General features: G+C 51.0%; 6 protein-coding genes and 2 long non-coding RNA genes across 16 annotated transcripts in view; 3 read left to right on the top strand and 5 right to left on the bottom strand.

Moving 5' to 3' along the window:
- LOC308573630 (uncharacterized protein) overlaps positions 1-14,446 on the bottom strand; it is a 23,308-nt gene extending 8,862 nt beyond the window's left edge. For both annotated transcript variants that reach the window (XM_081170757.1, XM_081170758.1), the window contains exons 1-4: positions 14,050-14,446; positions 4,369-4,416; positions 2,102-2,254; positions 1-87 (exon numbers count right to left, since the gene is read on the bottom strand). The exon at positions 1-87 is cut by the window's left edge and continues 25 nt beyond it. In XM_081170757.1, the coding sequence (XP_081026883.1) occupies positions 1-87; positions 2,102-2,254; positions 4,369-4,416; positions 14,050-14,431 (670 nt within the window). In that variant the 5' untranslated portion in view covers positions 14,432-14,446. The remainder of the gene's footprint in view (positions 88-2,101; positions 2,255-4,368; positions 4,417-14,049) is intronic.
- Positions 14,447-18,787: 4,341 nt separating this feature from the next.
- On the bottom strand, positions 18,788-20,071 carry LOC308573644 (hemoglobin subunit alpha-1-like). Its single transcript, XM_081170789.1, has 4 exons — positions 19,942-20,071; positions 19,628-19,676; positions 19,099-19,254; positions 18,788-19,006 (listed from the first exon to the last, which is right to left on the bottom strand). Exons 1-4 carry the CDS (start codon positions 20,034-20,036, stop codon positions 18,878-18,880), a joined length of 429 nt encoding a protein of 142 aa, XP_081026915.1. The 5' UTR covers positions 20,037-20,071; the 3' UTR covers positions 18,788-18,877.
- Positions 20,072-22,875: 2,804 nt separating this feature from the next.
- On the top strand, positions 22,876-23,709 carry LOC308573641 (hemoglobin subunit alpha-like). The gene is made up of 3 exons (XM_081170786.1): positions 22,876-23,090; positions 23,187-23,391; positions 23,504-23,709. The coding sequence occupies exons 1-3, from the start codon at positions 22,996-22,998 to the stop codon at positions 23,630-23,632; spliced, it is 429 nt and encodes a 142-aa protein (XP_081026912.1). The 5' UTR covers positions 22,876-22,995; the 3' UTR covers positions 23,633-23,709.
- A 3,504-nt stretch (positions 23,710-27,213) lies between these two features.
- Positions 27,214-34,160, top strand: LOC308573645. Its single transcript, XR_014002149.1, has 2 exons — positions 27,214-28,350; positions 28,732-34,160. It is a non-coding gene; the product is annotated as an uncharacterized lncRNA (long non-coding RNA).
- Positions 29,492-59,503, bottom strand: ADCY9 (adenylate cyclase 9). Of its 2 annotated transcripts, none has more exons than XM_081170743.1 (12): positions 57,610-59,503; positions 54,813-54,985; positions 49,650-49,754; positions 48,548-48,765; positions 46,569-46,671; positions 44,373-44,581; positions 43,683-43,842; positions 42,738-42,886; positions 42,275-42,316; positions 39,640-39,681; positions 38,095-38,136; positions 29,492-36,504 (listed from the first exon to the last, which is right to left on the bottom strand). In XM_081170743.1, exons 1-12 carry the CDS (start codon positions 59,486-59,488, stop codon positions 35,313-35,315), a joined length of 4,314 nt encoding a protein of 1,437 aa, XP_081026869.1. In that variant the 5' UTR covers positions 59,489-59,503; the 3' UTR covers positions 29,492-35,312. The 2 variants fall into 2 exon arrangements, with proteins under 2 accessions (XP_081026869.1, XP_081026870.1); XM_081170744.1 differs by having other exon boundaries at positions 48,548-48,663.
- Positions 59,504-60,228: 725 nt separating this feature from the next.
- LOC308573646 lies at positions 60,229-91,594 on the top strand. Its single transcript, XR_014002150.1, has 3 exons — positions 60,229-61,059; positions 62,927-63,173; positions 83,137-91,594. It is a non-coding gene; the product is annotated as an uncharacterized lncRNA (long non-coding RNA).
- On the bottom strand, positions 67,169-93,036 carry SRL (sarcalumenin). 3 transcript variants are annotated; one of them, XM_081170745.1, is made up of 8 exons: positions 92,823-93,036; positions 79,935-81,374; positions 76,147-76,245; positions 73,045-73,140; positions 71,943-71,978; positions 70,587-70,703; positions 68,710-68,943; positions 67,169-68,182 (listed from the first exon to the last, which is right to left on the bottom strand). In XM_081170745.1, the coding sequence occupies exons 1-8, from the start codon at positions 92,884-92,886 to the stop codon at positions 67,371-67,373; spliced, it is 2,898 nt and encodes a 965-aa protein (XP_081026871.1). In that variant the 5' UTR covers positions 92,887-93,036; the 3' UTR covers positions 67,169-67,370. The 3 variants fall into 3 exon arrangements, with proteins under 3 accessions (XP_081026871.1, XP_081026872.1, XP_081026873.1); XM_081170746.1 differs by lacking the exon at positions 71,943-71,978; XM_081170747.1 differs by lacking the exon at positions 79,935-81,374 and having other exon boundaries at positions 92,823-93,029.
- A 4,461-nt stretch (positions 93,037-97,497) lies between these two features.
- TFAP4 (transcription factor AP-4) lies at positions 97,498-109,757 on the bottom strand. 5 transcript variants are annotated; one of them, XM_081170768.1, is made up of 7 exons: positions 109,503-109,757; positions 104,461-104,626; positions 102,306-102,404; positions 101,838-102,008; positions 101,335-101,478; positions 100,008-100,169; positions 97,498-98,869 (listed from the first exon to the last, which is right to left on the bottom strand). In XM_081170768.1, the coding sequence occupies exons 2-7, from the start codon at positions 104,533-104,535 to the stop codon at positions 98,681-98,683; spliced, it is 840 nt and encodes a 279-aa protein (XP_081026894.1). In that variant the 5' UTR covers positions 104,536-104,626; positions 109,503-109,757; the 3' UTR covers positions 97,498-98,680. The 5 variants fall into 5 exon arrangements, with proteins under 5 accessions (XP_081026894.1, XP_081026896.1, XP_081026892.1 ...); XM_081170770.1 differs by lacking the exon at positions 109,503-109,757 and adding an exon at positions 107,189-107,351; XM_081170766.1 differs by lacking the exon at positions 109,503-109,757 and adding an exon at positions 107,189-107,349 and having other exon boundaries at positions 101,389-101,478.
- Between the last annotated feature and the right edge of the window lie 6,460 nt (positions 109,758-116,217).

Genomic DNA, 116,217 nt, shown 5'->3' with positions numbered 1-116,217 from the left:
AGTGCGGCCTCCAGTCTTCCGGGCCGAGGCTGACCGTCACCTGGAACACCTGGGTGTACATCATGTGAGCCACCATTCCCAAGAGCCCTGCGAGAGACACATGCGGGGTGCGAAACACAAGAGCAGTCAAGCGCAACATTCCTAGAGGGAACATGTTTACACATGAGGAGGAGTGTTTGTCCAGCCAGCAGGTCAACTTCCTGTTTCCTTCTGGGCTGGGACAGACTTCTTCTGCATGGGACTAGAGGTGGGCGTGGCCTCACCTGTGCAGGTAACTAGAAAAGCAGAGGGCAGGGCAGCCATCTCTCCCTTTGACTACATGCATGGAAGAAGCAACATCTGCTTAGCCAAAGATGCTCTCCTGGCCTCCAGCCAAGAGAGGACAAAGGGACTGTCTCCTTATTGGATAGTTTCCAGGTGTATGTTACTTTTCAAAGCTAAGTCTGCCTTCTGGGATCCGATTGTGAGCAGAATGTGAGTAAACTCTTTTTATACTTTTATAGAAGACTGTGTCGTGTCTTATCTTTTATGAGGGAATAAGGGGGGAAATACCAAAACAGTTATTATAGAGGCTTTAGTGAGCCTGAGCAAACGCATCCGCTGTGAGTTTAAAAAGGGGAATGTTACTCTGCTAAATTGTGAACTTGTTAACACAAGTTGGAAAGGCTATAATCAAACAATATATCCTCTCCTGCATCCCTGAACATTCCCACAACACAGACCCAAAGGTTTGCCTCGCTGGGACAGGGGAGACCCTGAGGCTGTCTTGGAGCCAGGCCACCATCGAGCCCAGCAACTGTGGGGCAAGCTCCCCATCCCCGGAGACCCACTGGAGATGCTGCCAGGGACCAGCCCTGGGACCTTCTGCAAGCCAAGCAGGTGTCCTGTCGCTTGAAGGGGGGGACGGACGACTGTAGCTCAGAAGTACAGGGAACCAGGCAGAGGGCCTTCTCGGTAGTGGCACCCGCCCTGTGGAATTCCCTCCCATCGGATGTCAAGGAGACAAGCAACTATCTGGCTTTTAGAAGACATCTGAAGGCAGCCCTGTTTAGGGAAGCTTTGTAAGGCTTAAGGTTTTATGCTTTTATATATGTTGGGAGCCGCCCAGAGTGGCTGGGGCAACCAGTCAGATGGGCAGGGTACAAATAATAAATTATTATCATCACTATTATTTGTGAGCGAAAAGTTCTGGGTTCAACGCCCCGTGTGGCCAGGCAGTGAAAGTGTCCTCTGCCGAAGGTCGGCATGGAATGCAGTGGCCCAAGGTGGCTCCAGCTCAGAGCAAGGCAGCCTCAGATCTGGGAGAGGAAAGAAATGGTCTTCACTGATGACCCCAGCCTCAAAAACAAACCATTCCAGCTCAACCAAGTGGCTGTTTTCTTTTGTCTTTTTTAATTTAATTTTATTTTTTTGTCATTGTGTGTCAATTTTATTAGTATTTTCCACACAACAACAACACAGAACATATCAAAAAATAACAAAACAAAACACAAAAACCAACATTAAAAAACAAATCCATATCTAGCAAGTTAATAATATAAACACTAAAAAGAAAAACAAACATTGACTTCCACCAACCCCACAGCACCTCCTTTATCTCTCATTGTGTCTGCCTGTTTTCGTTATCATCTCTATCCTAACATCTAAATATAAATCCCTCTTTCTTATCCTTGCACTTCACAAGGTTATTCCAGACTCAGCCAGATTTCTGTCCTCAAACCTTGGCTTTTGAGGTATTCATTTAGGCACTCCCATTCTTTTTTTTACTTCACTTTTTGGTTTTTGTCTTATTATGTCTGTCAATTTGGCTAATTCTAAGTATTCTGAAAGCTTGCATAACCACTCTCCCCTAGTGGGTAACTGATTCCCTTTCCAATACTTAGCCACCAGGATTCTTGCTGCAGATGTTGCGTATAAGAAAAATTTAGTTTTGTCTTTTGGAATATCATCATTTAAAAATCCTAAAAGGAATGCCTCTGCCTTTTACTATATGATATTCTTAGTATTTTCTTTATTTCTTCCATGACCAAGTAGCTGTTTTCACCTTGCAAGGAGTGCAGTTACTTCCCGGAATATTTCCTGGGCTTGCGCAGGGACCTACCTGAGAGGACGGTGAAGACGGCGGCGAAAGCGTTGAGTTTGAGCCCGTCTATCACGTTGTTGGAGTGGATGAGCTCAAGGCACATGAGGCTGAAACCGATGACCAACAAAGCGATGTAGAGCACTTCTGACACCACGGACAGCCACAAGACTCCTGCAAGCACACAAGGGAGCTCTCTCAGGTCAGAGAGGCTGGGGCAGGGCAAGCTTGAGCTGCGACTCCTGCACTGCAAGGGGTTGGGCTAGATGACCTTTGGGGGGTCCCTTCTGACTTGACAATTCTATGATCCTAAGCTGAGCAAGGGAGTTTCCAGCTGAGCTGCTGCTGGGTTGATTCCAAGCTCAATTGGAAAACAGCCCTGCTCCCAGAACCATGGATCTGTCCTCAGCCGCCTTTCGAGGCAAAGAGAAGCAAGCATTTTCTGGGAAGGGGCCACCAGGATGGGGTGGGGGTTCATTTCATAGCCCACTGGCAGCTAGGATTGATCCTATTCCTTCATTTGGCCCCAGCCCTCCCTCCCTCCCTCCCTCCATGGCCATGACAAGCCCACTAGTCCTCAGAGTTCACTGCCTGCCTTGGGAAATGCAAAGTGTTATTTGTTTAGGAAATTTATGTCCTGCCTTCCCCCTGAATAATCCTCATGCGGACTTACCCCCCAAAAAAGAAAAAAGCAACAAAAGAAATACCCTCTAAAATCAGCATCCAAAAAATAAATACAAAGAAAGCAGCACGATTAAAAACCACAGCACTACTAATGAGAAGGAATGCGTAATTAAGAGGTAAAGATGGATGATTGTCAGAGAAGCTGAAGGAAGTCTAAAAAGAAAGAATTTGTTGGTTAAAAACTAGAAAAAAAATTGTATATTTGTGTTGTAAATCAATAAAAATTATTTTAAAAAATAAAAAATTCCTTCCAGTAGCACCTTAAAGACCAACTAAGTTAGTTCTTGGTATGAGCTTTCGTGTGCATGTGTGTATCTGAAGAAGTGTGCATGCACACGAAAGCTCATACCAAGAACTAACTTAGTTGGTCTTTAAGGTGCTACTGGAAGGAATTTTTTATTTTGACTATGGCAGACCAACACGACTACCTATCTGTTTAAAAAATAAAAAAAATAAAAACCACAGCACAAGCGGAGAGGGCAGATTTCACCAAGTGCCTAAAATCACCCTTTTTATTTAGAGAGCACCATCAGTGTTGGTGATGCTGAAACGAGGACAAGGTCTCAGCCCCAGGAAGCTTACAATCCAAAATTCAGCCCAATGGCAGTGGAAAGGGAAGGAGATGGGCAGGGAAGCAACGTGCGGCCGGTGGTCTCCATGACAGGTGCCGAGGCTTGAGCAATGCCAAGTGGAAGTCGGCCGTAAGGATGCACTGCACACCTTTGCCAGGGGAAAAAACCCCACAAGCGGGTGGGGGGGTGTTGCCACCTGCAGTCACCCATCTAAACCTGGGAGGGGGGCACAAAGAGGATGGGGGGCACAAAGACAGGCTCACAGGAGAAAAGGCAGCAGCAGCCCTTCGGGGACTCAGGCCAGCCCCAAACCGCCTGGTCCCCTCGATGTTTACCCAGTGCCATCAGCTGCCCTGTGCCACCCCCAATCTTTGGGGAGATCTGGAAAGGCAATGGAGAGGGCCAATCAAGTAGGCTCTTTGCCACAAAGGAGGTGGGCTAGGAAGCCCCTGGCCCCTTTTGCAGCGCTGGAGGAAGGCAAGAGCACCAAATGTGCGGCCTGGCAGGTGGAGTGGCAGCCAGGTGGCATCCCTGCAGGATCCGGGAGGAAGGAAGGGGGCCCCAAAGCAGAAGGAGGTACCAGGGCAAAGCCCAGGTGGGGCAAGACCCCCCCCAGCACGGGACCCTGAGTCAACAGGTCAACCCTCATGGCTTTTAGAGGTCTGCAAAGCAGGGCTCTCGCGTTGCTCTGACCTTGCCACTTCCAGCACAGGCACAAAAGGGGCAAAAGAGTCGCCAGGGAACAGCCGTTCTGCCCCCCCCCCCAGTTATGAACAGGCTCCCTCCCAGCGAAGGAAGCAAGGATACGCCTGTTGCTTACAGGCAAACTGAGGCAGGACAGCAGCCTTGGCTCTCCTCTGCAAAAGGACAGGATTTCTCGGTTCAGCGGTGCTGATCTCACCATCAAAACACGGGGGGGGGGGAATAAGAGACAGAGGCAGACAGACACGCTCCCTCCCTCCCTCCCTCCCTCCCCTGGCGCTGCCAATGTCACCTGCGCAAAGGTGACCCTGGCTGATGCGCATCTCTTACCTTTCTCGGAAGCTGGAGCAAGGTCAATGAAACTCCGGCATTTCTCACCTTGAAGAGAAGAGGAAAGGTTGGACAGGCAGACAGAGGCAGAGTGGGCATTGCCACATCCCCAGCAAGGCTCCTCTCGCTCCTGCCCTCTCCCACAGCCCCCCAAACGGCTGCCCCTGGGAGGCCCCGTTCGGGCAGGAAGAGAGGCAGCTGGCCTTGGAAGCAGAGTCAGGCCCCTGGGCTCCCTCTGGCTCTGCCCTGTCTACACTGGTGGGCAACGGGGGCACCCCAGGCTTCCAGGCAGCCCGACCTGGAAATGCCGTTGGGGACTGCGCCTGGGGGCTTCTACATGCAGGGCAACTGCTCTGCCCCAGAGCCGCACGGGCCCTTTCTCCCAGCAGAGACCATTCTCCCAGGAAGGGGCAGCCGGGCCTGTCCTGCCCCTTCTGCCTGTCCACAGGGCCTCAGCCAGTGCTGCCCCACCTGAGAAATGGGTGGGTCCCCTGTTTTGCATGCAGAAGGTCCCCAGTCCAGTCGCCACCTCTGCATACAGGACAAGGGAAGGAGAGAGAGGGGAGGCTGGGAAGGGATTCATCCTGCACATGGGGGCTCTGGAGCTTCAGCTAAGAGGCTGCAGGGGGGTGGCTTTTCCTGCCTGGGGCTGTGGCAAGTCCCTGGCGGCTCATCTTCAGCAAGATCTGACTCAGAAGCCCATGAGAGGAGGAAGTTCCGGGGCTCTGTGCCAGCCTTTCTCAAGCTAGAGCGCTCCAGATTTGTTTGTTCATTTATACAGTTGCACACTCTGCCGGATTTACGTATAAGCTAAACAAGCTCTAGCTTAGGGCCCCACTCTCTTGGGGGCCCCCAAAAAAATTTAAAGGGAAAAAACCTGGATGTACATTTCCAAAATAAAAAAGATACCAACATACTGCAAGAGTGTTTTGTGTTATGTAAGCTCCTGTGATGTAAGTCATGGGCCCCGCCTGCTAGCCTGCTCCCTCAAATATCACTGGTTTGCTCCTTTCTATATATAGGGTACCTACATTCTGCATGGACTGGTTGCATGGCAACATGGGCAAATGGCTTGAGGTCCATAAATTATCATATAATTCTATATTCAACATGAAAAACAGCATCAATTTGTTGTTGACAAAGGACAGCTGGAGATATAAAGGGCCCCATTACCTAAATCTGGCCCTGGTTGCACACCCCACTTATCATTAAACAAACAAATAACAACACAGTCTTAAAATACGACAAAGCAAGAGAATTATAAGCTCAAGATCAATGGCACAGGGTTGGGTCATATCTCAGGGAAAGCCTGATAAGGGGGCTTTGAAAGCTCTGCACTGTTTTGGATCACAGCTCCCTTCTTTCCTTTCCAACAGGGCCCTGTAGGATGACAGGAAGAGCCGTTCAACAATGGGACAGTCTCCCATGGAAGGTGGCAGACTCTCCATCCTTGGAGGGTTTTAAGCGGAGTTTGTATGGCCCTCTGTCAGGGATGCTTTAGCTGAGATTCCTGCGATGCAGGGGGTTGGACTGAATGACCCCGGGGGTCCCTTCCAATCCTATGACTCTGTGATTCTATGATGCTGAGGCTTCTGGGAGTCCAAAACACCTGGAGGAAGCAGGTTGGGCAAAGCTGGCCAATGCCCTCGCCTCCTTCCGAACCCTGGCACCAGCCCCCCTGAGGATTACGAGGATCGTGGCATGGCAAGGGGGAAGGGACTCCCAAGGGTCATGTAGTGGATGTAGTGATCAGATGGGATTACTATGAGGAGTTATAAAATATGCATCAAGCCATTGTGTCCGCGATGAAAGCGTTGCGTTGACTGGGTTTGATTCATTGACAATAGTTTCTGATCAAATCCCACAGGCCTCTCCACCTCTGCCATTTGCTTTCTCTACGCCTGACAGGCACGTATAAGCATTCTGAAACACAGGCCAGTTGCTTCATCAGGCATCCTGGGTCATAGAGATAGTAGGGAGCTTCTTTGATGAAGCTATTGTTAGTTTTGTTAATCTTAGGGCCAGGAAGAGGGTTCAGGAAGAGAGTTCACAAAGAGACAGTCAATACTACCCTTCCTTCCTTCCTTCCTTTCCTGCCTATTTATGACCTCCGGGTTTGCTGAATGCATTCCTCCTCTAGTCCTGTTTTATTTACTCTCAGATATGTATGCATGCTCTGAGTAGTCTTTGTAGTTAACAGGATTTCTTCTGATCTGACGTTGTCCCATGTTTTTTGAAATGCTCAGAGGAAATCTGATTGGTTCTTACGAACACTGCGCAAAAAGTTCTTTTGTGCATAAAACGACCTGGGCCGAGGGGTGGACAGGAATTATTATTGGCACCTCCTCCCAGAGTCTTGCTGGTCAAGCCTTGTGTGTATTCTATTAATCAGAGTCCAATCCTCCCTTGTTTTGGGAACGCTACAATGTTGGGAAGCCAGAGCCCTCCCCTCCATGCCAGGCTGCCCCACCTGAGCCAGCAAGTGAGCCCTGGCACCAAAGGTCCCAGCGGGCAGGCTTTGCCACTCCTCCTGGCAGCCCCTCGCCAAGGGGGTCTTTCTGCTCCAGCCCCAAACACTCCCCCCCCCCCCGGGATTCAGCTTCTTAATCACCAACACGGCACACAATGCAAGGTTGCATAACCATGAATAATTTTACATTGCTGAGTTATGTAACAATGGTATTTATGCAGCTATTAATAGTTTATACTATTCATAGCGTGCTAATAACAGTAATGTGTAGTGGATCTCTCTCTCTCTCTCTCCATCCACTTCCCCTAAAAATAAAAATGAAACCCTAGGAGGGGCATCATGTGTGCACATGAAAGGGTAGGGAAGAGCAGCCTATCCCCAAGTCCAAATCCTGTTGTGTTTTGCTGCTATAGCCCTATCCATCAGCTGGCAGAGAGGCAGGCAAAAGCTGAACCGCTAATGAAGGGTACCTATGCCAGTAATTAAGATCCATCCCCCCCCCTTGCCTGAGCCACATCGCCACCCCACACACAACTGCTTCAACCATCTGGCAGAAGAAAGGCCAGGGGCGTTTTGAGAGGCCTCAGCAATACAGTCGTACCTTGGATCCCGAACGCCTTGCGAGTCGAACGTTTTGGCTCCCGAACGTCACAAACCCAGAAGTGAGTGTTCTGGTTTGCAAACGTTCTTTGGAACCTGAACGTCCGACGGGGCTTATGCGGATTCCAATTGGCGGCAGGAACTTCCTGCAGCCAATCGGAAGCTGCGCCTTGGTTTCTGAACGTTTTGGAAGTCAAACGGACTTCCGGAACAGATTCCGTTCGACTTCCAAGGTACCACAAATGGTTAAATGGCAGTCTCATTACAGCCCACGGAATCAGCTTCAGTTGCTGAAACAGCTGGAGGACACAGCTGGGCACCTGCAGGAGGGGTGGCAGGCCAGGTGCCCTCTAAATCCCTGCCCATCACGGCTGGCACAACCCGGGAGGCAGAGGCCAGCCAGGTGGGTCCAGAGAGTAGTTCATGCATGTGGGAGTTAAGCCCGCTGCCTTGATCAAAGGGGGAAATGGTGCGGCCTCTCTTGAAGAGCCCCTCTCTGTTTCCAGAGGATTTGGAAAACTGTCACCTGGTCTTGAATACTCCATTCTGGAGCAAAGTGACAGAGAGGGTGGTGGCGCGACAGCTCCAAAGGCGCCCAGACCCAGATATGTCTAGACCCATGGCTTGCTGGGCCAGCATGACTAAACCACTTCTGGTGCAACCGGATCCTGTGACGGAAGCCAGAGCACACGGAAACGGCATTTACTTTCTTGCCGCAGTGGTACCTATTTATCTACTTGCACTGCTAGGTTGGCAGAAGCTGGGACAGAGCAATGGGAGCTCACCCCGTCGCAAGGATTCGAACTGCCAACCTTCTGATCAGCAAGCCCAAGGGGCTCAGTGGTTTAGACCATAGCGCTACCTGCATCCCCAACCAGAAAGTAGTCCCAGGGGACTAAGCACAGCCTGCCAGATCAGACCAAGGGACATTCGGTCTGGCATCCTGTTCTCACAGTGGGCAACGAAATGCTCATTAAGGGAAGCCTGCAAGTTGAACATTCTCCCCTCCTGCGGTTTCCATGCTCTCCCGACCATAGCTGTCAACTTTTCCCTTTTCTTGCGAGGAATCCTATTCAGAATAAGGGAATTTCCCTTTAAAAAAGGGAAACGTTGACAGCCATGCTCCCGACTGAGCTCCTCTCACTCACAAGGAACCTGAAAGCAAGCGGCTGGAACTGAACTTGGACTCAGCCCCCAAGTCTCATCGACCCGGCAAGACTCCAGCTCCTTCGTTAAAAGCTGCAGTGCTAATTCCCAGCTCAGTGGCCGCAGCAAAGGCTCAGCTCCACGCACAAGGGAACGAATCACCCTGGAATGCCATGGGCCCTGATATTTCTTGGCACCTTTTAAAGTGCCCCTTTGGCAAAAGGAAACCCACAGACTGCCATTCGGCTCACAGGAGTCGACCCCTAATAGCCCAAGAGACACAGAGAGAGAGGGGAGTCCAGGGCTGGGAATTAGCAGGGAAGGGATGGAGAGCAAGAACTCCCCGCCTCTTTCTAACAGCAAAAGCGTCAAGTTATTTCTGGACTTTCTTCACAACTGCTACAGATGCTACAGTCGTGAAGGCTGCTCCCTGCAAGGCCCTTTCCTCCTGGCCTAGGGGGCGAGACCCACACGCACCAGCTCTACTAAAGAGGCTCCAGGGAGACCAGAGGGACATCGCTATGCCTGGCAACAAATCCTAATTATTGGATTATTCTGCCTCATCTTTTTGTGCCTGCCAAACAGCTGTGCCATGCTTGTAATATTTTATTCTCTTGTTAATTATTCTGTATTAAATGTGCATTTTATATTTGACTTCACTTGGCAATGTTTTCTTTTGAAATGTTGAAGATTTTGACCTCCTTTGTAATGTTTTATTTTGAAATCTTTGAGATGGTATTTTGGTTTCCTGTTAATTGTGTTGCTTTGTCTATGTGCTTTATATTTGACTTTCTTCAGAAACATTTGATTCTGCATTGTTTTGTTGATGTTTAATATGCTGTAAACTGCTTTAAGATTCTTAAAAATATAAAGCAGTATAGAAATGAAATAATAATAATAATAAATATGCAAATGAGAGCATTTCGCAGCAGGCATGATGCATGTTTCAAAGCACTTCTCTCAAAAAAACTTTCATTTCCACAGCTCTTTGAATGCACCCCCCCCCCCCTTGTAGCCTTGCCCCATTGTTATTGCTTTAATCCGAAAGCAGCTGAGCCCCCCACAGCCCCCACGCTTTTTAAAAGTGAAGTGTGTCAACAGAAACAGCACACCATGTCGATTTATTTGGGACCTTTGCAGGAGAACTGCCTCCTTTCCCTCTGACTGGGCCGCAATGCCTGCTGGCTCCCTGCTGATTCCGTTTACTGGCTCCCCAGACGATGACCAATTGAAGAGCCTTTCTTGGAGCTTCATCACATGCAGGTTTTCTGAAGGGCACTTGAGAAGCAGATCATCTTCCATCTTTCCCCCGCTGCCATGACCTCAGGCATCTGTGTTTCAGTGGCCCCTGCACCCCCAACCAGGCTTCCTCACCAAAAACTGTCCCACTGTGGCGGACTGGGGGGGGTGAGACTTGACCTTTGACTTTAACCAGCAGCCCGTGAAGGTGACTTCCATGCCCCCCCTCCACACAACAAAGTGCCATCACTCCCTCTTTGCTGCTGAGGATTTATTCCTGCTATTTTTGAGCATATTGTATAACTGATCTTCTTCTAAGCTTTTTAGATTTAATTTCAGACTTGGCAGGGTAGCTGGGCAGACGCACTGCCTTTTCCCAGTCACCAGAATTTGGAAAGAGTCGGTACTCCCCACCCTGGCAGGACTTCATGCTCTGCGTCCCCCCCCCCCAACAGCAACCACTGCTCCCCTTGGCCCACGGTTGCAAGAGGGGGGGGGAGGAGAGTTGTGAGGTCCAGAGGGGCTGCAGCTCTTCTTCTGCTTACTTCCAGCACCTGCTTCTGGCTATGGCAGTGAAAACATCTTTGCAAAACAGACGCAGATGGAGCGAGCAGGGCTGTTTTGGCACAAACAACAGGCACAGGCAAAACCAAGCCCTTTCCCCACCAGGAGCCCACACACCCAGGGAGAAGCTGCGCAGTCGATGCGCTGAGCTGCAGGCCTCCCTCAAAGGTCTCCTCCGAGTCAAATTTAGACAAATGCATGGAGGAGAGGGCTATCGAGGGTGACTGAGGCAGCGATGCTTCTGAATGCCTGTTGCTAGAAGCCACGGGAGGAAAGAGTTGCTCCTGTGTTCGAATCCTGCTTGCTGGTTTTCCACAGGCACCTAGTTAGCCACTGTGAGAAGAGGATGCCGGACTAGAGGCAGATGAAAGTGATGGACTATATGACACTGGCTGAGATGACTGGCAGAATCCGTGATCAGAGGAGAGAGACGGCGGAAGAGGACTGGAAGAAATTTAAAATCTACCTTAAGAACTATTATAAAATTGATGAATGTTAAAATGCCGAGGTGTTTGAGAGAAAAAGGGATACAGTGACATAAGATTAGGCTAAAGAAAGGACTAAGAGGACATATATTTGATAAAATTGCTTAGAAGCTGCTGAAATAATTTAGTAAATTGGGATGCAGAAAGGGGAGGTATGGGGGAGTCCCAGAAATGAGGGTTATGGAAGAAAGGTTATGAAACTATACATGTTTGTTTGTCTGTTTATTTGTTTGTATTGTTTAAAAAATGTTGTAAAACCAATAAAAAAAATTATAAAAAAGGATGCCGGACTAGAGGGGCCATGGGCCTGATCCTGCAGGCACTTCTTACGAGTGCATTTATGACCAACACTCCAGACTTCAGCAGGAAAAGCTCATAGCAACTCTTGAGACTGACAGTGGCTTTTAGAGTTTCAGAAATTTAAGTGGCTCAAATAAAGAGACTACCTGAGAGCCGCTGCTCAGAGTAAGCTCCAGCATCTGCAGGAGGCCCTGGGTCCCAATCCTTATGTTATAAGAACTCTAAGGTCCCAAACATAAAATAAATGTTCGTAAATGTACAAGGCAAACACATACCTAAGTACCGGTATATAAACCACATACAGTATCTGAAATAGTACCGGAGAGTAATCCTGAAGCCACCCTTCAGTGACCTCAAATGTTCCTCTGCAGTAAGGGAGGCAACTCCCACCTTAAGAGTATATGTGTGTATGGATATGGTGAGCCTGTGACCTGGATTCAGGAATTAAAATATTGACCATCACAAAAGAATGGCCAGGCTGCCCAGGTAAAGCAATCAGTGACCATTAACAGATATTCTGGCCAACAGGATTTCTGCTGCAGATGCCCCCTTCTGTGATGGATGTATGATGTTCTTTGGGGGGGGGGGGTATTGGGCTACAGGGTGAGCAATTTCAAAAGTCTATATAAGGGCTTGCGCACCATTGTTCGGGGTTCCTCCCCCCTCCTGCGTGGGGTGAGTGAGGACCCTATTGCAACAGTTTATTAAAGATCAGGCTTACTAGCTGCTTTGCTTCTCAGTGTTCTCCCTCCCGATAGTGAACCCTCTTAAGGACTCTAGTCAGGCTCTTGGATACCCCATAAGGGAAAAGGAGCAGGTTTTTTCTGTGGCACTTAGTACCCTGAGTAGCAGCAAAAAGTGCTGGAAGAGGCCCTCCTCCCCCTGCTGGAGACCCCAGAGAGCTGCTGCCCCTCTGAGGAGACAAGGCTGGACCGCCTGCTTCTAGATGGAGGAAGCTAGGGAGCTTTGCCCTGCTCAGGAACTGGGGGAATTATTCCCTCCCTGATGGCTGATGAATCAAAGCATTAACGCTGCTTATCTCGACTACGGTACAAGGTTTCCCCAGATACACACAGCTGATTATAAGAGAGCCACAGTTGAACACAGAGCTCAGCGCTCCAAGATGCCTGGGTCGCTTGGCAGCCCCACACCGCCTGCGTCTGCAGGGAGAGGCTTCAGTCCCCTCAAGCTGAGCAACTTCCAGACCTTGGAGAAGCTGCGCAGCTCCCTGCAAGCTCGGCCCCGGTTGCGCCTTTGCTGGAAGGCTTGCGCAGCCCAGGGGAAGGGCCCTGGCAGCTGAGTGGCAGAACAGGTGGGGCTGGGAGGGACTCCGGCCAGAATCCCTGGAGAGCAGCTGCCGGTCAGTGCAGACAGTGCTGAGCTGGGTGGGCCAATGTTCTGGCTTCATAAGGCAGCTTCATATGTTCCATGTATGTTCTCTATAAAAAGGGGGGTGCACGCAGCCATGGCTTGCCCTGGTGAAGTTGTGGGGTGGTTTGAAGGAGGTGGGGGGAGATCCAAGCAAGAGCTTTGCTTGAGATGCAAAGAGCAGCTGGCGGGGGTGTCGACTACTGTCTCAACCACGGCAGGCTTAAACTCTCCCACCTTCCCACTCCCACCCCCCCCCTCCCAAGCTGCCCAGGCTGCTTTTTAACTTCTTTTTCAAAAAACTACCACGCTGGCTTATTTCACCCACACAACTAGTTTGACACTGATGTAACTTGCGGGGTTTTGGGGATGTTTCTCGTGTAGAATCAAAAACAAAGTTGGGACTCCAGGACTTAATTGCCCAGCATGTTTTAAAGGTGGGGGGGGGGGACCCTCAGACACACTTCTAAGTGAGCAGGTGAACTGCGCCATGCTTTGCTAGGAGACAGGAGGGCAGCCGCAGCTGGTTGGGGGGGGCACGAAGCCGGGGTGTCCCAGGGGACCAGGAGAGCCTCCGGCTGCTCCATCCGTGGCTGGCAGCAAAGACGGGAGCACAGCCCCTGGCAGGACTCAGCAAGCCCCATGAAGAGGCCGAGGGCTCATCCGTACTGCCATCTCATACGGACAGGAAACTCCCCGGACCTCCGTTGATTCTCTGCCGTCTTTCGGCTCCTTCAACCTGGCTTTTCTCATACCAGGGATACTCTGAGGCTACGAGAAAATCCGGGCCGCGGCAGAGGAAAGTGTGCGAAGGCAGGGATTTGGAGGAGAGCAGCCTGAGAGTCAGCGGAGAAGACATGGAGGCCAGGGGTGCTTCTTCCCGGAGCCTCGAAGCACTTTGCCCTCGACCCAGAGCGCTGGAACGACCCTCCTGCGCGGCGCAAGGAAGAGGGAGCCAAGGAAGGGGAAGGGGCGGAAGAGAACCCGCCGCCCTCGAGGGGGGCATGGGGCTGGGCTCCTCGGGAGCCCCCATCCCTGTGCTTGAGGCCGGTCCCCCTCCTCGCAGCCGGGGTTGGCCGGGGCCGCGGAGCGGGCAGAGGCCGCCTTGCCTGCTGCCTGCGACGCTGCCCGTGCCAACGCGCCATCCGCCGTCGCCACAGCAACGCCAGCAGATGCTGCAAGGCCGGGCAGACTTACCTGCGCGTAAGCGCCACTCAGCTACGGTGGGATTACTTCCGAGGAGGCCTCTGCTGCAGCAGCCCAAGCCTCCCTCCGGGTCCCAGGCAGACGGGCAGGGGGACAGGCGCCCTCCCGCCCGGCCAGAAGTCCGACTCAGCCGGGCCCTGGCGAGCCCCCCTCCCCACCGCGAACGGCGTCCCCTGCCGGCGGGGCACGAAGCCCGGGGCCTTGGAGAGGTTGCTGCGCGCGGTGCCTTTGTCCCGCCGCAGGCTTCTCCGCCGGGCAGGGACGAGGCGGTGCCCCCCGGCCCCCCGCCCCGCAGGGACTCACCGGGCGTGTTGATGTTCTCCTCGCACGAGTACCAGATGCCGGCGTGGAAGTACCTGAAGAGGAAGCGGTCGTCGCCCGTCTCCCAGCTGTAGTGCACCACGTTGGAGGCGGGCGGCGAGGAGCCGTTGCGCGCCGTCTCGTTGGCGGCGGCTTCGTAGCCGTAGTCGAGGCAGTTGGTGCGCTTGTGGGGCCCGCAGGTGGGCTTGGGCACCCGCTGCGTCCCTTCGCACCAGTGCGTCGTGCCGAAGGCCGTGGCCGAAAAGAGCAGCGCCAGCAGGTTGAGCCCCACGGCCAGCAGCGCCCGCGCCCGACGGCCCCCGACGGCCCCGCCGCGCCCCGACGGGGCCCCGCTCCCGCCCGCCGCCGCCGCTGCCGCCTTCATGCTCGCCCGCGCCACGCACCAGGCAGGCAGCGGCGCCGGCGGCGGAGGAGGCCTGCCATGGCTAGGAGGGGGCGCGCGCCTCGGGCTCAGCCGGCGCGCCACTGGCCAGCCAACGCCGCCGCCGCCAGGGCCAGGGAGGCCCGCCCGCCCGGCGAGAGGGAGCCGCCCCGGAGGGAGGGCCTGGCGCCGCCCCTCCATCGCCAGCGAGGGACGCAAGGAGCGGGCTCCGCGGGGAAGGGAGGCCGGAGAGGAGGCGGCGGGAGGCGGCTGCTAGGAACCGCGTGGCGGCGCGCGGTTCACTTAGGGAACTCGCTGCCGCAGGAGAGGCCAGCAATTTGAGTGGCTTTAGAAGAGGATGGCGTGGGACCAAGTCATGGAGGAGGAAAGGGCGACTGATGGCTAATAGCAAGGATGGCTCGGCTCTGCCCTCGTGGCTGGAGGGAGCAGTGCTCGGTTGCTAGACTCGGCTAGTATCCCCCATCTTTTGTTCGTGCAGCTGCTTCTTCCTGCCTAAGTGCGGGACCTTACAGTTGTCCCCATGGAAACTCCTTTGTGTTCGTCGGGGCCCAGTTCTCCAGTCTGTGGTGGTCGGTCTTCCCGCGGCATTAGGTACCCCTCCCAGTTTGGTGTCATCTGCACATTTGCAGCCTCTCAATTCCTTCGTCCAAGTCATTGACAGAGATGCTGAACAACAAGGGGCCCAGGACAGAACCCTACGCCCCCCGCCCCGCCCCGCCTTCTCACTTCCCCCCAGGATGATGAGGAACCATTAGGGAGCAGTCTTTGGATTCCAGCTACAAATAAATCCACCTAACAATTACCTCATCCAGCCCAAATTATATTACTTGTTAACAACAAGTGGTTGTTTTTTTTAAAAAAAGTATGCATTTTTACAGCATTAGGAGATAAAATGTATAGCAACTTATAGCATTATAATTTTAAAGCTGGTATCACTGGATCAAGTTAATCAGTTTTATTGAATGAATTAAATTGTTTTAATTGGGTCTCAAATGAATGTGCAATTAATTGTTGCTGTTTTGAATTTTATTTCATTGTGTATTATTTCACTGTGTCCTATTTTCCTTAGTAGGTCGTACAAACCGCCGTTCTGAGTCATGCTTTATATAGGGTTTGGTATGGGGCGCTGGGGAGTTTATGGAACCGAGCAGGGATGGCCTGAAACAAAACCGGGTCCCGTGGGACAGGGCCACAGCAAAAGGGAAACTGAGGCATCTCTCTCCTACGCAGCTTGACCTCCTGCATCGCCCTTCCACAGCTGAGTGACTCCTTTGCAGCAAGATGCTCCGGAGGGAGGCTGGAGGGCGCGCAACTGAGACCAGGATCGACTGAGGCGCCGCTGAGAAAACCCTGCATCTCCTTGGGGGTGGGCAGGAGGGATTTAGGGGCTGCAGGGGAGGGTGCCTGGGAAAGAGAGGAGGGGGCGATGGAGAAGCCCAGGCAGTCAAACGCTTGACGGGCTAAGAGCCTCAGTGGCGCCCTCTGGAGGCTTCGCTCAGGGCAAAATTCCTGGCTAAGCGCCCTTCGTTTCACCACTGCAGGCAGAAGCTCCGAGGGGGCCCCTGCCAGCTCAATGGGCCCCCTCTTCTCCCTGTTGGGCAGCCCTTTGCCACCAGCGCTGGGCAGCCAGGCTCCTGACCGGGGGTGCGGGGTGGGCTTGCAACGGGATGAGGGCAGGGGGGTTGGGAGAAAACCCAGATGGCAAAGCGAAGTGACCACTTTTGGGCAGCAAGATCCACCGGGGCAGTAGATCCAGCCTCCGTGGGCTGCATCCCCCCCCCGCCCACTGCTGTTGCCATGGTGGCAGCAAATACAGTGGCACAGCTTCGTGGAGGCCAGATCCTGCACCGCCCCTGCATCACACGCCCCGCGTCGCCTCTACAGCTGTCTCTCGATGAAGAGTGTTGATGGATTTAAGATGCGTAGGAGCGTATATTTTATTCATTAATTATCCTTCTTTCCCCCCCCTCCCGTTGTGTGAGAAGGCAAATGCCTTTTTCAGCGGAGTCATACCGCCATCCGCGTGCAGCTTATCTGGAGACGCTTTTAGGACTAGGTAGCATAACCTTCCAGAACAACATCAACAATAAGACATTTTATTTATATCCCGCCCTCCCCAGCCAAACCGGGCTCAGAGCGGCTAACAACATACTGATATCCAAAGATGCCCAGGCAGACTCGGGTCACTTTTCTCCTTTATATGCTTCCCTCTTAACAAAAAAAATCATGCAAGGGGGTTGAGGTGTTTTAATTAGCGTTCATGTGTGAAGACTGTGTGTCAGACTTTGATAATATAACCAAGATCCGTGTGTATTGGAATGTGTGTACCTGCTTCTGAGCATCAGCAATTAGCATGCGAAGAGTTAATTACGCCTATGTGAATGTCCTAGTTGTGTGTATCAGCCTCTAATCCTAGTCAAGCAACAAGTGTTGACGAAGTCAGGGGAACTCCTTTGTTAGGTGACACCTGGGGGGGGGGTTTAATTATTAGTACTTCAAAGGATCGAAAGAACTAGCCGTGAGGATGCAACCGAATAACGGAATTATTATTTAGGGGAGCTGCCTTGGACTCGCCGGCTGCACTGCTGCTGCCAGGAACAAACCCCACGCTGCAAGATCTGGAGTCCCTCCATGCAGACGGAAAGTGTGAATAAGTGGATAGACCGCTTATCTTGAAGCTGCGACGGTCCGCACCGCGCGCCATTTCCCCAAAGGAGCGCAAGCCCTGGACCCCCCTGGACACTTGCCCCCGCTCGGCAGAGAGAAGAAAAGGCCCCCGGCATTTGCAACAATATTGGCACACAGCTGACGCCAGGAAGGGGTGACTCATTCCTCCTCTGCCGCCCCCCCCCCCCGCCCACCTCAAGCCCAAGCCTTTGCTGCTTGCTTGCAATATAAATTCTTCTTTTTGGTGCTAGAGGAATAAAGGAACGCGGCAATCACAATTACTAGTAAGTTTGGGCCGATTGGAGCAAAATGGATGCTATAGGCGCCCCCGCGCAAACCACCTCCCTCGATGGGTCTCCGGGCCCTGCCAGAGAGAGGAGTCTGGCCGGAGCAGCCTTGGAAGAGGCCCCCGGCTAAAGAAGGGGTCCCGCCTCTGCTCCCACAGCCAGATTCCTCTCCTGGGAAGAAGCTCGCTTGCAGGACCTGGAAGCCAGAGCAATGCCCTCCCCAGGGGGGCTGCGCAGCAACTGCTCTTCAGAGGCGCCCTGCCCCGGGGGTTGGACTAGATGACCCTTGGGGTCTCTTAATGGTTCTATAACACCCGAGCTTGGACACAGCTGCTGCTGCTGCTGCTGCTAGTGGCTTTGGATAGTCTTATCAGCCTCCGTGAACGTGTCTACTCTCTCAACGCCCCCCCCCCGTGTCCGCCGCTACCTCTGGTGGAAAATGCGTGGAAAATCCCGCGGCTCCCTTAGTAGGAGGCCGCACTACATGGAGCGAGAGGGGAGTCACAGCCCAGGTAGAGATAGCAGAGGCCTAATCCCCCCCCCCGCAGGCCTCCTGGAGTTGGGGTAGATGTTGGCACCCTGGGTGTCTGCTTATCTGCTCCCCAGACCTCCCGACCCGCCCTGGGCGCGGCTCCTTCTCCTGGCTGTGTGAGCAGATAGGGTGGGGGAAGGAGAGAGGGCGCCCCCCCCCCCGCGCCATGGGTCCTTCCCCAATGCTCTGGTGGTTTCTCGGGATCTCAGGAACTCATGGTGGTTTCAGAGCCCGAGTCGCCCCCTCCCAGGCCAGGCAGGGTTCCTGCTTGCGGGCCTCTTCCCGCGCCCTCTCAGTGCGGGTGTGGAGGGGACCCCTGGCACTGCCCCCCCCCCGCCTTGGCTGTGGGGAGGGGGCTGCCCCTGCCCTCGAGCGCAGGATCCTAGGAAGCTGCCTTCTATTGCATCCAACCCGGGCCGTATTGCCTACACGGGCTGGCAGCTGTGGCTCGCGGGGCTTTCGGGCTGGACGGAGCCCTTCTGCGAGCACAACCCCACGCCGAGACCGGCCCTTCCGAACAGTTCGTCTGCTTCATCCCAGTCAGTCCAGCCAGGGGCGCAAAGGCCTGGGGAGCCCCACCCCGCAAGTCCCCCGAGGGGAACTGGAAGGAAGACCCCCAAGGAGAGGGAGGGAGCCCTTCTGGGGCTGACTGCGCCCCTGTCCCGCAAAGGCCACGCGTGCCTGCGGCTCTTTCAGGTCCCCCACCGAGCAGGCGACTCGGTCCAAGTGCCCCGGGTTCAAGGAGCGCCAAGGCAGGGACTATCCCGCGGGACGGGGTCTCCCTCGCCAGAGCCCCCTCTCCCTTCCTCCCGCCCGCCCCCAGGTCAGCCCAAGAAGACGCGAGAGATCAGAGAGAGTCAAGTGCAGGTTTATTGTGGGCTTTGGGGGTCGCGGGGCGGCGTCGAGGCGGCTCCTCTGCGGCGGGCCTGGGCTTCGTGGGGCCTAGCGGTACTTGGAGGTCAGCACGGCGCCGACGCGGCCCAGGAACTTGTCCATGGAGACGAGGGTGCTGGCCTTGAGGAGCCCCTGGTGGTGGGCGGCGATGGACACCAGGAAGCAGTGGCCCAGCAGCTGCGGGAGAGGCGGAGGGGGAGCGTTAGACGGGGCCCCGACGGAGCGAAGCAGGGATCCCGGAGCCCCGACGGGGAGCGAGAGAGACTCACCGCGAAGTTGACCGGGTCCACGCGCAGTTTCTGGGCGTGCAGGTCGCTGAGCTTGTCGAGGGCGCCGGCGATGTTGTCGATGTGCGCCACGGCCTCGCCGATGGCCGCCGCGACCTTCTTGCCGTGCACCTTGATGTCGGCGGAGCCGGGGCTCACGTCCATAGGCGCCGACTCCATGGGGCTTGAGGGGGCTCGAGCCCCCTCAAAACATTTTTTGGGGGGGCTCAGCCCCCCCAATAATCTCGGGCGGGCGCCCTTCCAGCAGAGCGCCGCCGCCGTCCCCCGCCTCCTCCTTCGCCAGCCAGCCAGCCGCGCGCCCTAATCGGAGAGCCCCGGCCGGAAATCCCGCGAGAACAGGGGAATCCCGACTGGCCACACCTCCCAGCCAGCCAATCGGCTGGCTGGGGGGGCGTGGCTTGCCCTATTTAGGGCCGGAGCCACTTTATTTGCATATTCATGAGCTTATTTATTATTCATGAGCTTTCCCGGGCCCCCCCAATATTTTTTCTAAGTCCGCGTCCCTGCTCACGTCTTTGTGCGCGAAGTAGGTCTTAGTGGTGGGGTGCGCCGCGAACATCCTGCGGGAAGAGGAGGCGGAGAGGAGCAGGAAGACGAGGGTCCGACTCCCGCCCGGCCCGCGGCCTCGTCCCCGGGAGCAGTGGCGTAGCGTGGGTTGTCAGCACCCGGGGCAAGGCAAGTAATTTGCGCCCCCTCTGCCCTAGGGGCAGAGAGCTGCGAGGGTGAGCGCCCCCCAGATGTTGCTCCAGGTGCGGCCGCCCCCCTGCACCCCCCACGCTACGCCACTGCCCGGGAGAGGGTCCCTGCACGACGGGGCGGACTTACCTGGTGATGGCATCGGCGCCAATGTCCCCGGCGTTGGCCTGGATCACGCTCCAAACGTGCTTCACGTGGCTCTTGTCGTCGTCGGTCAACACCATCTTGGCAGCTCAAAGTCTCGGGTGCCGTCGGAGCGCGCGCGGCCTTTTTATCGGGGGCGCCCCGCCCCGCCTGGGGCCTCTCCCTCGGCCTCCGCCTTCTCCCCGCGTTATCGCTTCTTACGGCTAGTGCTAGGATGCGGGAGGGAGCGCACGAACAGCCTCCCCGCAACTCCCGCTGCTTTCCCCCAGACAGGAGGCCTTGCCGGGTATCTACGTCGGGCTCTCCCTGGGCGATGACATGCCTCCTTTGCTAGTCCTGACACCCCCTTTGCGGCCATTGGTCTTTCCCTAGAACCGCGCGTGGCGGAGGCGCACGAGGAAAGGGGAGGGACGGTGCCTTCCAGAAAGCCAGGATGAGGTCCTCGTCCGCCCCCGCGGGGCTCCGGCCCGAACCAAACCAAGTCAAATGGGTCTTCCCTTTGCGCAGCAAACCAGCCGGCGGCGGGGGCGGCAGAGAAGGGTAGCAGTCAGTCCCGCTGAATGCGGACATTTTGTCCTTGGCCTCCCCGCGAGGTAGCTCTCCGAGGACTCCCGAGCAAACTTAGGAAAGGCATTGGAAAATAAAACTGTGGCTATCATCATAATGCCATTCCACAAATCTGTGGTACGACCACACTTGGAATACTGTAGACCAGGGGTTCCCAGTTGGTGGTCCACGTCACACACCCAGACGGTCCCTGACGCATACCTATCAACTGTCTGGGACATCCCTTTGTGTGTGTGTGTGGGGGGTCACTCTCACTTTGTTGGAAGTGTGGCAAGATGGGTATTAAACAGATGTCCTTCGTTGTGCAGTATTTGGTATCCGGCACAGCAAAGTACTGGGACCAGATTTCTCAAGGAACACAAACAGCAGCACAGCAACCAACACGAAGCCCCTAACATATTTGGCTAAATGATCTTTAAATTTCTTCCATTCTTCTTGGTAGTCCTCCTCCTTCTGGTCGCGGACTCTTCCGGTCAGGTCAGCTAGCTCCCAAAACTCCATCATCTTCATCTGCCATTCCTCCACTGTTGGTACTTTCCATTTTTTGGCCAATAAAATTCTGACTGCAGTTGTGGCATACAGAAACAATCTGACTTCTTTCTTGGGCAGTTCCAGACCTATTATTCAGGGTAGAAAGGCTTCTGGTTTCTTAATATATTTCAATTTAAATAAAATTACTTGTGAATATCAGATAGGCTTAGGATTTAAATATGTGGTGTTGTAGAATAATATGTTTAAAGTTTAAATGAAAAGAAAGATAGATGTTAATTTGACTAAGTAAATTATAAATAGTTTTGGGAAACTGCTACAATGATTTATATGGAAACTCATCCAGAGGGATTTGAGGAAGTCACCTAACAAGGTTAACAAAAGAGGATTTATTACAGTTAAGATAAACGTTTGTTTGTATGTTTGTGTTTTGATGTTCTTTTTCTATTTGTTTGTTATAAATTTGGAAAATTAATAAATTTTTTTGGAAAAAAACAAAAACAAAACACGAAGCCTCTAATCATTCCAGTTTTATACTTGAAATAAAAAGCTGGTTTAAGGAAGGGGGGGCGGGGTTTCCCGGAAATAATCTACGGAGCAAGGAAGAGCTCGAATGGAGAGTCACCACGTGCCAGGAGTGGAGGCCTCGAGACTTTCCTAGAAGTTGAGGCCTTTGTCGCGGACTTAAACCAACGTGTGTCCCCCACGCCCTTCACCAACACAGTAGCGGTTATGACAGGCGTCCAGGGTGGGTTGCATGCACGTGCATTCTTATCCACACGCACACTCTTTCCGTGCATGCTTATGGGCGGCACACTGGGTGCAAAAAAGGTCGGTGAGAATGCAGAACGGTGAGTGGCAGCAGAATTCCTGGGTTAAACTAAGGCAGCATTTAAAAGAAGGGGGGCCCTTGCAGGACATTTCTCCCCTTCTCCACGGAAGGGGGATCCAAGGTGCTTGGCCGCGGGAGCCGGGCTGAAGGCACCTGCGGAAGAGACTCGGGGAGGGCGGCGGCAACTCGGGGATGGCGCCCTGCGAAGCTTTACCGTATCAGGGGGGGGGGGGCAGGGGCGGGAGCGTGCATCTTATTGGGACCACGACCCCCCAAAAACGGGACGTCCGGAACAGTTGTTCCACGGACCCTCTGGATGGGTTACACTGGGGTCTGGGGACCCCTGTTTACAGGAAATACGAGGGAGAGGTGACATGATAAAAGTCTATAAAATTACGCATGGCATGAAGAAAACGGGTAGAGAATAGTTTCTCTCTCTCTGTTATCACACTAATCTAGAACTTGTGGACCCCAAACGAAGCTGAAGGCAGGAAGATTCAGGGCACAGAAAAGGAAGTCCCTCTTCACGCAGCACATGGAACTCTCTCCCACAAGAGGCAGTGACGACCACCAACTTGGAAGGCTTTTAAAGAGGATTGGGTGGACTGTGACTGGCCCGGGTCACCCGGAGAGTTTCTAGGCTGACGGGGGCGGCGGGGTGTTTCGCAGAGGCATACCCAAGAGCCCCCGCAAGCGACTACCCTCCGGAGAAGGTCCCCAAAACCCATCGGAGAGAAGCAGGCGCCCGCGGGCTCCAAGTGGCCTCGGCGGTGGTCTGTGGGTCCACCAGAGTTGGCCGTCTTTGAGCCTTAGCCGCCTCGAGCGGCAGTCTGCTGGAAAGGGAGGGAGAAAAATGACCCATAAACGAATCCACCGACTTGGGGGTGAAGGGGGGGGGCTGAGTTCTAAGCGCTCGAAAACAGGGCGAAGCTTTCGGGAAAGAAACTGAGCCAGGCGCCACGGCGCGTCCCCACCGGGCCTCTGCGCGTTGCTGGCCTTCAGCCAGCTATGGGCGCCCAAGCCAGGCCTCTCCTTGCGGCGCCCAGACGCAGCTGGGAAGGGCGGGACCTCTGGGTCGGAGGCCCCCTGCGCAGCGCCGATTAAAGGCTGCCTGCCTGCGCGCGCGGCGCCCAGGACGCCCCACTGCCAAGATGGGGCTGACCGAGGAAGACAAGCAGCGCGTGCGGGCCATTTGGGTCCCGGTGAGCAGACACGCCGAAGCCGTGGGCGTCGAGGTGCTCACCAGGTAAGTCCTCCCCGTCGGCTCCGGGACCCTCCCCAAAGTCTGCCGTCCGTGGGTGGAGTCTGGCCTGACCCTGTCCTCGTTCTGCCCGCCCCGCAGGCTGATGGCGGCGCACCCCACCACCAAGACCTACTTCCACCACCTCGACCTCTCGCCGGACTCGGCTCAGCTGAAGGCGCTGGGCAAGAAGGTGGTGGACGCGCTCAGCTGCGCCGTCGAGAACCTGGACGACCTGCCCGGCGCCCTCGGCAAGCTCAGCCAGCTGCACGCCTTCGAGCTGCGGGTGTCGCCCAGCAGCTTCGAGGTGAGTCGCGCTCCCCGAGGCTGCCCCGGCCTCCCGCTGCCCTCCCCGTCGGGCGGCCCAGGGTCCTGCTCTCTCTCTCTCTAACGCTGGCGCTCTCCTCTCTCTCCCACAGTGCCTTAACCACTGCATCCTGGTGACCGTCGGGGCCCACAGCCGCGGCTCCCTGGACCCGGCGCTCCTCCTTTCCGTGGACAAATTCCTGGGCAGCGTCGCCCGCGTCCTGACCTCCTGCCACCGCTAGGCAGGGCAAGACGGGCTCGCCCGGGCGCCCTCCCCGTCTTCTCCCTCCTAATAAAGCTTTGGGCTCTTTCAAGTGCAGCGCTGCGCCCTCACCTCTCTCTGGGGGGCGGCTGGGGGCGCTGGACGGACTTCGGAGGAGCCCTCGACGGCGCTCCCCTTGAGGGTGTCCGTAGGGAATGTCACATTGCCCCCGGACCGGATGGTGAAGACTGGGTAATAAATGAGTTTATTCACCATCAAGCCTTTTCGTACCTCGGGGAAATGGAGGGCCGGCAAGCCTGCGGCTTTCCCCTCTATACCCCTGTGCTGAGAGAGAAGAGAATAGAATCGCAGAATTGGGGGGCACTCCAAAGGTCATGAAGCCCAACCCGCTGCAATGCAGGAACTGCAGTAAAGGGGGCATGGGATTTTTGTTGGGGGGGGTAGGCCTTTTGTTAGGGGGCAGAACCTACGTTAGCTCTGCATTTATGTTGATTTCTATTGATTTAGGGGAGCTGCCCCTCCCTGCCCCCTCTTGGCTACGCCCATGAAAGGGAGGCTGCTCAAAACACCCCCATCCTAGGTGTTCTTTGCTTCCACTCAATGATGGGGAGGCCAGCCCCCCAAAAAAAAACATCCGCACGCCGAGAAGAGCGCAGGGAGAGGTCTCCGCGCAGGCAGGGGGTCGCCTCAGGCTCCAGTCCCCCGAGATCACGATGACCAGAGCAATGGGGAAAGGCACGTGGCAAGGGGGGGGGGGCGCTGCCTCCTTCCCTATCTGCACCCAGCAGCAGGCAGGCAGAAGGACCCCACCCAGGCAGCAACAGGCACAACCGTTCAGGGAGGGGCAGCAGGCCTTGGGGGGGGGGGGAACGGGACGAGGACGACACAGATAAGTTGGCCGACCCTGGGTGTCAACTTCTTCTCCAGTTCCGGGGGGGGGGCTTTGTGCGTGGGTTGCAGGACCCCCCCCCCCCAGAAAGCAGCAGCTCAAGAAGGATGATGGGGACCAAAGGCCAGTTGTGGCCGAATGCTGATGCCGCCGCCTTTCCAGTTGCCCCAAGAAGGTGCAAAGGCCAGTTTGAGCTTTGGCGCAAAGAGAGGAGAGGGGGCATGGGGTGGGGGCAGGGGCGACCATCCAAACCCCACCCCTGAAGGGAAAAGCAAGGGGGGGGGGAAGGTAAACACGTTTGGTTTTTGAAGCATTTTATTCATTTTCAAGAAAAGAATATAAACACAAATATTATCAAAACAATTGGTTTCTCCCCCCCCCCTCCCGCAGAGCAGAAGACTATTATAGTGTCAAATTCTCCCATAAATCCATACACGTAGTTTGTGGGCGCCAGTCGTCAGAGAAGCTCAATTGAGTGTTTTATAAAAAAAGGTGCCATATTTCAACAAAACCACCCATATCCGAAGCATCGATTCAGGGCATGTATTCTCTTAGCTTCTCAGATAAAGCAGTTGCCTATGCATTCTGCTTCCACTGTGGGATCTTCAGGTGAGCTTCCTTTCCAGTCTCATGCTATAGGCAATCTTGCCACTACCAGAAGAAAAGTGGCAAGTTCCTCGTGGGATAATTTGAGTATATTTAAATATTATTAATAAACCTCGACATGGGTTGCAATGTACATCCTGGTTTGTAATTTTGCTTATTTCTGCCAATGCAGTTTCCCAAAATGGTTGCCCCAATTCACATATCCATAGCTGACAACTTTCAGATTTGAAAATAAGGGATCAGCAGCCTCGAAAATAAGGGATCAGCAGCCTCACCTGTCCCGGGGACAGTCTACGGGATATCTAACAATCTGGGATAGCAGTGGGAAATGGCACTGGAATAAGGGAATTTCCCGCAAAAAAAAGGGAAGGGTGACAGCTATGCACATATCCATGACATATGGAACAATTTCCATGCCTAGGCCCTTTCCCCAATTTTGCTTAATAGTCAAGCATTGTTCAATGGCTATGTCAGTGAGTATTTTGCATGAAACCGATATTTTTGGGGTGGGGGTGTTCAGTGATATTCAGAATCAGTTTTTCAAATTGTGTGAAAGGTCTAATTGCTTGAGATTCAGCTGTTGGACTTGAGATAATATGTATCACCTGATAGCCAATTCACATTACAACCCTCAATTCTTTACATAATTTGCCGTGAGAAAAAGATCATTTTTATAAAAGTGAATCAATCTGCACAAGTGTTTTTCTTTCCATTTCATAGGCATCAGTTTTCGATCAGACGTGTCGAAGGAGGGGTGCAACGCATGGGGAATACGTATAGGTGGTGCTGATTTTTATATCCAGGATCGCCAGATCTTGAATTCTACTTTTGCAAATGGCTCTATCACTACAAAAGTTTTGTTGTTATTCAAAAATGGGATGCCTGATATTCTGTGTTGCACAGGTTCATCTAATTTCATTTGCATCCAAATCTTCTCTTTTACACTGAGTATCATACTAATGACATTCTATATATGGGCCACATCATGGTATGGTAGACCCATTTACCCTTCTCTGAGAAAGTTGATATAATACAGTTAGGCGCGGATCAGGTCTCTTGCTGTGATGACTCAAGCTTACAATCATTGTTTTGGCCATATCCTTAGAGTATTTGTTGAAATAGATAGGGTTTGAAACACACACACACACACACACACACACACACACACGGTAATATTATTTTAACCAATCCAACCTTTCAAGAGATTCAAGGTCCCTTGTGTGGTTTAAGTTTCTTAATGACTTTAGTTACATCTTCCAGCATTATTGGTGTTACCAAAGAGAGTTGGTTCTACTTCTGAGATTTCACTGTTTTAATTTATATGGAATTTAATACACCTGTGCAACAGAGCATCACAGTTAAAGAGTCCACAGGTATGGCATATGAACAGGGGGTGAGACAGCTCACACTCCCTGCCCCAACTTCAAACAGCTCAATATGTTAAGGGTATTGAATTTTCTCTTGCAAAGAAATGCCAGTTTCAGCTTTCCTTCACTCCCCCCTTGCCATATTCTTCACTTAGCATAATATGAGATATACCTATAAAAATTAAAAATCAAACCAGTCAGTTTGCAGAAGAATGATGTTTCTAATTTCTTTAAGAAACTCTTAGGTTTCTTATTTGACCTCCCTTGCCATCCATATTGTCTCTGTTTCTCTCCTCCTGCCTCTTCCTGTTCTGTGTATTGGAACTCCCAATTGTTCCCAATGCCAGTTTGGCTTCAGCCAGAGTGGTGACGATGGCTGGATCTAGAGACTTCAAAGAAGCGATGAAGTTAAATGCGTTGTAAACTCATGCAGGGAAATCAGGCAGGGAAAGACGGGACTCCACAGCGCCATCTGGTGTCACATATCGCATATGTATATATCATAGAAAAGGCACATTAACCTAGGAACTTCCTCTCTGCCCAGAACGTTGGAGGCTATACACCACACCCCCTCAACAGTATTTATAGGAACTCAAACACTGAGATCCTGCTCTGTTCTAGTAACAAGAAGCCGAAAGCACCAGCCTGAAGATGACGAGTGAGACCTCGTCGAAACGTCGCCTAGACACCCCAACTCTTACACGGGAAGACACCCGAAGACACCAAAACCTACATATAACATATCGCATATACAACACATATAAAATACTTTTCCTTTACTGTACCAATCTAGCTGAGCCCTATCAGTATTGCTATCTGCAAAATAAGTTTAAATTGGAGGCCCCATCTGTATTTCACTCCAGCAGCATGTAGGGTAGTATTTTTTGAGGTTTCTTTTTTTGTAGTGGACTTTCTTCCCTTCCATGTTAAATTCCGTTCCTTCTCTTGCTACTTTCTCAATTGCTTCTTTGAAGGAGGAACGTGCCATTTTCTTCATGTGCCTCCTCCATGTGAGGTCTGGAGGGTAGCAACACGAGAACAGGGCCTAAGTGGCTCCCCGTTTGTGGAATGCTCTCTCCCCAGGAAGGTTCTTCTGGCGCTTTCATTATACACCTTTAGGCACCAGACAAAAACGTTCCTCTTTAACCAAGCCTTTGCCCTTTTAAAATGTGTTGGGGGGGTGTTATTGGTTTTATTTTATGTATTTTGTGTTTTTATATTGCAATTTTATCCTGTGAACTGCCCAGAAATAATAAAAATTGTTATTACAGTGGTACCTCAGGTTAAGTACTTAATTCGTTCTGGAGGTCCGTACTTAACCTGAAACTGTTCTTACCCTGAAACACCACTTTAGCTAATGGGGCCTCCTGCTGCTGCTGTGCCACCGGAGCACGATTTCTGTTCTCATCCTGAAGCAAAGTTCTTAACCTGAGGTACTATTTCTGGGTTAGCAGAGTTTGTAACCTGAAGCGTATGTAACCCGAGGTACCACTGTATATCACAGCCTTGCGGTCTTTGGGGGGGGGGTAGCCAAAGCTTCATGAATTATCTGTATGCAGTTTGCATTCACACTTAAAGTTAACAAAAAGGGCTTTCATACCTGTTTTTTGGAGCTTCTTTCAGTCATAAATTATCCATTCTACTCCTATCCTCCCAGGACTCCATATGAAGTTGCAAGTCTGATGCAGTTTTAGTGAGTCTTTTAATGGTGGATTTATGGCATATTCCTAAATCCAAAGCTTCATTAGCTGAAGCAGGCAGTTCAGTAAATTTCGTAGGCAAGTCTTTCAATTCCATTTTGATTTCATCTCTAAAAACCTTTGAAGGCTGCATTCCTTTTTCCACTGCTAAATCTTTCTGCAATTGTTTTAGAAGGTCATAAAAGGTAAAGGTAAAGGTACCCCTGCCCGTACGGGCCAGTCGTGACCGACTCTGGGGTTGCGCGCCCATCTCGCTTAAGAGGCCGGGGGCCAGCGCTGTCCGATGACACTTCTGGGTCATGTGGCCAACGTGACGAAGCTGCTCTGGCGAGCCAGCACCAGTGCAGTGCACGGAAACGCCGTTTACCTTCCCGCCAGAGCGGTACCTATTTATCTACTTGCACTTAAGGGTGCTTTCGAACTGCTAGGTGGGCAGGAGCTGGGACCGAATGACAGGAGCTCACCCCGCCGCGGGGATTCAAACCGCCGGCCATGCGATTGGCAAGTCCTAGGCGCTGAGGTTTTACCCACAGCGCCACCCGTGTCCCCTTAGAAGGTCATAGAAGGGTTCAAAGTCCTCTTTAGAAAGACGTGCAACTCTCAGAGCCATTTCTGATCTCATTTCTTCCTGACCCATATCTGAACTTCCGCTGCCAAAGTATCTAAAGAAAAATTGATCGGAAGCTATTTGGGGTGAGGTGGGCATAGCCTTTTAGCATCCTGTTCTTTCCCAGGTACCCTTTAGCTTTCAGAAGTTTGTAACAGCTGAGCAGTGCAGGCGAAGGGTTGAAACTGGAAGATTATTTAGCAATCTTGAATGATGACATCACCACCCTCCCCAGAAAAGAAAAATGGAATAGAACTGTCCAGAACTGCTCCTCTTTGAAATGGTGGGAAAGGCCACATGTTTGTGTTACTGTGAAAAGTGTGCTTGCATTTACACAAGTAGCAGCATTGTGCAATTCTAAGGGGAACACCTTCAGAAGCTGAAATTGGCTACAAGATACATTCACAGTGCCCAAGCAGAGCAGGCAAGGTTAGGGCAACTGACTGAAAAATTATCATTCCAACTTCTCCATTATATATATGACTTGCTCCCAAACCATTTTGCTACCTTGAGTAGACAGATACATACCATCCTATGAGTCTGTTGCGAGGGCACTGCCCAGTGATCACAAGCTCTTGGGAAACACATGCAGGTAAATTCAGCCCACTTATCCCTTGGAAGAATGAACATTTCCACAAAGTGGCACGTGAATCGCGAGAATCGCTTCTCCAGATCTCCCAAATTTAAGATGGTGCAAAGGAATCTCCAGTACAGGAAAACCGTTTAATATACAATTGATTACAGATCTGCAGTAACAAGTCAAAGTGAATGTGTATATTTACCTTCTATATACATATAGTATTTCACACATACTTGTGTGTGTGTGTGTCTGTCTTTAGAGCCAGACGTATGCAGGCTATTTACAGTTAAGCTACTGTAGTGAAGGACAGCCTTTGGCACTCCCAGCAAGCAAAACTCTGTGAAGCCACTGCCTCCTCCTCCTCCTCCTCGCCTGGTGTGGGGAGGGGCCTGCTCTTCCTTTCTGCACGGAGGGCAAGACAATGTCAACCAGAGTAGTGGACGCAGAAAAAGGAGGAGAAAGCTGGATGGTTTTCTGCTCACACCTGCGCCCGCAAGTACAGAATTTGGGGCATTTCCCCATTGACACCAATACTGCGTGGAGGCAATATTCCAGGAAAGCCCTTCTTCAAGGCAGACCAGGAGCTGATAGGCACCTGAAGGACAATACTGTGGTGTGGTTTTTTTTCACAAAATGAAAGGAGTTTCAAGTTGCTTTCATCTTTTGCCTCTCCCAAGTTTCTCAGCACACCAGGCTAAAATGATGAAAAATAGGGGAGGCTCGTTTGTGCATATCAAATACTGAAATAGTGTTGCATAGGCTGCCTAAAGGCTGGCACCCTTCTCCCCCCCCCCCCCCCCCGTAACTAGTAGTTTATTCAGCACAAAGCCTCAGGGCCAGTAACAGCATTATCTCAAAACCAAATAAAAATATAAATACACAATTAAATTCAACGGTACATGTCGAAAACAACCCTGTAGATACTGCTGGTGAAGAACACCAGTGTGAACCGTCTTGGATGGTTTGCAGAGGACTCTCGTTCTCCACCAGGAGGAGCTTTCTGAGAAGGGAAAGTCAGGCTCCAAAGGACCAGCCCGACAGAAGGCCTCTCTCTCCAGCCTCCCCACCAAGGGCTAAAGAAACAAAAGGGTTGCTTTGCGTCAGCCAGGAAGATAAGAGTCAGAGGTGGCCTTGGACCCGCAAAGCTGCTTCCAGCATTTCCCACTCAGTCGGCACCTGACCCGGGCCCAGCACTTGCCCTGTCCTACTGACCGATTCCTTCCAGCGGCTCTTCGCAAGTATGCAAAGCCCAGGCCAGTTAAGAGTTTCTGAAGGGTATTGCCATCAAAATAAGGAGTTGGCTTTAAATCACCAGGTCCTGAGAAGGGAAGAGCCAGGCTCCCTCTCCACGGCAGCAACCGGAGGGTGGAAAGAGGGGAGCGTGGCCCTCCGTGGCCCTAGAAGGGGACCCAAGCCTTCAGCACCTAAAGGAACGGGCACCCTGGACAGAGGCAGAGGGAGTCGTCCCGCGGAGACAACGCCACAGGCCGCCACTCTGCTTGTCCCCCATCTCGTTAAGGCTTTGGGCTTTTTATTACTTCTGTTTGTCCTCGTGACCTTGAGGCAACAACCTTAAAGCTGCTGCCCCAAAGGGATGCTTTGGAGCCCTTGGTTTACATTGCTGCTATATGTCCAGGAAGTCCTGTTTGGCTATGGCTACTGCAGAAGCAGGATGCTGCCCTGGCCAGGCGGGAGAACGGCTGACGTCAGAGAGAGGAAGGCAGGAGTGCAGCTGCGGTGCATAAACCAACCAGTATTTACACGCGAGATACACTACTAGCCTTAGGCTCATTTCTAAGAGGAGAGTCTAATGCCTCAGAGACCCAGGAAGTGCCTAGAAGAAATGCTTTCTGCTTTATGATGCTTCTCCCCAGGTAAGTGGGGGGACGGGGCATATTGCAGGTATAGGCATGAGGAGCGTGGGATGGGGGGAGGAGAGAACGGAGAAGAGGCAGTAAAGAGCTCTGTGGGACACTCTCAGCAGGACACCAAGAGCTCCTCCTCCTACCAACTGGACCTGAGTGGGAATAAGTGCCCAGAATGCTGCCTCTATGTGGGGCAGATGGAGGAGGAGGGGCTGGTGGCCACTGCCTTTCAGCTCACAGGAGGGGCAAGGAGAGGGTGGGGCTCCCAAGAGCGGCCAAAGTCACACAGGCGCCTTTTCCTCCACCTTGCACACCCAGCCCTCAGAGATACCCCTCCAGCTCCTGTGGAAGAAAAGGGGAAGCCACCCATCTCATCACGTGGCTCTGCTAGGAAGCCAAATGGCAAGAAGCCTCCAGTGACAAGTTAAAAGAGCCTTTGGAAAAGAAGCCAAGTGCATTGTTTCTATTTATATATAGTCAGCGGAAAGTAAGTTCTAAATAATTAAGTAGTTATTTAGTCCTTAAAAGGTGCTTTGTCTCATTGATTTCTGTAGGACTGAAGCAGGCCTCAATGAGTGAGGTTGAATAAAAAGCCTCATTTACTGCTTTCAGAGACCTTGGAGCACAGCAGGAGAACGGAACTTGCTCTCTTTGGAGCACTTCCTTGTGCATCCCAAAACTTTGTTGCCAAGGAGTTGGCAGCAGAAGACCTAGGCTTCTGCAAACCTTGCCTCCCCCTGCCTTCGCCCTCCGATATTTCCTTCTGCCACCCGACTTCCCAGCCCAACTCTAACTAAAATATCTGTTTGTGGTGTGAGCAAGGTCCTTTTAGTGCCAAGTCAATTAGCATCATTAGTTCCAGAGCCCTGGAAATAAGCTTCTGCTGAAAAAACCCAAAATGACATCCCTGGCTCATGTCCAGCCCGATCTTCAAAGGAACAACTGCCTCCTTTGCATGCCACTACTTGCTCCCTCACCAGGCGTGTGTATTTACCGCTAGGTAAATCATCTTGCATTATTGCTACCAACGTAGCGCTCCAGTTTTATGGCTATAATTTTCGGCATGGTGTGACGAACCGGTGGCCCTCCAGCTGCTGCTGGGATTCCCATCCGCCCCAGCAGCGAGCCTGCCCGATGCGCAGGGGTGACGGGACCTGGAGCCTAGCAACATCTGGAGGGCTCCTTCAGGTTCCCCACCTCTGCATCCACCAAGGCCGAAAGTACAGGCAACAAGCCTTCGGGGACCGTTCCACAGGCAAGCGGCAGAAGAGCTCCCTACTACCTCTGCCTATTTTGCCTGGCAAATAAAACGCTTTTGGGGAGGTATGTGAAAAAGCAACAATATGCAAGGTGCTTTGCAGGCAACGTCCCATTGCAGGAAACCCTGTTGTTGAGAGCAGCCCATGAATTCACACAAAGAGCAGCTGAGACGCTGCTATTTCAGCATCCAGGATGAAGCAGACACCAATCAGAGCCCTTAAAATTCAAGCTGAACATACCTTTCATGTGCCCGGCCAGAGAAAGAGCAAGCCAACCCCTGCCCTGTGACCAAAGACATCACCTGCCTGGCAGAGAGGAAGATACATTTGCCAAGGGCCTGAAGCACCTACACAAATTAAAGAAATGAAATAAAAGACTTCAACCATTTGAGCGTTTTTTACACCGCAAAGAGCTGGTCTTAGGAACATCCCCCCAAGATGGGGTAATTGCGGTCTTTTTACAAAAGCAAATAGCCAAATTCCTTGTGGCTAGAAATCTGCAAGTTTCCAACAATTCTCACAACTGAGAGAAGCAGGTCACACATTAAGACAGCTGGCCTCAAAGCCTCTCATGCTCACAGGACCAGATCCGCCACAAGCCACCATCCCTGGGGGCTATTATCAGTGTCCTTAAACTTCCCTCTTCTGACTTTTAGCTCTTGTTAAACCCCAGCTCTGTTCTGCATGCTGCAGATGGCCTGGAAACACCTTGGGACTAAATCAGCTCAGCCATGGGGAAAACCGCAGTTCAGTCGAGAAACCAGAAGCTAGAATCCTGGCGATTACCTTCGAAAGTTTCTTTGATCTGACTGAGGCAAGAGAAGTTTACAAAACGATACTAATCTTCTGGAAAGCCCAACTCAGGGAACAGCCTCCTCCTACACATTTTATTCACAATTAAGTCCACTGCCTACGCTGGAGTTACTACCTAGTAAATGTGCTTAGGATTGCAGCCACAGTGGAGGCTAGTACGGTACAGTACTTGGGGCTGAAGAAAATAAGGTTGTTTTTAACTACATTTTGAGAACCGTTCAGCATTGTCCTCCTAGAACCACCCTGCACTGGAAATTCACTACCCCTGTGTTGGTTCAGCCCCAAAGGCTTTTATCGAAAGATGCACGTATTACAATGATGCTCAGTGTGGGTGTCGGAATGTGAGACATACAGAAGAGAGAGTGCACAGAAAAGGTATTCTATGTGATATCAAGCAAAAGCCCCTTTATGATCATAAATTCCAGGGATGCTCTTAACAACTGAGCCAAAAGAAAGAGAGTCTGGCTTTAGTTTTAAAGAAGATTAGCATGTCAACAAAATAACAGAAGCGACCAGCTGATGAGAATGGTCATAGTTGTCCATTTCACTCCAAAGGTTAGAACACAGGAGATGCTAGCTTTTTACTGGACCAATTTAGGTTGCAGGATAAGAAAGTGCAAGAGGAAGTATTCTATGAAACAACAAATTTTCTAACCGTAAAGTACTTTAACCCTTTTCACGTCTTCTAAACTTGCAAAAACGTAGAACAGCCCCTACTTTATTCTGCATGTGTATTTGTGGGGCAGATTTATGCTTGGCTACATCACCTTTAGGTGAATCAGAAAATTTGGCTGCATTAAGAGTCAAACACGTTTGACTCTTCATTCAGTAATACAACAGGAGTGAAAATGCAAAAGAAAAGATTGTCAAAGGGAGTTCATTCTGACTGAATCCACACAATAAAGCGCTGAAGGCTTATGATCTCCCTACTCTTGTGCTTTTCAGCTCTGAACAGACTTCTCATTCCAACTCCCACAAAGGGCAAACACAATAAGGGCGAAATATGTGCCCCAACCCTGCTAGTTCAGCCACGTCTGGCAGCTTGAGTGCTGTTGGCACCAACTGTGCCTAAAGAAAGGCTGGACTGAGTACGCAGACACGCTTAATGGGCACCTGCCTTACAATGGCACCACTGCTTACAATCCCTACCGTCCCCACAAATACAGAATTAAGGGGGAAGGGAGGAATAAAAAGGAAGGGAGAAAATCCCCTATCATTTATTATCTTTCTCTTAGGCCTGGCCAGATTTAGAGAAAACAGTTTCACCCAAATGCTCAGAAGTCCCTCCTGGCAGAGGTCAGAAGCGAAACACCTGAGGCTGAGATTGGCCACGCTTCTGCCGCTGGAGCACTGTGCAGCCAGCGCCAATCCCCACACGGCAGAGGCCTGTGGGGTGAATGGCAAGAGGCCACGCATCCCAGAACACACAAGGGCACTTGAGTCTGATTATGGCAAACAGAGCAGCCCACGGATCACTTCAGGTGAGTGCTGGACTGCCAAGGCAAGCTCCCTGCTCCTCCTCCTCCTCCAGTTGCCCAGGGGGCAACTCTGCCAACTCCTCTCTCGCCTCACATCACCTTCCCTTAGTGGCTGTTTGTGTCAGTCAGGTAAACATGCATTTGTCTGTGTTTACATACAAAAGGCTTAACATAATAGGCAAAACAAAAACAAAATAGTAGTGCCAGTGAGAAACAATAAAAATGATATAACCACGGCTTATCCATCAAACATATGGTCAACTTTGTGCCTCTGTTCCTAGACAAGGAGTCCAGCAGAGTCTATCTGAAGGCACTTGATGTCTCATCTCAGCTGAAAGACTGTTCCAAGGGGCCCTGGGGGGTGAGAGAGGCACAAAAGCCCTGGCACACCAGTGACCCCCTCGGATCCCGTTGCCAAAGTGAAGTCAGATGACAGAGCCGTCCAGCCACTCCCTCTCCTGCCCCCTCCTCCAGGAGAACACAGCCCACCGAGAGCACCTGCGCTCTTGTAGACAGAGCAGACCACTCCAGCGCATCATACGCTCCGCGAGTTATTCAGCTTAGTCAGCTCACTGGTCTCACCGGGACCTGCTTCTTTGCAGTCGTTTTTCTCAACAGACTTACCAAACCTACGCCCATCCTCTGGCTTCACTGTCTCTTTTGGGAGAGTCTTGAAACAGGGGAGCCCGCCCTTGAGCTCCAAATTATGGTCCGAGACGTGGGGCATCTTGTCCAAATTCTGTACAGAAGGCACCAGGTTGGTGATCTCGTCCGTCGGAGACCGCCCAATGCTGCCATCCACTTGAACACGGATGTCTGGAGATATAGATAACTGGTGGTGGGGGACGATGCCGTTGTCCATGCACTTGGGGTACAGGAAGGTCTTCATCTGCCCTTTGCCCTTCACGTTCACCGTCCCCCTGTAATCAAAGTCATACCCCATTTTGTTCAGGATGCGGTAGCTCTCTTCACTCACCTGGATGCGACACTCCACTCCGGTCGTGTCCATCCTGCTGGCGATGTTCACAGTGTCACCCCAAATGTCATACAGGAGCTTGGTGGTGCCAATGACCCCGGCAGTCAAGGGGCCATGGTTGAAGCCAATCCGCAGTTTGAAATTGAACCACAGCATGTTGTTGTTAAAGTCATCAACCACTCGCATCATTTCTTTGGCAAATTCGAAGAGGGTTTGCAAGTGGCTGTGCGGGCTGCTGCTGTCTTGGCACTGGGACGTGTTCAGGCCAGAGGCGGCCATATACGTGGCCCCAATGGTTTTGATCTTCTCGATGTTGCTGTAGTCTGGCTTGCTCAGCAGCTCGTCAAAGTCCCCGATCAGTTCGTTCAGGACTCGGTAGCACTCCTTGCCTCCTTCGTAGTTCTCCTCGTAGAACTCACTGAAGTTCACGATGCTGGCAAAGATCACGCCACCACTGTCATGGTTTTTGGAGTAGCTCTGTGAGACTTTCAGCTGCTCCGCCACGTGGTACGGAATGATATTCCGCAGCAGCCAGTCCGCCTGGTCCCTCATGCTCTGGATCTTGGTGCGGTGAAGGTCGGCTTCCACATCTCCATGGTAATGCAGGCGGTAGCTCACTTCAAACTCACGGTTTAAGAACCAAACCAGGAGGAGGAGAAGGAAGAAGCCCAGAATCACTTCATGGCCAATAAGGTCTGCTGGCCTCCTGAAGTCTTCCAAGGTCGATCGGTAGCATGGATTCCTTATGGAACTGGAGTTAATTTTTTAAAGAAAATATAGACACACGCACATACACAGAGTAAATGTAAAAAAGAAAAAAGCATTTGTATGTTTTCTCTGTTCTTATATTCCTATATTCTAATCACAAGCACGCAACGTTACTCTATTTTAAAATGTTATTCTATTTTAAAATACGATTTTCTAGTCCCCCATGGCAACAGAGACAATTATGACAACTTCATATGCGCAGGACCAAACTAGACATTGTGTCATTCACACAATGGGACTCTCTCTTTTTTGGAGTGGGGGGAGTGGAGATTCAGATCAGGGCTGCTGTGGTGAGCAAAGATCCAGACCACACACACACACACACTGCCTGGTTTCTTTTTCAAAAATGTTTTATTGTTTTATTCATTTCAGTGGGTATACTCCAAGTAAAACGTAGTTGAATAAAACCTAAAACTCTTTTGAAGTTTTATCACTCAGATATGAGGCCAATGTATACATACAAAACATTTAACTAAATATATGCAAATAAAACACAAAATGAGCAAACCAAATAAAATTCTGTGCTGCCATCAAAAGGCAAACAATCAAATCCTTATTCTTCAAATATTTATTTTAGCTGGTACAGTGGTACCTCAGTTTTCGAACGTAATCCATTCTGGAAGACCATTCGAGTTCTGAAACAGAAAACTCAATACAGAAGCCTCAAAATGGAAAACTCAATACGGAAGCCACGTTTCATGTTTGAGTTCAAAAACAAAGCATTTACTTCTGGGCTTACGGCGTTTGAAAACTGAAACTTCCGTCAACGGAGACGTTCAAAAACTGAGGTACCACTGTATACAGATTTAAGAGGGCCAAATGGGTCCTGATAATGTATCATGTTTCACAATTTTCTGAACCCTCTAAAAATCCCAAAATTCATTTACAGGTTCACCACTTATATCATGATGTACCAGTTTTGTTCCAATCCAGATTTTCTCCAATTGCTATTTACTTTCCCTCTCCCTACCACCTCCCCCCCCCCCACTCTCTCACACACATACACGGATAGTGTCACAATTAGTTACTACAGTGGTGCCTCGCAAGACGAAAAGAATCCGTTCCGCGAGTCTCTTCGTCTTGCGGTTTTTTCGTCTTGCGAAGCAAGCCCATTAGCGGCTTAGCGGATCAGCTGATAAGCGGCTTAGCGGCTTGGGAAAAAGGGGGGGAAGGGAAAAAACCCCGCAGGAACTCGCAAGACATTTTCGTCTTGCGAAGCAAGCCCATAGGAAATTCGTTTTGCGAAGCACCTCCAAAACGGAAAACCCTTTCGTCTAGCGGGTTTTCCGTCTTGCGAGGCATTCGTCTTGCGGGGCACCACTGTACTTGGGTAAATCACATCATGTCCAGTTTGGTCCTCAGATGTCAAATAAAGTATTCTGTCTGACTTATTCAAGACTCATCCCAAGTTTTCATGTGAGAGTCTGTTTAACCATCATCTGTCACAGTTATCTGCAGATAATATGTCTATGACTGACTAATCTACATTAGTACCTCTCTCTACATTTCAGAAATATGAATGATCAAGCAAAGGAAAAACACAAAAAACTGGGAACTAGGTATCAATTCTTACCTATAGTTCTGTTCTAACTGAAGATGGGAGATTTCTGTGGAGCTGAAATCCAAATATAGCAAAACATCAACAAAAATGAATAGGCGAGATAATAATTGCAGGATTTAATGAGCTTAATCTACATTTAGAATTTCCATTTCTTAGTCCCAGGGATTCCACTGGAGTTTTACCTATATATAGCTTGGTGGCTTCAGACATTCACCATGAAGTGATGAAAATAATGAAGTTTGATGTTGATCAAGCCCTTAAATGAAAAACCATTTGCTTAAGTCTGAAAACAGCTACTTCTGTTCTTGCCATTATTTAGGGTACAGACACATGGTGAGCGCTTCTTCTCCTCACTTTCGCTTCTGTGACACCACATATACCAGGCTTCAAAACTAGCAGCGATGTAGGCACACACTGCATTTTTTATTTTTTATTTTTCTTTTTTAAAGATATTTATTGCAAATTTTAAACAAAAGAAAAATCACCAAACATATATAATACCATCACCACAATATAACAAACAAAGAAGAACAAAGAAAAACAAGAAAATAGACATAGAATAGAAAAAATACAGCAAAAACAACTGTCCATGAATCATACTTCCATAACCTTTGGACTTCCTCACATCTCCCTTTCCTGCATTCTCAATAATAAAATTATAAGCAGCAATTTATTACCTTGTTTCAATTCTTATTTTGTAATTCTCAAATATTATGTCCCAGACTTTAAATATTTTTATCAAATACTGAACTGCTTAATTTAGACATATTACTTCAAATTTCATCATTTTCTTAAATATCACTTATTCTCATATAACTTTCAACTAAATTGCTGATGCCATGTTGTTTTCTATTGTGCATTTTTTTTTAACATTCTGCATTTTTTCTTTTTTTAAAATCCAGGCAGCTGTTATATTTCTCTAGTTTATTTGGCATTTTTTTTACAGTCAATTTGGTTGTTCCTGAGCTAAATTCTGAAGCAGGCTGCTGATGTCTAACTCTTTGGACATGGAGTTCAGTGTACAGTTGACCTTTTTTAGTGTTTCTAATCAATACACAAGCAAGGTTTTATAGCATACAGTGGTACCTTGGTTCTCAAACGCCTTGGTTCTCAAATGCTGAAAACCCGGAAGTAAGTGTTCTGGTTTTCAAACATTTTTCAGAAGCCGAACGTCTGATGCGGCTGTCGGCTACTGTTCCCGGGGCACCTGCACCAATCAGAAGCTGTGCCTTGGTTTCTGAACATTTTGGAAGTTAAATGGACTTCCGGAATGGATTAAGTTTGGCGCTTTTGTTTTTGCTATTTATTTTACATTTTTTGTCTTTGAGGCTTTTTTGGTTAATTTATTTTTATGACTGTATGGAACCCAGTTCAGCTACTGATTGATTGTGTGACTGTGGAAATGGATAAAAAAACCCCATCCAAACAATGACTATCATCAGTGCAGTTCTTTTAAAGCTTCCTTTTTTTTATAAAAAAAATTGTTATAGCACTTCATTTAAGCCTTTGAGGAGAAAGCAGAAAGTGCAAGGAAGACTGCTAGATGTTAATGATTACCTGATGTTCTGTGTAGAGTTGAAGATTTCCATGGAGCTGAAACTGAAATGCAAGAAGCACTAGATCAGCAAGAAAATTGACAGGCCACTATTCCCACTGCAGCAACAGCTGCTTGACAAAATGTGACTCTGCCCTGATGCATCAGTTACTGCATCAAGCATTTCTTCAGAAATGGGCAATGAGCCTCATGTATGTCTGCTGTCTCCAAGGTTCACATGTTACAGCTTCTTAGTCTGTGTTGGATAACCAGGTCTACAAGATGGTCCTTAATGTGTTTAGTTCAACTCACATGAAAAGGCCATTTTAACACCTGCATAGTGCATGTTTTATGAGGATGGTGGTTGTGTAGAATCAAACGGGGGAAATGTTTGGGAAGGCCTGTAAACACCACCTTGGTAGCCAAGATAAATTCAGGACGAATTGGCAGTCGCTGCCAGAATCAGCTCACATTACGTTTATGCTACAGTACTTGGCTTGCTTTGACGTTATGCTTATCTGGGGCTTGAGACGTTCAGTTATTGGCCTAGGGAGGGGAGCTATCTGTAAGACATGGATTTCTGAAAAATAAGTCATGTCAGACTAACCTGATCTCGTTTTTTGACAGAATTACAAGCCTGGTAGATGAAGGGAACGCAGTGGATGTAGCCTACCTTGATTTCAGCAAGGCATTCGACAAGGTGCCCATGATATTCTTGTAAAGAAGCTGGTAAAATGCGGTCTTGACTATGCTACCACTCAGTGGATTTGTAACTGGCTGACTGACCGAACCCAAAGGGTGCTCATCAATGGTTCCTCTTCATCCTGGAGAAGAGTGACTAGTGGGGTGCCACAGGGTTCTGTCTTGGGCCCGGTCTTATTCAACATCTTTATCAACGACTTGGATGATGGACTCAAGGGCATCCTGATCAAATTTGCAGATGACACCAAACTGGGAGGGGTGGCTAACACCCCAGAGGACAGGATCACACTTCAAAACGACCTTGACAGATTAGAGAACTGGGCCAAAACAAACAAGATGAACTTTAACAGGGAGAAATGTAAAGTATTGCACTTGGGCAAAAAAAATGAGAGGCACAAATACAAGATGGGTGACACCTGGCTTGAGAGCAGTACATGTGAAAAGGATCTAGGAGTCTTGGTTGACCACAAACTTGACATGAGCCAACAGTGTGATGCGGCAGCTCTGAAAGCCAATGCAATTCTGGGCTGCATCAATAGGAGTATAGCATCTAGATCAAGGGAAGTAATAGTGCCACTGTATTCTGCTCTGGTCAAACCTCACCTGGAGTACTGTGTCCAGTTCTGGGCACCACAGTTCAAGAAGGACACTGACAAACTGGAACGTGTCCAGAGGAGGGCAACCAAAATGGTCAAAGGCCTGGAAACGATGCCTTATGAGGAACGGCTAAGGGAGCTGGGCATGTTTAGCCTGGAGAAGAGGAGGTTAAGGGGTGATATGATAGCCATGTTCAAATATATAAAAGGATGTCACATAGAGGAGGGAGAAAGGTTGTTTTCTGCTGCTCCAGAGAAGCGGACACGGAGCAATGGATCCAAACTACAAGAAAGAAGATTCCACCTAAACATTAGGAAGAACTTCCTGACAGTAAGAGCTGTTCGACAGTGGAATTTGCTGCCAAGGAGTGTGGTGGAGTCTCCTACTTTGGAGGTCTTTAAGCAGAGGCTTGACAACCATGTCAGGAGTGCTCTGATGGTGTTTCCTGCTTGGCAGGGGGTTGGACTCGATGGCCCTTGTGGTCTCTTCCAACTCTATGATTCTATGATTCTAAGACTGGGGGGCCTTCATCAATGGGAGGTTCTGGCCAAACTGACATATGCTGTGCTTTGTGTAAGTGATGCATAAATGTTTTCCAGGGTGCACCCAAGTCATGATGAGCGCTTCCTGTTTTGGAGTCTGTAATGGCATAAAGCAGGCATAGGCAAACTCGGCCCTCCAGATGTTTTGGGACTACAACTCCCATCACTCCTACCTAACAGGACCAGTGGTTAGGAATGATGGGAACTGTAGTCTGAAAAACATCTGGAGGGCCGAGTTTCCCTATGCCTGGCATAAAGGCTCTGCAGGCTGTGCTGCAGGCTAGTGAATTCTAAAAATGCACTAGAATTGGCCGTTCTGGCATTTTTTACATTCTTTTTTTGGTATCCCTACATCAAACCACTCGCACAGGCTCTCTTTTGGGCCTGTGGATTAGGACAGTGATAGGGCAATCTCAGGCTGGAGGCTCCAAGCACCTGCTGACCCGAAATACGAACTGGTCACCTTACAAATGATCTAAGTAAAAACTGGAGATGATTATCCTCCACTTGGCCATTTCCATTTTCCTTACACCAAACAATAATGGGCAGGACGCAAGGAACCTCAAATCCAAGCTCAAACCAAAAAGGAAAAGGCATAGACATCCACCTGATGGCTATCATGCAGTAAAGCATGATGACTTCAGATACAGAGTTCCAGAGCTTCTCAAAACCTTGTGAATATAAGCTGGGGGTGGGGGAGAAGGAGAAAGCAATTGTTTAAGGTCTAAAAATGCTGCTGGTTGATATAAAGACTTAGGGAAAAGGCTGCCAGGCTCAGTAATAGCCAGAAACGAAAGGAAATCCAATGAATGCTTACCTAAAGTTCTTTACTGATTCAATATACGATTCCTCCACCGAGCTGAAACAAAAACACAAGAGAGAGACAACAACAAATCAAAAGCATGGAGGAGGGGGGGAAAAGAACAGTTGCAAAAAACACCCCTCAAAAAGAGAAAAACGAAACACCTCTCCTGGCTGCCACTCTCCAAATCTCATTCTGGGCTGCTGGATACCCATTCTGACACGGAGTTATACACCAGCCTCAATCCTCCTTCCCCCCAGAGGTTAACCACATTACTTCACAAAACGTCAAAGTATACATCTGATGGCCAAAGTGGCAGCACTTCTAATCAACAAAGACACCAGGTGGAAGAGGGAGACAGAACACCTATTTCACTCCAGCTTCCTGATGATGCTCCCCAAGACCCTGACTGGGGAAAAGGCACTGTCCCAACTCACAGGCAACAGGCAGGCAGCACCACTTTTCCTCAAAGGCTCACCTGTCAGGGCACAGAGGCACCCACAGCAAAACTAGCAAGACTCCTCCAACCAGAGTGGCCAGAGATGATCTCATCCAGGAGCTGAGCTGGCAGAAGTTACAGTACTGGACAATAGTGATGAGAATTGCAGAACACATAAACATGGTATACTGCAACAAACAGAAACAGCAGCTATTAGTCATATATGATCTATTGGAATAGGATGTCTAAGTAAATGCACAGGAATCCACTTTCTTTCTTTTTTTAATGGCTGTGGTCGCGAAACCAAAATTTCACTAGTCATTATGCCTCCCCTCAGGGCCGGATTTAGGTTTGATGAGGCCCTCAGCTACTGAAGGTAACGGGGCCCTTTATATGTCCAGCTGTCCTTTGTCAACATCAAATTGTTGCTGTTTATTGTGTTTAATATATGCTATATTTATGGACCTACACTGTTGCTATGTGTAAGTTTTATTTTATTTGTTTTTTATCTTATATTCTGGAAATGTACATCCAGTTTTTTCCCGTTAATTTTTTTGGGGGGGGCCCAAGAGAGTGGGGCCCTAAGCTATAGCTTGTTTAGCTTACATGTAAATCTGGCACTCCATTTAACATATGCTGGCTTCACATGCAGCCAGCCTCTCCAGTGCTCTCCTTTCAAGAATGAAGCACCCCATAGCCAGCTCACTGGAACTGGCGGGCCCCAGCCTGCTAGGCACTTCCCTTCCCATCTCCCTCAGCACTGCTTCCAACTCCTCTCAGGAAGAAAGCAACCTGCATACTTTTGGGCACCCAGGGAAGATCTACCCACCAACGTTTCTGGTAACTGAATTTTGAAAAAAAGAAAGAAAGCGAGAGAGCCAACTTCTGGTTCTCAATCTCGATCCTCTACCTGCTTCCTCCCAGGATATAGCAGGAGCACAGAAAAACCAGTCCAGTTATGGGATTCAGCAATGTATGACTTACATAAATGTTTGTTTCAAATTCCAAGCTGAAGTGTGAGAAGACTGCGACAGCGGGGAGGGAGATCCAAACGGCACCAATGAAGTGTCGCGGCAACCAGCCGGCAATCCCCTCCAACAACCGTTTTGTGCAAGCCATGACGTCCTCCAGAAAGAACACCATTCTGAAAACAACACACATCCAAGTCAGCCAGTGTAGCTGCTTCTATCTATGACAGAACTGAGCCTAGAAAGGCAAAGAAGCGGAGGGGAATGGTTTTGCAAGTCTCTCTGCATAGCTGCAGTCCTCGAGCCACTTCACTCAGAGCCGGCCTCTAAGCAAGGAACTGGCATGCCTGATTTCCTCTCTTAATCAGACTAGCAGCGGCAGCCCTGCCATTTTGCTGGATCCTGCTCTCCTCCCTTTCCTGTCATGTTCTCACCTTTAGGGTGCCTTACACGTTTAATTATGTCCAAAGTGACTCGTGGGTTTTGCCTGGCCTAGGGTGGACCACTAGTACAAATCTGAGAGTCCTGGCTCACCTCTAAGTGGTGAAAGGAGGAGTCTGTTTTCCATACAACAGAGCTACGAAGGCCCTCACAGAACTCTCTATCCCATTCTTAGCTATTCCCATTTCAAATCCAAGAAGCAGGCCCTGCCTCTGCTGCTATCCTACGCACCCTGCGAGAGCGATCCAGAGTCTGCCTCATTTACCTAATGGAGACGATAAGGGACAGCACCTCTAGCAGAATGGCAATGACCACCACAACCACTGCTGCAGGCGGGGGAGGAGTTGCAGCCATGCCATGCTTCAGGAAGCAGGTGACAGAGAGGATGAGGAAGACGGTTGTGGACAGCAAGACATCCAGAAGTGAACTAAAGGTAGCGCTGGCGAAGGTCTTCACGGGGGTGTTCCTCATAACCTGTTTCAGATAAAGGCAAAAAGAACAGAATGAGACAGTGCACCAATATGTGGGTGCCCTCCTTCTTTCTTTCTTTCTTGTTTGCCTTTTAAGGAGAATCAAATCCAGTGTGGGCATTTCTGTCAAATATGATGGCACAGACAGAGCTTTTGGGGGTGGGAGACAGAAGGAAGGTGTTACATTATTTAATAAGATGTATATACAACCTGTTCAGCTGAAGACCTCCAGGCTATTTACAAAGAGCAATATAATATTTTTTTAAAACACAGATATAAAACAAACAGTACAATTTTTTTTACATATAAATAACTCGACACTAATTCTGTCCATTTGTATGCTTTATCTCCTTGGGTTAAAAATTTCTCTTTTTTACCCTCCTTTGGCCTTCCTTCAGTATAATAGGGTAAAAAGTTTTTAACCCAAGGAAATAAAGCGTACTATTTCTGTTCCTCCTGCTCTGGAGTGAAGCTTCCCCCTCTGTCCCTGTCCTCAACCTTCTTGCTTTCCTTCCTTCCTTTCCTCCCATCCTCTTACTGCACCTCCACACTCCATCCTCTAGGCTCCCCTTTGCCCAAAACTGTCACCCTTACCTGCTTTCTTGTTCTCAGCTTGGGAAATGCAGCCAGCTGCCTTTTATTCTTCAGCTGTGTGCATTCCTCAGCTCTGACTGCATTGCTAGGAGATCTCCTTCCGGGAGGCCACTCAGTCCAGCTGCTAAGTTGCCTTCGGACAGTATCTTATATCCCACACTCTCAACAGCAACTTATTGCAGTGCTGAATGCAAGGGGCAGCTGCAGCTTTGCGGTCTTCAAAAGGCCCTGTGAGGGGGCTATTCACCAGAACCGGCGATAGTGTAACAAAACACGAGGGATTTCAGCAACGCAAATTTAGACTGGATATTAGGAACTACCTTACAAACAATTTAAGAGGCAAAGCTCCCATGAATGTTGAGAAACTCCCCCAGGGTAGCAGTGCATGTTCAGGATGGTTTAAGGACGGAGAACCTTTACAGTGTGATGGACCTTTGTCCTATCTTTTGCCTAAATAAAGGATGTTCAGGTGCTGTCACACGAAAGATGGAGCAGGCTCATTTTCTTCTGCTCCAGGGTAGGACTTGAACCCATGGCTTCAAGTTACAAGAAAGGAGATTCCGACTCAACATCAGGAATAACTTTCTGACAGTAAAGAGCTGTTCAGTGGTGGAATGGATTCCCTTGGACTCATAGAATCATAGAATCGAATCAAAGAATCATAGAGTTGGAAGAGACCACAAGGGCCATCGAGTCCAACCCCCTGCCAAGCAGGAAACACCACCAGAGCACTCCAGACATATGGTTGTCAAGCCTCTGCTTAAAGACCTCCAAAGTAGGAGACTCCACCACACTCCTTGGCAGCAAATTCCACTGTCGAACAGCTCTTAGTGTCAGGAAGTTCTTCCTAATGTTTAGGTGGAATCTTCTTTCTTGTAGTTTGGATCAAACCTCACCGGAGGTTTTTAAGCAGAGGTTGGATGGCCATCTGTCATGGATTCTTCAGTTGAGATTCTTGCATTGCAGGGGGGTGGCCAAAGGACCTTGGGATCCGTTATAACTCTACAATTCTATGGTTCCTGCAACAGCGTATTGTTCTCTATCCTTAAACCATCCGAGCATCAAGTTCAGTAACTGCCCAAAAAGGAACCAAGTACAAACCATAACATCCTCCAAAACAACTCATAAAAGCCACAGACATGAAGGAGTTAAAGCATCTCTCTCCCCTCCTACAAAGCTCCAAATGTATGTTCAGAAGTATGAATTCAGAACCCTGGGAGAAAAGCAACCGGGCTGGGTGAGATTAAGAGCAGAGGACAATGATAAAGCACCCCTTCCTCCACAAAACGCAACACTCCAGGACTACTTTTCAGTGAAAAATGAAAAATTAGCAGTTCATTGGTTTGCTTCTCAGAGACAACCAGAACATACACAATACACAACACACACAAACACACCTCTTCTTGATAGCTGCTCCTATAGTTCATCTCCAATTCCTGATCCAGGAAGTTCAGGCTCAGTCTGTTAATGGGCGGCTTAAAAAAATAGTCTTTCATCAAGCTAGAGGAAGAATGGAAAAGAGTTTACTTCTGCACAGTTATCATTTGAAGAAACAATTCCTAATGTCCCATTTCCAGGTTACTTCTTGGTTGAGCAACCGCTCTTAGTCTCTCACTATTCAGTATCTGTGTCCCCACAAGGAAGGAAGGCGGTGCTCAGAATATTTCCAGCAGGTAGACAGAGCCAATTCTAATTTTGTCCCTATCCTCCTCCCTACTGGATTGTGTAACAGCAACACTGAGACAGAGGAGGAGGAGGAGGAGGAGGAGGAGGAAGAAGCTGACAGTGTGTGCTACCTGCTGGACTGTGAAGTAAGAAAGCAGGCAGGGAGGGACTGGCTGAGGGAGATTCTGGCATTGAAGGTGGTTGGACTACCAGCCTCCAGCGGAGCTACAATTACGGTGAGGCATAACAGCAGAATGATCCACCTATGTCATGCAAATAACTCGACTTCTGAGACAACCCCCCTTCTATATGGGAAATGTCGTCCCCAAGGACTGCACACATCACTTGCACAATTTACAGATTCAAAGTCTCACCACGGATGGCACTAACGTCCTGCAAGTTATGAGGTGGCATGTTACTTCCTTCGTGCATAGACTTATTGTGTTCTAATTTGTTGGAAGCTGCCCAGAGGGCCTGGGACAACCCAGTCAGATGGGCGGCAGAATAATAATTTCCATTTACACTAAGATGGGGAGCAAGCCTGTGCAGCAAAATGTAAACCCAATTTGCACAAACTGTTGGGGTATGCAGAAATGGCAGAACTTACTGAAGATTAAGATGTTGCATACCATCTTTGCAACACCCATATAAGGTAGCCCAGTGTTATTATCCACACATGCAGATGGAGGACGAAGGCTGAGAGGTGAGTAACCCAGCAAGTTAATGCAGAACATGAATTTAGAACTGGGAACTACTTTGCTCCCAACTCATGCTCACAGCCACCCTATCACACCAGGTCTCAGAGATGCTGCAGTGCCCACCAGGGTGCCCTCGTCAAAGAAGGGAGAAACACCAAAACCCCTGGAGAGACCAGCTGCTTGGCTGGGGCTTGAATGCTCATGGCCAACTGCCCACCTAACAAGGCGCTGCTTAGACAAATCTCAGTCGCCTCCTGAAAATATTTATTTAAAAACTGTGACTAGTTATTTAAGAACATGTGAAGAACCCTGGTGGATCAGACCAAACAGCTATTTAATCCAACATCCCATTTCCCACAGGGGCCAAAAGGAGAACACGAGGGCCCTCTCCCCAATGTTGTTTCACAGCAACTGGTATTCAAAGCCTGTTTCCCCAAAGGTAGTACATTTTCTTGCCTCATCCCATTTTAAAGCCAGCTAAGTGGATGACTGCCACAATATCACGTGGTAGTGAAATCCAGTCTAAGTGTGTGCTGTGTGATGACTCTACTGGGTTTTCGTACAGGAGGTTGGGGAAAACTTAAGTCCACCCAGTTTCTCTACACAATGCATAATCTTATGTAACTCTGTAATGGTAAACTAAAAAGCACCATATGTTGCAAACTTTCCCTTGATCACTCCGATTGCCCTTTTCTGACCCTTTTCCAGCTCTACAGTCATTGTTTCTGAGGTGAGGTGGCAAGAACGACAAGCAGCACTCCGAGTGTGGTTGCACTGCAGATTTGTATGACAGCAGTAACATACCAGCAGTTTAATTTCCAGTCCCTTTCCTAACGATCCCCAACATGGATTTTGCTTTTTTCACAGCTACCATGCACTGCACTGGGTCCATATTTCCACTGAGCTATCCACCACGAGATCAATACCCATTTCCTGTTCAGTTGCTGCTAGTTCAGACCCCACCAGTGTGTATGTGAAGCTGGGATTCCCCCCACCACATCCATCCTTCTCACCTGTCTTCTTTTATCACGTCAACAAAGTGAGCGTCCGTTTTCTCCCTGATGTTTTTGAAGCGCAGTGGCAGAAGTGGTGACTGGTCCAAGCTCACGCCAACCCATCTTCCTTTCTCCTGCAACATTTCATAAAGGGATGTTTGGCTGTTGCTCAGCTTCTCCTCTTGTGGAGGACTTAGAAGACCATTCTGGGACTTTGGACTGCATCCTCCAGGGCCCTGATTCAGATCAAAGGAGGGGCAAAAGCACAAAGAGACAGAGTGATCGTGCCATTCTATTGTTCCTCAAGAAATTTTGACAGAAAAACTGCCTCAGCTCAAACAGTTTATAATTTGGAGTGAGAAAGCCTGCAAGCTTTCTTTTTTCAACAATTTTCAGGTTTGTAAACACAACCAAACGATTAAGACGGAAGAAAATTTCAGGATATTTTTACAGTGCAAATTATTTTTATGCACATTATTTGTTGTTTTGCAAGTCAAAACACCCCTTGTCTGAAACAGAAGGGATGGTATTCAACTAAATTTTATGAGGCGTAGAGCTACTGAAACTTATGGACCTAACTTAGCCATGTTCATTAATTTCAATTATCTCTATGTAAAACTTACGTAATACTATCAAAGATTTTCACACCACTGTGCAACCTACACTTTTTGCCCCAAACTAGCTAGTCTTATCCAATTAAGGCACACTGACTCCACACAAAATCAGTGGCATGATCAAACATTTTACAATTTATTATTTACTTATTAAATTCCTATGCCACCTTTTATCTGATACCTGGGCCAGCACTGGCTTCTAAATTTTTTTTTACTCTTCTACAAACATGGATTGGAGGAAGCTAGATAAGGCTAGTCATGGAACTTTGTTGCTGGCTCTAATGTGTTACACCACTAATAGTTAATAGTTCAAAATGATCAGTTTGAAGCACCCAAGCGCAACTTCTGGAAGTATACAGATCAGTTCTGAGAATGGAATTCTGTATGTCAGTGGTTAAGTGAGTTTTCTCTTGAGACTACCCTAAGTGAGTTTCCAAATCTTGGACTTACCACATGAATGGGGCAGGGGAGCGAGAGAAGAATGCAAGCTGATAAATTAGTGTTACCTTTGTGCTGTTTTTATGTTCATCCTGGCCCCCATTTTGGATAGCTCCTTCCTCTATACTTGCAGCAGAAGCAGATGCCAACGTAGTATTACATGAAGGGCATGTCTGGAAGCCAAAAGAGAAAAACACTGCAAGATTAATGTGTCTCTTTTAAATAGCACTGACATTGCAACTCTTAGCATGTCCAATCTGTATAAATTTCAGGATTCTTGGCAAAAGGTTTCTCAAATGCAGTCCATGGGATGTTGCCAACAGGTTGCACATCACACTTAGTTGTCCTTTTTCCTTCCTTAAATATTTGGGAATAGAATTAAAATCACTTGAGTGTAAAGGAAAGTAGTATCACATATGAGAAAAGCTATAACCACTTAATGGAAGCCTAACTATAATTAAACAAAAATACAGTGAATGCACTTGTACTTAGATAATCTGTTTGGAATAATGGAAATGCCATCTTAAAAAAAAAGAGAGAGAGATTCTAGTTCTCACGGCCACAGATACAGAATGTTAAAGCTGAAAACATAGTCCATAAAAGATAGAGAAGCAGCTCTAATTCATCATTTATCTTATTTTTATATCCCACCTTCCAGCTCACCAGAAGGGAGCAGGAGGAAGATCTCAGTTGGCACACAGTATCAAGAGCCCTTCCTCACAAGGTGTACTTGTTCAGAAAAGCACAACTCACACACACACACACACACACACACACACACACAATGGCTGCAATGATTTATAGCAGGGGCAGGAAAGCAGTGGCCCTCCAGATATGGCTGGACTACAACTCCCATCACCCCTAAACATTAGCCATGTGGGCAGGGACTCAACAACATTTGATGGGAAGGGGGGTGTCATAGGTTACACCATCCGTGGTTTATAGAAACCATCCCAGTCAGGCAACCATTACAGAAGCCCCAGGCTATTCAAGTGATTTATTGTTTAAGCAAGGTTTGGATATAAAATATCAGAAGCATAAAACCTCAAAACCAGTGAAGGAATATTTAAATGTATCAGCTGTCAGGAGTGCTACATTTTGCTTTGCGCCAACGCCAACTTCTTTGAAAACCATGGTCCAATAAGGGACAACCTTCAGACACTCCCAAGAGACAGGTATGAATGAGCCTCTTAGTTCTCAACCCCTCCAACAATTCAAACCCACGCCTGGTACCTCCTACAGTGGTGCTGTATTGCAATGAGGACACCAACTATTGCAGAAGTTGACTTCAGAGGCTGCTATCCCTGTATAGATTGCCCTATGCCATTCTTCCTGTTAGTTCTTCAATGAGCCAAATGAATTTTTCATTTAATAATAATAATAATAATAAATAACATTTATTTATACCCTGACCTCCCCAGCCGAGATCGGGCTTAGGGCGGCTAACACCAAATATATAATACATTAAAAACACAAAATCAAACCATTAGTTTAAAATACAATTCGAATCACATTTAAAATCAAAATAAAATCAAGTAGGAACCCACGAATCATAACCATAGGTGTAAGGAATTAAAAGTTCACCAGGCCCGGCCACCCGTGCTGGTCCCACAGATAGAAAGAGCCAAGGAGGTCACTTACAATAAAGTACACATTTCAGAAACAAAGCCTTGTGTTGAATGCTCATTCTCCAAAATAAGATGCTTCACATGAGTGAGGTCCAGTTTCTCTAGTAACTTGGTTTGCTATAAAATAATGCAGTTGGTGCAAATGGACCCAGTTAATGTGAAATGGCAATCCTCTCTACTGATACAGGTTTTCTATTCGTGTAGACAACTCCTTATTCACATGATATTGAACTTCTGTTTCTTCCAGACCATCAATGTTGCCTTTGTGGAAGGGTTATCAACCCACTCCAAATTTCTGATAGGTGACCATCCCAAAATCAATTATTAGATTTCTCTTTTTCAGTCCCTTCCCCTGCTCCCCCACAGCCTGTCCTGTGGCTCATGTATGCACAGGCTTCAGCATTCAAAAACTGAAAAGCCTCATCATAATGCAACAAGCAGGGCTCCCCCACCCCACCTGTTTTGCACAATCGTGGGGTTTTCCTTGACCAATTCAGGGCTTGGCACTTAAAGTGATGTATTTTGTTGCAACCCTTTGCCGCACAGAAATAATTTGTGTTTGAATTTCAATACATAAGATTTGGAAGCAAAAGCTGATTTCTGAGAGATCAACCATTAAAATCACCTTCCCTGTGTTGATAATTTGACTTCCATTGATTGAAACCTTTTTTTAGCACAATCCAACCGCTGGAAATAAGTTTAATGGTAATAACGTATATATTGAGATTCCTGCACTGCAGGGGGTTGGAATAGATGACCTTTGGGATCCCTTCCAACACTACAATTCTATGAATGTTTTAAATTCCTGAGGATTATGACCCCCAGGAAGCAATCCATTAATGTGACATAGATACAGGGTGAAGCTCTATATAGAATCATAGAATCCTAGAGTTGGAAGAGACCACAAGGGCCATCGAGTCCAACCCCCTGCCAAGCAGGAAACACCATCAGAGCACTCCTGACATATGGTTGTCAAGCCTCTGCTTAAAGACCTCCAAAGTAGGAGACTCCACCACACTCCTTGGCAGCAAATCCCACTGTCGAACAGCTCTTCCTGTCAGGAAGTTCTTCCTAATGTTTAGGTGGAATCTTCTTTCTTGTAGTTTGGATCCATTGCTCCGTATGGTGTGCAGCTGTCTCTGACACTCCAGGGCTATACTTAAATACCTTATTCAAGATTCATTATAAATTTGAAGGACAGCGACGCTGTCATAATCCTTAATATTTCATCTGCAATTGCAGATGAAAATAATCATATCCTTTTTTTACTGAAAACACACAATCACATAAAGAACCATAGCCTAAAGTGATGAGGAAAATATTTAACAGACTTGCTATGAATTAAAAACTACAAATGCATCAGTTGATACTGACGGCATGTTCATCCTACCTACATCTCAAACTCAAGGCTGATAACAACCTTACATCTCATTTATTCACCCCTCCCACCACCCTGTGAAGGCTTATACGGGCCAAGATGAACCAAGTATCTACAGAGCAAAGAATATGGGATTTGTACCTAAGCCTCTCAGGGCTACTGACTGCACTCAAAATGGCTCTGGAACACCCTTTAACCAGCAAGGTGCACCCCAGATGTTTTTATTACAGCTCCCATCAGCTCCTGCCAACACACAATTGTTTTTAGTTATCAAATAAAAAAACTTATATCCCACCCTTTCTCTCCAAAGGGTGCCAGGGTAGTTAACAGCATAGGGGTGGGGAACCCAATCTCCAGTATACAGTATTTTTTATATTAAAAATGTTAATATATATTGCAAATTAAGAATAATATATAGTTTATTCCTTACACAATGCTTCAGTTCAGTTTGCATGTGCTTTGGCTTAATGAAACAGACATCCCCTCCTCCTCCTCCTCACAAGCTCCTTGAGGAAGAGTCCTCCCTTCTTTTTCAAGCTTTTGATACATTTATTGACAATTTTATGAGAAAGTTTAAGTGGTATGATTAAGGCAGGCATTAGAATCAATGGACTCTTGTTTCTCTACCATCACAGCATTTAAGCTAAAGAATGCTTTTATGCTAAAACAAAACCAAAAGGTCTCTGCTCTGTCACTTGCTTTACTTTGTAAGCAACACACACACACACAAATTTCAATCAGTTATTTTTCCCATGCAGATATCAGAAAAGCAACCCTGAAAAGTGACTGGTTAGCTGGAACAAATATTGCACTAGGGACAATTGCTTGGAAGAGCACACCAAATAGCGCACAGCTAAGAAGTGTCTCTTCCCACATACATTTGGGGATCTGAAGCCACAAATCGTACTTAAGGATCAGGACCCGATAACAAGAGTTCCCTGCCACCCCCTTGTTCCATTTGCCACCTGCTCCCAGGAACTCAAAGCAGCATTTCCGCACTAACACTGCTGCGGTGAGGGAGGTTGCACTGAGATATGGAGAACTGTCCACCTGGGGAGCTTCATGGCAGAATGGGAATTTGAACCGGGTCTCTCGCAGCCAACCCTCCACTTTAGCTATTATCTTTTTTTATAACATATTTATTAAGATTTTCAAAATATTACAAAATAAAAATAGAAAAAAGAAAAATACAAAATAAAAGTAATTAAAAACAACTCAATCTTTCCATCACTTATTTTTCATTAGCTTGTTTCCCAGACCTCCTCAGGCCTCCCTTTTTTGTATTCCAATTCAGTTTGTTGGTTCAGCAAATCCTTCCCCTCTTTGTTTATCCTAATCTTTAATCTTAAAATATTGTAACATTAAATCTTTACCTATTAGTAATCCATTCTTCATATTCCCTTATAGTGTTGCAGCTAAAAACCACTTAGTTTCTATCCAACATCATTCTAACATTCATTAATTTTACAATATTTCTGTAAATAGTCTTTACATTTCTTCCAATCTTCTTCCACCGACTCTTCTCCCTAGTCTCGGATTCTGCCAGTCATTTCCGCCAGTTCCATATAGTCAATCACCTTCATCTGCCATTCTTCCAGAGTGTGTAGATCTTGTGTCTTCCAATACTTTGCAATGAGTATTCTTGCTGCTGTTGTAGCATACATAAAAAAAGTTCTATCCTTCTTTGGCACCAATTGGCCTACTACGCCCAGGAGAAAGGCCTCTGGTTTCTTCAAGAAGGTATATTTAAATACTTTTTTCAATTCATTATAGATCATCTCCCAGAAAGCCTTAATCCTTGGGCACGTCCACCAAAGGTGAAAGAATGTACCTTCAGTTTCCTTACATTTCCAACATTTATTATCGGGCAAATGATAGATTTTTGCAAGCTTGACTGGGGTCATGTACCACCTGTATATCATTTTCATAATATTCTCTCTTAAGGCATTGCATGCCGTAAACTTCATACCTGTGGTCCATAACTGTTCCCAGTCAGCCACTTTAGCTATTATCACCCAGTATGGTTCCTCTCTCATTTTAGGGCTTCATAAGCAATAAAATGAAGAATGAAATCTTTCTGTTTCTCCTTCTTCAAGGATTCAGTGGTGCATGTTCCTAGTTCTACTCCAACCACCCAAGTGGCTATTTAACGTCCCCAATGAAAGCTTCTCAAACAAGTTTCTGATTTAAAACCCTTAGAAATTTGAAGAATACATTTGACAAACCTTGGTTTTTTCCAACTGTCTGAAACCTTTTGCTAAGTTGCCAACATTCTCTGCTGATGAGGTTCCCTGTAACTTGCTTCTGTCTCCTGCTTCTAGACCTGGAAGCAGCATCTGTGAGCAGCTGCAGGGGGGCTCCTTCACTTTCAAACCAGAAATCAGGTATGTTTTCAAACCTACAGGAAAATTACAGTTAACAAAGCTGAAACCATTCTTCCACTACTATCCCTCCTCCCCACTTGTTTGCAGAACCCCTCTCTCAAATGTGCACTCCACTATGACTAGGCAAACCACAGCAGCCAGCTACTACTGCCAGTGAGCCAGCTATTCCCATGGCTCACTTCTCCTCTTGGGAACAGTCAGGCCCATCCTTTGGCAACAAAAAGACATTTCATCAACTGCTCTTAACAGACTTTTGTTTCCCTTTTCCTGCCTTCCTAATCCCTCACAATAAAAAGAAAGGCAAGGATAGGCTTATACAATACAGGGCCGCAATATTTTACAATTTTTGAATACTGTAGGCATTTCTGTCCCACGCAGTAGCACTTGATTTCATTGGCAAGTGTGAATGTTTGCTTAAAAACAACAACACACACACACTTTACATGTTATGAAGAGTGGGAATCCTGCACCAAGGACTACTGCACTGCAGCATCTGAATAATTGTAAGACTTTTCTCGTCTAGCTGAATGCTAGCAGGACTCTGCCCCCCTCCCCACCAGTTTAGCAATGAGGTACAGCCTAATGGCCTGCAGATTATCTTCCTACAGCAAACATGGTGTCAAAAACATTTAGCAGCAAGCAGAATGGCTTGTGTACACACAGAAGTCCTTCAGGACACAAAGCTGACCCACCACCACTCAAGGTAAGACCCCTTCAACATTTCCAAGGCTGCAACCCTATGCACATCTTAAACAGAAGTCCTGTTGAATTCATTTTCCAGAGGGGAACCTATGATAGTTAACTGCAGCAACAAAGACTCTTGCATCTAGTACATCTAGTATACTAACAGTATTCAAAGCTCATTCCTGCATACTTTAATCCCTCTTTCACTAAACTGAGCTGAATCTAAATAAAAGCCATGAGAGTGACATAACCACATTAATTACCTGCATATGTTTATTATATTTTCAATAACACTATACAAAGCTTAACCCAATTTAGAACTACTCATAAAATCAGGTTTTTAACTGAATTTATCCAGTATATGCAAGTTAAACATCCATTCAGTGTTAAGTGTGTCGCTGCAGAAAACAAAGGCTTCTCTTTACACAGCACAATGCTCCTCTGCAGGATAGACATAAGAAAATCTTCTAATTATGTCTTATCTTTGTTAAATGCTTAAGTGTACTGCTAAAACAGCAAGTAGGCACTTTGTGGTAGTCATTCACATCAAAGGCTTTCTACCACATCGGGAAGAGCCAGAAACCCCTTTTCTTTAAAAAGAGAGAGAGAGAGAGAGCGCGCGCGATTTCACTATTAAATTGTTAATACTGTATTTGCAACTACTGACCTAGGAGTATTCTGTACTGGAAACACAGACTATAAATGTTATAAAGAAATAGATATATAATAAACAAATATAAATTAGCCTTGGTGTCCTAGGGTGCAGCATATCTTGTGCACTTCTGGGAGCTACAGAATAAACAGAACAGACCTTCTTTTCTTCAAAAATCAGGTTGCCCTAAGGCAGCTGACTTGGTCGAGGTCAAATGACAGTTTGAAATTCAAAACAATTTATACAGATAACAATTACTGGTACCCTTCATCTGCTGTCAAGGAAGGAAGGCTGAGTCCATTACTACATTTAAACTTTCTGCCTTTTAAATTTCACCATGCTAAGAAAACTCAAGAGGAGGAAAGATGGAGACATTTTCCAAGCTGTCTTGAGGAAGCTTTAGCTTTGCATATTTTATGTCATTTTATGCTCCATGCCCCATCTGTTACTCACACTTAGCTGTCTCCCTTCCAGTGCACTCTGCTCTTGCCTACGGTTTCTAAAACTGACTATTAATTAAAACAGTATCAAATACTTCATTTTGGATCACATTCAGCTCTTTCATCTGTTCTCCAGACTCATAAATACAGTACAAAGTACCTGAAACAAAACATTATTAGACTGTTTTCGGAGGAGCATCTAACACATATTCTTTTAAGTTCTGACTTCTATTTGAAATTCATTAAAATATATGCCTTTTCCCTAAAGTATTTGTCAAACTGCCACAAGTTCTCTAAAGAACAGATTTGTAACTGGGTGCCTCAAATCTATTTGTAGCTTCAACAAAATAGGTTAGTACTTTGTAAGTCAAGTTCTAACCATTACAACTCACCAAATAGCGGTATTTTTCTGGAGAAACCAAAAAGCAAATCTGCCTTAATATGAGGTGTCTGCAGTCTGCTCCTCAGCATGAAGACAAAGTTTTTTTCGGAACGTCATATTTTTTTCTAGAAGCCTATGAATCACTTGAAACCCAATCACCCTAAGTACAGACTATATGAAAGTATATGAACTATAAAATATCTGGCAGACGATTAAAATACAACATTAAAAGTGCCCTTTATAATAATCAGTTCTAAAATCAGAAAGCATTGCAACCGCCAAGCATATGACATCAAATACCTTATCTTTCATTCCTTGAAGAATCAGCAAGGACAACCTCAAAACTAAAACTCTGAATCTCAGATGTTGTACTTGATGTGTCCAGACTTGCCCATGTCAGCACAACAAGCGTAAGAAACTATGGGAGGAAAGTATTGAAGTATACCAGTTCATTTTAGACACACACACGTATATATATACCTTTAAGCTGGTCTACAACCACACTCTGACCAACACGCTCAGTCACCTTTCCATCCTCCATTTCATAGCGGTCATCTAAGTATTTCGCAGTAGCTTCTGAAATATGGACCTTTCCTGCCACGCCCAGTTGCTCCATAAGGTTGGCCAAGTTGACGTCATTGGACCACACATCGAACTTGAACCTTCTCATCCCCAGAATGCCACACAGGACCGTCCCAGTGTGAACACCAACCCTCATGTTCACCATCTCTTTCTTTTCCTGACAAAACTGCTCAATGGCTTTAATCATGCCCAGCCCCATCTCGATGCAGCAATAAGCATGGTCCTCTCGGGGCTCAGGGCACCCTGCCACGCAGTAGTAACAGTCCCCCAAAGTGCTTATCTTCTCACATTTTGTGTCCTCGCACAGGTGGTCAAAGCGACCAAAGAGATCGTTCAAGAGTCCCACCAGAGCATGCGCAGATTTGTTGGCACTCATTTTTGTGAAGCCCACAATATCCGCAAACAAAATACTGACTTGTTCTATCTGCTGCATTTTAAAAGGACGGAATATGATGGGGTTTTTCTGTATAGAAGGCTTTTTCTTTTTGTTTTTGGGGCTGGAGGTGGAGTGGCGCTTCACAGAGTTCTCGCTTTCGTCGTCCCCCTGCTTCATCAGGTCGTCGGCAATAATCCTGGGCATGACGGAATGGATCATCCTCTCCTTGAGGGCCTTTTCCACCTCCAGGTCTTTGCCGTGCATAATGGACTGCCCCACTTTCAGGAAGGTGCTTCTGGACCGGACTTCGGACATGATGAAGAGGTGGATGCCGGTGGCGTGGATGCACACGTGCAGCAGGGCTTTGCTGAGCAGGTCCCAGGCCAGGAGGCGCTCCCCAAAGGGCGAGAAGCAGCTCTCCTCGCGGAAGTAGTAGCCGAAAGTCTCGAAGAGGACCGAGTAGGAGAGGCCCAGCAGGAAGCTCAGGTAGAGGGGCAGGTGCATGACGGTGTAGAGCAGCAGCAGCACCTCGATGCACATGGAGAAGCTGCCCACCTGCGACAGGCAGGGCCCGGCGGGAGCCCCCCACTCGTCCAGGCCCCCCTCCGCCGCCGCCGGGGGTCCCAGCGCCTGCAGCTGCGGCGCCAGCGTGATGGCGAAGACGAGCAGCACCAGGGCCAGCGAGGTGCGCGCCGGGTGGCGCCCGTAGGCGCGCGTGAAGGTGAAGGCGAAGAAGGCGAGGCAGGCGGCCAGGAAGGCCAGCGCGGGCGCCACGAAGGGGGCCTGCCGCCGCCGCCGCCCTTCTCCGCCGGGGGGCCCCAGCCGCAGCGCGAAGTAGCCGCCCCACAGCAGCCCCGCCGCGCCCAGGTACGAGAGCGCGTAGCGGAAGCGGCGCCGCGTCTGCGGGAAGCAGCGCTCCCGGCAGGCCTCCTCCAGGTTGCAAGAGTCGAACGTGGGGTTCCACCACTGCGCCGAGGCGCGCTCGAACAGCTGCGGGAGCCGCGTCGAGCGCCGCCGGGAGCCCAGCCCCAGCCCGAGGCCCAGGCCCAGCCCGAAGGCCCCGCCGCCGCCGCCGCCCTTGTCTCTCTTCTTGCCCCGGCCGCCGCCTCTCCCGCCGCCCGCCTGGGCCCTCCTGGCCGCCGCTGCCGCCGCGTCTCCCGAGCTGCTGCCGCCGCTGGAGGAGGAGAGGCTGGCCTTGGCCGGCTGGGCCCCCGGGGGGCTCCGGGCGCAGATCCTCACCGTCACGCTCCCGCCGCCGCCGCCGCCGCTGCCGCTCGAGTCGCAGCTGACCTCGGTGCTCCGCCGGCGCCGCTGGGGCTGAGGCTGAGGCTGCTGCTGCTGCTGCAGGAGCTGCTGGTGCGCCGACGAGCCCGAGGGCGGCGACGCCGACGACGAGGCCATGGCCCTCCGAGCGCGCCCTTCTCCCTAGGCAGCGGCTCTCAGCGCGGGCCCGGGCCGCCTCCGCCTTCGCCTCCTCCGCCGCCCGCGCCGCCTCCGCTGCCGGGGTTCTGGGTGCCGCCCAAGACCGCGCTGCTCGGGCTCCCGCCAGGCCGCTCCGGGCCCCGCCGCATGGCGCTGCGCCAGGGCCGCGCCTCCCTCACGGCGGGCCGCTCGGCCGCATCGCCCGCCTCCCTGGAAGCGCCTCACAGGCCGCGGCGCCGGATCGGCCGCCCTCGGGAAGGAGAAGAACCACCACAAGCAGCAGCAGGGCGAGGGCGGAGGCGGCTGTCACTGAGGCGCGCGGCTCAGCGCAGGCGCGCTCGCGAGGGAGGGAGGGAGGGAGGCGGGGAAGCCGTGGCCGAGGGGGGCGGGGACTCGCGCGCGCGCGCGCGCACAGGAGAGACCCCGGCGGGGCGCGCGCGCGGCGGCGAAGAAGCCGTGACCCGGAGAAGCCGCGCTGCCCACTGCGCAGGCGCACGCTTGTCTTGTGCGGCCCAGTTTCCCGCCTTTCGTCTCCTCCCTCGCCTCAGCGCCCCTCCCCCCCTGCGGTTTCTCGTGAGGAAAATTAGATGGCGGGAGAAAGGCAAGGGGGGGCCACCCTCGCGAAGACCCCGTCTCTCCCTCATAGATCATGAGCTTCTTTAATTTTTCAAAAGCATTTGTTAGCTTGTCATTTCCACCAAAACTTCTCCAAGCAATTGAGCTGCGATTAGTCAGCGAGTTATTTACACCCAGGGCGACTTTAGCAAAGGCTTCCCACATGGATCTGCACCCTTAATGCTCCAAACTTATCTTTTGGCGAAATGTAACGCCTCGCTCTTCGACTCCCAAGAGCACCGTCCAAAGACGCTGGAAAGAAAACCCAGCTCCGCTGCAAGCGCTGAAGAGCGTGAGGGCAGATCGCATCCGTGGCATGAGAAACTCGAGCGAAGCCGGCCAGTTGGGAAGCATTGGGCCCAAAACGAAATGGCCGCTGGGCAGAGACCGAGGGCCCCAGGGGATAAAGGCACCCAGCAGCTTCTTCCCATCTTGCTTCAGAGTTTCTGGATGGCTAGATGGCTGAATCAACATTTTCCAGTGAAAGGTTTTTTTAAGCCAATTGATTGTTTTTTCAACAAACAGCTGATTTCTTCCAACCCGAACCTGGGCGACAGGCGCCATTTTGAGAAACTGCTGAGGGAAGACTGAGAAGTGACACGTGAGGGAAGAACTCGTGAAAGCCTCTCCGTGACTTTTGGGGAATGCCGCTCTCCGTTTTAGGGAGCTGGTCACCCCAGAGTAGCTCCCAGCTTCTCTTCTCCATATTCCCACTGCATTTATTGTCTCCAGAATTGCAGCCATTGAACTCTGCGGCAGCAGGCAGGTTACCAAGGCCAGCCCTGCGGCGAAGTAAAGGAACGTGGCGGCTGATTTTTCAGGAGGCAGGAAAAGGTGCAAATCATGAGTTATTCCATTGAAAGGACTCCTGAGGTTCATCTAGTCCAGCCAATGCCAATGCCATGCAGGGATCGCAGCGAAATCATCCCTGCCAGGTGGGCAGCCAACCTTTGCTGAAAAACCTCCAATAAAGGAGACTCCATCACCTTTAGCTTAACAATGCCTTGTTACTGTGATTTAATTTCCACTTGCAGGATTTTCTGCCTTGCGTGCCGCAATGATGGGCAGCCTCGGTCTGGAAGGGAGCTCTTTTGTTGTTGCGCCTCAGGCAGCGAAGGTCTCGGCCTCATCCTGCAGGACCACCTGGCTCTGGTTTGCCCCGCAGAACTTGGGTTCTTTGCATAGCTGCTAATGTTTCCCTTTTTAAAAGGGAAATTCCCTTATTCTGAATAGGACTCCTCGCAAGAAAAGGGAAAAGTTGACAGCTATGGTTCTTCGTTGCTGAGAAGACGGGAGGATGAGCCCCAAAGCCACCGCCGCAACTCCCAATGCCACCGTGCATAAGCAAAGAGATGGGCTTTGCGCCGTCATTTCCCCAAGGGGGCTCCTGGGCCCCCGGTCAGTGGTCCTCCATGGCACCCACCCCTTCGGATGCGTTTCGCTTCCCCTTGGGATGGCCTTTTGCAGCCAGGAGCCGCCTGAGGAGCCACAAGTGTGCGCTGCCTGCTCAGCCCAGATCCCCACACCAGGCTGCACAAAATACCTTGCTGCTCTTAATGTCTTTTCCCTGGACCTGCTCCTCTCTCATTAGAGCTAATGAATTGCTGCCGTAGAAAGGGTAAATTATTCAGCAGGGAAGAAGCCAGCCGGTGGTTCCATTGTGGCACCACTATGATGCGCGGCCTGAGTCAGAGGGCAATTAAAGGCTTGGCGCGCAGCAGCTGCGGGGGGGGGGGGTTGCGCCTGATCTCGCTGCCGCCCTCTCTCCCCTTCCGCGCCCTCATTAGCTGCAGCTGACACAGTTGCCTTTGCATGTTTCTGCCCTCCGTTCTGTTATCTCTTCCTGCCTCCCGCTTGCCATCTTTGGCTCCCACACAGAGTCCTCTGATGCTGTCACAGAGTGTTCTTCTCGTTTCTCCTCCTTTCCCTCACATCCTCACATCCCGATCCTATGTAGAGTGGAAAATCAACAGGCAGCACGCCTATCCTTGCTGAGGCCTACTTCCTGTGCAGGGGGGTTTATTCATTGTGACTTTATCTGAAGCAAACATGCATATGGTGATGGAGAAAGTGTTGGGTTTTGGTCCTGGCAATTAAAAAAAATCAATCTGCTGCAGCCAGCAAGCTATTTACTATATTTATTTATAAACTTCCCTACCAGGCTTCAGTACATCCTCTCACTGGTGCTACTCTGCAGTCTTACCTCAGCATTGAAACTGCATTTTTATATCAGAAAGTGGGGGGAGAAAACAAACCTTGAGAATTTCTAAAATGTGATCATAAATTTGGGGGCTTCCCTGACAAACTCTACTGATAATTTCATCTTTTTTTACAAAGTGACTCTTCAGGTTGCATTCTTACATGGGGAGAAGAATTACCTTTGAAATTAGAACACTTATTGACACAGTTGCCCTCAATATGCTTCCATGTCACTATAAACTCTATACATGCCCAGACACTCATTAATACATGCATACATAACCAAAGAATGTATTGAATATTCAATATTATTATTTCATCACCAGTTTCTCAATAAGCACTTTTCAGGGGCAAAATATATATGCAATAGATTATGTGAGGACTGAAAACAAGTATTCCATCTCCAGTGGTTCTAGAATAAAATGTTGTGTGTGACAATTTGCAAGCAGGCTTTCTTGGTGATAGTACCCATCCTTTGGAATGTTCTCTGTCAGGTATTAGTGTGGTAGAGAGAGTAATGACCTTTAAATGCATCTTAAAAGTTTATGCAAGCTTTCATTAACCCTGGCTCTTAACTTTCTAATTTTTTTGTTTGGTATACAGGTGTCTCCCCACTTACGTGCATTCAGCTTGCATGACTGTGTATACGTGTGACGCCGGGAAATAAATAAATTTAAATTGCAAAAAGACGCGAAAACGGCCCCAAAAGATACAAGCAACAGCAAGTGAATCTGACACACAGCCAGCCTCTTCAGGGCACCAGTCTCCCTGCCCTTGTTGTTGATTCCACATCACCCTCCAGTGATGAGGAAGACTAAGAGCCACCATTGCCACAATTCATGCCAGTCTGGTAAGTGCTTCTGGTTTTTTAAAGGATTTCGCAAAGGTTTAGAAGGCTTTTTAGATGGTGTTCCCTACTATATGTGATATCACGTATACGTGCGGTACCCGGAAACGTAACCCTCGCATAAGTGGGGAAACGTCTGTACTGTTCACTTTTATCAGTGTGTAATATACAAATGGTATATTTTCGTAAACTGCAAATTTGCATTTGCATTTTGGTTTTACCTGATTTTTATAAAACTGTATTGAATGTTGCATTTTTATTGTTTTTATATAAGCTGCTTGGATTTGTATAAGAGGTAGAAAATGTAGAAAATGAACATGTTATGCAATTTCTAATTATCTGGAAACATTTTCATGCAGTTCACAGTATACCAGGATCATGGTGGTTTTGCACATAAACTCATGAGGGGCTGAGCTAGTTTTGTTGGCAGCGAGTCTGATCCCGCAAGGGATCAGAGAATGGAATTACTTGTGAGGATGAAGCATGATGGAGGTGTGAGTAACAATCCAATCCAACACTTCTGCAGACATCCTTCCGTTTCCTAAAGCACACTAAATCCAGGTCTTCAAAATATTAGGAAGCAGAGTGGTGGCCACTTTGGGAATCCTGATCATTGACAGCAACGGAGAATTGGCATTTAAGCTGAGCATGTGAGCCATTCAGAGTGAAAGGAAAGAATCTCTGCAGCACCCTATTGTGGTTTAGCCACTTCCTGATTGCAGCTTGAAGTCTCTCCCCTAATGACTTCCTCCTTCCTCACTGTAGAGGGGAAACCCTTTCAGTAACCTCACCAAAACTCAGACCACAATCATAATCTAATGAAACAAAATACAGTTAATAAGAGATTTGTGCTTCTAAGAGATTATTTTCCCAATTTATGACAACTATCACCCATTACTGAAATAAATAAGGACAAAACCATAGTGGAAATAGGTGGGTGCAGCCACTTAATGGAGTCAAAAGGATTAATTCAGATCCTCTGGTAGACCTGACAGGATAGTACTGAAATGGACAAAAAGCAGGGGAGAGCAGTATAACAGGAAAGCACTTTCCTTGGGTTTTTAAAGTTCAGGCCTGCAAGTTTGATGAGAAGAGTACTTACAATGTCATCATTAAGTAAAGAGTTGCCTCAAAGCCAGGTCTTGGCTCATCTTTTGTAAATAAAGCAACTAACCATGTTTGTGCATCTGAGAGCATCCTTTCACCAATTTGCTGGACCCCAAATTATTTTATCTACCAGCTCAACGATGTCTTCTCTACAACAGAAACAAAGCATCAAGGAATGTGATTGGAAAAGATCAGAATTTATTAGAACAGCTGATGTACATGGTCTCTCCAAATACAGATTATTATTGTGAACCACTAACTGGAAATATATTACAGCTATGTAATTCCTTTAAATGTATCTGTCCAAATTCCTGTTCAAAAGAAGCACACAACGGTGGATTTGATTTGGTTTTGGTAATTTAACCAAATGGAGAAGTCCACAGGCTCCCCCCCCCCCCCCGATCAGTGGCCCACAGAGTTGCATATTCTCAAGACTGAGAAGAGACAGACTGGTAATGCTAAGAACCATCTGTTCTGGCTGATCCTCAGACAGCGCCAGTTTAGGTGGATGCCAAACTATTTCAGCCATGCTGTCAATGGCTAAAATTCCCCCAGAGAAATCACCTACTTAGTTTTCGGTGCTGGAGTTTCCACTGTTCTTGAAATACCACGTGATTGTCAGGTGCCAACAGAACATGTTATTATGAAGTGGGCACTACTCAAAAGAGACCCTGAGTGTAGATTTGAGGGTGGGGGAAGGGAAGGAGGGCAAGGCAGGACCTAGGGAGTCCTGGGATGTTTCAGTCCCAAGGGACCAGGAGGTTTTATTCAGTGCATTGGGCTGAATCGCCGCCTTTCAGCACAGGTCAGCAAGATTGTCGCTCAGCGCTTCTCCCCACCTCCCAGCATCTCATTCCAGCAAGCAGCAGGCAGCTGCACACCTTGACTACTTTTTCTTTCAGCGCTACCACCGAATTGCAGTTTCTGCTGTGTTTGGTTTCTGGTGTCATCCCAGATCCTACTGCCCCTCAGCAGTCCTCAAAGTCATGCCAGCGAACAAGACACATGTGCCTGTGGGTTATAGACCATGGGAGTGGCCATTGCATCCAATTTGTCACTTCAGACTTTCACCCCACACTGAACAAGTTGCTAAGCTAAGCGCATCTTGTAGAAAACAACCTTGTCTCATTGGACATGACCTGTAATATATTGATACATAAGAAGAAAGGAGGCAAGAAAGATGAATGAAAACAAGAAAGTCAAGTGGCAGAAGAGGAGAAGAGGGGAAACACAACGTGAGGACGGGAAAAGCAATGGAGGCGGTGGGGCCTATCTGTTGGGGTCACTGCTTCCTCAGAGAACAAGGCAATTTCACTTTGTGGAGCCAGTTGCAGCACACTTCTTTTTTCTGTTCCACCAGTTGTAGAGTCAGATGCAGGACCATTTACAAGAACAGAGCATCTGATTGGGAAAAAGCATTGCAGGGTGGGAAGCAGTTGGTGATATGAGAAGGATAGGAAGCTAACATACAAGAGAAGAATGGAGAAGGAGGTTTCAGCAGCAGCAACTCCAAGATATTGGGGGGGGGGGCTTTTCTCTGCGCTGACTCTTTCCCTAGCTGTTATCTGGTGCTGAGCTGCATTTTCACCTGCTGTCCATTTCCTCGAAACTTTCAATTTTCAAATACTTTATTTGGTGGGAAAGCAAGTAAACCAATCCATCATGCTACCTTCATCTGCTTCACCTTTTCTTCTTCACTTCTGTCTTTCTCAGGTTGCTTAATTATACCTTTCTTGAACCTCCCTTGCAAGATTAATAAGGCATGCCAGCATGTTATCTCAATGCTGATAACTGGCTGGATGTCATAATTGCTGCAGACCCCCCTTCACACTCAGAGAATATTACCATCAGGGTGTAAGGCCTGGACATCTCTGCTTACCACTCACTAATCTCATGTCTCCAGTTTGCACTCAGCACTGCCATCAGCTGTGCTACCTAAAGGACTGCTTCTCCTATTTCACATACAAGAAAGCTGAGCTTTGTTCTAACTTAAGAAATAACCATTTGCACCTAACCACAAAAATTTGATGTTGAGGTGCAGGGAGGCAAATGAACAACTGGGAAGCTATAAAAGAGAAAAGATAGGCAAAGACTAGCCATTTTTTAACCCACAGTGAAAAACCTGGAAGGGCAAGGGCAGCGGCGGCAGCAGCAGCAGCAGCAAGAGGACGCTAAAGGGGCAGGAGATGCCTGGCAATCCTGGGTCTCAGATACCATGCCAAGTCCTAGCGAGTGAAGTGCTAAGACTCACAATTTTAAGCTTGTAGCAGCAGGTTTCTGTGTCCATGTACACACATACAAAGTAGCCTCCACTGCAAACGAGACTCCCCAAAGGCCAGGCTTCAAATGGCCTCTGCAGGAGCCACTTGGATTCTGATGTGTGCTGGCGGATTTCTGTTTCTGAACCAGGTTTCCAAGAGAGTAGCAAGCTGCCTTCTTTCGGACCAGGCAGAATCCAGAGGAACAGCAATCTGTAATCTTTCAGTTATGGGGCAGTAGGGGCACTGAACACACTACAGGGGGAATGCTCAGATGCAGCTGAAGTGGGGCTTGCTGATGAAGAGCTAGAGATGGTGGCCTGCTGTGACTCTCAAGCAGAATGCTGGTTATACATGTGGCGATGAATTCTGTGGTCCTCAATCCCAAGTGCAGCAGAGGGAGCTGGAAAAACTACATACAGGTTGTGTGCAAGGGAGGGCCATGCCTGTGCTTCTCCTAATGTCAGGAGACCAGCCTTTTTTCGCCCTCAGTACTCTCATCCTTCCTTCCTCCTCCCTGCTTGCTCAGTACATGCAAGGGCCTATGACTGCCTCAGAAGAAATGGCCCCTCCATTGGACTTTCAGCTCGATACATGGCCTCCTACTTAGAATAACAGGTTAGATAATAAAAATCAGGAATTCACAGTGTTTTATTCTCTTCTGTAGGCTCACCCAACTTCCCTGCCACTGATGCCAGTGACTCCAAGTCCTCATTGCATATTAGCTCTTGCCGGTGTGGCACTCAAAGGGTTAACAGACCTTGGCTTCTTGGACAGATAAGACATAAGCTCATTCACCAACAGGAACACAGGAGTGGTTACACTGAACAGATTACTAATGTTTCTTGTAACGGTTCTTTGGAGTCTCGCCACAGCCAGTTGTGTCGCAGGAGAGGACGCTGGGTTTCTTCCCCAGGCCAATACTCCCCAAGAGCTCTGGCAGCTCATGGGTTATAGCCCTCTCAATCTTCTCCAGGAAACAGCCTCCCATGTAGGAACACTGCTGAGCAAGAAGCTTAAAGGAATTGATAGGGTTGATCCCAAAGAAGTCCTTGTAAGCTTCACGATTAGGGAGGTCGAACTTGCTGACATTGGTCTTGGCCAGGATTGTTTTAAAGATGTAAAACTTATCTGGATCCTCCACAATGTCCTTGAACACGAGCTCTCCATCGCTGAAGAAGGTCATTTTGTCCTTGTAGGTCTGCAAGTAGCGATCAACTAAGAGTGCATGGATGCGGACGCGGATGGCATGTTGGCGGATAAAAGCAATCTTGTTCTCCAGCCTGTTTTCAATCACTTGGTTCAGGTCTTCTAGGAGTGAAATCTCCTCTTTCAAGAAGAGTTCTCTGTGGGTGTCGGGCTCGTAATCCAGGGGCCAGAAGGAGCTGACATAGACTCTGGGGGGCTCAGTGACATTGATCAGTGGAGCCAGGCTCCAGAACAAGGCTCCGTAGACTCGCATGAGCTCTTGTGTAGCCAGGCTGTCAGCTTTGTTCAGAATTATCCTAATCTGAGATTCCCGGCCCTTTAGCTGGCGGAAAAGCATCTCCAGCTCCAGCCCCACATCCAGCTTTGTGGGGTCAAACACTACAAAGATGAGGTCAGCTCTGTCAATGAACCACTGGCAGACGTCATTGAAAGGGTAGCCTGTAAGACAAGGGGAAGAGGAACATCAAATTTGAGCCCAGGCACTTTCTGACATCTGGCACATGACAATGATTGCCCAGAACCCTTAGTGATACATCTTTGGAAACCCATGCTTCACTAAGGCAGGGATGTTCCTGGGCTCCAGCTCCCACCAACCGCAGCACCTGGGGTGACCAGTGGTCAGGGATGATGGGAGCTGTAGTCCAGGAACATCTGGAAGACTGCAGGTGTAGCTGCCCTGCATGAAGAACCCCATCCTATTTGCTGTTATCCCTTGAGTGGATAGTTAGGTCGCAATAGAGAAAGCAAAGTTCAAAAGCGGGGTGGGGGGGATGCAATTCAAAAGCTTGGCCAAACTGTGAAGTCGAACTGATGTGCAGTACATACTGCAGTAAATGCTAAAAACGTGGAAAATATTGATATCTCATTTGACTATTGACAATGCTATATGAATTTTGTGGTTGACCAAAAACTCAAATCAAAACACCTCAAGACCCTCTGAACATTAAGGCATAGTAGGGCTTTACCTCGTTCCTGCTGCTTCCGGTTTTCAATGATCCCCGGCGTATCCACAAAGGTAACCCTTTCCAAGAGCTTATGAGGGACCTCGATCCCTATCAGCTTCTCCAGAAAGTTCTGACCAAATTTCTCAAGAGGTGAGAAAGAGCGTGTGCTGTCCGCAGCCATCACAATGCCTTCAATGGTCTTGAGCTTAGGGCCATGCATGATGACGGTGAACTCTGAGGTGGTGGGTTCAGCTCCTGTTCAAGGAGAAAGCAAAACAAAGGCCACACTCACACATCTGGCAAAAAACAGTTAAAATCTCAGCTCCCTCAAAGCCCAACAAGTTCACAGCAGAGGAAAACAATCCTATTGTCCCTTCCAAAACTCTCTTAGGAGTGCTTATGCTCAGCAGACAAATGGTTTCATCCCTTGTTCCTGGCTGATGACCGTGACTTCAGAATACATCCCCGATGGCTTAAAACAAATAGCTTCTTGAAGATGTTAAATGATTATCAAATCAGTATTCATTGTCCCAACTTCTACCACACTCAAGGAAGAGGGCAATTCCCTGCTCTGTTTGGCAGAAACCTGGGTAGCTATAACACTACCACTCATTCTGCTGACACAAAGGAAGATAGTACAGCTCAGGCAACCGACTCCACTCTGGAGACCACATTTTTGCTGCAGTTTCTAGAGCTATGCTTAGAAGCATTTTGCCACCGGGTCCAAGTTGTTCAGCATCTTATGCAGAAAAGGAACCCCCCCAAACTGCTGAGCTTGTTTCATCTTGCTTAGAAATTTCATTTAAATAGAAAGCTTTGCTCATTGGGAATCAGAGAGAAAGGAAGCCCCAGAGGGTGGTAGGAGGTGGGGAGGAGAGAACACTGGAAAGGTCACTCCTGCTCAAACTAATTGGCTCCATGCAGGGGAGGCAGAAAATTGCAAGTTCCCTTGTGCTTGCCAACTGTGGTTCTTGCAGTCAGGCAACCACCTGAGGAGGGAAGCCAGCCCAATGGGGAGTCTCCTGGCCGAGCCTGACCTGCTAAGCAGGGTGCACTCCAGAGAGGCAATGGGGCTGAGCTGGAAAAGCTGGAGCTTGAAGCACAGCTAGCAGGAACTGTTGCTTCTTCTTCTTCTTCTTCTTCTCCTCCTCCTCCTCCTCCTCCTCCTCTCACTCATACCTGGCTTAGCCAAGGCAGAGACTTTTTTCTGCATATGAGGCCTGGGCACACCAGGGAGCTCACTTTGCTGGACCCTGACCACAAAAAGGTCTGTTCTGACACTAGCTACAGAGATTTTAACAACCCCTATGCTGTAGGGTGGAGGAGAAATCCAATTCAGTACATGTTTAAAGCAAAATCTATCAAATTCACACTTTACGAAACAATATGATAACAAACACAGCTATCCTCTGAAATGTCCACTTATCCAAGTTTTGTGATTCACCTCTACAACCAAATCATGTCTATAAGAACATGTTATATATGAGAAAGTGCATAAAAAAGACAACTTTAGTGAAAATGACATACAAAAATGCATTAGAGCAGGGGAAATTGCTTGTAAAAATGTGAACATTTGTCAAAGCTGCATATAAAATGTGTTAATTAGGAGAAATTTGCACTAAAATGCTGATGAATTTTCAAGAAGAAATTCCCATATTGCTGCAAAATGTGGAGAACTGGATTCAAGATTGAGAAAATTAGAAAATGAGAGAACTGAATTGGACAGCTCCTTCCATCCCTAGCAGAAAGAGGCAGGTTATACAAGTGCCTAAGACTTCTGACCAAACTGCGGGAGGCAGTGGAAGACAGGAGTGCCTGGCGTGCTCTGGTCCATGGGGTCACGAAGAGTCGGACACGACTAAACGACTAAACAACAACAAAGACTTCAGAGATGTTACCTGTGTAGAGCTGGTAGGGAGTGTTATCCAGCCCCAGGAGGTAGTTTATCATGGTGGATTTGCCAACACTCCATGGTCCCAGGAATAGCACCATCGGCTTGGAAGTGATCTCTCCATCTGCAAGGGGAAAGCAATAATACCACAGGGTGATTCTTTTTCCTCCTTCAGCAGGAAAAGCTCAGGAGTGTCCTTGAAAATTTTCCAGTCGCCTCTTAAATGACTACCTGGACCCATGCCCCCAAGCTCACAGGAACATTGCCCAGCCTAAACAGCCATTCCTTGGGGCAATCAGTGCAAGGCAGGGATGAAGGCATCACAACCTACACAGAGTGGGTAGGGTGAGGCATCACAGTGCACACACAAGCTGCTCACCTGCCATCACCCTCCACAGTCTCCAAAAGCAGGAGCAGTCCAAGCAGATGGGAACTCTTAGCCATGCGAGTCCTCTCCAGGGTTGCCCCGGCCTCTGCTGTGGCCATGGCAGGGCCCTTCAGTTACATTAAGATTTCTTTAATTAACATTTTCAGTTGGTATCTTACTCTGGACAGATTAAATCAGGTCTACATGTGCTGGAGATGTAAAGCTGCACATGCTGCTCTTATGCACATATTTTGGCCATGCTGGAGGATAAAATCCTTCTGGGGAGTTGTATTAAGTAGCATTGAGAGCATTACAGGAACCTTCTGGGATATAAAAGAGATCATGTCATAGAGAAATAGGAACATATTTCTGATCTGACAATTAGTTATCATTGGAGAAAAATAAACACACACACCCCACAGACACTTAATGATTGGATTACAAAAGAATGTTTTAATTGTAAAGCTGATGGACCTTGTAAGAGGGAAGGCAGGCAAGTGGATATATATATATATAGAGAGAGAGAGAGAGCCCTTCCATTATGCATTGGTGCAACAAAATATAGGAGGATGCTAAGCCACAAGTATCACTAGAAACACTGATAACAATGTGTACGCCTTTCCCTCTCCCCTTGTATCTCTCCCTTTTCTGTCTAAACAAAAGTCTGTATATTTCATATTAAGTTTGCATTGGTATTTACTTGGTTTGTTTACGTACGTGCAGATTTAATGATAGTAATAAGTTGTTGTTGCTGCTGTTGTTTGTTATTTAACAATAGCCTGTTTAGCTCAGCCAGGCACATAGGTGATGGTGCAGAAGCCAACTTAGGCAACCAAGGAGGCACAAGGGGTGCGTTTTCCTTCTGGTCCAGCAAGAGGGGCTGCTAGGCGCAGCAAGGAGGTGGGGGAGATGTCTTGTGACACTTCCTTGCTCAGCAGAGAGAGGCTGCCTGAGAGGAGCCGTGCTGACATGCAAGTGACAGGAAGCCATACCCACCTGTGGCTGAGGAGCCCAAGGTGCGTCCAGGGTAAGCTGTTAGGCAGGAGAGGACAGGGCCAGGGGGAGAGAAAAGGCAACGTGAGTAGGGAAAGGCTCAAGGAAAAGGGATGCTTGGTTAGGCTGGTATCAATCAAGAATTGAAGATGGCCATTGGCATTCTCTGAGGAAGGATGCAGCGCCAACGAATCTTTCCCCCTGCCCTATGAAAGAGGCTGGAATCATGATTCATGATCCACACAGTAACACAAGAAGGAGCTCATGCATCAAAGACCTCTTTTCCACAGGGATTAACATGCAAATCCTATCCCAATTTTGTTGGGAGGATCATGAGCTAGGGGCTTCTTTGCATACTCAGCCCCTCTGCAGTCTGATGGGTTTCACAGAATCATAGAATTGTAGAGCTGGAGGGTACCCAAACCTCTAATCCAACCTCTCACAATGCAAGAATCACAACTAAAGTATCCCTGGCAGATGGTCACCCAACCTCTGCTTAAAAGGAAGGAGATCCCACCTTCCCAGGGAGTCTGTTCTACTGCCAGAAAGTTCTTCCTAGTGTTTAGCTGAAATATCTGTTCTTGTAACTTAAATCCGTTGGTCCGGGTTACAAGAAAGAAGATTTTGAAAGGGCATCTTCTCTCCTTAGCCTTTTTCACATGGGCTTAAAGGACATTGAGAATGGAAAGACCAGCACAGTCCACAGACCAGGGATGTATCGGCTGTCCTGGAGAAACCCGAGGCTGGCAGAAGGAGGAAGGAATTTTAGGGGGAATGGACACTAAATGGTGGGGGGAACACCCTACTGAGAAGGTGCTCAGTTGTTACAGAATGCTGTGGAAGGGGGAATAGAATGACGTATCCAGAAGGAGGGCATATCCAGAACAGGAGCATTCCACACTGCAACATTTTGTTGTAGGTCCTGCTAGTAAGTTTCTACTTTTGATTCTAGCAGCACCAGGGCCTTCTAAAATGCTGCAGTGCAAGATGAGACCCTTTGGGCTGAATGGTCTGCCTCTCCACTTCCCTCCTACCTCTCAAGATTGGCCACGAAACATGGCAGCCCATCAAAACATAAAAGCGGTGCCCCGAACACAACCCTCACCTGTGATTTCATGCTGCCGTAGTTCGTTATACTTGTAAGACTGCTCCAAGGGCTTGATAGAAGTGTGGTAGATCTTCCTCAGCCGCTGCAGTGTGCCTGCAATGAGAGAAGAGGCCAAGAGGAACATATCAAAGCAAAAACCAGACCAGCCTGTCCACCACCACAACCCCTTGCACCCAGTGCCGGGTCAGTGAAGTGGCCAGTGGCAGTCGGAAGCTAAATGTGCAGGCAGATGAGGCAGGTGGCTCTCCCAGTTGGCCTTTCCCCTGTTACACACGAATGTTTTACCAACAACATTGCAAAGAAGGTGTGAGAGGATTTTACGTTTTCTTGAAATAGGAAGAGGCTGCTCCTTTTGGTGTGCAGGGCTGTTGGGATGGTCCTTCTGGCAGGAGGAACAAGCAATGCCACTTGCCAACACCTTTGCTCTTCTTCCCCCATCTCCACCTCCTTTGCCCTCCCTCCAGGGGCTTCCCAGATCCTATGGGGCAGTTTCCTCACTCTTCAGAGGAGCATCTGGCATTCATCTTTGGAGAAACAAGAGAACACACGGACGCCTCTGCGGCTCACCAGTTTTGGGTTCCTCTTTGGGAGGCTGGGTACATGCTTCCAAGAATCTGACCTCTGCAATCCATGCTTGCAAGATGCTCCAGCCTCAGGAAGAAAAGCTGACCCACATCATGCGGTGGGGTTTAAAGGGGAGCCTCCAGCCCAGGGCTCCTTGCCCTGCTCTCTGATGGGGATGGCACTGCTGATCCAGCCAGGAGGGCTCTGAAAATGGGGTTTCCCTTGCAGAGGAGGACACCCAGTGGTGAAGAAGAGCAAGGGCAGGAGAGCCAGAGAAACCAGGAATGGAGGGCCACCAGCTCCCACTCTCCTGTACCTGCCAGAAGGAGGCAATCAATCAGTTTATTCTGTGTGTGTGTGTTTCTGTGTTTGTGCACTTGGAGAAGGGTTGTTGTGGAAGACTGCGAAGGTTCAGTCCCTGCTATATCCAGGTTAGGAATGGAATATAAATTTGTTTCAGTTTGCATTTAAAAGCAGGTCTATTAGATAAACACTTTCTGAAACCATGTGCAAACCGAAACACAGCTGAGCCTCAAAATTTGCACTTACCTGAATTTTTTGATGAGGTTCTCCAATCAAGCAATGTTTACAAAAATGCATTATATATGGGGAAAGTGTGTATGAAGATGAAGATATTAGTGAAAAAGGACACATACAAAAGCATATATTAGGAGAGGCTGCTTGGTTGTCAAAACTGCATACAAAAATGGGTTCATTGGGATAAATTTGTACTAAAAATCTGACAAATTCTAATTCAAACATTTAATTCAAAAATTGCTGCAAAGTGCAGAGAACCAAAATAATGACTGGAAAAATGAAAAATCAAGAGAACCTAAAGTTTTCCCCTCATCGGAAAAACTTGAGAGCTGCTGCCTGTCAGAGATGACATTATGGAGCCTGATGGACCACAGTGCCTGACTCAGTAGAAGGCAGCCTGCTAAGTGCGTCTGTATCATCATTCCTTGCTATGGCCTGCTAGTCCTTCTTCCAGAGGACACTAGAAGAGGTCTCAGGCCCCTTCAAGAAGCTGGAAGAGGGAAAGTTTGAGAGCTGGTGATGCTACAAGAGCTTCTGAGGGGCTGGGAGCTGGGGGCACTGTTATACAGTGGTTCCGCTCCTTCCTCCTGGGCCGTGTTCAGAAAGTGGTGGAGAGGGATGAGTGTTCAGACCCCTGGGCTCTCACTTGTGGGGTGCCTCAGGGTTCTGTCCTCTCCCCCATGCTTTTTAATATCTACATGAAGCCGCTGGGAGAGATCATCAGGGGGTTTGGACTGGGTGTTCATCAGTATGCGGATGATACCCAGCTCTACCTCTCTTTCAAATCAGAATCAGTGAAGGCAGTGAAGGTCCTGTGTGAGTGCCTGGAGGCGGTTGGAGGTTGGATGGCGGCTAACAGATTGAGGTTGAATCCTGACAAGACAGAAGTACTGTTTTGGGGGGACAGGAGGCGGGCAGGTGTGGAGGATTCCCTGGTCCTGAATGGGGTAACTGTGCCCCTGAAGGACCAGGTGCGCAGCCTGGGAGTCATTTTGGACTCACAGCTGTCCATGGAGGCACAGGTCAAATCTGTGTCCAGGGCAGCTGTTTACCAGATCCATCTGGTACGCAGGCTGAGACCCTATCTGCCTGCGGACTGCCTCGCCAGAGTGGTGCATGCTCTGGTTATCTCCCGCTTGGATTACTGCAATGCGCTCTACGTGGGGCTACCTTTGAAGGTGACCCGGAAACTACAACTAATCCAGAACGCGGCAGCTAGACTGGTGACTGGGAGCGGCCGCAGAGACCACATAACACCGGTCTTGAAAGACCTACATTGGCTCCCCGTACATTTCCGAGCACAATTCAAAGTGTTGGTGCTGACCTTTAAAGCCCTAAACGGCCTTGGTCCAGTATATCTGAAGGAGCGTCTCCACCCCCATCGTTCTACCCAGACACTGAGGTCCAGCACTAAGGGCCTTCTGGCAGTTCCCTCACTGCGAGAAGCCAAGTTACAGGGAACCAGGCAGAGGGCCTTCTCGGTAGTGGCGCCTTCCCTGTGGAACACCCTCCCACCAGATGTCAAAGAGAACAACAACTACCAGGCTTTTAGAAGACATCTGAAGGCAGCCCTGTTTCGGGAAGCTTTAAATGTTTGATATATTATAGTATTTTAATATTCTTTTGGAAGCCGCCCAGAGTGGCTGGGGAAGCCCAGCCAGATGGGCGGGGTATAAATAATAAATTATTATTATTTATTATTATTATTCTGAGTAGGGAGCAAGCCCAGGAATAAGGCTCAGGGGAAGCAGACGCCTGATGGTCAGTGATGAGATCCTGGAGGCACAAATATGTGGTCCTATGCAATGTGAGAGGGTGCTGTAGGAAAACAGAATGGACTGGGCCTCAGGGCCCTCTCTGGAGAAAGAGCTTGGGGCCCTGTCAGGAAGCATGGGCTACTTTGCAGATGTGCCACACACAGGGTGTGCGCCCATCTCTCCCAGCACATCTTTGCATCCTCCCCCTCCCCACCACCAACCTCTCCCCTTCCACTGCTACCTGAATAGTCATCTGCAGGCTTCTCTTCCTTCAGCTTCAAGGTGCTTTCAATGTGGGTGCGGTCCCTCCTGGCAGACTCCCCGGCATCCTCCGCCTCTTCTGCAGAAAGAGCAAAGACAGAATCACGGCCTGCAGGGAAGGTATCCAGGAGGGGGAGGGCTCAGTCCCAGCTCCCAAAGGGGAAAGGAAGAGGCTTCCCATGGTGCTCATCCAGGCCTTTGGCACACAGTGAGGTTTCCCTTGTGGAGGCATTCCTTCCCCGCCCCCAACCCTGCCTCCCAAGTGGAGCTAAGGGGCTGGCAGCTGCCGGAGGGCAATCTTCTAATTTTAGATGCTGCTGCATCCTGACTTCACAATGATGGGCAAGGCGAGGGGGTCTCTCATGACAGGAATAACCTCTGACAGTATGCCATGCAACACTTTTGAGGCCTTCCCAAATGAACTTGTTGATACACTGGAACAGAGACCATTTTAAAACCAAGTTGACACTCCTGTCGATTGAGGTTTTATATTATAAAATGCAAAATAACTTCATCACTTGAGAGCCTAACAGGGAATTTCAGAAGACGGCATTGCAGGCCTCCCACCTAACACTTAGCATCTGGGCCGCCCTTCTAAGCATGTCCCTTGTTTTCTCAATGAAAGTGCTGACTTAAAACTAAAAATAAATTTTCTATGTCACTGTGGGAAAAGAATGTGTCTCAATAAGGAATGCTGTGAAGATGGGAGACTGAAGCCCATAAGGTAGAGACAGTGAAGATCTTAAGGTGAAGATTGAGCTATTAAGAAGACCAAGAATATTCAGGATGGCAATACATCAACTCTGTTGACTGTTGGCATCTTACAACAATTACTGAATGTGCAATTAAAAGAGATCAGAGCTGAGATTGTTGAAATGGTGAATGAAAATGGACCAGAGAAGGATGACCAGAATTGAAGAAGACACAGAAGCTTTGGACAATGATTTCGATAAAGGATTGCCAGAACAGGAGAGGGAAATGGTAAAGTTGGAGGCAGCAGATTATGAAATGGATAAATCCTTCACACAGGTGTCTAGAGGAATGAAACAGCCAAATGGCAAAGTTATGATGTTGGAGGAGTGGAATGAAGCCATGGATGAAGAGATCAAGAGACATCCTGAGCTGGCAGACATAGAACTGAGAGAGAAATGATTCTGTGCACAATTTGGAGTGAATTCAGAGTAAAAAGCTGCCAAGCCTCTGGCGCTTCTCTTGGAAAAAGAATGAAAGAAGTGGAAATGGAAGATTTTGGTTTTTGTTTTGGGATGGGAAATAACAGCAAATAGAATTAGAAGGTACGGAACTGGGTGTAAATTAATGAATATACAATAAGTAAATAACCAAAAAATATTATTTTAACATATGACCACAGTGGAGAGACTCTTGTGTAAACAAAGATAACAAATTAGAGATCCACTTTTAGATTTTTTGTGTGGAAAGGAAAATGAATGAATTTGAGACATTTGGGTCTGAAGACTGGGAAAACATTGCTTTGCTGCAGAAGGAAGAACAGCTGGATATCCTTTTTAGTCCTTTTTTCTTCTTTTTCTTCTTATGATTCTAGTATATTATTATCTTCTATTATTATTTTATTTTCCTTCTCTCTCTCTCTGTGTGTGTCCTCTACTCTGGGCCACTATTGTGATTATACACACATGAAGGTGACAGTAATCAGAGAAGGGAAGATCTCCCAGGGTGGGAGACTGGAGAAGAAAGGGATGCTCCCAGGTAAGAACTGGGCGGGTCCACCCCTTTCTGTGAAAGCCAAGAGTTAAGCCAGGGCTTTTTCACGGCTGGAACTCACTGGAACTCAATTCTAGCACCTCTCAGGTGCGCACCATTAACATTATAAGAGAACAAAGGAGGAGTTCATGGTGAGTTTTGGCACCTCTTTTTCTAGAAAAATAGCACTGAGTTAAGCTCTACTTTGGGGGAAGAACTTTGTACTTTCTTTTTCTTTTTATGCTTTGTTTTCATTTAGATTGGCTTGTTTTTTATTGTAATGTATTATGAAAAAGCTATACATATGAAGAAAAATACAGCTACATGGCAGGAAGCCCATTCACTTTTCTTTGATGCAATTCACACTCCACCTCAGGTGGGGCAGGGGTTCCAGCTGCTCCCCCAAACAGTGAGAGGCTTCTTGAAGGGGTCCTTCCTGTTGCCACCCTGACAAAGTGTGTTCGGCCACATGGTCAGACAATTGGCAGCATCCATAATTTTCAGATGCTGGGTGGAATATAAATTTCATGAAGTATAATAATGCAGCCAGTCACATGTTAATAAACAGCCCACGATGCTTGCCGCCCAGTTGTGTGACTGCAGACTAGATTCCCTTTTGTCTCATCCTCCCATCATGCCTCTGTGGTCCAAAATGCCTGTCCCAGTTCCTCCTCCGCTCCTGAACCAATTCCTTCCCATGTCACTGGGAGTCACTGGAGCCCTGCCTCGTTGCTGGGCCTGACTGAATAGGCCCCACGGCGCAGGTCTGTGGTGCCAGCTGGGAGCTGAGCCCAGCCTACCCCACAAGGCAGCCGATAGCTGCAGAAAAGACTTTCCTGCTCCCCAAATAGCCACTGGATACAGCTCTGGTTACACTTTGGCATCAGCTGTGTGTTCAAGAGCAGCATTAACAAAGGGAAGCTCCTTCTCGCTTCCTGCCCCCTCCCTCAATGGCAGGTGATCAGATGAACATTCCTGGCATGGAATTTATTCCAAGGAACACCCCCTCCTGACAGTCATGCCAGCAATTAATTGCCTCTAGAGGGTTTTTCAGAACCTTACTGGTCGAAGCTGTGGGGGGGGGGCGGGAAAGGGGGCTTTCTTTGTGCAGTTGGGGGAAAACATAGTGTGGATTTAAAATCAATGTGGTGAATTTATTTGGCTTATTTGTCAATATGCTGGAGAAAATCCCTTTGAGTTCAGGAACCCCCTCCCTCCAAGCGACAGGCCTTCAGGCAACACGCCGGAGAATTAAAATTATCCTTAGACTTCAAGACTTCAAGTCTGTCAACCATTATTGTACAGCATCTTGTTTGCATGTTTCATTTTATTATTATTGTTATGTAAAAATTATTATTCAGGTTGCTGCTTTGCTGAATTAAAAAAACCCACAGACCATTTGACATAATAGAGATCTTGGATTTTTGCATCATTATTGCAAACTTGAACTGGTTTTGTTGGTTCAGGTTTTGTATTACTGTATTTTTCCAAAATTAAGAAATTAATATTCCATGTATAAGACGACCCCCAATTTTTAACTTTAAAAATTTGGAGGGAAATATAGTTTTATACACGGAAAAATACGGCATTTTCTGCAGAAATGCTGAACTGGTTGCCTCTAGACCACAACCCATACAGGACCACTTGGTAACCTACCCCATACAGCTGAGGCTTTAAAGTAGCAAAAAAGGCACTGTAGATTTTGCATCCAACAGAAGGGGAGAAAATGTAGAAGCACATAGCAAAACAGTGAGAACACCTAGAGGGACAGAGGCCCACCACCCTTGCTTTCTTTAGATCTGCACTAAAAAATGCAAAATGCCTTTCGACCCAAACCCTTCCCTGAAGCTTCTTGGGCAGCTGCTTCTCTCCTCACTCCCACCCCTTCACTGTCCTGCGCTGGTGAGCAAAGGCATTGGGGTAGGGGGGAAAGGGGGTGACTTGACAGCCAGGGTAGGTCTGTTGGGAATATTGTGTATGGGAGCTGTTTTATTTAGCCCTACAATATGGCACGAAGGGGGCTGGAGCCTCTCCAGGTGAACTGACCAGCGGTGGAAGTAGCTGGAGGGTTGCTGTGAGGTGCTGGGCTAGCAGCAGGCGGGACTGGGTGGGCTTGCTCAGAGGATGCCTCCTCGTGACCACCGAGGGTGTCTTCATTGCTGGGAGGAGTGGGCATTGCTTCTGCTTCACTGGGGCCTCCCTCTTGATGCTGGAGGTGGGTGTCAACCTCAGAGTCAGATGTCAGGCTGGGATCTCCTGGCTCCACTTCACCCATGCCTTTCCCTGGGGAAGTCCCCTCTTCCCCCTCCTCTGCTCTCCCCTCCCTCTCTGATGGGGCAGGACCCTCTTCTTCTCCTCCTATTCCATGGGCAATGGCTTCTTCTCCTGCCAAGGCAGTAGCACCCTCTTCTGCGGCTTCCACTGTGCTGTCATCTTCCTGCGACTGAGGGTCTTCTTCCTCAGCCACATCTTTCTGAGAATTGTCTCCTTCCTCAGCTGCGTCTTCCTCAGAATTGTCTTCTTCATCAGCCTCATCTTCCTCAGAGCTGTCTTCTTCCCCAGCCACATCTTCCTCAGAATTGTCTTCTTCCTCAGCCTCATCTTCCTCAGAATCTTCTCTTTCCTCAGACTCATCTTCATCAGAACCTTCTCCTTCTTGTAGGCTGGTATCTCCCTCCCTGGCCACTGTAGCCCCTTCTTCTCCCTCCTCCTCCTCTGCATCAAGCTGCCCAGGACCATCCGCTGTCTCCTCCTCTGCTTCTTCCTCATGGGGGCTGGTGTCCTCTGCTTCCTCAGACTCTTCTTGCCCCTCTAACATGTGGGGCTCCTGTGGCGCCCTTCCTAGTGCTCCCAAGGTGCTCATTGCAGGGGAGCCATCACTAAAGTGTCTTTCCACAGAGGTAGCTCCATCTTCACTGCCCAAGTCAGCAGTGATGTTGTACTCCGGAGTGGAGGACAGCTCCTCTCTGGTCTTGACAGGGGGCTGAAGGAGGCTCTGGGAGGGGGCCCCACTTCCGCCTGGGGCAGCATCTTTGGCAACTCCCTCTGACTGGGCCTGCTCACTCTCTTCAGCCTCCTCTCCAGCCAAAACATCCTCCTTGTTGACTGTGAGATATTGCTCAGGTGCTTCCCTTTGCCCATCCGTGTCATGCCCTTTGTCGGGGGCATTCTGTGGTTCAGCAACAGGGGCTTCCTTTTCTTTCAGACCCTCAGCTTCCAAGGAGCTGGTGTCCAGTTCAGCAGCTGCCTCAGTGGAGCCATCAGCACGAGGGCTTCCTTCCACACCTGTGCTGGCTTCCTCCTGGCTGTCTAAGGGCCGGAAGGGAATTCCTGTCGCAGGTGGGATGGCAGCGGTGGCAGCAGCAGCAGCAGAGTCTCCATAGAGCAGCTTCTCCTTCTCTGCCAGGCTTGGGTCTCCGGGCAACAAGCCTCCTTCGGCAAAGGTGGCAGAGTCTTCTGTGCCATCCGGGGCAGAGACTTGCAGTTCTAAATAGTCAGAACATGGTCAGTCAGTTTGATCTGTGCTCAGCCTGCCTCCCTCCTCAAAACGGCCTGCGTGGTTCACTCGGGGCACACGATTTGCACACGTGGCTCTGCATAAAGGCACAGGCAGAGCCAGGCTCTTCCCTTTCCTATTAAAGGGATGTTGAAACTGATGCGCATTTTGAGGAGGCTTTTATAAATACATTCTTAACCCTGTCCCAACTACCAGGCTTGGAATCCAGCTTGCTTTTCTTGCTCCTATCAATAAACTGATGCTGGTTGGAGGGAATATAGCTTGGATTACACACAGGCAAACCCTGAGCAAGCCTAAGCCCCGGCCGGCTGGCCCTCTCTCTCTGCTGGGCTTCCTGCCTTCCTAGGCTACAAGTACAGAAGGAGAAAAGCCAAGGAAGGAGAGGAACAGCTTGGGAGGGAGAAAGCAGATGCCTTTAAATACTTTTTGAAGGTTTTAGCATATCCCAAATTACCATGTAAGGCTAGGATTCACCAAACACTTTGTGTTTCCTCTCAAAGTTCATCTTCTGTGCTCCAGAGGTTTCCTGCTCTCCTTTTCCTTCTGTTGGGGGCTAAGGAAAGCGGGACAGAAAAGGAGACAGAGGCCATGGGGGTCAGTTGCCTCCTTTGCCAGCCTCACGTTTGCGTTGATGTGATGGCACGGATCCTTCCAAAGTAGCTAATTTACAGTTAAGGAGTCCAAACCCACCTGCCTCTCTCTGTGTGAACCCAGATCAGTCTCTGTTGTTTGAACATGCTGGCAGGGGTACATCAGAGAGAGGCAGGGCTCTCTCCAAGCAGCGCAGGCAGAGCTGAAAACGGGAACTGACTCACAAAACCTCCCGAGCTTTGTAGGATGTTTCACATGTCTGGATGCAAATGCTGGCAATGAAAGTTCTTCTTTATTGGTATTGCATCTTCCTTCTCACTCCCACTCCACAGAGCACACCCCAAATACAGAAGAGCCCTGTTGTTGTTGTTGTTGTTGTTTTATTATTATTATTATTATTCCTTTCCCCAAAATCCGGGACTCAAGGCAGCTTACACCAATTAAAACAGCACCAACAAAATACAAAAAGCTAAAAACATGTAAAAGATAATTGTTAAAAGTAATTAAACGCAAATAGAATTAAAATAATATAGAAAGGAAATCTTCTAAAATGCAGATAGGAAAAACAGCACAGCACTATTAAAAGCCCTTTCCTCTAAAAAGCTTAGTAAGTTCCCAAAAACCTGTTGAAATAAAACAGTCTTCACCTGCCAACAGAAGGACATGAGGGAGCCAGCCTGGCTTCTCCAGAGAGGGAGTTCAAAAGTTAAATGGGAGCAGCTACCACCGAGAAGGCCCTCTCCCGCTTCCCCACCAAGTGTGCCTGGGAGGTTAGCAGGAGCAAGAGAAGAGTACCCTCCTGAAGATCTCAGAGTCTCACTTTGAGGTAACCTGGACTTAAGCCGCATAACCACCCTTGTTAGCTTGTGCCAGGAAAGAGACTGGGAGCCAGTGGAGCTACTGCAACAAGGGAGTCACCTGCTCCGGTTTCTATCCCCGGCATCTCTAGCTGGGCTGGTGGACATCCTGGTGAGCCACAGCCAGGGAATCAGTGTGGACCAAAGTGGGTCAGTACAGGGCAGTTTCCTATGCTCCTAATGGCAGTTGCCCCCAGACACTGGGGCGGCCTCCCTAGTAAGCAGTGTGAACCAGTAGTTCAGGTTAGCCAATCATTTCCTTGTGTCTCGGTTGGCATTGCAGGAAAACATGAGCCGAATATGGAACACAGCCCTTATGCCATCCATAACAGGCCTCAACTGTCCAGCTGCTTTGACTGAGTCTACTTCCCTCTTCTCCAAGTCAGGGTCCCTGCACCAGGGAAAGTGGTGAGTGAATCTGGCCAGTATCCCAGGAGTTGTGTGGGGGAGAGAGAAGGGGTCACTTGTGCTCTCCATGAGCCTCCCACCCACCACCATTTCTTATTGGCCTGAAATGGACGCCTGAAATTCAGCAGACCTCCGTTGAAAACGGCAGCAACATAGAGGGATAATTCTCCCTCCACACCTGATGCCAGGGGGCAGGTCCCATTTGCCCATGCAAAGCTTTTCCTTTGTGCAGGGTATGTAGCGGAAGGCCATCCACCCCTGCCACCAGGGGGAAGGCCCCAGGCCCCAAGCATTGGCCAGCCTCTTTGAAAGGCTTTGGAACCATCGAATCATTGAATGGAAAAGTTGGAAGGAACCCCAAGTCCCACCCCCTGCAATGCAGGAATCTCAACTAGAGCATCCCTGGCAGATGGCCATCCAACCTCTGCTCAGAAACCTCCAAGGCAGAAGGCTGCCTCCCTGCCTGCTTTGGTGTAAAGATAATGACAATGCTTTGCTTTTGGTTATTAGAAAGAGAGACCTTGGCTGCTTCAGTGTGTGCCCAAATGTGAAAGGGATGCCCTCTGACCATCATAGGTCCATGGTTCTTCCCAGGAAGTGTCGCTTGGCCTGGGGTTCCTCCTCCTTCTCCTCTCCCCCTCGCCCACCAAAGCTTTGCCCAGGAAGAGGTTGTGGGGATGATTGCAGGGGAATCCATGGGGCTCAGACCTGTACATGAAGAGACCAGGGGCATTTGCCCAGAGGCAGGTGGGCTGGGGTGCTTTGGAACTAAACAAAGTGGTTGGTTCCCTGTGGAGACCTCAATGGTGAAAGACCTGAGGAGCTCCCTTGGGGGGCTGGACTCAGGTGGGAGCTCCTGGCCCCTCACTTCCTCTGACCTTCACGGCCTTATATAAAGAGCCCTCCTTGCCCTCGCTGGCCCCAAACTGGAGGCCTCCAACTATATCGAGCGCTGAATTCTGCTGACCTGCAGATAGTTAAGGGGTGTTTGCTCTGCAGCAAAACGGGCTGAAGGTTATGGGCTTAACACCCAAGCAGCCTCCCTCATCGGCTAAAAATACCACCGGCAACTGGGTGGGGGGTGCTGCCGCTGCTGCTACAAACCACAGAAACTCCCTTCATGGCTCCTGCCCCTGCCTCCCCGTCGCCCCCACAACACAAACGCACACACAGAGAAAGGTCTTGGAAGTGTCTCCATGGAGAGGAGCCCAGCAGGACTTTGGATGTAGGAGAGAGGCCTCATTCCTTTCCCTGTGGGTGAGGGGCAGAGGCGGTGGCAGGAGCCCCTCCAACGCATCACACAAGCCTGTTGTAAGCTGACACCCTAGGATGCCTCTTGGACATGCCATACAGTACTGTATGCGTGCCGCACTAAGGGAGCCGAGGACGCCGAGAGCCGCCGAGAGCACGTCAAGAATGCCGAGTCTGCTGTGGCAGGGCAGATTCCAGCCCAGGACCCTGCAGGAGGAAGTGGTGACGGAGCCTTCTGGGTGGCGAAGTCACAAGCAACAAAATGTCTCTGTGGCCTAGGAAGCAAAGGATGTCCAGGGTCAAGCCTCAGACACACGTACCAATCCCACCAAACGGCAGCAGGCAGAGCAGCAGCCAGGTGAACCAGAGAGTGACGTCCTGTCAGCCGGCAGGCAGCTACCTAGGCACCTCATGCAGAGATTTCGGCTGCAGGCACATGACTCCAGGGTTTGCCCAAACAGAACCCCCCAAGAGCAAGCCACAGCCCTCCACGGGCTCTCTCTGACATGATGCCATTAACCTGGCCCTCTTTATCAGCAGACACCTAAAAACTAATGAAACAGTGGCTCAGCCTAGAGAGCAAACTTTTTCCAGGCGTTGTAACCGACTATCCCCAACAGAGCTGTGATGGGAGAGGAAGCGGGGTGCCCACCTAATGCCCACACAAGGCAGGGCTACGATGAACGAAGAGGGCAGAGAAGAGGACGCCAGCCCTCCACAGCAAGCTAGAAATAATGTGTGACGTTTGCCCCATAATAGAGCAGGATGGCCATAGCTCTTGTCCCACCTGCAACTGCCCCTCCAGAAGGTCCTCTGCTCCCCCAACCACCAGCTGCCCTCTGTGGTGCTTCTGGACAACTCTGCTCTGGCCCCTGCTCCCCTCCTGTCAGGACCAGCAGCCAACCTGGCCCCTGGGAGGGTCCTTGGGGGTCCTTCATCTGAGCGCGGTGCTCCCTCTGCAGTCAGCCCATCACCCTCACAAGGTCAAAGGCCCACCTGCGATGGGGAAGCAAAAGGGAGTTTCCCACCTGTCCTTGCTGCTGTTTTGACAGCCCCGCAAAGTGGTGTCTGCTCTTCCCTGTGTGATTCCTGCCTGCTGGGCCTGGCTGTTACCCTTCCTCCTCGTCCTCCATTTTCTCAGAGAACCCGCACTCCCTCCATGGCTGCGGAGGTGGAAATCCCTTGCCTTCTGGGCACTCCCAGCACCTGACAGGCTCTGAGCCAAACCTCTGGCCCTCTTCCCACCCTGCCTCTGGCAAGTGGCCCTGCTTACTGTCTGCAGCCCTGGGAATGCTGGAAGCCCCATCCCTCCAGAGAAGTGGTGAGGCCGCTGGGCACGTGGAGCATGGCTGGCTGGCAGAGAGCTCTGCTTTGCTCTGCAATAGTCACCATGCAAGTCTGGCAAGTTTTAGGCTGACTTGAAATGTGTGCTGGAACCCAGAGCTTTGGGCCACTTTGGCCAGTGTCATCCACCCTGATGAGAAGCCAGCTGCCACGCAAGAAGAGGGACACTAGCCGCCACCCCAGGAGCAACCAGGATCCCCAGGGGTCCTTGCCCTGGAGTTGCTGGCTGGTTGGGGGTCCCAACATGGCAAGGCCTGCAGCTACTCAGCCTCTGGGTCAGGACTCCTACCCTTCTGTTTTGGTTTGGGCAACAGGACAGAGCAACCCCAGAGGCACTTAAGAGCCAGGACTCTGCTCTGCACTCGGTGCCCACCAGCCAGCCATTGCAAGCCCCCCTTTTTCCCTCTCCAAGATAATAATAGACTTGTAGAGTCAGAAGGGACCCCAAGGGTCATCTAGTCCAACCCCCTTCAATTTAGGAAACTCAGCTAAAGCATCCATATCAGATGGCCATCCAGCCTCTGAGGGAATCTATTCCATTGTCCAACACTTCTTCCCCTGATAAAGCTCTTCCTAATATTTACTCAGAATGCCCTTCCTTGCAAGTTGAATCCATCTATTTGGGTCCTCCTCTCTGGAGCAGCAGGAAGCAAGCTTGCTCCATCTTTCACGGGACAAGATATTTGAAGATGGCTCTCAGCACCTCATGGTCCTTTACTGAGAGGCGAAGGGAGTGGGAATAGCTGGTCTTGTTCAGAACAATAGTGAACCAGTGAGTGTAAACCTGCCTGGGATGCCCGTGCTTTTGCTTTCCCTTTCAGCATTCACACGTAGCACACAGGCATTCAGCAATGTCCCAGGTTAAAAAGAAGACCCCGGTCCTGCCGACTTCTGCAAAACTGCAGCAGCCAAGACGACCCTCTAGTGGCCAAATGCAGAGTGGCGGGAGGCCAAGGAATGTAATGCTGGATTCTGCAAGTCCCGAATCAAAGGTGCAAACTTTTGAGCAGCATAGATCTGCACTGTTGCCTGGCAAAGAGAAAAGATTCCTGGCTCCTGCCCTGGTTCCTCCTAGCCTCTGAAAATAGCCCAGCTCTAAACCTGGTATCGCTCCTGTTTTCTTCAGTCCTCCAGAATGGCTGCCGCTTTGAAGAGCGGATGGACTGCACACCTGGTTAAATGCCCAGCTGGCTGCCCAAGCAAGAAAGGCGTTTTCCTTGCCTGGAGAAAGTTACCAGGAGAGAACATACGCAATACACACCCCTTCTCTGTGCTTCGGCTGCACTGCTGGCACATCCTTTGGTGGGCAGTTAGGCCTCCAAAGGGGCAGGCAGGTCACCAAGACTTACCCCTGGGCACAGGCAAAAGGTGAGGTTGTTTTGAAATCCAAGATATTTGATCCCCACATCAGACAGCTGCCTATTCCTGCATTGCAGGAGGTTGAACTACCGGTACATGATCCTCAGGGTCCCTTCCAACTCTACAATTCTGTGATTTAATTCTTTTAAGAGGTACCACACCTTTTTAATAGCTGTTTGATGGCCTTGCTGCTGTAGGCTGCTAAATACTGGAGATTTTGGGTGAAATATTTAAGAGAAGGTGCAGAGAGAGGAGGAGAAAGAGAGACACATGCAGAGAGAGAGAAAGAGGAGTGGACATTGGGGATATATCTGTAGAATAGGGCACAGTCGGCCCTATTAGTGCAATGAAGGACACCTTTCATGAAGTTCCCACAATAGTCTCATATTCCAAAAGTAAATGAAGTCGCATAGCTCCTCCACTAAACAGAGAGGTTTGCGTTGCAGATGGTGTGTGCAAATTTAGGGACCTTGTGAAAGCATGCAACCCCCCTCCCAAAAAAAAGCCTGTTAATGATTACTTCTATGATGCTCACTTTTCTGTGCTGTGGGCAATCTTAAAATGAAAATATGCAGGGAAAGGGCCTGCTGGGTGATTTGCAAGCCAATGCAAGAAGGAAATGCCACATGACTATCTCAGCTGGAGTATTGCTGCAGGAAAGGAACGAATGTCCCCATCATATGCAGCTGTTGTACAGCTATTGTAAGGGGGGCAGAGGAGAAGAGGCAATGGTCCCTAAAAGAAAGCAGACTCTTACATGCTGTAGAAGAGAAAGGTTGAAAGTACCACTTATTGCATTGGCACATACGTCTCCTTGGCTTATAATATTTGAAACCTTTTATTGTTTTCTAAAGAACAAATTAAAAAGAGTAGTTCTCAGGTTCCAGTGAAGCTGGTGGTGACCTTGGGTTGTGTGATTCTGCCCTGTAGCTGTTGCTGGGGATGGAAGAGACACAAGGCAAACCTGATCCTTGCGTGAGGAAAGGGCAAAGTTCAGTTCCTCCAGGAGGCTGAGTCTTTGTCTCCCTGACTCTGGAATAGAGGGAAATGGGCCAAATGTCTGGAAGAATTACCTCACCCTCCCAAAAGCACTCTTGGTGGCTGCCACAGGCTGAACCTCCAAATCCAGCAACGTCCCTTGCTTGGGAGCAGTGTAAAATACTCATGTTAGAAGGAAATAAAGGGGGATGCTGTATTTCAGTGCAAGTTGCAGTTTGGAGGGTGGCCCTCTCCTCTCTGGAAAGCCAGCTCAGCTCTGCCAGATGCCGCCTGCTGGCTAATGGACAATGGCAGAACCATTGCTTGAAGTGAAACTTTGGGGGATCCTGTTTAGTTTTCCTTGTAGATAAGAAAGCTGGGAGCACACTGGTTGGCCAGGATGCCACTGGCCAGTAGCTTCCCCATGCAAAAGAGATGCATGCAGAATGGGAAGCAGGAGGCGCCTGGCGGAAATTCTGCCTCCTGTTCTCCTGGGACTTTGGGATCACAGCTGCTGGCTTTGATCACTGGCTGATGTTCACACATTCTCATTGCCAGCTACCCAGAATCCTGTTAGCACTAGTAGGGTCCAGCTCTCTTGACTTTTGCCTTACAGGCCTCACCCTCCAAAAGTACTCTGGTTGCTAGACAAAGGTAGTACCAGAAAGTGCCCCAATTCTTGCACACAGACCCCACCTTCCTTGCTTGGGTACATCAATGGCAAAGGGGGGGGGGCTTTGTTTGTTCCATGCACACACCCAAAAAGCATGGAATCCTGCAATGATCAAGTCTATTTACATTCACTCACTCCCTGTGGTTCACAATATGAAGAGGAAGGGCATGGAGAAGCACCCAAGTTAGAAACCTGCTTCGTTTGTTTCATACAAGAGGAGCTGCAATCCACACCGAGGCGCTCATGATGAAGTCACGCAGCTCCTGTTTCTCCTAAGTGGAAACTGTTGGACCATCCCAGCAAGGGGAGGGGAGGGAGGGAGGGAGGGAGGGAACAACAGATGCTGTGGAAAAGAGCTCCTGCACAAGCAGCAGCAGAGAGCGGACCAGGGTCCAGGCTCCCCACTACCCAGTCTCTCTCTAGGGCCCTGCCTGGCTGCTGCCACCCCCCTTACAGGCTCTCCCTCCCGCAGACACGGCAGGCTTGACTGAGCACCTGCAGTGCGGCCTCTAAACCTCAGTAAAAGAAACCCGGGAGCCCTGGATTTCTTCGCAGCCATGCCAAGGCCCCAGCGCTTATTACTGGCTGTGGCTGGGTAACCCCAGGCGGGATAAATATAGCTCCCTTGTGCCTGCTGGGCTGCTCAGGTTCCATTGACTGGTCTCTGCAGACATCCTCTCTGCAGCTTGAGGGTGAGGGTGGCAGCCAGCTGCAAACTTGTCTGCAGCACAGGAGGTTCCTGGACTTGGGCTGCATCACAAATGCACCTCCCACTTCAATTTCCGACTGCCTTCCAGTCAAGCCCCCTCGCCCCTTTCCTTTTGAGACCTCATTGGGCTTCCGAGTTACTATGCAAGGATATCAACGGTCAGAAGTGCAAGTCGGTATTAGGCCTCGAAAGTTCTCCAAAGAGCAGGCAGAAGGGAAGGGAGGGTCACTTCCATTGCAAGAGGCATTTTGAATTAGGGGTGCAACAGCAAGACCTTCCCAAATATAAGCAGCTCCATGACTGTTATGGGCTCTGCCTTTGCAGCCCAGAGGCATCGTGGCTTTCTCAAAAGGCAGAAAGAGACCACCATCTTTCCTGGGCTGCACTCAAGTCTTGGAGGTTGTGGGCTGTGGCTGAGCCTAGTGACGCAGCAAACATCCCAACTCTTACTAACTTGTGCATTGCTACAGGATCTGAGATTATTCCATAAAGGTAAATCCAGCTGTTTCTGTTTTAAGCAAGAGGTGGGAAGAAAATGAAGGGAAGGGCTTCAGATGTCAGCTGGATGAGTCAGCCAACACCTGGGCTTGGGCCTAGCCAAGGGGCCGGGGGGGGGCAGCTGCACCCCTAGATCAAGGAAACAATAGAAATACTAAACTAACTGACCAATCACTTCAGTCCTGCCCCCCCCCAAAAAATCCTGGCTATGCCCATGCACTTGGGTGAAGGTAAAACCCAATTGAGCAGCTGAAAAGGGCAGAGAAGTTGGCAGGCGATGGAAGAAGCCATCTTCTTCTGCAAGAAGGTGGGAAAGAACAAGCGCAGAGGCAGAGATGAGTGAGCAATCCCTCCAGACACTGCTGGGCTTCCATCATCTTCTCTGGCCAGGGCTGGTGGGAGTCTGAGCCCAACAACTGCCACCACAGGTGGGCTGGATTTGGCCAGGAATGTGACCTCCCAGCAGAATATGAAGTCAAACAAGACCAGAAAGGACCTTGAGTCAACAGGGAGAGCGGATACAGCGAAGCAGAGGAGGAAGGAACTGTTGACAAAGACCCTCCAAGAACCTGAAAGTCACGGCAGCCTCTGAAATACAGGCAGGGAGCGTTTTGCCAGAACCAAGGGAGAGAGCAAAGTCTCCGCTGCCCTTTCCTTCCTCAGCACCAGAGGAACTGGGAAGCGGCAGAGCCAAGCGGCACCTCAGGCCCATCTCCTCCCAATACTCCACAAGTGATGCACAACACTTCTTCAGAAGGGAAACTCAAAACACAACAACTGGGAACAGAGAACGGTGCCCACCTGGGACTCCCCTCCATCAAACTCAAGCTAAAGGCAAGGCTGGCTGGCTTGCCAAGGGGTCAGGCACAGAGCAGGACCACTGGGGTACTCACTGGGGAAAGCGAGGCTGCTGTTGGCTGGAGAGGGAAGCCCAGGAGCCCACCCCCAGTCGCACCAGGAGAGAAGGCAGCTTTGGCCATTTCATCCCCTCTCACCTCCCCACTGTCTGCAGAAGCGCCAGGCCAGGTAATGCAGGTAGCTCAGGTAGGGCAGCCCCCCCACCTCCATCCTTGCAGCTGGAGGGCCACAGGGGTTTATTCCTTGAAAACATTCCTTAAGTGCCTTTCATCAAACGATTCTAGGGCTCTGAACAAAGTGTGAATAAAATCAATTCACACAGCATATAAATACAATTTCAAGCCAACAATTAAGCATAACGAAATACAGCAAGACAAAAGCCAACCCCGAAAGCTAAAAACAGGATAAGCACGGTTCTGAAAACACCCATCTACTATCCAAAATGCAAGCAAACAGAGAGGTCTTCGTGGGACACCCCAAAAAATGGGACTCCTGGTGCAGGGCAAGCCAGTTCCATACAGAAGGGCATTCCAAAGCCAGGATGCCAATCCAGAAGGCCATCTCCCCCCCCCCCAGGGTATTCCTGGGAGCAAGGCAGGGCCTCTCAAGAGCATTTCACTGGCCTGGGAAGAGGCCCTGTCAGCTTTCCTGCCAGCCCCCAGCCCCTCAGGGGCACTAAGGACTCAGCCCTGAAAGCTGTTTTCAATACGCAGACAAGGGCAAAATGGGCTCAGCCAGTGTGACCTGATGGCACACCCCAAGATACCGAGGGGAGAATCATCTGGGATACAGAAAGCCCAGAGGGAGACTGAGAGAGCTGGTCCCCATCCGTGCCTGGCCTTGCTTCTCTGCTCCACCTGGGCGCCAGCTGCAGGTAAGCATCAGCTCAGGCCTTTGCTCAGATGCAGACACCAGGGTCGCCAGGAAGCTCTGTGTGCCCTTTTGCCCACTTCCAGAGTCCACAAGACAGCAGGAGCGCTTGTCAGGGGGCAAAGACAGGGTCACCACCAAGCTCCAGAGCAGATTCACAACCAGGTGGGATTTGGGGGCTCAACGTGTTTGTGTGTGTGTGTGTTCTACCAGGTCCAGCAGAGCCATAGCAAGGGCACCCCGCACCCCACAGAAAGTGGGAGGGGAGGGGGGTCCCCAGCCCCCCACTAGTCCCTTTTGTTCTTGAGAATGACAAAGGATGCCCTTAAAAGGAGGCAAATCCGCAGCCCTGGCTCCTCCGTGACAGTGTGAGGAGGCAGCAGCTGAGCTGGCCATGGCAGGGAGGGGGCTTGGGGGGGGTCCAGTTACACGCCTGTTTCCATACTTAGCCATCCTGTGGCAGCTGGGCATATAGCGTCCAGCCTGAGAGACCAAATTAACTCAAGGGCAACCAAGGGGAACGCTGGCAGGCGGGCACACACTCTCTCCACCGACAGGTCCCCAAAAGAGGGGGGCAGCTGAAAGCACCACGAGGGCACAGCACAGCAGTGCCAGGATGCCCGCCCCAGAGCCAACCTTCTACTCTGGTGCGGAGAGAGGCCAGCCAGTCACCTTCTCTTTCCACCAGTGCAGGCCAGGTGGTCCAGCAGCAAGTCCACACTGCAGCTGTCCTCAGGTGGCTCCTTGGGCACTGGCAGGGGGTAGGGGCAGTGAAGGAGGCCTGCCAGCTTGGCCCCCCTCCCCTCCATCTCCGGAGACAGCATGCCTGGCTGGCTCCCAGGGGGACAGGCTGAAAGGCACCCACATCCTCCTGCACACCCTCCCAGCCCCTCATAACGCTGCCAGGGCCGCCCAGAGATCCTGTGCCACCAAGCTGTGGCCCACGGCAAGGGGGAGAGGGCAGAGCGGAGGCCAGGGGTGCAGGAGGGAGACCTGGGAGGGGGCAGGGCGAGCCTCTTACCTGCCTGCGCCCCAAGGAGCAGGATCGGGGCCACGCAGCAGCAGAAGAGCCTCAATCCATGCATGGTGGCGGCCTGGAAGTGCCTCTCCTTCCACCCCTCTGTCTCTGCCACGGAGGCTGTGGAGCAGGCAGCTGGCCGGCTGGGCTGCAGAGGGGCCTGCACAGATGGTGCCTGGAGCTGGACTGCCTGAGGCCCCTCCCTGCCCGGCCACTTCAGGCCCCGTGTCAGTCACCCAGGAGGCGCAGCCAGGCCCAAGTAGGGAGAGGGGAGGAGCAGCAAGCAGGCAGATGGATCCTTGCAGCTGAAGCAGGCCATTGCCATTCTGGCCAGCACCAGTGGGGCACAGTGGCTAGGAGTCCTGGGCTATGGGCTGGGAGAGACCAAGGTTTGAACCACCCACTTAGCCAAGAAGCTCACTGGGTGTGAAGTGGAGTGGTGGAGGCAGCAGTCACCATTTCCCTCTCTGCCTCGCAGGGTTGTTGTGGGGGTTCAGTGAGGACCCCGGAGAGACCAGGGTTCCAATCTCAACCTGGCCATGAAACTCCTTTGGTGACTTGAGGCCACTCACTGTCTCTCGGCCTCTCCTGCCTCGCAGGGCTGTTGTGAGGATTAAAGGCAGAAGGGGAGAACCCTGTACATGACCTTGAGCTCCGTGGAGAGAGAAAAGGCGGTCTAGTCATGCCATAAACTAGTGGCCAGTTCTCCTCATGCCTACTACGCAAAGGAGACCGGGGAAGGGGCTGTTTGAGCAAACCAGGGGGGGCCACTGAGACCCAAGGAGGCTCCTCAGCCTGGTGTGCTCAAGACAAGGGGCAGCAAGCCTGTACCCGCCTCCCCCGCAGACGCACCTGCCGCTTGTCCCACTCTATAGATTCTTGTTGGCATCCATCTTTCTCAAGAGACAAGGGAGTGCGCCTCCGGGGGTGAAGCCAAACTGCTGCATTGGGGCAGCAGCAAAGTGACCTCTCTGGGGTGCAAGCACATGGGGGTCCTGGGCTGCCCAGACAACAAGACCCCCCTCTTGGCTGCACTGGTGGGATCCAAAGGAAAGCAGAGAAGACGTTTGGCCCCTGCTTGGCTGCTGAAGTTGCCAGAAGGAGGAGTACAAGACGCCATCCAACTCTGGATTTATGTGGGGTTTCCTCCTGAGTCTTTTCTTCTCCCGAAGACATCCTTCAAGGCAGCAGAGGGTTAGGAGTTTTCCTTCTCAGGTGGGTGAGCCCCATCTGCCCCTCACTTCCCTCTACAGCAGAAGCTGCCTTCATGGCCACAGGACCCACTCTTGGTCTCATCTGCCCAGTCCGGCAAAGCCTGTCTTCACATGCAAGGAAATACATAAAGGTAAAGGGACCCCTGACCATTAGGTCCAGTTGTGACCGACTCTGGGGTTGTGGTGCTCATCTCGCTTTATTGGCTGAGGGAGCCAGTGTACAGCTTACAGGTCATGTGACCAGCATCTGGCAAACCAGAGCAGCACACGGAAACGCCATTTACCTTCCCGCCGGAGCAATACCTATTTATCTACTTGCACTTTGACGTGCTTTTAAACTGCTAGGTTGGCAGGAGCAGGGACCAAGCAACGGGAGCTCACCCCGTCACGGGGATTCGAACCGCCAACCTTCTAATTGGCAAGTCCTTGGCTCTGTGGTTTAACCCACAGCGCCACCTGCGTCCCTTAAAGAGGCAGGCACGCTTGGCAAATCCACAGTGATCAACTCCCACCCTGAAACCAATGTCCCCACTGTGGAAGGACGTGTGGATCCAGAATTGGCCTCCATAGTCACTTACGGACTCATAGTTAAAACCGTGTTTATGGAAGACAATCTTACTCGGCTACGAGGGATCGCCAAAGAAGAAGACTGCACTTGAGACAAGGAAGCATCCTGGCCCCTCCTGGCATACACTAGACTAAAAGGCAGTCACGGGTTCCCAGGAGACAGAGGGCATTCCTTTGCCCCATGGTTTCATGAAAGAACTTTAAAACGTGCTGAGCCTTCACCTAGACATCTTTCAATGCCTGTCCTACACAAGGTTGGCGTTTTGGAATGTCTCCCTCTGGTGGGAAACCCGGAAACTGCAGGCAAAGGAACACAATTCCAAGCACAACCAAATTAGAGGGAAGTATTCATGCAAGCCCGGTATTATAGGGGTGCCTGCCTGTGCGTGCATTTTTTGCTTCTCGACTGTTCTCACAACTTACCTTGCACCCTCCTTCCAGGACTGTGAGGTGACCTCTTGTAGCAAACAGATACGGGGCAAGTGAGCTGCTTTGAACAGTGGGAGCCCAAGCGGTTCCAGTGCCAGAGAGCAGGTGAGAGCCCCCCCCCCTCCCAAGCACAGGTGCTGCCATTGTTTGTTTTCAGACCCAATTCAAGGTGCTCGCATTTCTGTTCGAAGCCCCAAATGACTCAGGCCCCAAATACCTGCAAGACTGGCTGCTTCCCTACACTCTCTCAGGTGCAGAGACTGGTAAAGGGGGCCCTCTTGGTTGTTCCTCCACCCTCTGGGGCTTGGGGGTGGCTGCCCAGGAGAGGCCTTCTCTGTGGTGGCCCTTGAGCTGTGGGACTCCCTCCCCACGGTGCCACGCCTGGCACCTTCATTGCACAACTTCTTGCCTTTGACCCTTGAGCTGTCATGTTTTTACAGCTCACCTTAATTTGGGGTGGTTGTAAGTTGCTTTGCACTGTTTTTAATATTGTACTTTCCTATCCATGTTTCTTAATTTAAGGGTGTATCGGATGTTGGTGGGGAGGACACTGTGCTCCTTCTGGGGTAGCTTGTCCACCTTTGGTCCCCACCCTGCCCTCTTGTGGCTCCCAGAAGCCATCAGTCAGCATGTGGCAGCAGCCACAATCCCGGCATGGCTTCAACTAGCTGGCTCAACCAGGTGAGGGGAGCTGCTAGGACTTTTCCTGCATGCAAAGACAAGCTATGGCAGATGGAGCAGAGACCAAGAGTGGGTCAAACGGTCAAGAAAGCAGGTTCTGAATGTGCTGTGCAGTGCTCCGTCTCCCTGTTCTGGCTTTGGGCTTAGCTGCGCAGCCTGCATTCACTCCATAAGACGCACACACATTTCCCCTTACTTTTTAGAAGGGAAAAAGTGCGTCCTATAGAGCGAAAAATACGGCACATCCCACAGAAATAGAGTGGAGTCCCTAAGACGGCTGGGTGGTGCTTTGTGTGCCTCCTTCCAGCAACTCCTGCAACTGGTGCCCAACATGCTGCTCTGCTTTCCTTTGGACCCGAGGCCGAGAGGGGCTGGTCTTGTCGTCTGGGCAGCCCAGGACCTCCATTCACACTGCCCAGGCTTGTGCCCGGAGGGTCACTTCAGTGCTGCTAACGCAGCAAAAATAATGCAGGAGGCAGCAGATTTGAGTTGCCGGTCTCTGCAGCCACAGCAGGCGCCGCGATTCTCCAGTGGTTTGACTTCACCCCCAGAGGCACACTCCACAGTCTCTCGAGACAGATGGATACCAGAAATATACAGCGGTACCTTGGTTTTCGGACGTCTCGGAAGTTGAACGTTTCAGTTTTCGAACGCCGAAAAGCTGGAAGTACGCGCCATGGAAGTCGAACAGGAAACGCAGCTTCTGTTTTGAGTTTTCCGCAAGTAAATGCTTCCAGAAGTAACTGCTTCAGTTTTCAAACGTTTCAGAAGTCAAATGGTCTTCCAGAACGGATTACGTTTGAAAACCGGGAAGAGGAGGAGTTTGGATTTGATATCCCGCTTTATCGATACCCTAGGGAGTCTCAAAGCAGTTAACAATCTCCTTTCCCTTCCTCCCCCACAACAAACACTCTGTGAGGTGAGTGAGGCTGAGAGACTTCAGAGAAGTGTGACTGGCCCAAGGTCACCCAGCAGCTGCAGGTGGAGGAGCAGGGAAGCGAACCCGGTTCCCCAGATTACGAGTCCACTGCTCTTAAGCACTACACCACACTCGTGAGGTACCACTGCATATAATTCTATCTTTTTATTTTATTTTATTGTTTTTTTCCTGTGTTTTAGAGGTTCTTATTTTTATCTTTAAGCCACCTTGAATCCCTATCAGGGCAAAAGTAGTGCAGTGGTACCTTGGGTTAAGAACTTAATTCGTTCCGGAGGTCCGTTCTTAACCTGAAACTGTTCTTAACCTGAAGTACCACTTTAGCTAATGGGGCCTCCTGCTGCCGCTGCGCTGCCAGAGCAAAATTTCTGTTCTCATCCTGAAGCAAAGTTCTTAACCTGAAGCACTATTTCTGGGTTAGCGGAGTCTGTAATCTGAAGCGTATGTAACCTGAGGTATCACTGTAGTAGTAGTAGTAGTAGTAATTTGCTGTAACCCTGCCCTGAGGCCTTAGGGAGAAAGATGGGTAATAAACTCTAATACAGTGGTACCTCTGGATGCAAACGGGATCCGTTCCAGAGCCCCATTCGCATCCAGAGCAGAACGCAACCCGTGTCTGCGGGTCGCAATTCGCAGCTTCTGCACATGACGTCATTTTGAGCGTCTGCGCATGCGCGAGTGGCGAAACCTGGAAGTAACACATTCCATTACTTCCAGGTCGCAGCTGAGCGTAACCTGAAAACGCTCAACCTGAAGCGACTTTAACTTGAGGTATGACTGTAATAATTAGAGGAGAAGATGCAGCCCCCAAGTCCGCACCCCAAAGACCAACACCCCAGACAAAGGCATCTAAAAAACAAAGTACAAACTTTATTTTGTTTCTTTACAAAGGCACAAGCCTCATTTTTCCCACTTTCTTAACAAAATATAATAGCATCTCAATGAACACGAAGACCCGAAAACTGTAAAAAAAGAGAAAAAAAGAACAAAAACAAAACAGAAAAACCATATAAAAAAATGAAAGAACTGAGGAACAGCTGCGGCTGGGGAGGAACCTACCAAATACCAACAGCCCTAAACAACACTGGCCTAGGCCTCTAGCCAAATTGGGGGAAGCTGGGTGGTGGGGGGGAACGGGGAAGGACGCAACAAAAAGCAACGATCACAGAACACGCACGCCCTCATGACCCAGTCGGACCCACGGAACAGATTAAGTGCTTCGAAAAAAAGGAGGAAAGAAGCCACGGGGGGTTGGGGGGGAGCCAAAAGTGGCCAACGTGGCAGGCTGCGGCCCACCCCAGAAACGGCGCCATCTTTGAAAAGGGACACCCCCCACCCAGACTGCAGCTAAGGCCAAAAACCTGAACTGGCCCCCTGAGAACGGAGGGAAGCCTGCCGTCCCGTGACGCGGGAGGGGACGGCAGGCAGGGGCCCCCGGGGTGGCAGCGTGGGCACCGGCCCTGCTATGGGCAGACCTTCCGTCGCCCCCTGGGTCCTTTTGCCTCCCCTGGGGGTGATGCCAAGGAACCAAGCCCCGGGCAGAGCTCGTGAGGAGGCAGTCCTTGAGGGGCCCTTGCAAGGCCAACTAGCAGGGAGGAAACAGGAGGCCCAGAGAAGTCTATCGCAGAGATTTGGGAGGGGGGGATGACTGGGGAGGCAAGGCAACCCAGCAGGGCCTAGGAGGGTGCCGGGAGATGGGGGGCACCCGCCACTCTGCGTGGCCGCAGGCAATTTATATGAACGTTCCCCCCTGAGTATTTGGGGCTCCGATCTGGCCCCCACGGTCGCACGCAGGCCAGGCACTGTGAAAACCCCCGTGCTGCTGCCCTCTCCCCTCCGCCCCCTTCCCGTTGGCTTTGAAGAGGGCAAGGATTCGGCCCTTGCAGGTTCTAACGCTCCCGTTTACAGTATCGAAAGGTCATAAAAGAGACCCGAATTCCATGGTATTTTGTAAAAAAATTCAGCGCAAGTTTCTCCATAGTCCCCTCACCCACACCCTGCCCGCCTGCCCGCCCCCCGTGGCCAGGTGGGGGTCAGGGCATCTCGGCCTTGCTGTGCTCCATGGAGTCGCTGTCATCCGCCTCGGAGTCGGAGGCCGTGTCCGAGTTGGAGGGCTCCAGGCCGGTCCGCGCAGGGGTCACGATGACGGCACGACGGCGCTCCTCCTCCTCCTCCTCCTCCAGCAGCCGCTTCTCCTGTGTCCCCTCGATGTGCTGGATTGCCTGATTTTTTGGGGGGGGGGAGACACCAGTGTGAGACAGCAAGCTGGCCCCCCTGAAGCCCCCCAACACACACCCAAGACTCTGTCTGCGGAAAAGAAGCTCCCAGGAGCTGCCCAAGATCAGAGAGCCCCCAGGAAGAGTCCTTGGCTATGTCCACCGGCAGACTGAGGGTCCCGCAGGGTCTAACCAGTTCAGGGGCCCTGCAAGGTCTCAGGCGCAGGTGGGAGGGTTGCAGAGGGACCTTCCCCAACCCCTTGGTATCCCAGAGCCTTTGAGCTGCCTGGGACTGGTCAGAATTAGGTCCAAGGAAGGCTCAGTGGTTGGAGCACCTGCTTTGCATGCAGAAGGTCCTGGATTCCGTTTCTGGGGATTCAGCCCCAGGGAAAGGGAGCGTCCCCCCTCTTCTCCCTTCCCCTGACCCCAAAGGGATCTCCAGGAGAGCCCGTTGAGCAGCAAAACTTCAAAAGCGCCACAGGGTCTAAGATTTTGCGGACCTCAGACCACTTCCACAGAAGCTTTCTGCTACGAAAAAGGAGCCACGATACCCTGCGGCATTTTCTAACAGGAGTGCGTCTCAAAAATAGCAGACAAACCACACCCAAAATTGCACACGGATGAGGCACCTCCATCTCCCGCCAGGCTTAGAGGTTCTCTATAGAGGGCTGCCCCCCTGAGCCCCCCCAACTGCTCTAGAAGAATCCAGCATCTCTTTCCTCGCCTGGCACTGAGGAAAAGGTGGATGGGCGGGGTAGAAATAATGAATTATTATTATATTATGGGGCTTGTCACACAGCAACTAACAACACTCGTCCAGGACACAGAGGTGCAAAATTTGGTGCATTTGTGGGGGCTTCTGTCTTCCAGGGCAGGTGCAGGACACCTCAAAGTCAGAGTGAACCCTCAAGCACCTGGAGTGATTGGCTGTTGTCTCCAGGATATGGCTTGGCTCACTCACTCGAGCCATGCAGCACTTCTGCAGCCCAATGCCAAGCTAGGCCATTGGCCCACCCCACGGGCCCAGGGGATCTCTCCCCGCCCTCCCTAGGGAAGCCACTGGGGATCTGAACCTGGGACCTCCTGCGTCCAAATCCAACGCTCCCCTGCCCCCCCCTCACGGACGCGGGTCTCCCCGTCTCACCTGAACGATGGTATCCAGATTCTGCCTGGATGTGGAGATAGTGTTGATCACGGAGGACGGGCCCATGGTTACCACGGTGACGTGGTGAGAGGGTGGCAGCGGCGCAGGCACGATCACAGTCGGGTGGTGGGTGGGGGCTGGGGGGCCGTGTGCCGACAAGAGCTGCGGGGGGAGAGAAAAAGAGACCGGCCGTGTCACCAGGGGCCGCCTCTAAGAAGGTCCTGCAGTCGGAGGCAGAATGGCTGAGCCTGGAGCAGATAAGACCTCGGGGCAGGGAGTTGGCTCTGGCCTAGAGAGGCAGCCATGAGCTACTCCTGGCTCCTGATGGGGGGGGGGTCTCCCTTTGTCCAGGGGGACTCAGCCCCACATGGCCATGTATGGAGGGGAGAGCGGAGGCTGCAACCTTGGCCTCCCAGACCCCCCCCAAGAACAAAGGCAGCAGCATGGGCTGGGTTTTGTTGCAGGCAGGTGACCTGCGCTGTGCCCCCCCCAACCCCGACCCACAGGGCTCCTCCTGCTGCTTGAACTCGTGAAGCAAGGGCTTGGAAGAGGCAGACCCCAGGGGTGGAAGTGAAAGGTGGGAGAAGGACTACATGACTTCAGGCCTACCCCCCTGCAGGGGAAGCCCAGAGTCAGTACAGGGTACACCCCTCCCATCCTCCAGGAGGGACCTGGGGACAGCAAGGGCCCCCCGGCACCTCCAAGAAGATGTGGCAAGTGGGCAACCCAGGCAGGCAGGCATCAGGGCATTGGCCCACCTAGAGTCCATCATTCTGTTTTGACAGCAGGCGCCCATTTGGGGAAGCGCATGAGCAGAATATGCGCACCAGGCCCTTCTCCCGCCCTGTGGTTTCGCCCCACCGTCAAGAGCTGCAAAAGGCAGCTGAGGTTTCCTAGCACTGCAGAAGCGGCAGCCAGGCCTGCGGGGGCTGGGGCTGTGCCACGGAGGGGAGGGCACTTCCCGCAAGACCCCTGCCCCCCAATTCCAGCCGGAGCTGCAAGGGAAAGCCTCCTGCCAAACGCTCGGCAGCTACGGATACGTGGAACCTGGCCGAGCGGCAGTGGCTTGCCGGGGATGGAGCCCCCGAGACTCCTGCCTGCCCAGGTGTGCAAGGACCCTCCCCGGGGGGAAGGAAGCATTGCTGCAGCAGCCAAGCCCCCCAGGCCCCCAGGTGAATGCCGAGCCCTCCTTTGGGAGGCGCCGTCCAACTCCCTTGGATTTCAGCCCCCGCGAGTCCCCCGGGGGACTCTGGGGGGCTGGGGCAAGAGCGCTGCCCCCGCAGCTGCATCCCAAGGGGGCTGGGTGGGAGGCAGGCCGCGCACTCACCTGGGGGCGGCCCTGCTGCTGGTGCTCAGGTGTCTCCTGGCGCAGGAGCCTCACCTGTTCCTGCTGCTGCTGCTGCTGGAGCTGCACCTGCTGCGCAATCACCTTCAGCTTCTCGGGGTACATGTGGGCCTCTAAGGAGCGCACCTGCCAGGGGACCAGGAGAAGAAGGCCCCGTCATGGGCTGGGAGGGCACGGCAGCACCCCACAAGGGCCACAGAGAGGGCCAGGCACTCAGTGTGCCAGTCGGGTGCACAACGGGCACATCCTGTTCTGAACCCCGTTCGCAAGGGAAACCAAATTCCTGGGCCAAACCTGCTACTCTTTTCTCTCTGTCCCTCCAGAAACATTCTGGGGCCTTCACTGGTTTGACAACACCCTGAAGGATGCGGCCCCGGGAGGTTGCTCCTCCTGACTGTGGGGTCAGGGAAGCGGTCCGAGCAATCTCCCCTCCCAGCCAAGCCCACGGAGACCCCACGGCCCAGGCGACGCCCCCCTCCTCTCACCTGCTCCTCCAGCATCAGGCGGACAGAGCGCTCCTTGTCCAGCTGTTGGCGCAGCTCAATCATCTCCCGGCGGAGGTCCTCAGCCTTCTCGTCCTCCCAGATGTCCGGGGACCCGATGCCCTCATCTTTGTCCTCCGCCCTCCGCCGCTTCGGGGAGGAGCCGCTGAACTCCTGGCCAAGCAGACGCAGCGTGAGCATCAGGGATGGGGAGGCCGGGGGGAGAGAGGAGGCCTGCCCCACACTTCCTCTCTAATGCGGCCAAGCGGCGGCCAAGAGGGCACGGCTCAGCCACGCAAAGCGAGCCCAGGCTTGTGGCAGCTCCAGGGAGAAAAGGAGCCCATGCAGAAGCCCCCCACCCTCTATGCAGAGAGGAGCAACCCCCCCCCCCAGTCTGGAATGTTGTAAGTGTGCACGCTCTCTCTCACAAACACACACACACAGACACGAGGGAGCAGCCTCGGCAGATACCTGGATGAACCTCTTGAGTTGGGCGTTCTGCTGCAGCAAACGTGTCTTCTCCTGTTCCAAAGAAAAGATGTACTCTGCTGTCTGCTGAAGAATCGCTGCCTGGGGAGGGGCAATTGGAAGGTGAGGGGGGGTGCAGAGTCAAACATAAAATCCAGCATGTATTATCATCATCAAAATGCAAAACAAAGAGTTAAAACATTTATACCCTCCTCCCACAAACACATTTGTCTGGCACCTAAAGGTGTATGATGAAGGCGCCAGGTGAACCTCTCTAAGGGAAGGATTCCACAAATGTGGAGTCACCACAGAAAAGGCCCTGTTCTCATGTTGCCTCCCTACAGACCTCCTGTGGAGGAGGCATGCCAAGAAGGGACTCAGAAGATGACCTCAGGGTCTAGGTCGATTCACATGGAAAGAGGCAGTTCTTGAGGTATTGCAGTCCTGAGCCACTGAAGGTTTTCTAGGTCAAAACCAGCACTTGGAATTGGACGTCGAAATTAATTGGCAGTCAGTGCAGTTGGGCCAGGATCGGTGTAAGATGCTCAAACCGCCGTGCTCCCGTGAGCAACCTGGCTGCCGAATTCTGCATCAGCTGAAGCTTACAATCAGTCTCCAGAGGCAGTCCCATGTAGAACGCCTTGCAGTAAGCCAGCCTAGAGCCCTGGTCCCAAACAAGCCCTTTTCCAGCTCAAGGGGAGGACCAGACTAAACTGGGTCCCCACAGAGAAGAAGAAGAAGATGCAGCTCTTCCACAAGCAGGCAGACCACTTATGAAGAGGGGGTTGGGGGGGCGCAGGCAGAAAGAGCTGGCCAGAGACATGGTGCCCCTTGTGCCCTCCTTCAGGTCACCTGGGAAAGCAAACTGTGCTGCTCCTTCTCCTAAGCAGCCTTGGGCTTCCGGGGGTGACTCCCGAGTGTCTCTATGTGGGGGTGTTGGTTCTCCTCCTGCCTTTGCTCCAAGGAGCAGAAAAGGCAGCACAGAGGGTCTCTTCTCCCTCCACCCCAATTTTATCCTCATAACAGCTCCGTGAGGAAGCTCAGGCTGAGAGTTGGTGACTGGCCGACCTGGAGGTGGGCTTTAAAAAAGACAGTGTTCGCATAGGGGACTCTTGCCATCCCCTTGAGATATTGGCGGCCCTTTCTTGAACCTTTTCCAACTCTACAATATCCCTTTTGAGGAGAGCTGGCCTCAACTGTACACAGTATTCCAAATGCAGCCCCGTCATTTGAACGATGGCATTATGGTAGTGGCAGTTTTGCTTTCTATTCCTTTCCTAAAGATCCCTAGCATGGAATTTGCCTTTTTACAGCTGCAGATCACTGGGTCAACATCATCTTTGAGCCAGCTGCCACAACCATCAGTTCAGACCCCAGGAGCATCTATGTGAAATTAAGATTTTTTTTTATTTTGCCCAAACGTGCATCACTTTGCCTTTGTTTATACAGTCATACCTCGGGTTACAGCCGCTTCAGGTTGCATTTTTTCAGGTTGCGGACCGCCGAAACCCGGAAGTACTGGAACGGGTTACTTCCGGCAGTCACGCATGCGTAGAAGTGCTAAATTGCGCTTTGCGCATAAGCGCTGAATTGCAACCCGCGTGTGCACAGACGTGGGTTGCAAACTCTGCGGGTTGCAAACGTGCATCCCACGCAGATCGCGTTCGCAACCCGAGTGTCCACTGTACACTGAACTGCATTTGTGATTTTGCCACCCGTTTGCTCCTTTCAAAGCTCTTCTCTTCCTGGTTCAATCACCCTCAACAATTTAGTGCCATTGGCAGACTTGGCCACCTCAGGGCTCACATCGAGCACAAGATTGTTTATGAACAAATTAAAAAGTCCCCAAGAACTGCCCATTGATTCCTCCTCTCTGCTTCCAGTTTCTAACCAGATCCTGCTCCATAAGAGGACCTCTCCTCTTATTGCGCGGCAGCTAGACTTAGTACTAAGGTTAAACTCAAGTGGAATCCTAGGAGACGGGAGCCTCCAGCCACGCTCCTTGCATCTGGTACACAGAAAATGCCAAGCCCAGCTGCTCCCCATCCCAACCCCTGTCTGCTGCCACTATCACCAGCATTGGAACAGCACAGAAGTCTCCAGCAAGGACTAGCAGGCAGCCCCGGTGAGGAGAGGGCTTGGTGCGCCTGACCCTTACCTTGCTGAGCTTCTCCCCATCCGTGTGTGGGATGAGGGTCTTCAGCGACTGGAACCCTGCGTTGATGCTTTGCATGCGGCGCCGCTCATTGCTGTTGGCGATCTCCCTGCGTATCCGCCGCTCCTGGTCCCTTTGCGTCTCTGGGGTCAGCGGGATGTTGGCCAGGCTGCAGGGGAGACGAGCAGCTTTAAGGGAGGCTCAGTCCCTCTGTGGCCCTGCACCCCTGGAGAACGGCTGCCCGCCAGTGGGCCCCAGGGCTGGGGGGTGCCGTGGCTGCCCAGAGGGTCCTGGGCGAAAGCTCCTGCCCGCTCTGGTCAGCCCAGCCAGCAGCCAGGGATGGGGGAAGTCAGGACACACCATTGCAAAGAGGACAAAGGGTCTGATTTGGCACAGAGTGAGATCCCGCCTGCCTGCCCAAATAACACACAATTTGACTGAAATGCCCGGTTGGGTCCTGTCCTGAGAAATGAGCAAGGGCTCATTTTCTTTTAATGCCTTTAAATGAAACGTCAACACCGCGTTGGCCTCTAAAGCAGATCCCTGCAGCCTGGGAACCCAAGTGCTCCCATGGAGAGATGGGGACCCATCCTGTCCCAGGCAGGTTCTCGCCTTAGAGGGCTCAGGCTGGCAGGCTAACTCCACCCTGAATGGCACAAACTGTCCCAAAGCCCCAGAACCATTGCCTGGAGGGACCTGCAGGTAGCTGGGAGGAGGAAAAGGATGCCACCTGTCTGGCTGCAGCCAACAAGCGATGCATGATCCCCACTGGATGGAGAGCTGATCCAGGGATGTGCTGGGCCTCAGGCCAACTCATATGCAGCAATGACTTTTTTAAATAAACAAAAAATCACTTTGGGGCATACCAAAGAGTTAAGACAGAAAAGTTTTTAAATATGCCCAACTATTCAATGCAAAGTCAACTCGCAGCTGCAGGACTGTCTCCCAGCACAAGACCCTCACCAGGCGGGGATGGGGGGTGCGCTCCCGGTTTGGCAGGCAGCAAGAGAGATAGGCTAGAGACAAACTGGGGGTGCTTTTTACACAATTGCTTTATTCCTTTCTTTGTGCATTGTGTGTAGACTGCAGATATCAATTGAAGGAGCCAACCTTCAAGGGGCCTTTGGTCAAGCAGGTTCCCAGCACAGGGCCAAGAGCCTGAACAAGCTGTTTGACTTAAGTCCATCCCGCAAGGCGCTGGTCTTTTAGACCTCCTCCAACTCCTCAGAAAAACTCTCCTCTGTCTCTGGACTGAGATCTTGGACCAGGCAGAAGTCCTCTCTGCTGGCGCTAAGGGAACCCAAAGGAGGAATGTGCAACTGGCCCTACCTGGGAGCAAGAGGGAGGGGTGGCGGGAGGCCACCTGGACGTGCAGAGGAATCCCACCACCACCATTTGTGGTGGGTTCAAATCCCGCGGTCCCTGGGCTCCAGCTGGCACCTGAAAGCCACCTTTTGCTAATGCATAAAAGGCAGGGGGGGCAGGTAAGCCAGGTGTATGTGGCGGGAAAAGAGTCGGGGGGGGGGCAGACGGCCAGGGCCAAAATTTGGAGCGGAATCACCCCCCCCCCCAACTAGCGCTGGACCCTCTGCCCCGACCTGCCCCGCGCTCTGGCCGCAGGAGCGCAGCCGAGCTCTCCGGGGTACCAGCGGGAAGTGGGGCTGCCCCACTGAGCAGCCCCCTGCTGCACGGGCAAGGGGTCCCGCGCCCCCGCCGGAGCCCTCCCGTCCACGGGCGCCCCGGGAGCAGAGCGGCCAGAGCGGGGCGAAGGGTCCCGGGCTCCCTTTGTCTCCCTTCCCTTCCCGCTGCCCCGGGCGGCGTCAGGGCTCCGTCGGGCACAAAGGCGCCCGCCCGGCGAGGAGCGCGGCGGCCCTGCAAGCGAGCAGGCCCGGCCTTCCCCGCGCGGCCTCCTCTGCGGCCCGAGCCACGTGCGCGGCTGGCCGGGAGCGCCCGGGCGCCTTTGTGCGGAGCGGCGGCGGCAGCGTGGCCCGGCCGAGCGCAGCACTACATGTCCCGGCAGCCCGCGGCGGAAAGGCCCGCCCCTTCGGAGGCTGCACAGTCACCGCCAGGCTAGGCCCGGCCGCCGCCGCCGGAGTCCCCACGCGGCCGGGCGGCGGCACCAGCGCCCCGGGGAGCCCCGACGGGGCGGCCGCCCAGCCCCGAAAGCCCCCCGCCCCAGGGGGAGCCCGGCCGGGCCGCCTGGGCGGGCGGCGCGTCGAGGGGAAGGCGAGGGAGCCGCGGCGGCGGCATGGCTGCCTTGCGCCCTCCTCCCTCCCTCCCTCGCCCGCCCGCCCAGCTGCACGCCTTCGCCCGCGCCCCGTCCGCCCGTCCGCCCGCTCGCCCTCCCGGCCCGGCAGCCCCTCGCCGCCGCGACCCCTCGGCGGGGCTGGGGCCGGGCGCGCAGCCAGGCAGGCGGAGGGAGCGCAGCAGGTCGGCGGCGGCGGCGGCGGCAGCATGGCCGGGGCGCCCGCTCTGCCTGCAAACAGACCCACGTGCTCCCGCCAGCGGCCCTCCCGCCGCTCCGGGGGGCGACCGGGCGCGTCCCGAGGGAGAGGGAGACCCCACCGCCCTCCCCGCGCAGCCCCGGTCCGGAGCGCACGAGGGTCCCGGGCAGCGGAGGCTCCGTCGCTCGGCCGGCCCGTCGCTCGGTGCCGCTCTCTCTCCCCCCCCCCGGCCCGGCCCGGCCCTGCGCGGCTGCCCGTTTCCCGGGCTCGGCGGGGCGCACACCCACCTGCACAGCCCGCCGATCACCTCCTTCTCGGATTTCCTGAAGTGCTGCAGCGACGGCACCTTCTGCGCGGGCACCATGAAGTACTCCATGCCCGGCCGGGGCGCGCGGGTGGCGGAGGGAGGGAGGGAGCGGCGCCCGCGGGGATCGGGGCCGAGGGGGCGGCGTGGGCGCGCGGGCGCGTGTGGGTGCGCGGCGGCGGCGGCGGCGTGTGCGTGTCCGTCCCCCGCCCGGCGGCGCCGCTCCTCCTCGGCTGGCTCGCTCGCTCCTCCGTGCGGCTCCGGCTCCTCTGTGCGCGTCTCCTCAAGGCGGGAAACAGCTGGTGCGAGCGCAGCGCTCCCTCCCCGCCGGCGCCGCCTCCGCCAGCCACCGGCCCATGTAAACAAAGGACTATTTGCCGCGGCCCCCGCGCCCCGCCGCCGCCCCCCCGGGCGCCCCGGCCCAAGCGCGCCCCGCCCGCCGCCCCCGCCAACCCCGCGCCTCGCCTGGCCCCGCGCCCGCCCGCCCTGCCGCCCGCCCGGCCCGCGGCTGCCTGCGCCACGACGGGGTGATGCGGCCCATCAGCTGACGGCTTGGCACGGAGGAGCAGCCCAGCAGGAGCGCACGGGCGGGCGGGCCGGGCAGCCGAGGGGCCACCCCCGAACTTCCGAGGGGAAGCCACCCGCGTGGCCTTCGGGCGGCAGTCGACACCCCCCCCCCACCGCCAAGCGCGGGCTCTGCCCCGAGGAGCTTCCCATCTGCGCTCTGGTTGCAAAGGGAACGGAGCGAGCGGGAGAGGCGCGCCGCCAGGCTCCATCGCAGCAGCCTTTCCTGGAGGAAAACGGCTCCCTTGCTCGCCAGTAAACACCCGCAGGAGCCCAGCCTTGCCCAGAGGAAGATCCTGGCACGGGCAGAGGCCCTTCTGGACCAGGATCTGCCCAGCGCACACGGCAGGCAAAGCCTCCTGGATCGGGGCCAGCAGGGACAGGCACCCTCTGCCCAGCGGGGGCATTTAATTGTGGCTTTCATGCCAACTGCAGTTGGAATGCAGGGGTATTTATATATTACTGATATTAACATCATGCCCACTCTGAGGCTGCCTAAATTTACAAAGGCCCTACATCCATGCTGGCGACAAAAACCTTAAAATTAGGCAAGGAAGATGATTTCTCCAGTGGGTGACAGGGATGACTCAAGGTTGACTCGTGGTGCAGCAAAAAGGCTGCCGGCACATTTGCAAAGTTAAGCAGAGTCCAGTATTGTTTCTGAAGAGCCAAGGGGCCCAGTACCCCAAGGAGGCAGAAAACCCCACAAGGGGGGTAAAAATACAATAATAATACATTAGGAGTCCCCAGCAACGCAAAGCCCAAATCCTGAGATGGACTTTCCCCTTCCCTAACAGTTGGGCCGGCCCTTTCCTCACCAGCTCTTCTCCAGCGGCCTCCCTGCCCCTTTGCAGCTGGTGCCCCTTCTACTTTCAGAAGGGTGGGGAGGAGCCTGTGCTGTGCAGGGGTGTGTGCCATTTCTCCCCTCCCCCCCCCAGGCAGCAGGTGCTGGCCAAGGCCCCTCTCCCCACGGAGGCCCTGGGGGGCCACCGGAAGGGCAGGCCAGAGGCCTGGCTCAAGTCTCCTTGGTCTGTGCAGGGCCTGAGCAGAAGAGTGTTGGTGGCACCCTGAAGCCCGGCTGGGTCTGCAAGACGGAGTTGTTCTTGGGGAGCGGGTCGGCTCCGGTGCACTTTTAGCCCAGCCCAACTACTGTACTTTAGCACCTGGCTGCCAGAGCATCCTTTATCTGACCAACAACTTGTCTTCTGGGAGGGCAACCTTTTCTAACTCGGCCTCCCCCAGCTTGGGGCTCTCAGATGTTCTGGCCCAGAATTCCCATCGGCACCAGGTGGGGGGGAAGTGGTTCTGAGCAGTGACCCTCTCCTCCTGCCACCATAAATGCACAGGCACACACTATCCTGCCTGGGGAAAAGGCAGGCAGGAACTCGCCCGCTGGACGGGCAGTACCAGGGAGATTTTGGAGAAGTGGTATTTTCTGCCTTACATCCTCTTGCGTTTTGTGGGGGGAGGGTTTCAACAGAGCAGCAGCAGCAGCAATCCAGAGCAGGATAGGACCTTTGGGGCCTTTTGGGGTGGGGTGACAAATGTCTGCTCCGCAGACGACAAGCACATCGTTTGCCTCTGGCTGGTCTGGTCTAGAGCTCCTTCCAGCACCCTTTAAACCCTACTGGGGAGAGAAGTCAGCAGTGGTGGTGGCGGCTGTGAGCTACTCCTGCCCCCCTCTCCCAGCTGGCAGGCGGCCACGCTCCACTCCGCCCTCGCCACTCACTCACCTTGGCAAGGGACTTCCCCAACCAGCTCTGAGGGTCTAACTGAGCTTGTCTGCCAATGCCTCGTCCCCAAAACAAGCCAAGGAAGAGCCAGCTTCCGCCAAGCCTGGAGACTGGTTCACTTCTCCTGCGGCAGCCGCTCTCTGCTGAGAACTCTCTTGCATAGCTGGGTCTGGGTCTCTCCCCTGCCGTGGCCCTGAGACAGCTCACCCCAGGGCAGCATGAGCACTTGGGGTCCCCCTTCTGTTCCGCAACGGACGTGGCTCCAACTGCCAGGGAACTCTCAAGGCCCGGCATTCCGCCACCCCTCTCGGTCCAGGCCCAAGCCCCTGCCGCAGGGTGAAGGAAGAGAGACTCTCCCCATGCTCTGGCCAGTGACCAGAGGCAGCAGCCACACCTCGAAAGCCTCTGCGCCAAGGCTGCAGGTGCCCCTCTTGCCACCTCTCGGCTGCTGTGCCCAGCATCTCTCTTCAATTTGCCCCTCTCCCTTTCAGCCCGCAGGAGAGAAGGGTGGCGGAGGGGAGGTGCCCGTTGGTTCCTTTTCCCAGTGTGGCCAGCTCCCCCAGGAGGAAGGAGGCCTGCCCTCAGCCATGCATGCATTGGTTCTACCCAGGCTAGACAGCTGCAACGCATTCTGTGTGGGGCTGCCTTTGAAAATCGCTCAGGATCATTATACCTCAAGAACCGCCTCTCCCCACATAAGCCAATCCGGACCCTGAGATCATCCTCTGAGGCCCTTCTTCATGTGTCTCCTCCACAAGAGAACCAGAAGGTGGCAACAGGAGAACAGGGCCTTTTCTGCAGTGGCTCCCCGTCTGTGGAATGCTCTCCCCAGGAAGGCTTGCCTGGTGCCTTCATTTAGGTGACAGGCAAAAACATTCCTCTTCAACCAGGCCTCTGGCTGATTGATATTCTACAGGCTTTTAAATGTGTTTGTGGAAGGGGGGGGTATTGGTTTGTTGCTTTTGTTTTAACTTTTTATTTGTGCTTTTACTTTGTATTTTTATCTTGTGACCTGCCCTTGGATCTTAGGATGTCAGTCTAATAAACAGAAATAAAATATAATGACCTGGAAATGCCAGTGGTGTGGAATGTTGCTGTTTCTTCGCTGACTGAGTGTCAGATGATCAGAGCAGAGAACACCAGGGCTGAACCAGTTCTGTGCTTGGGGGTGTATGCGTTTCTAGTTCAATGTGCTGGTTTTGTCCTTTAACCAGCTTGTGACCATGTCACTTGAAGGACCAGTTGAAGGTTGCTCATTGGCTGCCTTTAAGGTTAGTTGGTTGATGGGCAGGAGGACAGGGCCTTCTCACTCATGGCACCTCCCTTACTTAACTCCCTCCCTAGGGAAGCCCACTGAGCTCCAGTATTCAAAGCAGCCTCCAAATCTCGCCAGTTTCGAATGGATTTTATTGGTTCTAGTTAGTCATGCTGCAATTTTGTCGATCTCACTGGTTGAATTATTGCATTTGAATGTGCTGCTGCTTTTGTGTATCTTTTGAATGTAAGTATTTCATCATCATCGTCGTTGTTTATTATTTCTACCCCGCCCATCTGACTGGGTTTCCCCGGCCACTCTGGGTGGCTTTCAACAGAACATTAAAAACACAATAGAATTTCAAACATTAAAAACTTCCTTAAACAGGGCTCCCTTTAGATGTCTTCTAAAAGTTGGATAGTTGTTTATTTCCTTGACATCTGGTGGGAGGGCATTCCACAGGGCAGGCGCCACTACCAAGAAGGCCCTCTGCCTGGTTCCCTGTAGCTTTACTTCTCGCAATGAGGGAACTGCCAGAAGGCCCTCTGCGCTGGACCTCAGTGTCCGGGTAGAACAATGGGGGTGGAGATGCTCCTTCAGGTATACTGGACTGAGGCCATTTAGGGCTTTCAAGGTCAGCACCAACACTTTGAATTGTGCTCGGAAACTTACTGGGAGCCAATGTAGGTTTTTCAAGACCAGTGTTATGTGGTCTCTGCGGCCGCTCCCAGTCCCCAGTCTAGCTGCCGGATTCTGGATTAGTTGTAGTTTCTGGGTCACCTTCAAAGGTAGCTCCACATAGAGCGCATGGCAGTACAAGTGGGAGATAACCAGAGCATGCGCCACTCTGGCGCATGGCAGTACAAGGGCAGAGAGGGTCTCATCCTGCATACCAGATGGAGCTGGTAAACAGCTGCCCTGGACACAGAACTGACCTGACCTCCATGGACAGCAGTGAGTCCAAAATGACTCCCAGACTGCGCACCTGGTCCTTCAGGGGCACAGTTACCCCATTCAGGACCAGGGAGTCCCCCACACCAGCCCGCCTCCTGTCCCCCCAAAAAAGTACTTCTGTCTTGTCATAATACAGTATTGCAGTGTGTCTTGTGTGTGTCTTTTCAACAGTTCACCCCCTTGGGTGATCCTGGTCTAGAAAGGTAGCGTCCAAATATTGAAGAGAAAGAAAGCTGGGCAGCCTAGAGAAACGGGGGTCCGTCCATGCTTCTTCTTGCCGTGACTTCACTTGCTTAGTTTCTCGAGGGCCCCCCCTTCCGTTTCTTGTCCCCCAGAGCCGTTGGAGGTGGAGGCGGTTTCCAAAAGCCACCAAAGAAATCGGATGTGGATGACAGTCTGTGTCGCAAGAAGGGCACGGGAGGCTGCTGGAGGGGAGCGGAGGAGGTGCGCGCAGGCTGAGCAGAGCCCCAGGAAGGGTCCTTCTGAGCTCCAGCTGCGGCTCTTTCTGCGCCCGAAAGCTCACCCCTTTTGTGGCCTCGAAGGTGCCACGGGGCGCTGCCCCTTCTGCGGCTGCAGCCTCGAGGCTCCTGCCCAAACTCTCCCAACCAGGCGGGCAGAAGGCGGCTGCCACGCCAGGCGCTGCCTTTGCGCTCTTGTCTTGTTGGTTTCAGTTTCCTGCTCTGCAGCTGACGCGCAGGAGCTGCCTGACCCCAGCTGCAAGGGAGAGAGAGAGAGAGAGAGAGCGCCGAGGGGAATTGTCTAGTCAGGCTTGCTTGCCTCCACCCTGCAGCCCCGCTTTATGCAAAGAAGCAGCGGCAGCGGCTGCAGCACCCTCGAAGCAGCGCCCTCCATCCACCAGGCGCCAGGACCTGGTGCCCAATAAAATAATAACTCCTTGGGGGGCATTGATTGTTCTCTTCCCCCACCCCAGTCTCTGCGCTCTGAGGTCTTTCCGACTGGCTTTCCGACTTCGCTGTGGTTCAGTTTTCTTGGGATGAGATGACCCCACCGGCTCCCGACTGTTTCTCTTGCTGCCATCAACAAAACCATGCTTGGCTGCAGTTCCCTGCGTGGAGAGCCACCGCCACGGACCGCCTGCCCTCTCGGCTGCCAGGGATGCTTTTGTGCAGGGCTCAGCCCCGAGAGGGGAAGAAGGAAGGGACAGGCCCGCAAGGCTCCTGCTGCCCTCTGCCAAGGCCTGGGCCAGCCAGCCCAACTCTCGCGGAGGCGCGGGTGCAACTGCCACGAGAGAGCCGGTCCCTCGGCTGCCCTTGCGGAGCTCGCAGCTGCTGCAGCGAGAGCACAACAAGGTGCTGGAGGAAGCTGCACGCCTGCCGAGAGGGGCTGGATCAGTGCAAGAGCTCAGCTGCCCACAAAGCGGCACAGAAAGGAGACTGCACTTGCCCCTTTAGCCTCCCGCTGCAAGGCGAGAGCCGTCTTCAAACGTCCGAAAGGCTGCTTGTCACATGCAAGAGGGAGCAAGCTTGTTTTCTTCTCCTCTGGAGGGCAGGACTCGAACCCATGGCTTCAAGAGGTGGGGGACTCTCCCACCTTGGAGGTTTTCAAGCAGAGGTTGGATGGTCACCTGCCATGGATGCTTTAGTGGAGATTCCCGCATTGCAGGAGGTGGGACTAGATGACTCTTATTAATAAATAGTAATATTTTTTTATTTATACCCCGCCCTTCCCGGTTCAGAAAACCGGGCTCAGGGCGGCTAACAACAAATTTAAAACACTTAATTGATGCAACAAAGAACAGCATAAAATACAGTATAAAACGTGAAGAAAGAGTATAAAACTCTTCGGGTCCCTTCCGGCTTTCCAATTCTGTGATCCTAAGATGGCCAGATGTTCTCCCCATCTTCGTTCCTAACTGGGACAACGCTGCCTCTGCAGTCAGGACACCCACTTCAGAAAAGTTCTCAAGGTGCCTGTCATTGAATACAGGTGGAGGGATCCGCTCCCCAAACATCCCGTCACACCCCAGTGTGACCAAGGAACGGCGTGGGCGGGGCTATGTAGACGAAGGGGCGGGGCTCTGTAGATAGGCAGCTTGGTTCTCGGTGGCTGAGCTCGCGAGGGTCCTGGCGGGGCGGCTTCGTGGGGCGTCCGCTCAGTGAAACGCGTGGCTTTTGCACTCTTCTCGTGGGGCTCTCCGTTTCTTGGCCTTTTCACCCCCAGAAGGACTGCCTGCAGGTGGGATTGTGGCCAAAGGATGGAGGGCTGCCCTTTCGACCGGGTTGAGAGAGAGGGGGGCGCAGCTAAAAGCCCCTGCTGAGGGGGCAGCACAGGAAAACCCTCCAGTTTGGGGGGAGCCAACTGCCTGGCCTCATGCAACCCCCTTGGCTGGGTACATCGCTGAGGAGGGGGGGGGAAGAGGGAGGAGCCCGTCCGCCTCTCTCGCCCGGAGGCACGAGGGATGGAGGACGGGCATAGGGGGGCAAAAGAGGCCACGTTCTCCACCTGCCACTTTCGGCTCGCTCTTGGGCGAGGCCATCTGCCTCTCGATCTCCCACATCGGCCAGGATGTGAGCAAAGGAACAGAAATACAGTACTTAACTAAGTGACCAGTTGCGAAAAGTTTGCCAAGGGAGACGAGCAGGAGCCTTGGCTTCCCCCTAGTGGTCTGAAATGTGCACTGCAGCCTCTCAATTATCCAAGGTAATGCACAGAGGATGAGGACGGCCACGCACCTCCCTCCTTCCGGATCAGTCCAACTCCAGATCCCACTGACTCAAGCATGAAGCTCCCTGGGTGATTCTGGGCCAGCTGGCCCAACCTCACAGGGGTGTCGCAGGGATTAAACAGGATAGCCTGACCCTGCGTGGCAGAAAGGCCCGAGTCCACGTGAGATGAGGCAGGCAGGTTAGGAAGCCGTTTATTGCATGTCCGTCCTATTTTTGCTGCTGTCCGATTTGCATCCTCCCTTTCTGCCCAAATGGTGCTGCAGGCAGCTAACGATGATGGTGCAAATATAATAACAAAATGCAATAGAGCAAGGGTGTCAGGACTGCACCGAATAAATGAGAATACTCTTGCAAAAAAGGAGCAAGCAGAGAGGGAAGCCCACCGAGAAGAGAGTGGACCGTTTTATTGTTTTTTAAACGCTAATGAACTCTGTTTTTTAAGTAGATGTAAAATGGCCCGTGGAATCCACCCACCCTTTCTTCTGCATGGGCAATTGGTTGTGGAAGGGCTTGTTCCTGAGCGAGAGACTGGAGAAGGGGTCAGTCGGCCCCCTGGCTCCCTGCCCGGGGAAGGCTGGGGAACTGCATGGATCGATTGGTGGGTATTTTGGGACTTTTGCTTTGATTGATTCATTGCACTTTATTTTTCATTGACACACCATTTGCCATCCCAGAGGTCTTTGGACCAAAAAGCCAAACATAAATAAACCCGGACAGAACACTTCCTCTGCCTAAAAGCCAGGCAGGGGGCCAGGGGCACTGATGGGAGGAGCTTCCTGCTGAACAATCTCCCCATACAGCTGCTGGGGTGAGGCAGCTGTACTCAGGCGTCATCTTTTAAGGGCCACCAATGAAGTCCCCTTGCAGATGGAGGGGTGTTCCTTCAATCCCTCGTGATGGCACAGAGGCGGTTGCAGCGGGCAGTTTTTAGCATCATTATTATCATCATCTCCTGAGCATCTTCTGCCAGGGATCCTTTTTGGCCATGGGGGGGGGCGTGCCTAGTTCCTGTACCCACACACAGAGGATGACCTCCGGGGGCATATTTGGAGGGTCTTATCATGCACACAGGGCATTGTCCTGGGAGGCAAGGGAGCACTGAAACATCAGGGAGAAAGCTGGCAGGAAAGCACACAACCCTGTTTCCTCCTTAGCCCCCAAGGAGCTGTGGAAAGCTCTGTGTATCCCCTAGGTGGGTGGTATGCCCCCAGCAGCGTCTCCCATACACAGTGGCATAGCATGGGTTTCCAAGGCCCAGAGCACCGCCCACTGATAGACTGGAACGAAGGGGCAGTAGCTCAGCCACCTACCCGAGTGGCAGCCATGGTGCCCTGTGAGCTTCAAGCATGGCGGAGAGCAGGACGGGGAATTGGTCCAGAGTGAGACTCTTTCTAAAGCCCATGCAGAGGGTCCCTGGCAACAAGGCATCACCCAAATCTGCCCCTCAGTCCACCCACACAAACATTGGGAGATTTGTTTGTGAGGGGGAGGACGCACTACTACTGTCTTTTATGTTTTCTTTTGAAATTTTGCACCCTTGAGTTTTGCGCCCAGGGCAACTGCCCCGTGGCCCTGCCCAAGTTATGCCACTGCCCATAGAGGTGGTTCTGGCTATGGCATAAGAAGCCCTAAACAACAAATGCTTCTGGGCTTCATTTATTATTGTTGTTGTTGTTCATTTAGATGGGATTCAAGCCAGGAACTCCCACGTGTGGATGGAGGGTGGCGGGTGAAGGGGTGGCGGGTGGAGTGTCCTTCCTTTGAGGCCTGAGGAGGTGTTGGAGGCAACTGGAGAGATTCAAGATTTTAAATAAGAAAG

Source organism: Podarcis bocagei, assembly GCF_964188305.1.
Source record: "Podarcis bocagei genome assembly, chromosome: 14".
NCBI classification, from domain to species: Eukaryota; Metazoa; Chordata; class Lepidosauria; order Squamata; family Lacertidae; genus Podarcis; species Podarcis bocagei.
Note: the sequence above shows the minus strand (reverse complement) of the source record. Positions and strands in the feature narration are given on the sequence as shown.

Bases quoted from the DNA above. Each gene is read 5' to 3' on its own strand.
- LOC308573644 (XM_081170789.1), bottom strand. From the start codon at position 20,036: ATGGTGTTGACCGACGACGACAAGAGCCACGTGAAGCACGTTTGGAGC. The intron at 19,255-19,627 runs GTGAGCAGGGAC...GCGCCTATGGAC, and splicing joins CCTACTTCGCGCACAAAGAC to GTGAGCCCCGGCTCCGCCGA. The intron at 19,007-19,098 runs GTGAGTCTCTCT...CCTCTCCCGCAG, and splicing joins TGGACCCGGTCAACTTCGCG to CTGCTGGGCCACTGCTTCCT.
- LOC308573641 (XM_081170786.1), top strand. From the start codon at position 22,996: ATGGGGCTGACCGAGGAAGACAAGCAGCGCGTGCGGGCCATTTGGGTC. The intron at 23,091-23,186 runs GTAAGTCCTCCC...CCCGCCCCGCAG, and splicing joins GGCGTCGAGGTGCTCACCAG to GCTGATGGCGGCGCACCCCA. The intron at 23,392-23,503 runs GTGAGTCGCGCT...TCTCTCCCACAG, and splicing joins TGTCGCCCAGCAGCTTCGAG to TGCCTTAACCACTGCATCCT.
- ADCY9 (XM_081170743.1), bottom strand. From the start codon at position 59,488: ATGGCCTCGTCGTCGGCGTCGCCGCCCTCGGGCTCGTCGGCGCACCAG. The intron at 43,843-44,372 runs GTAAATGAGGCA...TGTTGTTTTCAG, and splicing joins TCCCTTATCGTCTCCATTAG to AATGGTGTTCTTTCTGGAGG. The intron at 39,682-42,274 runs GTAAGCATTCAT...CTTGCATTTCAG, and splicing joins GAATCAGTAAAGAACTTTAG to TTTCAGCTCCATGGAAATCT.
- SRL (XM_081170745.1), bottom strand. From the start codon at position 92,886: ATGCATGGATTGAGGCTCTTCTGCTGCTGCGTGGCCCCGATCCTGCTC. The intron at 73,141-76,146 runs GTAGCAGTGGAA...CTCTCATTGCAG, and splicing joins GCCTGCAGATGACTATTCAG to GCACACTGCAGCGGCTGAGG. The intron at 70,704-71,942 runs GTGGGTATGGCT...TTCCCCTTGCAG, and splicing joins CTTGGGCTCCTCAGCCACAG to ATGGAGAGATCACTTCCAAG.
- TFAP4 (XM_081170770.1), bottom strand. From the start codon at position 107,277: ATGGAGTACTTCATGGTGCCCGCGCAGAAGGTGCCGTCGCTGCAGCAC. The intron at 104,627-107,188 runs GTGGGTGTGCGC...TCTCCCCTGCAG, and splicing joins GTGATCGGCGGGCTGTGCAG to CCTGGCCAACATCCCGCTGA. The intron at 102,405-104,460 runs GTAAGGGTCAGG...GCCCCTCCCCAG, and splicing joins ATGGGGAGAAGCTCAGCAAG to GCAGCGATTCTTCAGCAGAC.